At 41.2% G+C, this 135356-nt stretch overlaps 3 protein-coding genes across 3 annotated transcripts; 1 reads left to right on the top strand and 2 right to left on the bottom strand.

The window, feature by feature from the left end:
- Nucleotides 1-21631: 21631 nt before the first annotated feature.
- LOC118585916 (zinc finger protein 345-like) lies at nt 21632-35767 on the bottom strand. Its single transcript, XM_036190913.1, has 4 exons — nt 35624-35767; nt 25833-25959; nt 25254-25349; nt 21632-23915 (listed from the first exon to the last, which is right to left on the bottom strand). The coding sequence occupies exons 1-4, from the start codon at nt 35624-35626 to the stop codon at nt 21739-21741; spliced, it is 2403 nt and encodes an 800-aa protein (XP_036046806.1). The 5' UTR covers nt 35627-35767; the 3' UTR covers nt 21632-21738.
- A 17654-nt stretch (nt 35768-53421) lies between these two features.
- Acad9 (acyl-CoA dehydrogenase family member 9) lies at nt 53422-80509 on the bottom strand. The gene is made up of 18 exons (XM_036190542.1): nt 80291-80509; nt 76145-76238; nt 72705-72806; nt 70876-70982; nt 69986-70086; nt 69132-69210; nt 68064-68238; nt 66421-66494; nt 64334-64409; nt 62660-62730; nt 62319-62438; nt 58359-58487; nt 56951-57030; nt 56130-56256; nt 55825-55902; nt 55276-55404; nt 54575-54647; nt 53422-53827 (listed from the first exon to the last, which is right to left on the bottom strand). Exons 1-18 carry the CDS (start codon nt 80468-80470, stop codon nt 53727-53729), a joined length of 1896 nt encoding a protein of 631 aa, XP_036046435.1. The 5' UTR covers nt 80471-80509; the 3' UTR covers nt 53422-53726.
- A 6889-nt stretch (nt 80510-87398) lies between these two features.
- LOC118585559 (ankyrin repeat domain-containing protein 26-like) lies at nt 87399-117652 on the top strand. Its single transcript, XM_036190244.1, has 11 exons — nt 87399-87428; nt 93362-93488; nt 96147-96293; nt 97147-97339; nt 101374-101557; nt 103469-103606; nt 110501-110571; nt 111056-111149; nt 114092-114382; nt 115462-115676; nt 117394-117652. Exons 1-11 carry the CDS (start codon nt 87399-87401, stop codon nt 117650-117652), a joined length of 1749 nt encoding a protein of 582 aa, XP_036046137.1.
- The last annotated feature ends 17704 nt before the right edge of the window (nt 117653-135356 follow it).

Here is a 135356-nt window from a genome sequence, read left to right as displayed (position 1 = left end):
GAAGCCACGAGAGGGCATCAGGTCCCCGAAACTGGAGTACAGACAGTTATGAGCTGCCACGTGGCTGCTGGGGAGAGAACTGTCCCATGGGTGCTGGGAGTAGTACTTGGGTCCTTTGGAAGAGCAGCCAGTACTCTTGACCACTGAGTCATTCTTTCTAACTTTTACTACTGCCAAGCCTATAAAATTCCTTTATTTAATGTTCCATTAGGAGCTTTTTTGCATACTAAATTCACAAAACTAATCTTCCAACAATTTTGTTTTATTTCCCAAAGTTTAGCACGTAGCCACTTAACTTCATTACCTTCATTAACATTCTGTAAGTAAGGCAGACTCTTTAAATAAGATGGTGAGAAGTTACTGCTGGGGGTGAAAATGGAGAAGAAAGGGCTACTGCTTTTCAGACGTAGTATTTGGGGGCTTTACAAAGTATATGTAAAAAGGACAGTGGTATCCTATCATTTATTCAACTATTATTATATTTAATTTTATTTTTTAGGTTATAATATAGTTACAACATTTCTCCTTCCCTTTCCTCCCTCCGAGCCCTCCCATCTGCCCCTTCCCACTCCCCATCCAATCCAGGGCCGCTTTCGTCACTATTGTCATTGTATGTGTATGTACATACATATATATTGCTAAGTATAACTGCTCAGGCCGCATGATGTACTTGTATGCATGTTTTCGGGGCTGAATGTTTGGCACTAGGTTACCGGTTGTGTTCTCTTCCTCAGGGAGGACCACCTCTCCCTCGCCCACCTTTCTTCAGTTACCCATAGTTCTTTGTGTAGGGTTGAGACTTCATGGGCTCTCCCACCCACGTGGCCGTGTCCATTGGTGCTGTCCTTGTTCAGCTCGTGACTGGGAAACCACGTTGGTGAGACTTGTTGGGAAGCTCCTTAAATGACTTGGAGACACAATGTCCCAGCAAGCTCCCCATCCTCTGACTCTCCTCTCATTCTGCTCTCTTCCGCAAAGCTCCCTGAGTCTAAAGTGTGAGCATCCACTATTTTTGAAGCTCCTGCAATGTGTCAGACATAGACACCGTCTCTCCCTTCCCAAATCGAGAACACTTTCCTCTCTAAACCAGATAACACTGACTGCCTTTAGGCTGACTGGCTAATGAAATAACAGAGAAAACTCAGTTATAAAAATAATCAGGAGCCGGCCAGTGGTGGCGCATGCCTTTAATCCCAGCACTCAAGAGGCAGAGTCAGGCAGATCTCTGTGAGTTCGAAGCCAGCCTGGGCTACAGAGCGAGATCCAGAAAAGGCACCAAAACTACACAGAGAAATCCTATCTCAAAAAACCTAAAAAACTAATAGTAGTAATAATCAGGTGAATCCATAAGTTTTATATTTCAACATATCTCTATCAACTTAGATATCCGGCATGAGGCATGCTTTCCTCTTACTTGGCATAATTCTTATATTCCAAACATGGACTATGATCACTTTATATAAAAGTTAGAAATAATGATGTGAGGAAGAATTTTTAAAAATAAACCTGTTTGAATATTGTACTTACAAAAGGGCAGGAGAAAATGAGTCATTGCTCTGACTCCAGCATTTCTGGTCACTATGCCACAATCCTTGGCTTCCTCTATGTTTGCAAAGTGAGGTGAAAGTAGGAAAGCTTACATAAAAGAGGACTTTAAAAATTGAATCTCTGCGAGGCGGTGGTGGTGCACGCCTTTAATCCCAGCACTCAGGAAGCAGAAGCAGGCGGATCTCTGTGAGTTCGAGGCCAGCCTGGTCTACAAAGCAAGTTCCAGGAAAGGCGCAAAGCTACACAGAGAAACCCTGTCTCAAAAAACAAAACAAAACAAAAAAACAAAAAAAAAATTGAATCCTTAATTACTTAACACAAACAATTATTTAAAAAGACTCCAAGGCAAAGGAACATCCATCTGAAAAGCCAGCAGTAGGTTTCTTCTCTGCAGGAAGCAAGTATATCATATGCACAGCTCTTCTTGATACTCCAACAAAAGGGATTGGCTCAGGAAAAAAGTGATTGTGCAGTGATTCCTTAATCAAAACGGCAGGAGGTGTATATGTACTTCTCCCACTAGATCAGTAATCAAACCGTGACAAACGTACAAAGCCACAGCAATAATGAAGAAGGGAGGGTATCCAGAGTAAATGAGGAATAAATTTCTTGATAATCAAAACTGAATTTTAATGATGAATGTGTAGTCATAAAGACAACACAGGAAGTCATGGGGTATGCATAGAGAAAACCATAGCAGTAAAGAATAGTTTCCTTCAGCAATATCTGGGAGAAGCTGGAGGATCTCATAGGTGGTATCTATTAGAGATATGGATACAAGTAGCCATTCTGGTATAATCAATTAGATACAATGAACAAAATATCTATCCAGAAAGTGTTAATGTTCACTAGTTACCACCCTGCCTGGTGCATATGAACACTTCCCTCTCTGAAGAAGTTGGAGGGGGTGGGGTAGAGAGATGGCTCAGCAGTTAAGAACACCTACTGCTCTTGGAGGCAAGCAGAGTTCAGTTTACAGCAGCCTTGTCGGACAGCTTACAACCATGTGTAACCCAGCTCTAGAATATCTGACATCCTCTTCTGGTCTTTACAGGCACATGCACACACACACACACACACACACACACACACACACACACACACACATATATATACATACATACATATAATAATTATATAATTAAAAATAATAAGGTAGCTGGAGAAGTGCCTCAGTAGTTGAGAGCACTTGCTTCTCTTGCAGAGGACCTGAGTTCAGTTTCCAGCACCCAGTTAGAAGCTCACAACTGTTTGTAACTCCAGCTCTAGAGGACCCAATAACTAGCACTCTATCTAGTCTCCACAGACACTAGCACACACATGGTGCACATACATCATACATGCATGCAGACAAACACTAATACACAAAATTTTTAAAAAAATCTTTCAAATACTAGATAAAAACTCTTAAAAAAAAAAAAAAAAAACCTTTGTGCGCATGAGTAGAGTTTCCCAGCGGAGTCGAAGAGTGCAAAGGACGCCCTGGAGCTAGGGTTAGGGGCAGTTTTGAAATGCTGGATGTGGATGCTGGAAACCGAACATGGATTCTCTGGAAGAGCAGCATGTACTCTAGGTGCATAGCTCTCCTCCTATGAAAACAAAAAGAAAGGGAAAAAGGAAAGAAGGGAGGGAGGGAGGGAAGGAGAGAGGGAGGGAGGGAGGGAGGGAGGGAGGGAGAGAGGGAGGAAGGAGGAAGGAAGGAAGGAAGGAAGGAAGGAAGGAAGGAAGGAAGGAAGGAAGGAAGGAAGGGAAGGCAACCAAAAATCTTTAAACAAAACTGGCAAAGACAAAGGTCCAGTTAAGTGTGAGGCAAAACTTGGGAATCTATCTATGTGCTCAATACACCATTTCAAAAATTTGGTACATTGTAAGAGGACAGTTTATAGAAAAGGAAGAAGAAAACTGATGCTAATGAGCAAAAAGAACCTGGGAGATAACACATTTCCAGGGCTTAATCGAATTGAAGAATTGAATTTTACAAGCACTATCTTAACAAAATTGGATATGAGTAAAAGAATGGACACAGATAGAAGTGGAGATTTGCATTTCAAAACTATAGAATCTGGGGAATCTGGGGCTGGAGAGATGGCTCAGCAGTTGAGAGCACTTTACCACTCTAGTAGATGACCCAGGTTTAGCTCCCAGCACCCACATTGGTCAGCTGACAAGTGCCTATAACTCCAATTCCAGTTCATCAGCTGCCCATGTGTATATGGTACAAACAAACTCACACAGGTGCATACACACACACACACACACACACAGATAATAAATAAATGCTACAGAATTTAAATCCCTTTATTGACTTCTGGTGGAAATTAAGTCTCTATCCTTAAGTTCTTATCATCAGATCGTGAGAGTAGTGTCATGCTTACACACTGATGACGTCTGGTAGGGGAGCCAGATATGCTTTCATTGGAATGTAATGATTTTTGTGCTAGCTTGATTCTTTATGAACTTTATGGAATAAATAGACCTCACTGAAGTGAATGAGCTGAGATGACTCCTGTTTGGATATCAGTGGACTGGGTGCTGGGGTGAGGGTTGCCTAGTCCAGAGAGTGTGTCTGATAAAGTCAACCAGTTCCCAGGCAAGAAAGTGAGACAGAGATTGGCAAATGGCACCTCAGTGTGTCATACTTTACCTGTTTTCAGATACAGTGGCATGGTGGCCAGACCTGAGAAGCAGGATGCTCCTGAGTTGTCAGCAGCATTTAGTCCAACCTTGCCTGAGGAACCAGGTAAAGAGGCCAGATGTGGTCTGGACTGTTGCTCAACACTCCATACCAAACTTTATCTTCAACTCAACAAAAGTCCCCAGGGTTCCCTGGAGATCTCTGAAGAGAAGGCTCGGTAGCTTGTTAGCTCTGTCCAAATACTTTGAGGGACAAGCACTTGTGTTCTAGGAAGCACAAAGTGGGTTTGCTCTACTTGGCTGTGAGTTAAGGCCCTGGAGAATTCTGCACAGTGGGTCTCTTTAGAGAGGAGAATGCTCCACAGCTGACCCCACCCATCCTTTTACACGGCCACCCTCCTCTACCAGTAAAGTTTGCTACTCAAGTATGGGGAGTTCCCTGACATTTTTGTGATTATCGGACATCTTCCCTGATTGGCAAGCAGCAAGCCTGCCCAGGAATGGCCTACACACAACAGACTGGAGAATTAGCCTGTCTGGTGGCAGTTCATTGTGTCTATGAAACAAATATTTTATTGAGATGACATTTGTTTTGTTCTTTTTATTCACTTGACTGCATATCCTGACATCTGTCCATGCCACTGAACAGACATTTATATCAGCTTTTTATTCTCAGACCAATAATTTATTATGAGATTGTGTAATCAACAGCTTGGTTCCTTACTGTCTTCATTGTCTGTTTAAAATGTACTATTGCCTTGGACATTCCTCTGCCCTTTTCTCTTGACCTAGTTCTTTACAAAAATTCCTTGAAGCTAAATTTTTGGTCAGACTTGGCACCCTAAGGGAACTCTGAGAACCTGTGACAGACCTCTGCTCATCTGTTTGGGTGTCTGTTGCAGGAAGGAACTGTGTATGACCTAAGCAGAATCAGACATCAAGCCCCAGCCCTGCTTTTGGCAGCTCCCATCCTTGTCTGTGATGATTTTCTTACCAAAAGACTTTCCATCTTGTAGGTCATATGAGTCACACTTGGGAAGTATAAGTAGAGGGACAAAGGGGAAGTCTTTATGGAGATAGGAGACAGACATTTGGAGGAGCAGCAAAGGGAGCCGGTACCTTGTAATCTAGTAACTGAAGGCCTTTGTACCAAATCCTGCCCTCATTAGAGCCCTGGAAATCCTCCGGCTGAGAAGAAGAGGAGGAGGCCCTGGCCTCCAAGGAGCCTCAAGTCAGAGAATGTGCTGTCAGCAGTGGGGGACAAGTGCCTCCCACGGGGACCGCCAGCCCAACACTTCCAAGTACAGACAGTAGCAATAGAGACAACTGTACTTTACGCCAGTGGTTCTCAACCTGTGGGTCATGACCCCTTTGCCAATCCTGTCTCCAAAAATATTTACAGTACAATTCATAACAGTGACAAAATTATAGTTATAAAGTAGCAATGAAAATAATTTTATGGTTGGGGGTCACCACAACATGAGGAACTAAATTAAAGGTATTAAAGGGTCGCAGCATTAGGAAAGTTGAGAACCACTGCTTTAGGCCGTTACAGAGGAAATTACTCTGTAATTTCCATCCCAGAGAACAGCCCAGACTTGGCTTACAGCCTTCCAAGAGTCCAGCAAAGACTTGATGGCCAGTAAAAAGATGGCTGTGGAAGAGCGGGTCATTGTCAGAGGCAGGGCTGAGTGAGGAACTCCAAAACATTTTGTTCCTTGTCTTAGTCGGGTATCCGCTCAGTCCTGAAACTGTCTTAGACGGCCACATCATGTGCCCTTAATGGAATCTCGAATACTGGGCTGACCATTGGCTGGGAGTAGAGAAGAGCAGCTATGCAGATTGAACAGGAGACTTCTCCTTGTCTCTTGTCACGTCCCTTTCTGGTGAGAAGAGTATGCCCGTTTGACCCTGAAGGTCTTAAAGAGCTATCTTGGATTCCGTGAACAGAGATGAGTCACCATGTATTATTAATCACCTTTCCCACTGCAGTGACTGAACACCTAAGAGGGGTCTGTTTTAGCTCACACTTCAGAAGAACTCAGTGCACCAGAGTGGGGATGGCGTAGTGATGGGCAGCATGGCCCACGGTTCTGCGCAGGAAGCAGGGAAGGGATCCAGCAGCACTTCAGCCGATTTCCTCTTTTCCTCTTTTCTAGTCTAGGACTGCAAACTTTCAAATTGTGCTGACAACACTGAGGGTGGGTCTCATCCTGTTAGCTCTCTCTGCAAACACTATCAGACACACTCAAAGGTGAGCTTCAGCCGGCGTTGGTGGCACACACCTTTAATCCCGGCACTCAGAAGGCAGAGGCAGGCAGAACTCTAGGCTATGGAGCGAGATTCAGGACAGCCATGGCTACACAGGGAAACCCTGTCTTGGAAAACAAAAACAAAAATAAAAAAGCTGTGCTTCACCAATGCCTACACATTTCATACTCCAATCAAATTAGAAATTAACCATCACACACTATGACCAGACAGCAACCTGCCCCCACCTCCACCCCATACCTGTGCTTCCTCAAGCATTTTCTCCTCTGCTATTAGAAGAGACATCATCTTGGCGCTTCTAAATTGGGCATAGCTCAGAGTGGGGACTAGAAAAGATGAGAAGGAAGGAATGTGTAGCTTTGGGCTATCTCGGTTCCAGGAAGGCAAAGGGTCGGTAACTAGCTACACCAGAGTTGCTTCTTGCTCTTCCTTCTCATTATCCCACTGGTCCCAGGAGACTGGCAGCTGAGACTAGAGCTGCCAGTCCAAGTCATGAGTAACCACTCTGCCGTGACTTTGACTATGTCTCTATGAAGGCCTTGGGGCCTCTTGTAAGTGGCCTTGAGGAGTCAGCTGTGGTGTGGAGAGAATGGAGAATAATACTAGAACACACCCGTGCTGTTTCCTTAGGAGTACCCCACCAAAGTACTGCAAACTGAGTGGCTTAGTACCCCAGGAGTTTGTTGGCTCACTGCTCTGAAGTCCAGCTCTTTGGAATTGGCGAGTCCCTGGGGCTCTGCTTACTGTGGAGTTACCAGGAAAGAAATGTGTTCCAGGCCTTGCTGCAGCATCCATAACTGAGTGGCTTGTAGCAAGAGATCTCTCATCTCCACACGGAGGGTCTCCTGTGTGTTTCTGTATCTGAATCCTCCTTTTTAAAAATGACACCTTTGGGGCTGGAGAGATGACTCAGTGGTTAAGAGCACTGGATGCTCTTCCAGAGGACCAAGGTTCAATTCCCAGCACCCACATGAAACCTCACCATCCATAACTCCAGTTCCAGAGGATCTGACACCTTCTTCTGGCCTCTGTGGCGTGCACATGGTACACATACATACATACATGCAGGCAAAACACTCACACATAAAATCAAGACAATACATCTTTTTTAAATTACATATTTATTTAGTTTTGTAAGTCAGAACAACTTGTGAGAGTTCAGTTCTTACCTTTCACCCCTTAGGTCTCGGGAACCGAACTCAAATTGTTAGGTTTGGCAGCAGGTACCTTTTTACTCACTGGGCCATCTAGTCAGCACCTTTTTTGAGGACACAGACTATGTAGGTCTTCCTCTATAATCTTTACAAATTATCCATTCATATAATGAAAAATATTTTAGTGAATTTTTGTGTAATTCATAAAGTTTATGTCTGTGTTCATTTTTCCATTTGGATTCTACATAGTTCACTTTTTCTATATTTATTCTGTAGCCATTTGTGGGACAAACTTTTCTCTCCATGAAACTGATTTTGTTCCTTTTACAAATCCTCTGGGTACGTGGGTTGGTACCTTCCAATGACAGGAGAACTGGTGGTATTGCACTTACTGTGATGATCTCTGTGATGCTAGCCCTACCGCCAGAGGGGGTTCCTGAGCCGGCCGAGGTGGTTCCTTCCCTTGGTCCAGCTCCTCCTGTCCCTAAGTACTCGCTCGGTACAGCTCTCGGGAAGCTTTCCCCAGTGCTTCTTACACACGGACCCCTTTAAACACCTTACACCATTCATCCTCCTCCCAAGCAACACAGTCTTATTCCAGCCTGTGGCTCAGACTTGATTTCCACATTACAGAATACTGCATTTCTGACTTTATTTATTTAATAACTCTTTAATTAAATAAATTATTCATTAATTTTAAGTTATTTAAAACATTTCTATTTCTTAATGTAGGCATTTATTGTTATATATAAATATACAGCTTTTGCTGTATACCACAGATTTGGGTATGTTGTGTTTATAGTTTTTTTGTTTAAAGAAAAATTTCAACAACTTTTTTTTTTACTTCCTGAATAACCCAGTTTGTTAAAAAAAAAAAAAAAAAAAAAAAAAAAAAAGGTTACCTAATCTCAATATATTTGCACAATCTCTAAAGTTTCTGTCTTAAAGTTTCTATTGCTGTGAGAGAACACCATAACCAAAAGCAGCTTGGGGAGAAATGGTTTTATTTCTTCCTGTAAGTCTCAGGTCACACTCCATCACTGAAGGAAGTCAGGGCAGGAACCCAGGGCAGGAGTTTGACTGATTTGACCCCTGTGGCTTGCTCAGGCTGCTTCCTTACATCACCCAGGACCACATGGCAGGGGTGGCACCACCCACACTGGGCTGAGCCCTCCCATATTAATCATTAATCAAGAAATGCCCTACAGGCTTGCCCATGGGCCAATTTGGGGGGACATTTTCTCAGTTAAGGTTCCCTTTTCTCAAATGACTCCAGCTTGTGTCAAACTGACAAAAAACTAACCAGAACAACTGATCCCTTGTCAACCTGACACACAGATACATTACTATTTAATCATCACCTTTCCTTATTGCTCATCCCCAAGTCCTTGTGTTAATTAATATCACAATTAAAAACATTCCAATTCTAAGTCCCTCTGTCTTTAAAAATACTTCACACACTTTAGAAGTTCATTCTCTTTAAGATACCCAAAGTCTCTCTCAAACTTCCAAGCCTGTCTCAATAGCCACTCTCCCTAAAAGTCCACGTCTCTCTAAAATATCAAAATTCCTATAAATTTCCAAAGTTTCTATAAAATACCTAAGGTCTCATAGCTGTCAGTTCCTGTAAAAAAATTTTTTTAAAAAATGAGTTAAATACTTTCTTACTCCAAGAGGGAAGAACCAGGACACAGTCACAATCAGATCAAAGAAAAACCAAAGCCCAACAGTTCAGTCCTTGATGTCTGGGACCGCACTTGCGATCTCCTGGGCATGATCCTCTGGGCCACTTCTGTGGCTCCCCCGTCGGCAGTACTCACAGCTTGTCTCTAAGGTTCACTGTCCTTGGCAGTCATCCCATGGTACGGCTTCTCCAAAATGTTGGAGTTTTCTATTGCAACTAAGCTGAACCTTCACCAATTGCTTTTCCTGGGCTCTCTCCAGGAACTCTAACCCTATTATCCAGTGCCAAGCCCCAGCCGCTCTGCATGCCCACTTCATGCTTTAAACCAGTACCATCTAGGTAGCTCTTATATATTACCAAGTTCAGGCGACAACATTAGATGCAGCTTTGTCCCCCTAAGGCCCACAGCTTGTGTGTGCTGACCCTGAGGAAACACTCCCAGATTTATGAACCTCAATGATGCTGGTCTCTCTTTTTTTAATTCTTCTCTCACATGTTACATACCAACTGCAGTTTTCCCTCCCTCCTCTCTCCCAAGTCCCCCCTCCCTCCACATTTCCCCTCTCCTCCAGATCCATCCCTCCTCCGTTTCCCTTCAGAAAAGGGCAGGCCTCCTAGGGATGTTAACCAAACATGGCGTAACCTAGGCACATGCCCCTCAATTCTAGGCTGGACAAGGCAACCCTTAGGAGGGAAGGGTCCCAAAATCAGGCAAAAGACTCAGAGATGGCCCCTACTCCCACTGTTAGGAGTCCCACAAAAACACCAAGCTACTCAACCATAACATATATGCAGAAGAACGAGTTCAGGCCCGTTCAGGCTCCCTGATTATTGATTCAGTCTCTGTGAGCCCCTATGAGCCCTGATTAGTTGAGTCTATGGCCCATGTTCTTGTAGTGGTCTTTGACCCCTCTGGCTCCTACAATCCTTCCTCCTCCTCTTCTGCAGGATTCCCTGAGTGCCACCTAATGTTTGGCTGTGGGTCTCTGCATCTGCTCCCACCAGTTGCTGGATGAAGCCTCTCTGCTGATGATTATGCTAGACTCCAGTCTATGAGTATAACAGAATATCATTAAGAATCTCACAGCTGATTCTTCAGCCTCAACTGACCAACATCAATTTCCCAGCAAAGCTAAGGTTTCACTTTAGTGGTTTTTCTGTTTGTTTCTTTGATACAGGGGTTCACTGTATAGCCCTGGCTGTCCTAGAACTCACTCTGTAGCCCAGGCTGGCTTTAAACTCATAGAGATCCACCTGCCTCTGCCTCCTGAGTGCTGGAATTAAAGGCGTGCGCCACCACTGACCAACAACGTTAGTGGTTCTTAATTCAAAATATCACATGAGTAGCCCAGATAGTCTGCTTCCCTCTAAAGCTCCAAAGCCAGGCCTCCACCATCCTCACTCTTCTCAACATTCCTACCTCCAGGCTCCCACAGAACAACTCACTGAGCTCTGAGCACTCAACGGCTTTTCCAGCCCAAAGTTCAAATACCATTACAATCCTCCCAAAGACACCTAGTTAGGTGTGTCACAGCAAAACCCCACAACCTGGTACCGATTTCTGTATTAATTAGGATCTCTGTTGCTGTGATAAACACCATGAACAAAATCAACTTGTGTCAGGGGTGGTTTTTGGCTTACATTAATACATTCAAATCCATCAAGGCAACAAGTCAGAGATGGCAATTTGTCAGCCAGCTGGAGGCAGGAACTGAAGTAGAGACCAGCTGTTTACCGGCTCGTCCCTACTGGCTTGCTCGGCCTGCTTTCTTAGAGCACCCAAGACCCACCTAGGATAGCACCACCCACAGTGAGCTAGGCCATTCCACTTCAATTGCCAATCAAGAAAATGCCCTAGAAGTTTGTACACAGGTCAATATGGAAGAGGCATTTTCTCAGTTGAAGTTCTCTCTTCCAAATGGTCTAGCTTGTGTCAAATGAAAAAACAAACAACTAGCCAGCACGGTTTCTTTTGTTAACTTATAGTTTCATTCTATTAAGATCAGAAGATACAAGATTCCAGATTTATTCATTTGTAAGTTCTTGTTAGCAATGTGTGACCTGATACATTGTCTAAGTGTCTGTTGCTAGGGTTTTAACTGCTATTACTAAATTTGAGCCTATCTTTTGAGTCTGATTATGTAATTTTATGAAGTTGGGCACTTCACTATTATGAGTATGGAGATACTGTTTTGATAGAGGATGTTGCTATGTAGCTCAAGCTGGCCACAAATTATTGGTTCTGCTTCAGTTTCCCAAATGCTGGAAATATGCCACTATGTTGGGTTGTAAATGCATATAGATTTACAATCACTGTATATTCTTGATTGATTCCCTAGATCGTAATATGGCGATCTTATTTAAGAAATATCATTTTAAGGCGCTGAAACATTTGGCAGATTTGTAGTTTAATGTGTGAATCTAAATAAATTCTCTACAGAATTATTTCATTTTTGTAATTCCCTAATCAATGGGGACACCTGCCATTGCCAATTATGGGCTTATTTAAGAAAGCAGAGGCAAAGAAGAAATTGGCATAAGGTACTTCGATACAAATCCCATTGTTCATGGAGACCTGAGGTAACTAGCCCCAATTTGTTCAAGATGTTGTTGAGCAACTAGTCTCTCTAGGACAGCAGTTCTCAACCTGTGGGTCATGACCCCTTTGGCAAGCCTCTACCTCCAAAAAATATTCACATTATGATTCAGAAGAGTTGCAAAATTACAGTTATAAAGAAGCAATGAAAATTAGTTTACATTTGGGGGTTACCACAATATAAGGACCTGTATTAAAGGGTCAATGCACTGCTCTAAGGGTCTAGCCTGAGCTGTAGACTTAACAAAGACGAACTTTGTCAGAAAATCTGCACTTGGAATGTGTGAAGCCTGGGCTGCAAGCTGAAGCAATCCCTTTTGAGTCCTTACAACGTCTTTGAGATAGAATTTACCTCAGGTAGGCAAAGATGGGACTTCCCCTCCCTAACTCCCCAGCCCTAACTTTATATGGCGCTGGCGAGCATGACTGCATCTTGTTATCACCAGCTGCCAGATATGACAGATAATTAGATAGCTACTCAACAGCAGCTGCACAGACTTGTTAGTTCTGTGATGAAGAAATAGCAGGTGGCTCCCTCCATCTACCTGGTTGCTTAGTGTTCTTTTACCAAGGTTTATTGAGAACAATGGAAATTTTTCACTTATTCACAGTGGATTTTGCTTTTGCTGCTGTTGTTTGTTTTTAGGCCAAATTCACTAAAAGTTTAACTGGTTTCACTCTAAGCATACAATGTGGTTATTGTTTCGTTTTGCTTTTTTTTTTTTAATCCCACTTCTCTGGGGAAGGATTTAGCAAAATTAAAAAGTGAGCAGCAGCTTTCCCTTAGCCAATGGGTCTTGAGCTATTTTTCTACACTGGGAAGCCATGGAAGCAGGAGGCCAAGACAGCTGGGAACCAAGCCTCCTCAGACTCAGTAAGGAGCTTCGTGTTGGCCAAGTTCAACTCTCCAAACTATAGCAGCTCCCTGACCCGAGTACATCTTGTGGGTACATCCTCTACTCTCTTCTCATCCTGTGCACCCAGCCCAGGGCCTGCTGCTGCCATCACCATGGTAACTTGACTGCCTATAAGATGGGGTCAGTAGGCAGACTGAAAGAATATGTGTAGTGTTCAGAGGTAATTACTAGATTAGCTTGCTCTTGAGGTCTGGTCCATAAGCAGTACTTGGGAATCCTACGATGTGTCTGGCCCTCACCACAATCCACTTGGAGAGCCTCAGGATGGCTCTCTCTCACCTGGAAGAGGTCTCTAGCTGCTCCTGACACCAAATTTAGCAGGCTTGATATTTTCCATGAAATCATCTTGCCTTGAGATCTTTTTTGTCCAGGTCAGGAACCAACCCGTTCAAGACTTCTCTGGAAACTTAAGGTATCAATCCACTGACAGAAGAGCATGGCTTCTGGCTCTCCTGCCTGTCCTTTCATGAGCAAGATGGTCTGAAGTCCAAGAGCTCTCCAGGTTCGAGATCAGGCACCACCTGGAAGCCTCTTAATTTGAGCTACCACCATATAGGTGGACAGCAATCAGATTGAATATAGAAATATCAGACCTTTTCATTGTAATGGAAACACAGCATTAACAATGTGTACCTCAGAGGATGGTGAGTAAAGGGAAAGCTTTACTCAGCAGGGCTACACCAAGACAGTCTAACAGTTCTGAAAACATAAAACTTGGCAGCTTGCAGTTTGAAACAGTTTGGCGATCCCTGAAGCATGCCCATGTTGAATTGTCTCCTGCCTTTTCCAGCTTAACCACTAGTGTTAAAATAGGAAGCTAGGCAGCAACCCCAGGAAAATAATTGTTGTTTAAAATTCTTACCACAATTCTACACGGCAAGAGTACTGCTCTTCAGTTCTTCCTATTTAAAGCAGTGGTCCAATTCCAAAGAGGGTGAGGCTGGCTGTGTGCACATCCATGTGGGAGTTAAGATGGAGGAGCATGGCCAGGGCTAGGTGATCATTTGGTGTCTGAGACTTCCTGCTTCTAGCAGATTAATTCGGCTTGGTCACCTTTTCCATGCTCAGAGACATTTAGAAGATATGCTCCCACTGTCTTAATACTTCCCAAGCTCAGAGCCACACTGATAGTGACTTTGGTGCCTGCTGACACCCACCCACAGGGTCAGGAGACAGGTGCCTTGCATAAATCTGCAGAGTTGCAGTATTCCATGTCAGCACACTCTGGTATATACAGAACTCTAAAGTGGACACTTTCTCTTAGCTCCTTCTGGCTGGCAGGATGAGGATCAGCCAGATCTATACTGCCAGTCAGACGTTACCTGAGGATAAGGAAGACAACCTACTGCCCCCACTTCCCACATCCTTGTGAACCCCAGGCCTGGGGAAGTGCTGTGTCCATGGCTTCCGTGAGGAAGTTGTTACTTTTCTCTTCATTTCGATTGTGTGTTGCTCACCCCCTCCTCACTTTTTCTCAAATCTAATCTGGTAGTTTTCTGTTTTCTTTTTCTCTCTCACCGTTCTCTTTCCAACTATTTAGTTTTCCATTTCTTTAACCTGCCTTCTTTTTCACACCACTTTTTTCTGCTGTTATTGGGAATGTACTGTGTGTTACTGTTTCATGCTATCGTTATATATTTGGCTTGGTTTTGTGCTGTTATCATTATTATCTCAGGTTGTTTCCTCCCCGACTGAGCCCTTAAGAGAAGGCTGATTGCTAAGACTCTCAGGTAACAGTGGAAAAGTATGTGTCTCAGAAGGTAAACACAAAAACAATATGAAAAATCAAGAAAAACTAACTCCACCAAAAGCCAATAACCTTTAAATATTCAAATGTAAAGATAATGATGCAGATGAAATGCCTGACCAAAAAAAAAAAACTCTAAAGTCTATTGTAAGAAATGATAATAACTTTCAAAAGAGTACAAATAAAAAAACAAACAATTTTTAAAAATTAGTCAGGACCTGGATGAGAAATTAAGCAAAGAGAAGAAAAAAATAAATTTTCTGGGAAATAATCTTGTAAAGCTTAATAATGACTCCACAGGAAGTTTCACCAATAGACTAGAGCAAAGAAAGGCTGAGAAACTGAACACAAGGCTGATGAATTCTTACATTCTGAGAGCAATTAAAATGAGAGATCATGGCCATAATATTCCATACTTGTGGGACATGATTAAGAGATGAAAATTATGAATCTTTTGTATAGAAGAGGGAGCTGAAATACAGACTAAGACACAGAAAACCTATTTCATGAAATAGCTGAAAATACCTCAAATCTAAGGAAATATATGGATATCCACTTCTCTATGTAACATTCTAGTGAGATTCCAGGAGTACCAAGCAGAATACTAAAAGCACCGAGAATGAAGCATCTTACAAAGAAAAACTGGTCAGAATAACAGTAGAATTCCCAGCAAAATCTTATCTAAGGCCAAGATAACAGAGAATGATGTATTTTAAACCCTGAAAGAAAATAGCTACCAACTAATAGTAATGCTTACAGTAAAGGTATACTTTAAAATCAGTGGAGAAATAAAACCTTCCAAAATAACTGTAAACCAAAATAATTCTACACCATTAAGACAATATTGCAATATATTAAAGAATCCTACACTAAGAAAACAATATATCCAATACTAAGAGCTTAAGAAGGGACAAATCTTACTAAACAAATAATCAAATGATAGATAAGATAGAAACAGTATAACAATAAAGCAGCAATACTCTACGATTAATTTGGAAGAAAATAATACAGTATTCCAAACAACCATAAAAAAACAGAAATTAGGATGTATCTTTCAATAACAAACCTAAATATAAATAGTGTTGGCTCTCCAATTAAAACACAGACTGGCTCCTGAGTTGAAAAGGATTCAATTTTTGTTACCTGTATGAAATAAACATCACTGGCACAGCAACCAGCCTGAAAGGATAGAAAATTATATTCCATGAAAATGGACCCAGGAAAGAAGCTACGTGGAGTAACTATCCTAATACCTGAATAGATTTCAGGGCAAAATTAGTTGAAACTAGAAATGACTAAACATGACTAAGGGGGACAGTTTTATCAAGAAGATAAAACAATGTATACAAACACATACACACAGTGGATGCTGGCAGGACAATTTCATAAAACAAACACTACTGGACATAAAGAGAAGTCCAGATACAATAGTAGGTAATTTCAACACCCCATTCTCATCAATACATAGAGCACCTAGACAAAGGATCAGTAAGCTTTAAACTGTACCAAAGACCAAACAGCCTAGACACAGACACACTCACACAAAGAATATTCCAGTAGTTGCAGAATACGCATTTTTTCAGAATACACATTTAACTCAGGAGCTCATGAAACTTTCTCCAAAAAAGTTTATATCAGACCCTAAAGCAAATCTTAACAAATAAAAAATATTGAGTAAGTTCTTGTACTCCATCAGATCACAATGGGATAAAACCAGAAATGGACAGCAAGAGAAAATAATCTATGAAACGTAAACAATATGCAATTGAATGATCAGTGGGTCACTGAAGAAATGGGAAGATTAAAAACTTTATAGAATCGCGGTGGTGGCGCACGCCTTTAATCCCAGCACTCAGGAGGCAGAGGCAGGTGGATCTCTGTGAGTTCGAGGCCAGCCTGGTCTACAGAGTGAGTTCCAGGAAAGGCGCAAAGCTACACAGAGAAACCCTTTCTCAAAAAACCAAAAGCAAACAAACAAACAAACAAAAAACTTTATAGAATCAAATGAAAATTAAAAAAAAAACACTTATTTGAGTCTGTGGGCTACATCAAAATCAGTTCTAAGAAAAAAACATATAATCCTGAGTATTGACTTTAAAAAGAGACATCAAGAAAATAACCTAATGATGTAGAAAACAAGAATAAGCCAAACCTAACATCTACAGAAAGAAATACTAAGTTCCAATCTCAAATTAATGAAATGGGAAAAGAGAAAATCATGAAGGATAAAGGAAAAGAAAGGCTACTTGCTTGAAAAGATACAGTGGAAAAACAGCCTACATAACCTAAGTAAAGAGAGAAAACTGGAAACGAATACAATTAAGAAATCAAATAAAATTGTTACTATTGAAATCCAAGTTTCTATGATATTATGAAATATACAGATTATTAACAAATATATTTCAATAGATTGAAAAATATAGAATGTTCTTCTGGACACACATCAATTATGAAGGTATAAGAAACTAAAGAAATCTACCATGGACGATATGTTGGAAGTAGTAATAGCTGCCCAACAAAGAAAACCAAGGACTAAAATGGCTTCACCACTGCATTCCACCAGACATTTGAAGAACTTGTACATCAATGTTCCTCAAAATATTCTATAAAAATAAAAATGAGAGTACTTCCAAACTCATTCCCCTGCTAAGAAAAAACTGGATAGGGAGGGAGGGAAAGGGAGAACTACAAACCAATTTCCTTCATGACAACCCTAGATGCAAAAATCCCCAATAAAATGCTTGCAAACTCAATGCAAGAACACAGCAAAAACATATGCCATCAACTTGGTTTCCCAGTAGGACTGAAAGATGGTTCAGCATACACAAATCAATAGACCCTGATCGCACACAGAAATGTGGACAAAAACATAATCATTTCAATCGATATTGAAAATGACCTTTGACACAACTCAACACTCCTGCATGACAGAAGTCCTGAGAGACTAGTAAAAGAGGCTCTTATTTCAACACAAGACAACTGTATCGCCAACATTACACTGAATGGGAAAACTGAAAGTACCTCCTTTACAATCAGGAAGGAGCTATACGCCCACTCTAACCACTCTTGACCAAAGTAACTTCTGAAATCCTAGCCATAACAATAAGGGAAATGAAAGAGATATGAAAAAGGAAACTAAATAAATAACTGATTTGTAGACAATATACTACACTTAAGACATCCGAAAGACCCAGAAGCTTCTTACTTCTGGTAATTTCAGCAAAGAAGCAAGATGCAAATCCAACACATAAAAATCAGTTTCTCTACGCACCAGCAAACTTCATGAACTAGAAATCAGGAAACCTCCATCCATGATATCTTCAGAAACGTATCCCAACAACCAGCCTGGTCATAACTGCTGAATTCCACACCAGTAGACAAGGTGGGCGGCGCCTGAGGACTAACACCTAAGGTTTACATCTGGCCTCCACATGCTCACATGGGTATGTACACAAACACAAAACACCTACGTGTTACAAACTTAACCAAACATGTTAAACGCCTCTACTACAAAAGTGTACAAGATACTAGAGATGGGAAGACCTCCCATGCTCACTGTTGGGCTAAATACAGACCAAAAGTGATATGCAGATTCAATGCAATTTTCATCAAAATTCTTATGACATACTTTATAGAAATATTTTTAATGCTAAAACTTTTATGAAAACAAAAAATGCCCCCAAATAGCTCACACAACCTTGAGTAGGAAAGGTGATGCTGGAAATAGCGTATCCAACTTCCAGCTGTACTATAAAACTCCTTAAGGCAATAAAGTGTGTGGGGGGGGGGGGGGGAGATGTGGGAGTAAGAACGTGATCAAAACATTTATGAATTTCACAAAAAAAAAAATTAAAAGAACAGCATGGCAGTGGCACAAAAACAAACATGCAGACTATCTTGTAGCTTATGCTAAGTGACCTCCCATTTGAAGGAAGAAAATCACGTGATATCCTAGGACTCCAATCTAAGGAACTGTGATGTGATTCCCTGAGTTTGAGGGAACTAGACAGGGCACTCATGAACTAGCATCCTAAGCAAGTTCCTTGTTGTTTTCATCCACTACACTAGCAAGAAAGCACAGTACGAGACTCCTGCAATTTATCTGTCCTCAAAACACATGTTCTTAGTTCTTTGTGAATATTACAAATCTTAAATTATTCTTTGCTTCCTTAAAATTTGCTGTAGGTACAGGTCTGTAAGTTACCATTTGGAACACAAGATGTAGACAGTTACAAAATGTCTATTTAAGCGGGTGATATGTGCTCATAGAATATTGTGAAATTGAGCTGGAGACTTAATATTACTTGCATTAGTTGACATAAGACCTTGAATTTTGGTACTGTTTCATCATTAATGATGAAACATACTGATGTGAGAACCAACTGGTTTGTTTCCACATCACTCATTTATTTTAATGCAGAGAATTAAGAACGAAACACCTTAATTCCTAGAGTAGTTTAGAGGAAATCTTACTAAGTTTGTACTTGTTATTTTGTATTTGGAGTAGCTACTAGACCTTCAGGAATCAAAAAATAGAGTTCTGAGAGAACATTTCTGGATACAGGTTTAATGAGAAATCAAGATGCCATCCCATCAAACAGACTTATCTTCTTTTAGGTCTGGGAAAAGTTTGAAGCTGGCATATCCACCAAATGTGCTGACCTATTGTCTCTTCTGAGGGGAGACTGGTTGGCCTCGACTTGAGCAGGGCCTCAGAGTATCTTCTGAGCATCTGAGGAAGCAGAAACAGATGCAGGCTTCTGGCTGCTGTATTGCTACAGAAGCTTCTCTTTTATCCTCCCTAACCCCTACCTTACACTTAACTGTCCTTGTTCGTTTCTACTGTCAACTTGACACGCCTAGAGTCATGTGGAAAGTGAGAATCTCAACTGAGGGACTGAGGACTTGCCCAGATCAGAATGGCCTAACCATGTCTGTAATGGTTTTGATTGTTGACTGATGTGGAGGGACTCAGTTTACTGTGGATAGTGCCACCCAAGGGCAGGTAGTCCTGGGGTGGTCAGGGAAGCTGGTTGAGCAGGAGCCAGGGTGAGCAAGCCAGTGAGCATGTCTTCCACGTTCCATCCCCTGCTCCTATCCTGACTTCCCTATGGTAGACTGCTACCTGGAAAAGGAAGCTAAAACAAACTCTTTCTTCCCCAAGCTGCTCTTGGCTGTGGTAGCTATCACAGCAACAGAAAGCAAACCCCAACAATTACTTTCCCACTTACTAGCAAAAAACAGCCAATTAACATAACTCTTTAAATTTCTCTAAGACAATTCTATTGAAGTGCAAATCTCCCAAGGTAAAAGCAACAAATAGAAGTAACAACTTTTCTAAAAAATGCCCTTGTGGAAGTGCATCAGAACATATAACACAATAAAGAAATCTTTTCCAGATTCAAATTCGTCAATCACTCCTTCCCTTCTTTGTACTTATCACCTCACACAAATCCGAATATTTGTCCACTTGTTTTATACTGAAGTTTTCTAGAAGTTTCCAGCCATGACAGCTTTGTGTGTGTTTGTTTTTGTTGTTGTCTTAGAAAGAAGAGCTATGTGAAGAAATGTATTCGTTGAGTATATTTTGCCTGTAGGTGGCCACAAGTTTCCTCATTTGAGTACCAGAAAACTGGAATGATTCCTCTATAAAACCAAAAATTCTTCTGTGAAAGAATTCTGAATCATTCATTCCTCTTTCTGACATATTGTTAGCCTGAACCAAATGTGCAATCTGGACCCCTAAATATTTGGCAGGTCCTAGGTGCATTGAGACAGTTCTCAGTGATCCTGAACTAATGCACAAATGATGATCCAGACAGGTGAGGCCCAGGTTGACTCTAGGCCAACACAGAGAATGAAACAGCCCCAGGAAAAACCTTCGACAGTGAGGTAGACCTGGTCCTCCATCAGCTGAGGAAAACACTGTATAGTTTTCATTTAGTTGTTTCACAGCTCTGGATTAGATGCTGACCTATCTTTCACTATTATCAGCTCTTCTCCCTTCTGATAATGTATCTAATCAAGTATGCTGTCAATATTTCTTTGCTTTTACAGATTCTGTACTCATCACCACGACACTAACATACAGTCTTCTATCAGCGAGCGGCAACATGCAACCAGACTTGATCTGGAGAACTCTAAAGACTTACTCAAAAGGCCCCTTAGCTTAATGGAATCTGTTTTGAAATCTCAACATAAAAATGTTTCCCTACATTTTTCTGTACATTCTCATTTTTAAATATGGTCCTGTTTTCAAATCACAGGGAAGATTATCTGCACTCTGCTGAAACTGTAGGTGGTCTGTCTAACTTTCTAATTATAACAAGGTGAAAAACAGCAGGATTCTCTGCCATAAAGGCTGTTCTAGTCAAGCCAGAAAATTCCTAGACCCTAAAATCCAATCACAGGAGATGACTCAAAGGAGCTTGTAGCCAAGCCTGATAAGCTGAGTTCCATTTCCAAAAAAAATGATAGAGAACTGACTGTCAATTACCCACTGACTCTCACATGCATGCTGAGGTACACAACAGCCCCCACTAATGTATTTTAATTTTATAAAAGTGTGGATTCAGCATGCATCAGCTACTATTTGCAGTCTTTTTAGCAGTAGACTCAGAAGTCAAGATCATCAGACCAATTCAATATATACTTGAAGTTTTTTCTTTACTTTTGCTATCTGGGCTCTATGGTTTCTCAGTTTCGTGACTGAAGGAAAAAAATAGACATGCGGGGTTAAAGCTGCTTACTGTGGTTATCCTCATGGAAAATATCATCTTAATTGTGCTGTAGAAAAGATGGTAAACACAACTGGAGGGACAGCCAAGCTCTATGCTACACAATTTAGAGATGGGACTATAAGTCATAGGGGACTCCGAATGGTTCCTGCCCAAAACTACTCTTGTGAAGCCTGGTGTACAGTTTTATGCATACATTGGACAATGTATATGTTTTATCTATACATTCTGGACAGTGTTTGGGAAATACACTTGAGAATGTAATTATTAACAAAGAATCAGCTGACAACATGACAAGAAAGAAAAATACTACTCAAACCAGAATGTGATTCTGGGACTCCAGTAAGGTATTGCAACAGAAAGAAGTATCTTTTATATAATCAAACATATTACATGTTTTAAGAACAAATCCATCTGTGTTTGCTAACTGGCTTTAACAGAACAATAAACTCACATATACTGGAGGAATTTGGGGTCTTGGAAGCAGCTGCCTAAGGAAGTGCACTGGTGGTCAGCAAGTCGGGAGGTGCAGCTGAACGTGCTGTCACAGTCTTTACATTTGTACAGCTTCTCTCCAGTGTGGATTCTCTGGTGGCGGTTAAAGCTTGACCTCTGAGTAAAAGCCTTGCCACAGTCTTTACAACAAAAGGGCTTGTCCCCAGTATGAACTCTCTGGTGCTGAGTGAGGCTTGATCTCTGATTAAACGCTCTGCCGCAATCTTGGCAATGATACGGTTTCTCTCCTGTGTGGATTCTCTGGTGCTGAATTAGAAGTAAATTACGGCTGAAGGCTTTGTCACAGTCTTGACACTTGTAGGGCTTTTCTCCAGTATGGATTCTCTGGTGTCGAGTAAAGCTGGATCTCTGAGTAAAAGCCTTGCCACAGTGCTTACAATGATAGGGTTTATCTCCAGTATGAACTCTCTGGTGTTGAGTAAGGCTTGATCTCTGTTTAAAAGCCTTGCCACAATCTTTACAGTGGTAAGCCTTCTCTCCAGTATGAATTTTCTGGTGTTGAGTAAGGAAAAAAACACGATTAAAGGCTTTGCCACATTCATTACATTTATTAGGTTTCTCTCCAGAGTGACCTCTCTGGTGTAAGCTGAGGCTTGATCTTTGATTAAAAGCTTTGCCACAATCTTTACAAGAATAGGGTTTCTCTCCGGTATGAATTCTCTGGTGTTGGGTAAGGCTTGATTTTTTATTAAAAGCTTTCCCACAGTCTTTACAATGGAAGGGCTTTTCACCAGTGTGGATCCTCTGGTGCTGAGTCAGGAGTGAATTACGGTTGAAGGCTTTCCCACATTCTTTGCATTTGTAGGGCTTCTCTCCAGTATGAACTCTCTGGTGCAGGCTAAGGCTTGACCTCTGGTGAAAAGCTTTGCCACAGTCTTTACAATGGTAGGGCCTCTCTCCAGTATGAATCCTCTGGTGCTGAGTAACAGTTGATCTTTGATTAAAAGCTTTGCCACAAAATTTACAGCAGTAGGGCTTCTTTCCAGCATGAATGCTCTGGTGTTGAGTAAGGAGGGATTTATGGTAAAAGGCTTTACCACATTCCTTACATTTGTAATGTTTGACTCCAGAATGAATTCTATGATGTTGTCTGAGGCTTGAACAATAGGTAAAGGCTTTGCCACATTCCTTACATTTGTAGGGTTTTTCTCCAGTATTACTTCTAGTAAGGCTGGAACTTTTACTGAAAGCTGTGTTGCAATCCATCCCCTTAGAAATCTGATCTTGAATATGGATATATTGGTGGATAATAAGTTCTGAGTATTGATGAAACACTGTGTCACATTTGTAACATTTGTAAAAGTTCTTTGGAAAATGAGCAGGCTGATGATTAGCAGGATTTGACTCCTGGGTTAAGTTGCTATCATTTTCATTACATTGATATACTGTCTCTCCAATGTAGGTGTCCTGGTGAGTGCTTAAGGCAGATTCCTCAGTAAAGGCCTTCCTATTTTCTTTACATATATACTGGATTTCTAAAATATCTGTATTAGAATTTTGACTAGGTGATACTGGATGTGTAAAGAACCTGCCATATTTATGGAAATTCTGTGTTTGGGCACATGAAAGACCTATTTCTTCATTGTATACCAATGAATTTTTCATAATGGAGTTCTCAAACTGATCACATTTAGAATTTCTTTCTTCATTTTTAAGTTCCTCATCTACAAAAATGTTTGAATCAAAGTTTAACCCAAAGCTACATTTGAAACTGTTAAAGTCATTAACTGAAGAACGGAATAGACCCCTCTGTGTATTTCCCAAATTATCTCTGAAAGAAGAGGTACATTTCACAAACTGACTCTGATGTTTACTGACAGAAGCACAAGGCTGTTCACAAATAACGGGCACAGCCTGAGGATTTTCTTGACCCATTTCATGTACCCGCCCTCTACTGGGAGTAAAGCTTCTCCTAGTATCAGGTGTAACAAACTGGTTATGTCCATTATAAAAGGTCTTCTGAACTTCACGCCCCTCTGTACTTTCCCTTTCTTCTTGGAAGTACAAATTGTCAAGGCCACAATTCCTATGACTTCCATTGATCAGTTCCTGGAATGAATATTTTAGGTTCTGCTCTGGTGAAAAGTCTTGGTTATAATGAGGAAACAGAGCTGAAAGAAATCAAGACAAAAAAATTATTTCACTCACTAGTCTCTGATGAACACAACTTACAAATCTAGCATCTACAATCATGCTGAATTTAGCACAACAGCAAGCAGCAGCAGCAGAATAGGAAGTCTACGGCCTCTCCTGCTTCACTAATCCTGAACACAGCGACTGGAAGGAAAGACGCACTCCGCCTTTGTTTATAAATACTGAATTCTACTTTTGTAAAATGAAAAGTTTATAGAGCTGTGTTGCACAACAATTTGGATATATTTAACAGTCTAAAACAGAGTAATAAAATCTTTCAGACAATAAATTTAATTTTATGTGGGTTTGATCATAGTTAAAAGCTAGGTAAGAAAGAATGAAACTGAAATTTCTCAAAAGCTACCTTAAAATCAAACTGTATCTCTTAGAGATGGAAACACAGATGATAAAATAAGGTAACTGTCAAGAATATTCACTGAGAGAGGATGAAATGACCAATAAGCACAATCCAGTTAGAAAATATCCCAGTCACAGACAAAACAGGGGTACTATTTATCCACAAAAATAAAAATGTGATTTTACTGGTAATAGGCACATACGTAACTCAACCTTATTTTAATTTCACCATACACTGTCTTGTAACATACAGCATTTGTAAGAGACATTCAATAAAAAAATGCAGGTAAAACTAGTAATATTAATGGATATAAGGAACCTACTGTAAAAACTGAAAATACAGAAAAAAAGAAAAATAAAGAAGGAAAAAAGAACCATCAAAAAAAGTCCCATAAATCTGAACAAACAGGTGGTAATTAAAAATGTCTTTACAGAAAACTAATTCTCAGTTTTGTCTCTATATACCTGTCAATCATTAGCAGTCAATGTTTGGTTAAAAAAAAAAATTCACAGAAAACCCATTAAAATGTTTATAAAAAGCTGAGACAATTAAAAAACAAATATATAAATGATGTTAATAGAAAACTTCTTTAGTAGATTAAAACATTACAGTATATTAACTAATAGGTCCTGAGAAGTGTTCACAGATTTCCTGAGGCACCCCAAACGTCAGGAAAGAACTGTCACATTATACAGTTCCCTACAGGTGAAGGGGAAGATTTCAGCCACCGCTGTGAATGTGCAGATCACTGCAGGAGGACGAGGACCAGGCTTGGAGGATTTAGAGGGATGGTAAACACAGCAGAAGTGCCCGTCATTGACAATGAGAGGACAACCAGAACTGTACTTTTGGAAAAACAATGCCAATGGAACAGAGCTTCCCAACGCATCTTTTGGGCCTGGCTTCCTCCAGCCCTGGAACTCTCATCTTTGTGCTTGGCTTCGTCATTCCTACTGACCTGGGAACAAGATCATTGTCTTCTGCTTCTTTACATTCCAGGGCTCTTTCCTTTGCTCCAGACAGGTAACCAGGTATGGCTTAGACACAGCAAGACCTAGTTATTGGAAAACAGAACAAGACACTTATTTTCCTCATAACTACTAACATATCTGGCCTAGAATTATGTTCAGTATGAAAGAAGATACATAATAGATATGTAACAATAGTCTAGAATACTACTTTTCCAAATGTTATTTCCCTACAGATATATAGTAATATATTTACAATTTACAGATTCTACTTTTGTCTACTACCAAATCACAGATAAAGGGGGAATAACTGGACTTTAAGATATAAATTATAATATTTTATGTTACTTGGCTGCTATAATTACCACTAATTTTAATTGGGGATATATATTACCTGAAAAGAGAGGTAGAGGATAAAGATAAAAAAAATAGGAATATTTATTATCTATTTCAATACTACTTCCCCCCATTTCTCCCCTGAAAACAGAGGCTCCCATGATATATTCAGTAATGCAAGGAAACCGAACATTAATGCTGAATTAGCAATTCTGTAGAGAAGTTATCCTTACCCAAGAAGACCAGGTTCCTATAGTTCTCTAACATCACATCCTTATACAAAGTCTGCTGTTCAGAGTTCAGGCATTCCCATTCCTCTCCAGAAAAATCAATGGCCACATCCTTGAAGGTCAATGGTTCCTGAAATAAAAATGAATAGCACAATGACATGTGGCCAGTGACTCAGTTCTTAACTTGACCCAGGATGAAATGAGTTAGAGAGAACTACTTTTCATACAGGTGAGTGGTCTGAAATAGTCACTAAGACACTTCAACTTAGCGGTATTTCTAATGTATTACCTAACTCTAGAGTGAAGACAACATAAAACCCATAGAAGCAGGGAAGATACTGTAAAAGAAAAACTAAATGTAAAGGCATCAACACAAGTATTTACATTTTAAAGTTCTACTTAATGTAAGATAATGTATGTCTATTTTTCAGGTGAAAGGGGCATACTGAGAAAGGTACTTATGACTCTTTGAAACATTGCTACCTTTTTGGGAGGTAGGGAGTGGGCGGGGCTCAGGCCTGGGGCTTTACAGGAACTAGGAAACTGATAATCTGTAACTAAGCTACATCCCCAGCCCTAAAATCAGAGATCCTAATTCAGTAGTTCTAAACTGGAGTAGGTTCTGACAATGCAGCAAGCTCACTAGTAACCCAGTATCAGTGGTCCAAAACCAAAACCAAAACTACCCAACAGCAAGGTAGATACCAAGAGAATTCCTTAATGGATCTGAACTGAAAGAGTTGTAAGGAATTGACTTTTTACTGTAATAGCAGCATGGCAACTATCCTTCCTTATCATTTAAAATATACTAAGTATCACTGAATTTTTCATACACTAATGCATAAACCCCCAACTAATCTATTGAGACCAGGAATGGTTTTTTCTCGTTAATGACATTTTGTCAGACATCTATACATGTTTTACAAACATAATGTAACTCCACCCTCACCAATCCTAGTTCAGTAATATAGACTGGTGCATTTGTCTAAGATCTGTATTCTGGGCCTGGGATCATGGAGCAGAACACAACTGTGGCAAAGGAATTTAAGTAAATTCCTTAAAACTCTTTCAATTCAAATCCATTAAGGAATTCTCTTGATATCTACCTTTCTACCTTGCTGTTGGGTAGTTTTGGGTTGGTTTGTTTGTTTGGGTTTTTTTTTTGTTTTGTTTTGTTTTGTTTTGTTTTTGACTATCAGTCACACAGGCAGAAATGAAGGTCACCAAGACCAGCTTAAACCCTTGTAACAGGCAGATGTATAATTAAAATGTAAACAAGGAGTAACTTGAAGATGTTTCAAAGGTAACATGAGTAACAATAACGTGTGGTTTCTAGTTGCTTTTTAAATTTAGCCCATGATAAGAACTGTATTTTAGGTTGGGCAGTGGTGGCACATGTCTTCAATCCCAGCACTCAGAGTCAGAGGCAGGTAGATCTCAGTGAGTTTGAGGCCAACCTGGTCTACAGAGTAAGTTCTAGGACACTCAAGGCTATACAGAGAAACCCTGTCTTGGAAAACCAAGAAAGAAAAGAAAACAAGTGTTTTAATACAACATGCCAAGTATACATCTATACACCCTTGAAAACCTGAAATAAAAATTAAACAAAACAAAATTTCCTTTACAAAGTATGATACTTACGTTGTGATATTTTGATCATATTCTATAAGTAAATTAATCAGAATTGATTTTGCCTGCAATTTAAAAACTAATGAAGACCAGCAAGATGGTTCCAGCAGGTAAAGGGGCCTGCTTCCAATCTTGCCAAGCTGAGTTCAATACCAAAGACACAAATGGTGTAAAGAGAAGACTGACTCCTACAAGATCTCTGACCATCACATACGTGTTGTGGTACATACATGCTCCACATACATGCACACAAGTAATTACATGTAATACAGATTTAGAAAAGCAATGTCATGGGTAGGCACTGCCTCTTCCACTTCCGCTTGCTACGGTACTTAAGACTACACTCACTGCTGGTGAGACACTTTCCCATTTAAACAGCTCATGCTTAAATTTCTACACAGATCCCTCGAGTCCTATGGCAGAGTTTAATCCTGCTGGCCTAGGAACTGTTTCTACTCTTTACCACAAACTTGTTTTTAATGTTTAAAAGCGGCATTCTGAAGCCAAGAGTCCTGTTACATTCTCATGCTTCTTTTTTTTTTTTCTGTTAATATTATATTAATAGGTTGTTGAAGATATCTCTTCTCAGTATTTATCTGGTCTTTTTACTCCACCTTTTGTGTTATATTTACTCATGAAAAGGTGACCATTACAATCTCGGGATGATTCTCAATGGTGTAAATTTAGCCCAATATCTGTGATCAAGTCCACAGCCTTTTTTAAAGTCAGTAATTATTAATGTTCTGCAGCAAACTTCGGTGTTGGGATATCCTTATTCCTAAACTTAAAATAAATTTACAAAGTTGTAAAGATAGAGTAAAATGTGTACAGACTGTCAGGTCCAAAGCTTCCCTTCCCCCAGAATGGCAGTGCTGGTGACATTGTGCTAAACAGGACCTCGGCCCGGGAAAAAGGATTGTTACTGGGTAAACAAGCCTAACTAAGGGTTTCTGTTCACTGGACAAGCACAGCTCTTAAGGCTTTTGTTTTGTTGTCTTTTTTACCAGGAGTCTACCACAAAAGGAGTCCCGGTTTGTCAGGAAGCCTCCCTACGCCCTTTTGGGTATGTAACATCATGTGGAGGAAGGACACCCCTGCACTGGGCCTGGGCATCTCTCTGACAAGTCTTGAGGTACACCTGGGGATGCCCCAAATGGAAATTCTTGTCTCCTGGACATTTAGTCCTCTAAATCTCCCCTATCCGCTTACTCTGCTCCTGGCTGCCTCTTGGAGCTTGCTCTCTAACCACTGATCTCTCCTCTCTTCCCCTCCCCCAGGAGCTGCCTGTTCGTCTCTGACCCTGTTGTCTCTGTCCCACTCACTGGATCCTTCTGATTCTGTTTCTCTCAGCTCCTGGAGCCTACTCTACAGAAGTCTCGCAGGTACACCCGCAGCTTCTTTCTCTAGGCCCTCCTGGGCTTCTCCCTCTCCTGGAGTTCCTATTTACAACACTTTTCCCTAAGCCCCTCGCACCTTTTGGTCACTCTGCGTCCAAAAGATCTCTTCTTCCCACGGTCTGTCTCTCAGCTCCCATCTCTGACCAAGGCTCTTCTCATTCAGCATTAGACTCTCACCTGCCTCCTCTATTCTCTTTCCTCCTTAACTCGGGGATTCCATTAAAGTCTTGGGGGTCTTACTGAAAACAGTTTGGCCTCCGTACAGATGAGATAATCAGTCTCAATGGCCAGAAAAAGGCCAAATTCTCTGACTGTGACAACTTCTGCCCCCACACAAGCAAATGATCCAAGAATCCCCTTTTCTCTAAGCCTTCTCTGCTCTTCTCAGATCCACACTCTAAGCCTTCTCTTCTCAGATCCACAATCTAAGCCTTCTCTTCTCAGATCCACACTCTAAGCCTTCTCTTCTCAGATCCACACTCTAAGCCTTCTCTGCTCTTCTCAGATCCACACTCTAAGCCTTCTCTGCTCTTCTCAGATCCACACTCTAAGCCTTCTCTTCTCAGATCCACACTCTAAGCCTTCTCTTCTCAGATCCACACTCTAAGCCTTCTCTTCTCAGATCCACACTCTAAGCCTTCTCTGCTCTTCTCAGATCCACACTCTAAGCCTTCTCTTCTCAGATCCACACTCTAAGCCTTCTCTTCTCAGATCCACACTTTAAGCCTTCTCTTCTCAGATCCACACTCTAAGCCTTCTCTTCTCAGATCCACACTTTAAGCCTTCTCTTCTCAGATCCACACTCTAAGCCTTCTCTGCTCTTCTCAGATCCACACTCTAAGCCTTCTCTTCTCAGATCCACACTCTAAGCCTTCTCTGCTCTTCTCAGATCCACACTCTAAGCCTTCTCTTCTCAGATCCACACTCTAAGCCTTCTCTTCTCAGATCCACACTCTAAGCCTTCTCTGCTCTTCTCAGATCCACACTCTAAGCCTTCTCTTCTCAGATCCACACTTTAAGCCTTCTCTTCTCAGATCCACACTCTAAGCCTTCTCTTCTCAGATCCACACTCTAAGCCTTCTCTTCTCAGATCCACACTTTAAGCCTTCTCTTCTCAGATCCACACTCTAAGCCTTCTCTTCTCAGATCCACACTTTAAGCCTTCTCTTCTCAGATCCACACTCTAAGCCTTCTCTTCTCAGATCCACACTCTAAGCCTTCTCTGCTCTTCTCAGATCCACACTCTAAGCCTTCTCTTCTCAGATCCACACTTTAAGCCTTCTCTTCTCAGATCCACACTCTAAGCCTTCTCTGCTCTTCTCAGATCCACACTTTAAGCCTTCTCTTCTCAGATCCACACTTTAAGCCTTCTCTTCTCAGATCCACACTCTAAGCCTTCTCTGCTCTTCTCAGATCCACACTCTAAGCCTTCTCTTCTCAGATCCACACTTTAAGCCTTCTCTTCTCAGATCCACACTCTAAGCCTTCTCTGCTCTTCTCAGATCCACACTCTAAGCCTTCTCTTCTCAGATCCACACTTTAAGCCTTCTCTTCTCAGATCCACACTCTAAGCCTTCTCTTCTCAGATCCACACTCTAAGCCTTCTCTTCTCAGATCCACACTTTAAGCCTTCTCTTCTCAGATCCACACTCTAAGCCTTCTCTTCTCAGATCCACACTCTAAGCCTTCTCTGCTCTTCTCAGATCCACACTCTAAGCCTTCTCTTCTCAGATCCACACTCTAAGCCTTCTCTTCTCAGATCCACACTTTAAGCCTTCTCTTCTCAGATCCACACTTTAAGCCTTCTCTTCTCAGATCCACACTCTAAGCCTTCTCTTCTCAGATCCACACTCTAAGCCTTCTCTGCTCTAGTCCCGCCCTCTGATTTGGATTCAGTCTTAAAGATTCAAACGTCATTGGGGTATAGATAATATTAAAAATGAGTTTTATACTATTCTACTAGAAAGCTGGCTCTGGGGTTGCTTATTCAAAAGCCTCCTCCAAAGTCTCTGTGTCCTGGGTCAGGCTGGCCACTGACTGTGACAGGGGGAAGGAAAGCAAAACAGGACAGCCCAGGGCAAGATGCTGTGTGCTTTAAAACAGCTAAAGAGAGAGATATTCCCAATGAGGATTACTGCTGTGTAACTCATACACTTTCCTTGATTTCATTTAACTTTCTGAATACTCCCTTCTCTTATATCTCTAAAACTCTTGCTGAAGTACAAACATTATTTCAAGATTTTAAGACCATTGTGTAAACTTTCTGTATCTCAGGATTTTTAAGTTTGCTGGGTGTGGTTTTTAAAAAAAATCGTAATAAAAAATTAGCTTAAAACTTGCAACAAAAAAGGTTGATAGGAAAAAATCTATACATAGGTAATCTTAATTTGCTACAACAGTCTTATATGTAACTTGGATTCATCTCTTGTCTAGCAAAATAGATGTTTATAAAAAGGAAAAAAAAAAGTGTGTGCCTGATGGCTCACACTGGAATAAACAGCCACCATGTGGCTGGCAGCCAATGGAACTTCATCACCATCTTGGTTAAGGTGACCATATGGTATAAACCAACTACAAAAGCATCCACAAAACTTCTTAGTCCCACTGAGCCCTCTGCTTCTCATTGTATCTCCTATTTTAGATTAAGGAGACAACACCAGGCCTCCAAGGGAATTTTGGATTAGGATGGATTTTTCTATGATGATTTTTGTACTGAGAGTGAAAAATAACAGATAAGAACAAAACCATGAACAAAGTTTCTGGAATAGCACTTAAAAACATGTTTGATGATTAAGGTTTATGAATTCCTAAGGTTACAAGGTCTCCTCAGGTTGCTGTAGAATTTTTTTTTTTTTTTTTTTGAGCTGAGAATCGAACTCCGGGTCTTGCACTTGCTAGGCAAGTGCTCTACCACTGAGCTAAATCCCCAACTCCGTAGAATATTATTTTAAGGTGTGTTACATTTGTTTATGCTGTGGAACATTTGTTTAATGGTGCAAAGCTCTGTTGCATTATTTTATGTTGCATTTGTTTAACTGTGAAGCTGTGATTCTTTACCTATCTAAAACACCTGGTTGGTCTAATAAAGAACTGAACAGCCACTGGGCAGTGGTGGCGCACGCCTTTAATCCCAGCACTTGGGAGGCAGAGCCAGGAGGATCTCTGTGAGTTCCAAGCCAGCCTGGTCTACAGAGTAAGTTCAAGGACAGCCTCCAAAGCTACACAGAGAAACTGTCTCGAAAAAAAAAAAAAAAAAAAAAAAAAAGAAGAAGAAGAAGAAGAAGAAGAAGAAGAAGAAGAACTGAACAGCAAGGCAGGAAAAAGGATAGGCAGGGCTGGCTGGCAGGCAGAAAGAATAAACAGATGGAGAAATCAGGGAGGAGAAGAAAGAGCAAGAGAACAAGGAGAGGAGGATGTTAGGGGCCAGCCACAGAGTGCAAGTAAGATATACGAAAGAAAAGATAAAAGCCCAGAGGCAAAAAGTAGATGGGATAATTTAAAGTTAAGAAAAGCTGGCAAGAAACAAGCCAAGCTAAAAGCTGGGCATTTATAATTAAGAAAAAGCCTCCATGTGTCATTTATTTGGGAGCTGGGTGGTGGGCCCCCCAAAAGACCAAAGACCAAAGAGCAAAAGTAGAAAAAATAACCAACAACACAGGTTAACAGAAAGTGACTTAGAGAGTATGTCTAACTATTTATGTCTTTGATAATTGTGTTCAACATCAGACTTCTAAAAACTTTCTTCAGATAAGGAACATGTTTGATGAAAGGGAGTTATGAATTCCTAAGGTCCATTCAGGCTAGCAAAACCTAACTAGAAGATGTATGTCTAGCCTTCTGTCTTTGCTAACATTTTAAGGCTTTAGCTATTTGGATAAAGTGACTCATACAAGAAAATTGTGATATTTTATAAAAGTACACTAAGAAAGGATCAGGAAAACAAGGTTCCCAGTCTCTCTGAGTACTCCATTTTTGGTTTAAAGTTTTATTTTGATTCTAAAGGATCTTCAATTAAATCTCCAATTTTTAAGGCTCAAATTTAACAGGAAGGAAACTATAAAATCCTAATCTTATAAAAGCCAAGAATTTGTAAACTGTTAAAGATAATTAAGACATGACAGTTATGGTCAGTTACCTTATAACTTTAGTTATACTAAGTACAAATGTAATTCATTTATAAGAACAACCTTTAGCCTTCTAAACATGTTGTCAAGATTAAGCCTATTTTATAAGTAAAGTATATGTAAAATCAGGTATACTTAACAAATTCCATAACAGCCCTCAAATCCCTCAGAGATCTGCTGAAAAATGGCATTTTGAGGTATTTAATGAAAAAGCTTCCTGTGAGAGACAGAAATGCCAGTTCCTGGCTACAGCTCTCCTCCAAGGAAGACGGGGGAATGGACTTCACTTGAGAATGTGGTTCAAATATGGCTGCAACGGTCACTGGGTGAAGAACTGCCCTCACCAGCCTCCAGGACCCTGCCCAAACTGTGGGAATCTGAAAAATCTACTGCCTTTGCTGGCCTTGCCAAGATAGGTGAGTTCCCCAAGTACCTCCTCTTCAGTAAAGTTTATTGGATCTTTATAGGCCTGGTGGCCAAAGACTGATGCTGCCCCCAACAAAGCCATCGAGATTACCATAGAGGAGCCCAGGCAGCCCATCCAGATAGTGGGTAAGTCTTTGTCATTCTTAATCAATACAGAGGGCATTTGGTCTATACTTCCTATTCAAATTCATCCTTCTCAGATCTCCATGATGGCGTTGGTGGTGGACCCTAGCTTTATCAGAAGGTTTAGCTGACCTCAACCAGACCCTCCACTAGGCTACAGTGCCAAATCGGTCCATTCATAGCTAGAAAGTCTGTTTCACCTTACGAATATTTTGGCTTTACAATAACTTGGGGTATAAAAAAAGTCATATGTGTTACTTGCTGATGGTACAAATTTTTAAAACTTTAAAAGGTTTAAATTATCTGAGTCTCTTAAATAAAAAAGGCTTTGAAGCTGAGGCCCAATTAACTACCAGCCTGAACTGGTTCCATGTAAAACTCAGGCCTTGATTCCTGGTCTCTTGCTGAGAAAAGCACTTACAGACAGGTTTGCCTCTGACAGGCTGAGAAAGGTAAACTCACAAAACAGATTTCCATGTTTAAAAAAATTGCCTTTTATTACTCCTTTATTTAAAGTACTTGCTTTTTTAATGCATTCTCTCAGTAATCAACACCTCAGTGGGTAAAGGCACTTGCTGTCACAACTGAGGACCTAAATTTGATCCCTTGAACTCACATTGTGGAAGGACAGAATCAAGCCCTGCAAGTTGTCCTCTGACTTCACAGGAACATCTCGGCTGGCATGCACCTGCCCCACTCAAATGATAAATAAGTGAAAAAGTAATAATAAAAGAACGATGAAGCAAGAAAAACTAGTGATTTTAAACAAGGATACAAACATGCCCATGAGCCCTACCTCCTTCCATCCCCAGAAGTAACACAGAAGGACCAGAAAGTAAAGACCCTTTATTTCCAGAGGGTTTACAGCACACACTTCCCATGATTACTTGGCAACCTGGATTCATTTTAACAAACTTGCACCAAGGATTTAATTAAGCAAAACGGAATACCTTCCGTATCCTAAGCACAGAATATTATCAAAAAGCTGAAATAGCTTTAGTGCCTTTCCGATGAGTGTACCAAGGCATCTAGCGGCTCCCAGTATCGGCTCCCAGTAGGTTCTATCCTCACATCTCAGGCTGCTAAGGTGATTGAGCCCACTGATACACACTGGATGCTCATAGACACCAGAGACATGGCAGCCGGTGTTAGGCATCTCTGAAACTGAGGCAAGGAAAGACGATTGACCCATCACTATGTAAAACCTCCAAGGGGGAAGCTCAACCCCAAAGCATTCTGATTGGGTCCCTACGTCTAAGGCAGACAAAAGGGGAGGCATTAAGATTTTAAAAATAAAGCATCCATTGATTTTATGTGAAATATCCAGAGGCAATCCTTTAAAAAGTGTCACCCAGTATGTGAAGGAAAAAAAAAAAATCAAAATCAACCAAACAAAACCTACTTGAAATGCAGCGTGGGAAATAGATGTTAATACTGTTTTGTTTTGTTTTGTTTTGTTTTAAGTTAGTGTTTGGGAATGCAGTCGGGAGATAGCAATCTTCCACCACCCATGGGAGAAGCGAGGCTAGAGGAAGAGCAGGCGTCTGGCTATATGAGATTCTGCTTCGCGTGTATCTGGAACGCTCGGGACGGGATGGGCATCTCACACAACACAGCTCCTTCCACTGAGGGAAACGTACACAGGAGCTGGGACACCCTGACCCGCTGGTGATCCCGGTCATCGCCACACAATTCGAGCTGCTGGACCGGAACGCTGAGGACTCCAGCCGGGGAGCAAGCCGCTTTCTAGCGAACGATCGGACAGGACAGCAGAGTCGGACCCTTGGCCTTCGCCCACTGCCCGGCGGCTCGGGGGCGCGGCAGGACACGGGGCTCTCCAACACACGGTCCACCCACCCGGGACCAACCCGGCCGCCTCCGGAGCAGGCCGCGGGAAGACGGGGCCGCCAGAGCCTCTCTCCAGTCGCCAGCTCCCCTCAGCTGCACGCAGCCTCCGGCCTCGCCGCGCCACGCACACACTCAGCAGCTGGCTTCGGCCGTGCTTTCCGTCCTCCCTCAGCGATCGCCGGCCGCAGCCGGTTCCCACGGGCTCCACGCAGCCTCCCTCCAGGCTCGTGGCGCCATGCACACTCACCATGGTGGCCCGGCGTCCGCGGTGTCCGCGTCCTCCCGTGGATGGCCCGCTACCCGACAGACGCGGGGCAAACGGATGCAGCGGGGCCGAGCCAGCGTCCACACCGGAAGAGACCCAGCCTGCGGAGGATTCCAAGATCCTGGACTTCAGAAACAAAACGTGGAAGCCCGCCCCCTCCACCCTTTCTAAACGTCTGATTGGAAGGTCTCACTATCCGGCTGCTGATTGGATGACTTTCAGGTCCCGCCCATCAGGCCCCACCACTGCCCTGCGAAGCTGGAATGACAAGTTCTTGGTACAGTTGCACCAAAGCTGACCCTAAAGGGGACATTGCATTTAATCTCATATTTAAAGTCATACCGATTTATGAATCATCTGTATGTATATTATTCTCAGTAGAAAAGAACTTTATGACAATTTTTGTTCCTAAGCTCTCTTCCCGAATTCTATAGTTTAAAATGGGAAGCAGTCCCCTGAATCAGCAATATCTAATATAAAAAGGGGGAGTAACACACCAAGTGTAATATTAAACTTTCTAGTATTGATATTAAAATTAAAACAGGCAACAGTGATTGTAATAAAACCCAGTATATCCAAAATATTATGATTGTGTGGATAGTTATTGTTACTGATATATATGTATATTTACATATACACATATTGTTACTGATTATATATATATAGAGAGAGAGAGAGACTGTGTGTATACACACACACACACACACACACACACACACACACACACATTTCGGTTCTGTACTAAATCGTCAAAATTCATGGAGGCTTCAGCAGATTTTAGTTCACGTCTGTCACATTCCTCCTCTGAGGGCTGACTTTCCTGACCTCAATCAGGTGAGGGGCCTGAGAATCTCTCCCATTTATGTCATAGGTGAAGAAATACAATTCCCTGTCAATATTTCTCTTCGGTCCCAGTGAATGGGATTAATTGTCCTAAAAGAGAGCAGGGAGCTCCAACCAGGAGGGGTCCAAAGGTGGGCACAGGAGGGAAACCCTTGTCTCGTGATCTTTCCAAAGACTTGCCCTCTGCAATTTAAATAGATTAAAATCAAAATTCCTTTTTTTTTTTTCCAGTTTGGCCTTGGATCTATTTGTCAGACTGTGGATGTCTGTTTTCTCCTGTGATGTGGAATACTGTGTAAATTTAAGGACCAAACCATATGCACAAATGTCTGCAAAATGTCCTGTATAATCAACACCATCTAGCAAGAGATTCAACTTTAATTAGAGGGAAGGGAAATTAATGCATACATAGAAGCTGCCATTTGCCAGGTAACTTACAATTAGAATATCATTAAGTTATGGCATCATGCCTATAAGGGCACATTACTTTTCTATCCCTGAATAACAAAACACTTCTAAGCTTATTAGTTGGTGATTGGGTTGCTTCGCAATAGAGGTTCAGCAGGGCTACTTCTGGTGCATCTGGAAAGTGGAGAGTTGTCAAGATAGCATGGCCTCAGAAGGGTGGGCTGGCATCAGCCAAGGCATCTTTACCAAACCCCTCAGAATATCTCATCTTTGCAGCAAGTTACTGTGAACTTGTTCTCATAGAAATGGGGGTGTCTAGAAAGAGAAAGGAAAAACATTCAGGACCTTTTCAGCCCAGGTATCAGACTAATACACTTTAAGAGACACAAGGTTATGTGAGCCATGGCCAAATGAGGTCAACTCAGTTGCAAAGTATAGAAAAAGATACCACCTTTTGATGGGAGCGACAGAAAAAGTGTGTTGCCTAGGTCATTGGATGCAGGGAAGAACAAAGACATGCTGACATTTTTGCATTCAGTATCATTATGTCTTGTCTTATCAATAAGGTTCAACTGTTCCAAGTCAGGGAATTTACCCAAATAAGACTGGAATTCCACAAGTCTCTCTGACTTTCAAAGTCCAACCACTGACTCTAGAACTTGCGGTCCACCCCACCTATATGATCCTTTTAGGACCTGAACAGTGGCCATACTCAAGAGAGCAGGCTTTTTGTGTCCATGAACTATTCTTCATTATTGGGAACGATTTTTTTTTTTTGACAGAATACTTCTATAGCTTCTGCCAAGGACCTAAAATAATTTGGGGAGATGTTTGAGGGGAAATGTTTTCCTCAAAAAAAAGAAAGAAAGAAAGAAAGAAAGAAAGAAAGAAAGAAAGAAAGAAAGAAAAAAAAAAAAAAAGAAAGAGTGTGGGGAAAAAATTGGGGAAATCAAACACCAACCATACATTTTAATGTTCCATCACAAGAGAAATTTGAAGACATGTATAATGTGTCCCACAGGCATGAAAATTCTTTTCACCTTTTTTTGGTATTTGTAGGATATTATTGTTTCTGATTCAGGCAGGATGAAATTACTATGCCTGAAACAACATATTACTATGAAAACAAGTGATTTAAAAGACATATGGAGTGTCTGCTGAAATAGATATGTTCAAATTACTTATCTCATCTTGGTTTAATTTTAGTCAGTCATATGCATCTAGAAATTTATCTTTTTCTTTTACATTTTACAGTTCAGTGCAATATATGTTTTTAATATATGTCCTAAGGATTTCCTGAATTTCACTGGAGTCAACTTAAATGGGTAGCCTAGTCACAGCACAGCCATATGTGGAGACAGTGTCCCTGCTTTCATAGCATACATGCTCCTCTGGGTATCTCACAGCATACTGGCTTCTCCGTAGGTGTCCAAGTTACCTCCACTTCCAGCAAGTTGTGCTTTGATTTCAGGAACTAAATTTCATTTATTTCACATTGTAATAGATTCTATCAAGATTCCTCCCAAAGGCTGAGAAGATATCTTTGTCTGCCTCCAATATGTATGGTTTGCCTTAACCAGAACTTGGTACTATATGTGAACTTTTTAATTTGAATAATTACTATCAGACCAAGTTCATTTTTTAATTTGATAGATATATGTTAAATTTTCTGCTTTCATTATTTCTTTACATATTTTAGATGCTCTTTTATGTTCTGTACTTTAAGCGTGCACACATATTCATGCATAGACACATAAACCCAATTAGATTGCCTCCACAGTCCCACCAACACCATTTCCATCGTGCTTTTTGACCTTTGATTTCCTTTGAAGAAATATGTTTTATATTAATAATGACAAGCTTCATTCATTCCTGAAATCACATCCTTAAAGGACTTAAACTTTAAAATAAATAAGTCTATACAACATTTCATGTCAGTCAGTATTCTTTCTACTATGATTTTGACTGTATCCTTATCCAAAATCAAAACTGAGATAAAATTGACATTTTTGACATCTTTTACAGTGACTGGCAGCAGCCCTAGCCAGCCTTGCCCTAGCCTTTTTCCACTTGCAAATTACTGAGAATTTTTGTTTATTGTAGAATATATCAGTAGGAACATTCTTGATCAACAAAATTATCCCCCAGTTTTGCAAGAGCAGTAAGCACTCTCCCCGCTGAACCATCTCTTCAGCCTCATTACATCTTTTTATCTACATGGTTTCATTCTCAAATTGTTTGATCAACTTCTGTTCATTCTGTTTCTTCATTTTATTCCTTAATCATTCAATATTTGTATTAAGAGTTTAGCAGGGGAGATATTTTGTCAAATGCTTCTTTGCATAGAATGAAATGATTACAGGAACTTGGCCTTTATTCTATTAATGTTGTGTAGGATATTTATTGATTTGGATATGTTGACCCATTGCTACATCCCAGAAACAAATACTACTTGATCATCATGTATGATCTTAAATAAATAAATAAATAAATAAACCCTCACTACATTTATTTATTTATTTATTTATTTATTTATTTATTTATTTATTTATTTATTTATTTGTGTGTATGTGTGACATGGCACACATGTGGAAGTCAGTGGACAACTTGTGAGTTCTCTACTCTCAGTGTGGAACCCAGGGACTAAACTTGAGTTGTCAGGGTTGGTAACAGGTGCCTTTACCTGCTGAGCCATCACAATAGCCCACAGTTGATGATCCTTTTCATGTTCTATTGAACAAACTTTACCATGTATTTTTTTAGGATTTTTTTATGTAGGTTCATTAGAAATACTGGCCTCTGCTGACTCCCCATGAGAGACCTTGCCTTGGAGGAGGTGGGAAATGGGGGTTCGGAGGAAGACTTGGGGAGGGGCGAGGGAGGACAGGGGAATCTGTAGTTGATATGTAAAATGAATAGAAAATCTCTTAATTAAAAAAAGAAAGAAATATTGGCCTCTAACTTTTTCTTGTATTGTCCTTATTTTGCCTTGAAACTAGGTATTGCTGGTTTTGTTTTTTTTTTATAAAATTAGTATTTCTTTTTATAAATGTATTTATTTATACATACATGGTGTTTGGGTGTTTTGTCTGTATGCATGTTTGAGCTCCACATAAATGCCCGGTGTCCTCAGAAGTCAGAAGAGGGCATTGTTAGGTCCCAGAAACCTGGGACAATGGCTAGCTGAGGTGCCTACTAACATATCAAAGGGGACACTGGTCAGTTCTCCCAGCATCACTGAGTACCTGTGGCTCCTTCTAGCACTTCTCACCCTCTCCTCCCCTAATCCCTCCCATGGATAGGGCTCCCACTTCCCTTCCCCCTGCTGTGATCCTTGCATAACTCAGCCACTTTGGCCACTCCAGTCTCATGGCCCTGGCTGCCTCTCTTAGTCAGTGACTCCTCTCTTGCTCTCCTTCCCTCTCTCTTCTCTCATGGACAAACTTGCTCTCTATTTTTAAGAGTTTAAGAATGATTGGAGTTAAGTCTTTAAGTATTTGGTAGAGAAATTACAAGTTAAAACCTCATATTTTAGGCTTTTTTTGGTGAAAGATTTATCATTATTGTTATTCAGTCTTATTTCTGGTCTGTCTTTTTCTACACCTGAGTTATGTGACAGGGCAAAGTTTCCTTCATCTTGTCTCAGCTGGAGCCATCTTTGGTTTAACATGAAAGTGACCCCCCAACTCCCATTTTCAACCCTGCCATGGAAAGTCCTATGGGAAAATTTGCAACCCTGTTCTAGTCACTTAGGGTCAAAATGCCCCAGCTAACTGCATATTGTTTTTGCTCCTGTTAAACTGCCTCCTTGCTCTATTTCCTCCTGCAAATGGCCATCAGGATGTAGTTTTTCTGTGATTTTGCCTTTAAAAGCTCTCTGTAAAATACATTCCAGGCTGCTCTGTGAGAAGTGTTTCTCTTCAGGAAATCACCATGGATTGATACAGATTCTCATTTCAGATTTTAGTTTTGCTGAGTGGTCACTGGGTCACCCCACAACATTTGGAGGTCCCACTGATATCCTTTCAAGATCTTCTCCCATTGACCAACCCCAAGGTCTCCACATGGGCCATAGACTGTGGGGAGTGGACTTCCTCCTAGGGATGCACAACCTGAGGTGTCCCAGAGCTGGCTCCAGGAGAGGTGTCAGCACAGGCCTCTCCAACACCCCTATCTAAATTTCCCTCAGTGAGAGTTGCCTGGTCTGTCATCTCCAGAGGTGGGCCATGGGAATGCCCTGTGATGTACCTGTTCAAACAATTGGACCCCATAGCTATGAGATGGCCCACCTGTCTAAGAGCTGTGGTGGCTGCCACTTTTCAGACAAGCTAACTCTGGGTCAGGATCTTTTTGATCTGCCCACTTCTGCCTTCTAAGTGCTGGGATTAAAGTTATATGCCACCACTGCCTGGCCTGGGTTAGGATCTTATATCCACAGCATCCCACATAGTTGAGTCTCTCTTCTGAGGAACACCAGACTTCACTAGCTGTCTAATGCCCATGTAACCAAGTATCAGGTCCTACTCCTGGACCACCCTCAGGTCTGGTTAGAGAAACTCACCAGAGTCAATCCTGCTACCATTTTGCCTGATGATAACTCATAGGTGCATGCATGACTATCTTGAGGTGATTGTTGTGGGATATTTGTACACTATGAGACAATGTATTGCTCTGATTGATGTAATAAAAAAACTGAACAGCCAATAGCTAAGCAGGAGGTATAGGCAGGATTTCCGGGAAGAGAAAGGAAGAGGAGGAAGAATTAAGGCATGCAGGAGACACAGAGAGGAAACAGGAGGTGCAAGATGGAAGAGAGATAGAATCTAGGTTAATTTAAATCTATGATAGAATGTAGATTATTATAAATCAGTTAATTTAAGTCATAAGAACTAGTTAAAAGCAAGCCTAAGTTGAAAGTCAAGCTGTTATAAGTAATAAGAAGTCTCCATGTCATTATTTGGGAGCTGGCTGTTGGGACAAAGACTTGTTACAGGTGACCAGGGTGATCCAGGAGATCTTCCCATACCTAATGAGTACCCTCTGAAAGATACACAGATGGGAGCAGCTCCATTAAAGATAGAACTAGGTACACAAGGGGCTACAGTAGCTACTTTAACTGAACAGATTTGGGCCCAAGCTTTAGGGCCAGGTACCTTAGCCCAGACAGTAGAGCTGATTGCTTTGACACAGGGTCTCAGATGGAGAAAAGGAAAGTCCATCTATATATATGGACAGTCACTCTGCTTTTGCTACTGCACATGTACACAGATAGAATGATCTATAATTACCCTGGGGAAGGACATTATAAACAAAGAGGAAATCTTGGTTCTCCTAGAGGCTATTTGACTTCCCCTACAAATTGCTGCCCTCCACTGCCAAGGACATCAAAAAGATGAGAGTCCTCCGAGGCAAGAGTTACCAGGCCACTGACCTGGCTGCCTGACAAGCATCCCTAAGACCAATGGGGTGCTATTGATAGTCTGGTGACAGACCCCTGGTGTTGCCCAAGACTCTATGGTACAACCAATAGGAAATAGATGCAAAAAGAAGAAATGGACAGCATGAATCCACAGGTTGGTGGAGGGCACCAGAGGGAACAATAATCTTCCCAGAAATGACTGGCAAGACTCTAGTAACTGACCTTCATCAAAATACTCATCTGAGGTCCACAAAACATTCTGAGTTTCTCAGACCAAGGTATGTTATACCTAGACTGGGCATCCTGACATGCGATGTTTGGGCCAGATGCTAGGTTTATGCTCAAGTAAATCCAAAACAGAGAGCCTTTATCTAGGAAGGGATCTGAATGACCACAGGCTAACAACCCAGCAAACTCTGGAAAACTGACTTCACTGAGATCTGGCCTCCTGGGGTGGTACCTGCTAGTTTTTATAGATAGCTTTCCTGGGTGGATAAAGGTGTTGCCCACCTGGACTAAAACTGTTCAAATAGTAGCTAAAAAGCTCCTTAAGGAACTGGTTCACTGATTTGTCCTCTTCCTAGGGATAGGCTCTGACAATGGCCAAACTTTCATAGCCAAAACCTCTCAATAGCTAAAGCTTTTAGCGCAGGTTGTAAACTTCGCTATGCATATAGACCTCAGAGTTCTGGGCAGGTAGAAAGAATGAACAGGATGTTAAAAGAACCCTAACAAATCTCTCATTAGAGTCTGGCAAAAGGTGAATAGATCCCTTTCCCTTTACTTTTCTTCAGGCCTACTGCCCCTTATTATAGGGGGGGGGGAGGGATTCATCCCCCAGGAGATTATGTTTGGAAGACCTCCATCACTGTTTCTCCAGCGCAGAGACCAGCAGTTGGCAGAACTCTCTGCCATTCCTTTCTGAAATCACTACAGGCCCTCCAGTCCTGCATAAAGCATATTCACCAAACTATCTAAGAGACCCAACCAACCTCCACATCCACAACCAGTTTCCCATTGTTCTAGCCCAATGATACTATCTAAGTCAAGCAGGTAGCCAAAGGAGAACTGGAACCGACTTGGAAAGGACCCTACATGGTGATTATCTCCATCCTTATAGCCATGGAGGTAGCTGCAATTATACCATGGATCCACCACACCAGGTCAAGAAAGTGGAAGCCACAGAAGATGATGCCAAATGGACTGTCTCTCAGACCATGAACCCATTAAAATTAAGGTTTCAGTGATCCTGGACCCTTCCATTGCCTTCCTCTCTACCTCTGCCTGAATCTTGTGTTTTTCCCTATGGGTATGAGTATGGGATCAGGGTCCAACTCCCACTGCCCTCAGGCCTGGACCTGGAAACTGAGGAAGATTTAAAAAGGAGGAGGGGTAGCTATCATGACTACTGACCAGCAACCCATACCCTTCCTTGACCTATGCTCACTGATGCACACTTTGTCTGATTGAACTTGAGGAAAAAAAAAAAGATGTAGGAGCTTATTTTTTTGAGATCAGAATAGAGAGTTTACAATTCCGTTCATGCCCTGTGCTGGGACCTCTAGTTGCCAAGAACAAGCAAGTTTCCATTGCAAAGAATGGAGTTGTGAAACAGAGGCTCCCTGGAAACATACGGATGGAGACGTATGTATGTATGTATGTATGTATGTATGTATGTATGTATGTATGTATGCATGTATGTATGCATGTATGTATGTATATCCCTCCCAAGGAATGCACAATAGCAAAACGTAATTCAATGGCCATAAAATTTCTTAAGAAAGATTCTGGTCTATGTGAAACAGGGAGAACCTGGGGAATCAGAGTCCATGTTACAAGAAGGGACCCTGGGGACAGGTTTACTATCCAGAAGAACTCCTCCACCCCACCCCGCCGCAGCCGTCAGGTCCCCAGACTTTAGAGTCCTAACGAAGATCTACCCATGTGAAAGCACTGACCAACTTTCCCCTCCAAAGAAATTACCTCTCAACACACCTGGGGCCAGAGTCCTGCCTCCCACTGTCCAGGAATCTGAAGGATTCCCATTCCTACTTCCCACTCTTGACAAAATCCACCACTTAATCATTCCTGGCCAGAAACTGCCAGGATTGCTGGTTATGTTTAAGCCCCCAATCCCTGTACTACATGGGGATAGGAACTACCCAGACGGTTATTATAGACTGACAAAACTCACTGTGACTGGGCATAGCCCAAATTAATGTTAGAGGACTTACAAAGGGCTAAAACATGTCCAATATCTTCAACTTCAACCTGAGCATTTCCCCTTACTCTGATGCCTGCTATTCTACCTTGTGGGATGACTCATCTTGTTGTGGGATATTTGATCACACTGTGTGAAGCTGTGTCTCTGTTTAACCTACCCTGCCTAAGGCACTTTCTGATTGGTTTAATAGAGAACTGAACAGCCAATAGCTAGGCAAGAGAGGATAGGCAGGACTTTGGGGGATAGATAGAAACTTTGGGAAGAATCTGGCCCCAGACATTGGCCAGTGAGAGTTGGAGGAAGTTGGACGCGTGATACTGGGGAGAGGCAATGCGACACATCAAAGAATGTAGAGTAGCATAAACAGGACATTTCAAATTTTAAGGGCTAGTTGGGAACAAGCTTAAAGTAAGGCCAGGTTTTCATAATTAATAAGACGTCTCCACGTCATTATTTGGGAGCTGGTGGTCCAAAGAAGACCTGTTATATCATCTAGACAATAGCAATATTACTGGACCCCTGAGACTACTTGGTGGGCACATACTATAATGACTTGTCCAAATGTGCCTCTTCTGGTGCTTTTGAACCTGAGAAACCCCTTTCATGCATCTAAGTACACATTTTGCTTCAGGTACACCTATTTAATAAAGAAAAAGGGAGAATATAGTTTAATATGGACCCTAGACTACAGGAAATAAGAGAGCTTTGCCTGCCCTCATCCCACTCCTGGACAAGCATAGCTAGATCAACAGCCATAGGTACATCAGCCTTTATCATGGGACATAGAAACTTTAAGAAACTAAGTAGACAGGCTGATCAGGACTTAGAGATATTAGAGTAATGATTCTCAGCCTTCCCAATGCTGAGACCCTTGAATACAGTTCCTTGTGTTGTGGTGACCACCCCAAACTTAGTTATTTTCATTGCTATGTTCTAACTGTAACTTTGCTACTGTTATGAACACATAATGAACACATAAAATTGCATTTTCTGATGGCCTTAGGTGACCCCTGTGAACAGGTGATTCAACACCCAAAAGGGTCACAACCCACAGGTTGAGAACCACTGTGTTAGAGGATTCCATTTCTGAACAAAAACAACTGTTAGATTCCCTCGCAGAAGTGGCCGTACAAAAAAGGAGAGCCTTAGACTTACTTCTCATGAAACAGGGGACTATGTATGCCTTTGGGAGAAATTTGTTTCTATGCCAATTGATCAGGAGTAATTAGAGAAAATCTTGCCATGGTTGGAGAAAACCTCAAAAAGGATTTTTATTAAATTTAACCCTTTTCTTGGAAGTTATACTAGTTAAAGTTTTGTCAATTTTCATCTCAAATTTTCCTAGCTTTTACTTTTTATTGTTTAAAAGAATTATATTTATTTTTTGTGTATGAGTGTTTTGCCTGCATATATGTCTGTGCAGTATCCACAGACACCAAAAGAGGGCATCAGATCCTCTAGTACTGGAGCTAGATGGTTGTGAGCCACGATGTGGACACCGGGAACCAAACCTAGGTCATCTGTAAGAGAAACAAGTGCCCTTAACCACTGAGCCATCTTCCCATGCCCCTACTGACTTTTACTATTGTTTTCCTAGTCTTCATTACTTTCTGCTATTAAGTTTTATTCTATTCACATTAAGGTTAGCTATTTTTTCTAGTCCCCTCCCCTGAAGTATAAAATTGGTTAATACTACATGAAGCATTTTTTTCAGCTTTCAATTACTATAAAAATATCTGACATAGTCAACTTAGAAAGACAAGATTTCTTTGGCTCACATTTTTGGGTGTTAATTAATGATTAAATCCCTCTGTAGCTTTGAGTCTGCAGTAGCACTTATGTTGGAAGCATAGGTAGTGGAGCAAAATCTATTAGTACAGTGCTAGAGAATGAGAAAAAAAAAATGAGTAAAGACTAGAGTTCCACAATTCTCTTCATGGGCATTCCCCTCAAGGACCTGAAAACTTGCTGCTAGCTCCCTGTTGTGTAGTAGTTATATCCCGATCAAAACATTCCATCCTGCAGGGAAGCTCCTTAAGGTAGAAAGTAAATAACTCAAATGGCTGTAGGAAGTCCCTGAAACCGACCAGATTTACCAAGCTCCTCCCTCCCCAAGAGTAACTGGTAAGGACTGCTGAGTTACTCTCAAATGAGTTTAACTGCAAGGAAGACTTTGAGAAAAGTCCAGCCACGTGGAAGAAGCAAGGACCAGCCAGAGAGCCTGGAAGGAGAAGCCAACAAAGCTGCCTGGAAGGGGCTCAGGCCAGCTTAGTCATTGGAAAGGATGATCTCCAACCAGCTGAGCTGCCTGCAGGCTGTGCAGTGTGCTCTAGGTTCCCAGCTTTTGTGAGCTGTCACCCATGCTGGGGTGGGCTTTGGTGATACAGCTATCTTTGAGTGATGTCTACTCCTGTAAGGAACCCCTCACCCATATTCCTGTAAGAAACACCAAGTTGGAATTTGATGGTATCCATACTTTGGTGAGGGGTGGGGTAGAGAGAGGAGGGAGATAGAGAGACCAGGGGGTAGGGGTGGAGATAGAGACAGAGGAGGTAGTGGTACAACAGCTCCAATGCCCATAGATCATTTTCCCTGTATGTGCTTCTAGACTCTGAATCATCCTCTCTGGAAGAACAAAATGCTATGTAGATTGTTTCCTACAATTTGGTACACGAGAATTCTACCTTAAGGCCTTTTTTAAGAATGCTATTTGTGTCTTTTATCCATTTGGGTTCCTTATGAATTGCTTTTTCCATAGTTACTCTGTAGCCATTTGTGGAACAGACTGTTCTCTGCATTGATTTGCCTGTGCGCCTTTGACAATCAGTTGACACGATTAAGTAGGCCAATTTGGGGGCTGTTCTGTCCCATAGGTTGGTTCATCTATGCTTTTCAATCATACATTAAAAAAAAAACTACTGTACCTTTATGGTAAGTGCTTGGAACAAGATGTACAGGTTCTTGAAGTGTTTTTCTAGTCTTATAACATTTCTTCCAGGTTTAGAATAGTTGGTATATTTTTAGGAATTAAATTGGTGTTTTGTAGAGTCTATAGATGAAAAGATGTATTACCTTAATAATGATTGTATCACAGAACAAGAAATATATTTATTTATATATTTTTTGTTTCTTTCAGCCCATGCCTCAAGAAGCTGTGAATATGTATTTGTGTATGTTTTGTTAAGACATATACTGTATTACTTCAATTTTGGGGTGCTGTCACAATGACATTTATATAATTTCAAGTTTCAACAATTGCTGTAGTGCTCCTATGTAGGACCCCAACTGACTTTGGCTTATTAACCATCTACTTTGCTTCATGTTTCCTCCATCTGTCTTGGTTTGTTTTCTACTGCTGTAGACCAAGTATCAAGAAAATAAACTTTATTGTTCTGGATGCTTGAAATGGCTGCATCTTCTGGGGGTCTTTTTACTAGTGTGGACTCAGGCTCCTGAGATAGTGCTAGGCTTCTCACAGTGAGACCCAGTATGACTGACAGCTCCTTTTATAATGTTACTTACTTAGATAACTCATCAATCCAATGGTTTGTGAATGCCCAAAATTATGATGTGGAACATTAGCACTGCATTTCAGAGGTTCTCCACAATGCCAGGAAAGTGCCACCAACACTGTCGAGATAGATGATTTCCTGTGCCTATAAGCCCTTCGCCTACCGCATCCTGCAGGACCTACTGGAAGGACAGGGACTTTCTTCTCAAGACCAGGTTTTGGGAGATGCCCTAGAAACTTTTGAGCTACTGGGATGCAGCTGAGGAAAAGCATCCAATCTGTCACCTGAGCCAAGTAGGGAACTCAGCTGTTCTCAATTTCTGTCTTATCTGTCTCATTTTAGCAAAATGGGCTGTTACAAAAACATCCTCATTAAAGCTTTTGGCTGCTCATTTTAACATATACCAATACCAATTTGTTCCTTTTCAATCATTTTTTAAGATTTATTTTTATTTATGTATAAGCATGCCTGTGTGAATGGATGGTGTGTGGGTGTATGTGTGTGTGTGTGTGTGTGTGTGTGTGTGTGTATTGTCCCCGGAAGCCAGGAGAGATGTCAGGTTCCTTGGAACTGGGGTTACAGTTACAGGTGGTTGTGACCTGCCTGATGTGGGTACTAAGAACCACAACTCACAAAACTTAGGTCCTTGGGAAGAGTAGGATGTGCTCTTAACTTCTGAGCTCTCTCCAGCCTCACTTACTAGTTTTCATAGCCCCTTTTATTCATGGTTTTTGTTTTGTTTTGTTTTTCAAGACAGGGTTTCTCTGTGTAGCTTTGCGCCTTTCCTGGGACTCACTTGGTAGACCAGGCTGGCCTCGAACTCACAGAGATCCGCCTGCCTCTGCCTCCTGAGTGCTGGGATTAAAGGTGTGCGCCACCACCACCCAGCTTATTCGTGTTTTAATATTTTGTTTTTAATGTTGAGATTTTAATAGGTATTTGGAATATAATGCTATTATTTCAACCACAGCTTGAATTCATTACAAGTTCACTCCATGTCTTTCTTGGAACTCCATTCATCAACTCGCATTTGTACAGTATATGGTACATATGCATGGTGTAGCACATGTGTTAGAGTGTGCATGTGGAGGCCAGAGGCGGCCAATGGGTGTCCTTTCCTATCACGCTCAGCCTTACCCCCATAAGGATAGGTTCTCTCATTAAACTTGGAGCTCACCATTTTGAGAGTAGGCTGGCCAGCCAACAAGCCCCAGCAATCTTTTCTCTGCCCCCTAGAAAGCCAGGATTAAAGGCATCCAAGGCCATGCTTGGCTTTTACGTAGATACTTTTATTCATTTTTTAAAGTTACTTGTGTGTGTGTGTGTGTGTGTGTGTGTGTGTGTGTGTGTGTGTGTGTAAGTGATCAGAGACATAGGTATTTTTTATTCATACTTTTGAATTTGTCTTCATGCTTATATCACAAGTGCTCTTACCCAATGAGCCATTTCTCTAGCTCATTTATTTTTCTTTTGTTGATAAAGTCAGTGAAGTCAGCAGTGTTTGTAACAACACACAACATGCAATTACATCCTTTCTCAGTAATATTAAGCTTTGACATTATATCATAAAATGGATTGAGGACAGTTCTTCCTCTTTTCTACATCTTGACCATTAATAAAATACTAATTTTTGAAGGACCCAAATGGTAACATTATGGCACGCTCAGCTATCATCTCCAAGGAATAATCTAGGGAAAGCCGAAAGTCAGAAAAGCAACAGAGACAATGATGGCTCAGAGGGTAAAGTGAGCTTCACAGGGGCTGGGCCAAAAGCCACAACTGGAGACCAGATGGACTAAAGGAAATAAAAAGACTGCAGGCAGGAAAGGAGAAGTTAAGGTTTCCTTATTTGCAGTATGATTCTAGATGAGACTATAAAGACTCCTCCAAACACCCTGGAAGAACTGATGCACACTTCCACCAAAGTGCCAGGATAGGAAATTAACATACAAAATTCAGTAGCCTTTCTATACAATGGCAAACATACTGAGGAAGCAACCAGGGAAACAATCCTACTCATGACAGAAAGAAGGACAGACAGATAGACAGGAAGGAAGGAAGGAAGGAAGGAAGGAAGGAAGGAAGGGAGGGAGGGAGGGAGGGAGGGAGGGAGGGAGGGAGGGAGGGAGGAAGGAAGACAGAAAGACAGAATCCCTCTCCAACCAGCACCAAACTATTCTACTAGTTAGCCAAATAAAGATGTTCCTAAAAGCAGCAGAAAAATTAGGGTTTTATTGCATGAAGAGACACCATGACCACAATTCATATAAGAAAAAACATTTCCTTGAGGCTGGCTTATAGTTCTGATGTTCAGTCCATTATCATGGCAGGAAGCATAGGGGCACACAGGCAGACATGGTGCTAGAGGAGCCAAGAGATCTACATCCAGATCAGTAGGCAAGAAGACAGTGGGCCTAGCTTGACATTTGAGACCTCAAAGCCCACCCCCAGTGACACACTTCCTCCAACAAGGCCACACCTCCTAGAAGTGCCACTCCCTGGTGACCAAGCATGCAAACACATGAGTCTGGGGGGCCATTCTTATTCAAATCACCACAGCTCTCACATATGTTGGGCTTCCAGGACCAGACCATAATGGAGGGCAGAGATCTATCTGGAAAAGACTTAACTTATAACCTCCCGTCCGGCACACCCCAGAACTCTGGGAAGAGTGAGACCAGGGAGAGCAGCTGCTGCCCTGCGGCTCTCACCTTCATGTCACAGGACACACAGACACTCCCGGAGCCAGAGGGACCTGCACCTTTCAGTTCAGTGCAGCCGTGCCAGCAAGTCACTTCGGAAGGAGTCTTTCTATTTCTTCTTTTCTGTTTTTTTCTTTGTTTTTTATTTTTATTTTTTGAGATACTCTTATTATTTCTCACTGTAAACCAGGCTAGCCTCAAACAGAGATCCACCTGCCTTTACCTCCCAAAGGATTAAAGGTGTGTGCCGCCATACTCGGGGACCATAAATTATGTGTCTGCATGTGTGGCTGTGCACGTGGGTGCAGATGCCTGTGAAGATCAGAGGATTGGCGTCCTTGGAGCTCCAGACAGTGGTTAACTGCCTGGCATGAGCGCTGGAACTGAACTTGGGTCCTCTGCAAGTGCAGTGTGTGCTCTTGACCACTGAGCTCTCCTCCTAGTTACTTTTCCCACTTCAATTTTTTTTCAAAGTGGATTTAATATTCAATCCTTATTCTTTGCCTTTTATTTTTAAGTATGTGAATATGTACACAAGAACGCAGACGTCCGAGGAGGCTAAAGAATGTTTTCTGGATCTGGAGTTATGCTGACATGGGTGCTGGAAATTGAATTCTGGTCCTCTCCAAGAGCAATCCACACCCTTAACCACTGAGCTATCTTCCTGGCCCCTTAACCTTGCTTGAATCCACTCTACTTCCCTCCCACTCCTGAACTGAAGTCTGAGTACACACCACCATAGTACCTTGGCCGTTTATTCTCCAACAACTACTGAAGTCACAGGGACCACTGTTACTGGATAGCATGACAGCTGCACAGTGGTAACATCAAACTCCTGCGGTTGATTTTACAGTTGATATTCTACTCAGAGAATAATACGAAGCTTATACCAGACACTGTGAGCTCAAGGTCTGAGGTATTATTTTCTAAATTACATAATGCTACCACATTGAAGTCTCATTTGCACACTGCAAATACTTCAGTTGAAAGGATGTATCTAATAAAAATGTAAATCAACAAAGAAGCATGTAGAAATCCCAAACAGTAACATAAGAAACATGAAAATCACTAGCCCGGCAACAGTGGCATCTAGTGAGAAGGAGTCAAATGGAAGCCTGACAAAAACCTTTAAGTATGTTCAAGATACAAAGAGCTGACTGAGATAAGGAAGGTGATGGGTGATATGAGAGAGTGAGTAACAAAGAGATTGAAATACTAAAGAATTAATATAAAGTGCTGGAAATAAAAGTAAGTCAAAATTTTCTATGGGAAGTCTCAGCAACAGAATTATAGGCATAGAAGGAAAAGAATTTGATTCTAAAGGCACAGAAAACATTTTCAAAGGAATTGGAACACAAAATCCCCCAGAATTAAAAAGAGATACCAATCTAGGCACATGAGGCATTTCGGACACCAAACAAACAAGACCCCCCACAAAAAAATCTGCTGTCACCTTATAACAAAACACTAAATGTACAGAACAAAGAAGTATGTTGAAAGCAGCAAGAAAGAAACACTAAGACATATATAAAGGCGGGTCCGCCAGATTATTCAACAGAAAATTTAAAGGCCAGATGATCTTGGAGTAATGTATTTTAAATACTTAACGATAATAACTGCCTACCAGTAGTCTATACTTAGTGAAATCCCTTGATAAGAACAGACTAAAGGGATTTACGACCACAGTCCAGCTCTACAGAAGATACTTGCAAGAACACTTCAGACAGAGGAGGAAAACAAGCTGACGAGGCCTCAGGAAAGAGTAAACCACGCTACGGTAATACTAAGCAAGGGAGGAGGAAAACAAACCTACAAAATCAGCACAATGGCAAGTAACACTGATTTTGAGGTTTGAGCGTTGAATGTGGAGAACCTGTGGCACTCAGGCAGCTCGAAAGGACTGGGTCCTCAGCTCTCAATAGGACAGCCATGTCACCCCGCCTCCCAGGCCCAGAGGACACTGCTAAAGAGAGGGTGGAAACAATCTCCGCACAAGAGCAAGCCAAGAAGTCAACGTTCCCACGCATCACTAATTAGACTCAGTTGGGTTGGGGGAAAAAAGCAGGGAGGTGAATATGTTGGGGATGCCAGAGGAATAAAGGGGGGGGGGGGCTGGGAGTAGATATGACCAAGATATATTACTTACATAGAGGAAACTATCAAAGAATACACAACATTCTATAAAACAAAAATAAAACAAAACTAGCCAACCTCTTGGAATAATCCTAAAAAGGAAGTAAAAGATCTCTACAATACAAACTTTAGATTATCCAAGAAGAAATTTTATTGTTAAGATCCCTCATGGTCATAGATTAGAAAAACATAAAGTCTAGATGGGACATGAACTGAGACATTTTTCGTTCTTTTTTGCCAAATGGATCATCACCTAGACTATAAGCAGTTTCAGCAGGTGGTATGGCCTCAGCTTCCCAGATGCTCCATCAGTGTATGGTTTAGTAGGAATGGCTACCCACACCTAAGTTCCCTGGGAGTCTTGGGCCACAGTGGGGAGCCATTTCCATGGAGATCATGGATCATTGTACCACTGTAGACACACATGGGAGCCATCAGCAACCTCTTTCTTTTCTTTTCTTTCTTTCTTTCTTTCTTTCTTTCTTTCTTTCTTTCTTTCTTTCTTTCTTTCTTTCGTTCTTTCTTCCTTCCTTCCTTCCTTCCTTCCTTCCTTCCTTCCTTTCTTTGTCTCTCTCTCTCTTTCTTCAACAATTTGGTGCTCCCTCCCTTCTGTCTGTCCGTCCATCCTTTCTTCCTTGCCTTGATGGGATCTCTTTAGATGCAGGGCCTACAGGTCAAAACCTAACTATTGATCTTTCGCAGAGCAATAGTTGTTTATACTATTGCTTTAGTGTATACAAATGGCATACAGTCTACACAGACGACTCCAAGATTTCAGTCTTCCGAAGATGCTGAATTATGTTAACCTGGGCTAGGTGGTGGGTACAGGGGCGCTGTCCCAACCTCACGATGTCCTGTCCAGAGGGTGGGCACAGATGTAGGCTCGCTTCTCAAGGATCTGCTGAGACACTTTCTTAATCTGCTCATCCATGTTTTCTGGAGCATCTGTGAGAGGAAAATGAGGCATAGGCAATCCTTTTGCAATATGGTAATGCAAACATGTCTAAGGAGTGTTTTCACCTAAGTTAGTTCCCCACTGGGAAGCTGTACCCAGGGATACCCTCCTTTAGACCCCCAGGTCGTATGTGGGAAGGCCCTACTTGGTAACTGGCTCCTGGCAAGGCTGTTTCACTACCCTCCACAGTATACCACAGTCCTGCAAGCCATGTACAGCCCCTAGGCTGGGTTCTACAGCTGCAGGCTATATGTCTTCAGTAAAGACTGGAATGGCCCTCTCCACCATAACTGGCAACAGGGCCAGTCTCTTCAGACTGCCATGTCAGCGAGAACCTGGTTATATTTCAAAACATGGACAAGCAGTTCCAAAAGAGCAAAAGCATTTCAGATAGAAAAGCTGGCCTAAAGCACTATGTTTTCCAGGGCCACGGCTTTTGGAGAAGCCATTTCGCCACTTCTATAGCACATTGCAGTTCCATAAGCCATTTTGGCTAGAGTCTGCGGCTGAATAGACAGGCATAATGCCGTTCCTTCTTTGGGGATCTCTCCTAAACAGACACCAGCATAGCCTACAAAGGAGGTCTTAGTACGAAGGGATGTACCTAATCTGGCAAGCCCTCTACCGTGAGCCCAAACCACTTTCCTGGCAGCAAGCTTTGGGAGGAAGTAAGGCAATGACAACTATGGATGACAGCTGGCCCTGGGTGCTTGCTTTCCCGTCGGAATCTCACTCACACTTGTCCAGCTGAGACAGGCTGAAGAGATTCTGGAAATAAGCTTCCACACAGAACATGTTGGCCAACAGAACCTAGACAACCAAGGTCAGAAAGGACAGCAACTGAGAGCTCTGAAGTTGGTCCTTGAACTCAAAGAATCCCAGCATACTGCCACACTGGGCATGACATCTTGGGCAAAAAAGCCTGGCTCAGAAGTTACACAGCACCCTGACCAAATGCAGGCTGACCAGGAGCAAGCCCCTCAGGATCTCCGAGAGGGTGTCTGTCTCTGTGAAGTGTGCACCCATGGGCTATTCTCAAATGACGTGTGTTAAGAGGCTGGTAAACATGAGTTGCTAATGACTAAATCTGCTTGCCCCTGCAGGGTGAGGAAAGTGTAGTGCAGGTAATGGATGAGGGTGGGTTTGTCACTCACCTGTCTCCTGTATGAGACTAAAGGCCAGGCTCAGGAACAGCACTGACATGGCCATGCCACAGCAAACTCATCCACCCATCTCTGCAACTACCACTTGGTCCTGGAGACTCAGTCTCTCTTGTGCAGGACTCTCCAACAGACCACACTACCCAATTTCTCCCTTCCTCAACTCCAGGATTCATTAAAACGTAGTGGATAAAGGGCCTGTCTCAGTAGCCACGACCTTGACAAACTCATTATGGCATCTGTTTACTATTTCCCATGTAGGGCTGTGCAACACTTACCTCATGATCATGATTCCGGAGCCCAGTTCGGATGGAGCGGCTGGCCCGTGACAACACGGCTGTCATGCCATACAGGTTGATAAGGATGTTGGCTACCCGCTTCAACACCAGCTGTTCCTCCACAATGGTCTGAGGACAGAGGTTCGGAGTGGTGAACAATGATGCTTTTCCTTTCTCTATATTTGGACACATGTCTAGGCTTAAACAGCTCTCAGAAACTTGTCTGATGCTTAGTGTGCTCAATGTCACCTTCAGCAAGACTCCCCACAGAAATTAGCTCCTGGGTTCAGCCCCAGGTAAGTAGCCCCTCCAGGTATTCCAGAGAGCCACTCTCTGGTTGAAAGGTGCTTAGAACACTGAATAATTCACCTAGCATGGCTCCTCCACGGGCAGTGCTGACTAGCAGTTCCAGCCCCATGGAGATCAAGATTTCTGTTCTAGGCCTGGACTCACAGGTGGGCAATGGACCCAAAGTAATCCCATGGCAGTTGATCATGCGGGAGTATGAGTAAGGGAGGCAGTATCCCATACCCAACAGGACACATTTACCTTTCCAAAACGGAGTAACAGGGTCTCAACAGTCCGACCAAAGTAATAGACATTTTCCTCAAGCTTGTTGGCACTGTCCTATTAGTGAAGAAGATGGACTTAGTATCTCTTGCAGGATGTTCCATTTTACCCACCTAATATTCACAGTCTGGAGCTCCAGGGAGCCAGGGCAGGGATAGAGTGGGGAATCTGAGTGTTCCCAACTTTCCTAGAGGATCCTAGATGCTAGTCACATCCTTCTGGATTGGGACTACATTGCAGGAGGGGACCCAAATGTGGGAAGTACAGGCACTGGGCATACTTACTCCAAGACTGGGGTGTACAAGGCCAAGTCTGCCTGATAGTCCCATGTCCACAGTTCGGCCCAGTGAGTCCCGAAGCTTCCGACCAATCGTTTCCATGACTGTGGTCACATTGCCTCTTTTAAGCTCTCTGCAGGAAGTTCACAGTCTTGTGACTTAAGACCCTACAGCTGGCTCCCACCGATCAAGAGTATGGCACCATGGGACTCTGCTTTTCTAGAGCTGAGCATGTGGGTTCATGCAGGGTGGCTTTCTCCTCCCAGCAGAGGGAAGCCTGTTGTACAGTCAGCTTCCAAAAAGTTAAGGAGCCTGCAAAATCCTATTAGCAGTTTGTTGTGGGCTGCAGCAGGGATCTGATTGCTCTGCCCTGGAATGAGGGCAGAGGAGATAAAAAGGGGCAGAGAAGAGAAACTAGTCTCAAACTTGCCACCTGTTAGTGGGACACCTCTCTTTCCATGGCTTCTGGATGTCGGAGCAATCCAGCCAATGTAATAAGCATTTTCAAACACCAGGTACCCTCCAGGGTGGGAGATGAGCATCAGCAAGGGGGTGGGGATGGGGGGATATGATAGAATTTAATGTGTCTAATGTGTCTAGAGAACAGTGTGACTCTGCAGTCAATGAGGTCAGCTTGGGCAGGTTGCCCTTCCTGCTCCTTTTGGTGAGGGGCAAGCTAGAGGTGTGGGCTTCCAGACCCTGTCACCACTGTGCAAAAGATAGTGTACTTGCTTGTGCCGGCTTTGCAGTGAACCTGTGTGCAGGCTGTCCTCCCCACCTACTGTTCCAAGATTGGGACCAATAACAGATGGGAAAATAGCACCTACTTGATTCTTGACGTCAGGATGCGTCCGGCATGCTGCAGGCCTGTCAGGGCAATGAACAACCGAAGAATCTCATTGGTTCCCTGTGGCCAGAAGTGTGAAGGTCAAAGCAGCCCAGCAGTGCAGGCTGTGACTGGACAAACCCAGCCACTCCCCACTGTCCACAAGGTAGGGCTGTCACTGAAGTAGTGTGAGAGCAAGGCACAGAAGCAGGCTGTGGCCTGGTGTTAGGGAACACACAGGAAGGAAGGAGGGCTGACCAGATGGATGGCCTCCCACTGGGACTTTTACTTCTCATAGCCTGTCCTGCACAATCCATATCTTTCTCTAGGTCCCAGAAGCCTTATTAAAACTGAAGCCGTATTTCTCTGGGTGATAAAGGGGTGTGATGACCAGGACACAGAAAGTGTGGAGCAGATAACCCATGGCTTTCATTTAGACCAGAATCCTCAGGGAAGCTATAGGCAGCTGAGTAGCAGTAGCAGGAGACTCCTCAGGGGAAAACACACACACACACACACACACACACACACACACACACACACACACCCCTTCTTCATGATTCTACTATAGAGTAGGAAGCTGTAGGCCACTGACCCAGGCTTCAGAGCTAGCACCAGCCTGTAGTTGGACTGGACCAAGGGAGAGAAGTTCCCCTAGGAGGAAAAGCTGGGCATGGAGCCTCTTCTGGTATTGCCCCCAGCTCTAAACAAAGTCTGCCTCACATCAAAACTTCCCCACTTGTCTAGGATCTATGGCCTCAAGGGCAAACCCTGCTGGACCACACCACCTTAGCCAGGATCTTTGAGAAATCCAGGCCTCTCCCCACAGGAAAGGCCAATAGAGAGGCAACCCCCGGACAAAATGACTTAGACATGCCTGACTCTTCGGAGAGCCAACCCTTCTGCTATTAGGCTGTGCCTGATAAGGCAGAGATGTTGAGTGGGACCAAAGGACCAAGGAGACCTTTGACTGGATCCAATAAGAGACAGCTTATCTTCAGTTTACTGAGAGTGAAATCATAACTTATTGAGTAAAGGATGGAAGTAGAGTGGGAGCTGGGACCAGAACCTGACTCTTCCACACTTGTCCAATCCTGCCCAGCCAGAAGGAACTTGGCAAAACCACAGCAGTCACTGGGAAGCTATGGCCCAGTAGAAAGCGCCTTCAGGTGTGTGACCTAAAGGGGCTGTTTGGGCTCCCCCAGCCTAAACTCCCTCTACATAGCAAGGGAGGCTAGAAACACTGGTGTATGGTTAAAAGGGTCCAACCAGAGGATACAGCCTGCCCTGTATCATTGTAGGCCATTTCTGGGGACTCAGCAGACTCTCTCAGGGCTAGGAAGGCTGGGGAAAACACAGGACATCACTAAGGGGGTGTACAGGGAAGTACAGTCAACAGAGACACTCACCTCAAAGATGAGGAGGATGCGGCTATCACGCAGTATACGCTCATAGGGGTAGTCCTTCATGTAGCCTGAGCCCCCAAGGATCTGCAGAGCCTCGCTCACACACTGCCAGGCAGCCTCAGAGCTGAACACCTGCCAGAGAAGCAGACAAGGTTAGAGCCTGGTGCGAGTGCTCCACAACCAAGTCATCCCCTTGGGTCTTCTGAGAATAAGACCTAAGCTATGAAGAGCTGCTGCCCAGGATGCAGCTGGAGAATGTGTGGCAAACCTGAGCTGGGAGGAACTTTCCACGTCAGCACAGGCAAGTCCTTTTGCCTTCTTGGACCAGTGACCAGCCTGTGTGTTCCATCCCCAACATGACTTGTCATGCCTCTTGTGCCAACTCCTGTGCTTTGTAATTCACCAAGATTTCTCCATCTTAGGCAGTGTGACCACTCTTGCCATCCACATGGGCTTCCATTTTGCTCTGATGACCACTCTCTACTGAACATCCTATAGATAGAGACACTCAGCTCTAGGGTACCAGTCAGTAGCTGGAAGGTACCAGGAGAACATGAGAATGAAATGATTCCCACCCAGCACCCAGCTTCCCCAGTTCCTAAGCTTAAGCAGGACCACCTCAGACTCTCCAATGCCCATTTCTTTAGGTTGTCACATCTTCCTGCATTTCTCTTAAGAATTCAAGTCCAGAGGCCAGTTTAAAGTTGAGTTGTCATCTGTATTATAGCTTTAAAAGAAAAACCTTTCTCAACCCCACCTTCTAGCCCACTCCAATTCCTTTAAGTCACCTGCCAATTCCTAGAAACACTTTCGGGACCCCCAGTGGCCACACAGGACCTGGACTCAGAAGCACTCAGTATCAGGCAACCCTCAGCCTGAAGTCCTTTCCTAAGATTCGAAGAGGGCAAGGGAAACGAAGAAACACAACGCCTACCCACAAGACAAGACCAGATGTCAACACCTACAATTATCTCAACTATCATAACTACAAATGCCCAGACACCAGAACAAAAATGTAAACATTAACAGTCAAGACAATATGTATGCACGAGAACCCAGTAACCTTACTACAGGAGACCCTGAGAAATTCTACAGAGCTGAAGCATAAGACAAGGACGTTAAGAGGTTATGAACAAACCTCTTAATGAAGTCTGTGAAAACACAAACAGTGGAACAAAATAACAAAACAGTTCAAGACATGGAAGTAGAAATAGAACCACTAAAGAAAACCCAAACTGAACTAAAACTGGAAATGGAAAATTTAGGAAGTCAAACAAAACCTTCAGAGGTCAGCCTCGCTAACAAAGTACAAGACATGGAGGAGAGAATATCAGGCGTTGAAGGCAAGGTAGAAGAAATGGTCAAAGAAAATGTTAACTCTAAAAAACATCCAGGAAATCTGGGACACCATGAAAAGACTAAATTTACAAATAATAGGACCAGAGGAGGGAGAAGAAACCCAGGTCTAAGGCACAGAAATATTTTCAACAAAACTGAAGAAAATTTCCCCAAAAGGACCCCAAACAGAAACAACAGGAAATCGATATCTACATACATATATTTTGACTGTGTTTATTCAATAGGAATTTTACTGTTTATCTTGACTATACCTGGATATTATAAAACTAATCAATAATAGGTGACATATTACATTAGGTACTGTAAGCTGTTTATTAGCACCTGTCGTTTTCATAATAATTTTATGCTGGTGTTTTTATTATCTCCATTGTATAGATAACAGTGGAGGCTGAGAGATATCAAGTGACTTCTTCTAGGTGACACGGTTAGGAAATAGCAAATCTAGGATTTGAGTCCAGGCTCCAAAGCTTACTTCTGCTGTTTTGCATATAATGGCCGACCGGTGCTTTTCCCAGGTCTTTCCTGATTTCAACACTTCCACATCCTTGGAAGATGCCCAGTTTTAGGAAACCCAAGATGACTGATTGTGGGAGCCCACAAAACTTCCTAGTGAGATCTGTGCTTGCTTTACACAGCAGGGCTGCATTGGGAATGGATGGACCACGTGCATGGTTACCAGGTGTCTGGGATGGTCTGCACTTGGCTGTGCTGGAGGAGGTCTTTGCTCCACCCCTTGACATTCCTTTGAAAGCCCTTTAGTAGAGACAGAAGGGGCTGGTGAGTTTGGACTCAGGCCCTCCTGAGGCTATACTGTTGTTTCTAACTGTCTCTCCCCTCTACATTTCTATCTACCTATTCCTCATTTCTCCCTGCTCAAGAGAGGACTGATATACATATAAACTCACAGGGACTACGGCAGCATGTACAGGACCCTGGGGGAAAAAGAGGGAGCTAGTTTTCCTCAACTGATCTCTTTGGCCTCTCAGATACAGCTTTCCACAGTCAGCTATTTAGTAAATAGAGCCACAATTACCTCTGTAGTGTGCAATATCCAGTTCACTAATTGTTAATAAGAAGGATTTGGGGATTGCTGGACAATGTGAAGAGAGTGAGAGACTTTGGAGCATTCAGCCCTAAACGCCTTTACCACTGCCCTACTCTTAAGGCTCAGGGATGAATATGGAAGAGGAAGTGCAAAGATTATAAGAGCCAGAGGTAGTAGATGACTTCAAGAAAACAGCTTCCAGACCCAATAGGGCTGATATACATTTAAACTCACAGGGACTATGGCAGCATGTACAAGACCTGCATAAGTTCAAGCCAGACAGAATCCCAACATGGAGAAAGGAAAGTGGGCACAAAGTCTCACCCTTAGTCAAGAACCAACTGACTGCTGCTGGGAGAGGAGAAATCAGTTTTGTTCAATGGAACGACATTGGCGTATCACCCACACTCCACCCAAGCCCCATGCTCAGCCAACACAAACCAGGCCCCATGGTTATTTTCTCAGGAAGCGGGTTTTTGTTTTTAAAGAAGAGAAAGAACATGAAGTAAGTGGGTAGGAAAGTGGGGGAGGAGCTAGGGCAGTTTGAAGGAGAGGAAAGTATATGCTCAAAATAGATTATATGAAATTCCCAAAAAATAAATTAAAAAATACTCAAAAAATTAAAAATCAAAACAAAAACAGACGGTTGTGAAAATAAACTTAGAGGCTCTTGCTATTAAATTAAGTATATCAGAGAACTCCGTGGAGCCAAGGGAAATAGTTCCACCTGATAGTGAAGACCCAAAGATAACAGATCTGGCAGAAAGGTGGCAGCGATGGAGAGAAGGGTGGGAAGCAGCCAATGCCACAGAGGTAAGGACGACGGTGACTGCTGTCTGCTGTGGGCCAGGTTCTGTCTACTCAGGGTCCCAGACTTGCTTGTTTAACCCTCAGGTATGCAGCTGAAGCAGTACCACTGTTACCCCACTGTTACCTGACCTAGGTACGGCCGAGGTAAAGCTAGGGGACTCCTTACTGCAGCAAGGTTAGTACCCACCTTGGGAGCAGACGGTGTGAAGAAGCCCCAGGAACAAGGTATAAACTTGGGCCTGCTCTACACTCCAAAGTTGTTTTAGAGCATTTCCTACTTGCAGTTTCTGGACCCTTAAGACAGACAGCAACACTGGGCAACTTAGGACATGGCCTAAGAGTCAGCTTGGCCCTTTTACACACCAAAGAAATCAAACTCTTGTAACCAGTGACCTCTTTTTACCTCATTAAACATGTTATAAAAGCAGGTTCTAATCAAGAAGAAAGGCTATCAGCTCTGAAAATAACGACACTCCTTCCCAGAAGAGCCCAGCTAACTTACATGGATATAAAGTTTCGACATCTGGGTCTTGTCCTGTCGCTATAGACTAGAATCAGTGAGTAAAAATGGGCACAGTCCACACTGGGAAGCAGTGAGCTGCCCTGTAGACCCACCCAGGTAAGCATAATTCTGCATTACTGTACAAATCATAGGTCAAGTCGTCCCATCACTAAGAGGATGGCTGACAATGCCATGGATCAGAAAGGCTGTACCCCCCAAGTGCTAGCTCCAGTTGAGCTGGGATTACCTTCACCATGGCCGCCTCAATAGAGCAGTCGGGAAATCCTGGTTGGTCTAGCATCCCCGCAGTAAGGTAGGCCATGCTCTCCATTACATAAGCCTTCTGAGCCATTAGCGCAAACTTTTCCTGAAATGTTCAGAAAAATAAAATCAAGAAGCGATCTGCACATGCATAGGCTTAAATCTCCTAACCCTCTTCCTGAGAAGCAAATTACATCAGAAACCTTGCTATCCCAGTGGCAATAATGCCTTGTATAGTTTTCTTCCTATGTCCCTGACCATAGGCATAGTATAGAGAGCCAGCAACTGAAAACCTCTTCCCATCCAGTGAATCAAAGTCTTTAGTACCTGAATCAAACCAAATTCACTGAGATTCCTACTGAACTGCTTCCTCGTGCAGGCATACTCAGCAGTGAGTTCTAAAGAAGAACAGAGTTGTCAAACAAAAACACAAAATCAACTAACAAACAAACAAAAGATTTTTGAATCCTGGAAAAGTACTTCCTAAGACCAGCATGATGACCCTTCAGGACCCAGAAGGAACTATGAGGGCCTTGTCTTTGAGATGAGAAGCCCTGGGGCTCGAGTTCCCACTTTCTGGAATTCTTGGTCTTCGTGGGGCTTATAGGCAGCAGGCGGGAAGTTAAGAACACAGAACGCTGAGTCAGCTGTAGGGATGTGGAGGAAACACTCTCCCTCCTTTAACACACTACCTGCCTCACAGAAACGCAAATGTGATTCAAAGAAGCAGGGAAGGCTGGAGGCAACCAGGTGCACAGGGCACCCAAGTAAGATGCCGAAGTGGGCCTGCAGATACTCAACCACAACACGAGAGTACCTTCATGGCAGAGCTCTGGCGGGGGCTTTCATGGGCATGACTGTTGATAGTGCCGGAGTCTAAGAGCCTCCGAGGGACACTCAGCCTTCTCCTGGGGCACTAGCACTTCTCGTTCTGCCTGCACCTTGTTTCCCAAATATGTCCTCTGCTGTGATCCAGTTGCAGCTAGTTTCCAACGGTTCCTGCACTCACGTTTTTGACTGTGAGAACGCTCACTGATGAGAGCCACAGAGCATGTTGAAAGGTGTCTGAGCCTATCAGGCAGGTTTGTCTTAGGTCATGATGCATAGCTTGTGTAAACCACCACCCTCACTGGGCCTCAGTTTCTCTACTAACCAAACAGAGGAAGAATCCAAATGTGTGCCCATATTGTTGTAAACTCCAGCAGTCACGAAATAGACAAGGTTGTATCTGCTTCCAGCACTTCACAGCCCACATCCATGCCCAAAGAGCCACGGGGCCTGAGGGAGATCAGAGCTAATGTTTTCTTAGTGCCTGGTTCATGGACTAAAGATCATTAGACAGCCATGTCTGCCATGGACAGAATAGAAACACTTTATGCCTCTGACAGAATGCCTGATTGGTGTATAAATAAAGCAGAATGCTGAAATATACTAGGCTCTGGGGAAGGAGTACATTTGGTCCTAATCAAAGGCCGGATGCTGAACTTAAGCTGTCTGTCCAAGTGGCCTAGCTCAGCCTTGCCTGCCCAGCAGAAATAACCCAGACATTCTTGGTATGTAGTCGGTGCTGCAAAGGGCTCCTGCTCTTGACTTACCACTATGGAGATTAATCTTCGCTGTTAACCTGACTGGATTTAGAACCACGAATATGACACTAGGAGACACCTCTGGCCATTGTTTGTGAGGGAGTTTCCAGAGATGTTTAACTGAGAAAGGAGAGCCTCCCTGAATAGGGGCAGTATCAGCCCATAAGCTAGGTTCCAGACTGAATAAACAAAAAGAAAGCTGCGGGAGCACATTCATTCTTTCTGCGTCCCAACTTCACACACAATGTGACCAACTGCTTCACATTCTAGAAGCCACAGCTAAAGATGTTTCCTAGCCACACCTTCCTTCTTAAGATGGACCTGGCATTCAAACTGTGAGCCAAAATTAACCCTCCCTTCCTAAGGTTGTTTTTGTAAGGTATTTTGTCAGAACAACAAGTAACCATATACCTACCAATCAGTTTCTTGAGCATCCCAGCCACAACACTGCCCATGCTGAATCGCCCACTGTTGAGGATGTTCATGGCTACCTGCAGGGAGAGTGGAATAGGTCTAGAGGCACTGAAGGAGGCTGAGGGAGCCAGCCAAACCAACTTGTTTTCATGAAAGCAAAGGCAAGTGTCTACCGGATTCCAAGCCAGCATCCAGGCCAAGTTAATCACCCTGTCTGTTTTCAGGCCAGAAGCAAGCAGTCCTAACCCTCAAACTAGGTGGCTGAGTCACTGTCGTACCTTTCCATCAACATCACTGGCCTCACTCTGAGCACACAAGTCATTGCTCCTACTCTAAATGTAGGAGCAGCTGTCAGTACTCCTCGTCTGTGGTAGGGACAGACACCAAGACTTCTCTAAGAATGCTACAAGCAGCAAGAACTTTCCAGCTGTGCTTGGGGATCAGCACCAGATTTTACAAATGAAGCAGTAGTGTCGGGACTTCCTTGGGACTGACAGCAAGCCTGTAGACAGAGATGACCCTACTGACTGCAGCCAGGTGCCTATGACAGCTGGGCCAGCACCCTGCCTCTTTCCTTGCCATTTATTCTGCTCCAGTACAGTGAACAGCTGGGAACCACACAGGTACCCAGCTCGGGTTCACATGCTGTGCTAGCTCATCCAGAGTCAGGGGTTCTCCACCAACCAAAGAGCTCAAGTGAGAAACTGCGTGAAGCCACAGGGTTAATTTCAAAATAGACAACACCACAAGTTCTGGTGAAGATGCCGAACCCTCGTACACTGCAGCCACCGTGGAAAGAGTTCTTCAAAAGAGTGCTGTAGTCTCCATATAGGAAGGGATTGAGAAGACATTTTCCAACAAGAACTTGATGATGAAAGTTCACAACAGTGCTATTAACACAACCCCACAGTGACAATTCAGGCCGATGAACTGTGAGTAAGATGTGGTTCAGCCACACAGTAGAACATTCTCTTCCGACAAAGGAATACTGACTCATCTGTGACATGGATGATGGCTTGAGAATATGACGTGGAAGCAGCCAGCCACAAAACACCTCACACTGTATACGATTCTAGTCAGAAGAAATGCTCATCATCTACAAACCCAGAGAAGAACAAAGAAAACAGCAGTTGCCAAAAGATGGGGGTAGAACTGGAAGAATGACATTTCTGGAATTAGAAACGATGATGGCAAAAATAAAATAAAATAAAATAAAATAAAATAAATAAATAAATAAATAAATAAGTAAACTTGGAAAAAAAAGGAATGATGGCATAACGGACAATATATTAGAAACGATAAATATGGATATTTTAAAGTGTAAACTAAATATCACATAAAACATTTTTCAATAAAATATAAATCTGGGGCTGGAGACAGCTCAGCAGCTAAGTTTGCTGCTCTCGCAGAGTACTCAGGTTCAGTTTCCAGCACCCACACTGTGGCTTAAACACCCTGTGACTCCAGTTCCAGAGGATCAGACGCCTTCTGGCCTCTGCAGGTACCAGGCATACATGCAATTCACATACACAAATGTAGGCACTCACATACACACATAAAATAGAAATAAATAAATCCAGCTGAGTAAGTGGTATATGTCTTTAATCTCAGGACTAGGGAGGCAGAGGTGGCTCTCTGGCCAGTGTGGTCTACATAGTGAGTTCCAGGCCAGCCAGAACTACATGGTGAGGCTCTAGTCTATCTCAGAAAAATATAAAATATAAACCTGACGACATGGGGGAAAGCCTAGGGCAGGGAGTTATGACCTAGGGTACTGGGTTCTTGGAACTTGGGCCTCTCTGGAGCCCACTAGCCTGTTTTCCGCACTCACTGTGGAGGGGAATGCCATTCCTTACTCAGAAAAGAGGAGGTCTCCAAGGGGAAGAAAAGACTCCTCATCCTATTGAGACTCCCTCCTCTAGGAGCAAGGCATTTCTCCAGTCTCTACGGTGCTCATTTCCTGTGCCCGAGAGCCATACAAAGTCACAGACAGAGCACAGGCTAGCCTGCTAGCAGAAAGGCTAGGGCAGAACATGAGACTCACGTGTGAAATGGCCCAGCACTTACTGAGACTGGCCTTCAACTTACCTTAAAGCCACCTCCAACTTCTCCAAGAACATTTTCCACAGGCACTCTGGTATTTTCAAAATGGACTTCACATGCTAAAACACATGGAATTTAAAAATCATGACTAACAAGAAAACCACTCTGCTCTTGACCCACAGGCCTGTGACTGACTAACTCACTCATTTAGCATCTTGAAGATCAGGGAAGAATACACTCCTGCCTTCACAGAGCTCATTCTTTGGCAAGGAAGACAAACCATAAATGCAAGGACATGGTAGGATGGTCAGCACTATGGTGAAATAAACAGTGAAGAGAGAGATGGGGCTGCAAGGGAAGGTGTCATTCCTTTGAAAGGCTATGCCAGGCTTTTGGAAGGCAACAGTTAACAAAAGCCCAAAGGACCAAAACAGCCATAGACAGAGAGCAAATGGAGCGCATCAGCATTTCCTCAGACCTTACAGTCAATGGGATTCTCGTTCCCTCTGTTTAACATAGCCATACCCTATACCATGGGGTAGTATCTTCCCAGCTTGGCTGGGGTGTCAATTCATCAACACCCTTCAGGCTGAAGCATCCCCAAATCATAAGAAATAAAATCCTACTTCTGTAGGCTAAACCCTAAGGTGTCTGATTGACAGGGCTTCTGTGGCCAGGGACCACCAGCAATCATGAAAGAAATACAAGCTCCATTGGTCAGCGTGAGTGAAACAGTGGGAAAACAAGGTTCACAGGACGAGGTAGGGGCTGGAACAGCGCCCTTGAACAACATTCCCTGCAGCACTGCATGTTTTTCTACATAAACAACGTAACTCCTGGCATGCTGAACCAGAGAAAGACACTAGGAAAAGTCATAAGCTGGACCTGATGATTTTTCACTCAATTGTTGCTCTGGCAATGTGTGGCATGAAATGCCACAAAACATGACCTCTCTGTCTGCTGATCATAGCTCAGGGTTGACTACATGGGCTATGTAGTTGGTCATTCTTTCAAAGGCTACTTGACTAGGTATGGGGAGGATATATCTTCCTGTTTGATCTTATGGTCCTGGACCCTCTTTTGGGGTCCTGCATGCTGTTGGGGCACCTGCCTCCCAGTCGTCAACAGGTAACTGACACTGGTGACATGCCCAGCTCCAAAGACAGGATGCACAGATGTGGACCTTGATATGCCAAGAGTGGAACACAGTCCCCTGTAGGATGGCCACTCTAAAACTACACCAAGAGACTAGTATAAGAATGCCATGGTCATACTGGAGGAACTGAGGCCAACAAAGAGGACATCAGCCTCCACTGAAGCAGCAGCTAACCAGAAAATGAAAGGTGGGTCTGGACAGTAGGAAGAAAGAGAAAGGAGATTCCAGGAAAGAAGATGGGGTGACCCACCACAGGATGTTTACCCAAGACACCTATGGCTGTGTGATGCCCACTACTGCCCTACCCAGGCTGAGATTCCAATTGACTTCACTTACCTAGAATCAGCAACGCTGAATGCACCAAGGTGCATAGGTTGTGACTGCATTCTTATTTTGACTTTGCTAAAATACTAAACTGAAACCACAAGTAATTAAATGGCATTTTCCATTATACCTGTCTTAGTGGACAGTGACCTGTCTCTCAAGTCTCTCTGTCACACTCATGCATATGAACATCTGTCACACCACTTACTGTTGGAGCCTCGAATGCCCAGTTTATCTTCAGGTTTCCCATTAGTGATTCCGCCAAAGTCTCTTTCTACTATGAATGCAGTCATTTTGTCTTTGACTGAACCATCAGAATCAACCACCTCAGTTTTTGCAAACACAGTAAAAATGCTGGCCAGTCCTCCATTGGTGATCCAAACCTGAGGAAAAACCGAAAGATCCTTAGAGATAGCACTCAGCTCTATCCACCCACTGGATTTCAGCCAGACATGCAGCTGCTCCACAGCAGGCAGGACATGGAGAAGGCTGCACATAAGCCAAACCTGTGTGAAAAAGCACGGGGACACACTCAAGTCTCTCCGGAGCAGGGATGTTCTCAGGAAAGAAGTGGCAGTGTAGGGATGGAGCATAGCTAACGACACTAAGGTGGCCTCTGAGCTCCGTTCACTACCACACCGCGGACAGTAAGAAGGAGCCTTTTTACCCCGCTGCACAAATACAAACGTTCAAATTCATATTCTGTATTTTCTTACCAGCTGAGCAAAGTGAAAATGGGGATGAGAGAAAGAGCGAGGACTCAACTGACTGCAATGGATGGGAATGATTGATTCAAGCGAACACACTGATGAGGGAAAGAGTAAGAGACAAGCAGGGAAATCTGGATGTTAGCTAGGTAAGAAGCCATTAGTACTCGTCCCCCCTTTTGCTAATGGCATTTCAGTGTTCTATCTTGAAGCAATCCTTGATGAAATCTCAAAGATGCCATCAGAGTGGTGATGTCAACAGGGGAAGGACTACCAGTGTAACTCCTCTAGTGGGTGCCAGGGCCATGGAAGTGCCGCACCACACTCTGCATCTTTGAAATGGTGTCGAGCCAGAACTGAAAATGAACACACAAGGGCAGCCGTGGGCACAGAATCAGGAGACTGCAGAGTCAGACTGCCTTTCTCCAGTCCTGGCTCTGCCACTCAGCTATGCCTCGGGCTGCTCTGATAAAGGAGTGGCACACACCCAGTGTGGTGTGCAGAAGGTGGACACAGAGAGGCAGTGAAGACTGACTAACCCCAACAGGGCAATGAGGTCACGCCTGTACCTTGGAGCCATTGAGGACAAAGTACTTCTTATCTTCACTTAACGTAGCTCTGGTCTGGATGGAGGCAGCATCACTCCCACTGCAAAGACGGAGATGTGTGACTGAGGGAGAACACTGGGAACAAGACTGGAATGGTTCTGAGGGTGTAGAATTAAGACAGGCCTTTAAAACACCAAGTCAGACAAAAACATACAAGGCTGTTCCATTTCACTCTGATGCTTGACCAAGGAAAGCGGCCAGAGTCTGGAAGCACACAGGAACATTCCAGCAAAACTTACACTAATGAGATGTGTGGAGATAACAAGTAAAGAAGCGGTAGTGGAAACAGCCTGGGCTGCAGCTCCCACATGGGAATGTGGGCTCCACAAGGGCTTATCAGAGTTTCCCTGTGTGTTCAGGCCACAACAGGAGGAAGCCTGTTTCAGGATTTCAAATGAAGGGGAGCAAGATTAAACAGGTCCCAGCTGGACTCGCATCAGAATCTGAGTCTTGCCCAGGCCTGCTTCGTCCTTGCTGTGGAACCTTGGACTGGTTACAACTTCCCTGAACTTCAGCTGCTAATCTGGAACTGCAGACTTACCACCCACCCATGTGCCCTGAAAGACTCACTGAAGTCTGAATGCATCCCTGAATGTCAAGAGGCTTGTGAGCCACAAACACTGACCTAGTCAATGTTGTAGGAATGTCACCTGGAAGTGACCATGGGCCAGAGATAAGATAATTATCTTATCAATAGCTGTTGATTCTCTGAAGGCATAAGAGGAGGAAATACAAACAAGCAACTCCACACAAGCCCCAAGTCCCAGGGAGCTTAGACGTGCCAAGCATACAGATGACATTTTGAGGAGACAGACCTGGCTGGCTCCGTTAGGCAGAAGGCTGCGATGTGTTCCCCAGATGCCAGTTTGGGCAAATATTTGGTCTTCTGTTCCTCATTGCCGAACAAGATAATTCCCTAAATAAAACACACAGACCAATTGACCAATTGAAGATGAGTGAGGTATTTTTATGACAGCCCCCTGCTGACATTATCTACTTCACTCAAGAGAAAATAATGTGAGTTCAGAGTCAGCAGCCTCAGACACCGCAAGGAAGGCTGATCTGCTGAGGGAAGGCCCACTACTCATCACAGGGGGCAGGTACAGTGGTAGCTATGGATTCAACATCTAGGATTTTCATCCCTACCTATACGAGTGCATTCTTGGGTCAACTATGGCTCTTCTCTAAGTCTCCATGTCATGATTTACAAGCTGAGGACCTCTCCTTTATGGACAGGATGGCTTGGATGATAGAGTGTGAATACATGGGGGTGCTAGAACTACACCCAGTATGGGAATGTATAGTTTCAGAGCTGTGCTCCCCAACTCCAACCCTGCTGAGAATAACTGCAGACTGGTCACCTACCTAATCTTGGCTTGCAAAGCTGGACACTGAGTCCATTTAACTGCTTTTCACCTGTATACAGCAGAAATGAGCTGGCTAATGTGAAACCCTTGAGGAGCGTGTGCCTTTGAAGCTGTCCATCATGCTTTAAGTTCAGAGGGCAAGTAAGGTATGTTTACTGTAGACAGTGGAGCTAAGAAAGGATTCATTTCCAAAAACAGCATTAACCTATGTCTCATGTGCAAGTGCAGCTAGGCTTCTCCTCTAGACCCTGAGCTATAAAACCCATGCATGTCATAGAAGCAGTCCCCTGTCCCCTACTTCCTCCAGGAAGTCCCAAATAGGACACCCAACAACTGACCTTGAGGCCGATAGCCTGGTGTGCTGCCAGGGTCACTGTGATAGACCCATCCATGCTGATGATCTCTCCAAGGCGAGCATACATGGTGTTGGAGAGGCCTAGGCCACCTAAGAAAGACAGACCAGTCCAGCTGACTCTCCAAGTGGAGAAAGGGATGCATTTTTTCTAATTTTAAAGTAACAGCAGAAACCATTTAAAAAAAATTAAAAACACAGAATGGCACAAGGAAACTATTATCTATTATCTTATCCAGAGTATTTCTGTATACATCTTCAGGTTTCTCTGAAGCAAGGAAACATATATGAAGCTGAATTGTTAATACAGCCATCTACACAAACAGTAAGCTGCTGAGTAGCTTACTACCAGAGAGACATCCACAGTCCAGGAGGCACCAGGTCAGGCTCTTCTGCCTGGCACTGCAACACCTGGGATAGTGCTCACTTGCTGTTGTGCAGGCCACCCTGTGCAGTGCACTACGTTGAGCAGCTTTCTATCCTCCACCCTCAAGATGTCATAGCAAACAGCCCTATGCCCACAGGTCCCACAACCAAATGTGTGTCTTGACATTGCTGGTCCTCACTGGGAATTACTGCTCTGGCAATAAAAGACAAAAGGACTGAAAACAACAATGAACTTACACACTTTACATTTACTCTTCAAATTCCAGAGGCGTCTATGTCCACTTTACAGAAGTGAGACCTAAAGTTCTCAGGGCAGTAATTAGCAAAGCTGTCCAGTGAGGATAAGAGTGCACAGTCCACTTAAGGGGTGGCATGCCTACACACCCCGGGAAGCTATCCCTGCAGGGGTATACTATCTTGATGACATCAGGCCTCCATGCCTTCCCACTCCCGGACCCTCCACCCCACCCCACCACCCTTCACCTTTGTTCTGATCAAAACACTTCAGCTCTTACTTCTTTAATGCAGTGAGGGGCTGCTGTGCTCCCGCCTTATTCTACTCTATTATTGGGCTGCACAAGATGGTGACACCTATCCCTTTGGAACTACAACCCTGATGCCCAGTATGCCTTTTCCGCAGCTTCATGTGGAGGCCAGGTGAGCTATTTTTGTGAAGAAATAGAGTGCTGATGCCACAAACTGGGCTGGCAGCACTGGGCATTACTTGAGGCAGGCTGCAGACAGTGAAGTTTTCATCTACTTGGTAATGTGGTTGAGAAGTGACAGGTTTCAAGGAAGACACATTAGTTAACAGTTTTAAACCCTTCACTCAACCAGGTTAATACGCCATGGAAGGCAATTAGGCATTACCCTTACTTTCCTTAGATTTTTCCTGTGCCTCAGCTTGGACCAGCTCCAGATTTGACACTACTATGGACTTATTCGGTATACTTGAGGACCCACACTCCGCTGTAGAAGGGGTTTTACACTTTAGATTCTGCAGACACACCAGGCAAGGAACTAGAAGACCAAGAGTAGCTCCCATTTGCTATAGTTGGCAGTGTAAAACCTCAGTAATGGCATCATTGGTTGTGGCTGGGAAATGTGCCAAACAGCACATCTCCAAATCAGCAGCTCACAGCCAGGAAAGCTGTCCAACCCTGAGAAGGGTTACCAACTGCACTCTCCCCTACATCTCAAGGACCTTTCAGCTGCCATACCTGGAGGCTGCCCCGGCAAATGTCCACAGCACAGGCAGGTGAAAGTTGAAGAAACACAGCTTTATCTATTGTTGGGCACTTAAGACTATGGAAAATGGCATTTAAAGGCCAGTGCTCCTCAACAAGAAGCCCTTCATGCACACAGGACAAGCACTTACTGAAGAAGAGCTAGATTACCTGGTGAGCGGCCACTGTCTGTCTAACTTACCATATTCTTCTGGAACCTGTATCCCAAAAAGTCCCAGGCTCTTCAATTTCTCTAAGGTGTCAACTGGAATTTTTCCCTCCTGGTCAATTTTCCGAGAGTCCACTGACAAAAATAAATATCTTGATTAGTCAAGAAAAATATAAATAAGCAATGTTCATATAGACAGAAGTATACAGAATGGATTTTGTATAGGACACCGACACCAGTGACAGAAAATGTCTAAGATCTGAAGTTTTGTCAGGATCTCTCAGCACATGGCTGACTTTTATACCACGAGGCATCTAAGAACTGTATTTTTAAGTCACTGGTGACAAGTGAGTCTTCCTTCTGACCTGGTGTTAGTCACTAGGGTCATGTAAACAGCACAGTATCACGGACTTCTATGACACAGATTCCTGGAGGCATACTATGATGGTTCATAGTATTTGTCAACTTAGCTGAGTTTGGACTGACTTAGGAATCAATCCTTCAGGTGTGCCTCTGAGGGAGCTTCCAGAGATGTTTAAATGAGGAGGGAAGACCCTCCTCTGTGGGCAGCACCATCCCATAGGCTGCAGACCTGGGTTATAAGAAAAGGCAAGCTGAGCACCAGCTCAGAACCATCTGTTCTCCTGGCTCTGTCTGGGTGTGAGATGTGAGCAGTCACAGCTGAGACCTGCTTCTGTCACCAGACTTTCACCTCCATGAACTACAGTCTCACAACACGAGCCAAACCCCCCTTCTTCCCTAGTTGCCTCTTACAGGCAAGTTTGCTACAGTGACAGAGAAGCAAGTGATACACATACACACACTCAGCTGATCTTCAGGTTAACTACGGTACCTTCTCAAACACAAGAGAGTAAGTCACAGCTCTCAGAAGTGCAACGGAAGTCAGGACACAGAGCACTGTGCAGACAGTGTCTGCGCCTAGTTCTACCCAGTGTCCAGAGCCTCCATGTCTACACTCCACTCCACAGGTTCTGAAAACAACCTACTCCATGTAACACTAACTCAGTCACTGGCTCAAAATTCATCCCAGGCCTTTCGAATTGTCTCAGTGAGTAAAGGTGCTATCTGTTGAGTCTTACAACCTGAGTTTGGTAGCTGGGACCTACATGGTAGAAGAGAACCAACTTTCACAAGGCATGTTCTGACCTCCACAAACATGCCATGGGCATACATGTGCACATGAATACACACACAAACTCACACTAAATAAAAGAAATGCAGAAACCCCAAACAAGAGTACTAGTGAGCAACCATCAGTTCTGTCTCTAATTTCACTGTTTGTGTGCATCAAGTTAATTAATGTACACTTTGGCTATGAAATTAAACATCACCACTGTTATAAAGTGTTAAAAACATCATAATATATACTTATTCATACACAAGTCAATAAAGAGAACTACATGTTCCCAAATGTAATCCACTCTCAAAACTCAGTCCTGCTTTGCCTCTCAAGAGCTACAGGTCATGGGTGGGTGCTACCATGTCCTTAAACTAAGGAGGAAGACAAGCAGCCTGGCCTCAACACCTGCTCAGCATCCTGTGAGAGTCCGGCCATGCAGCAGAGCAGACAAGGACTCTAGGCTAGAAGGAAGAACACTGCCCATCAGCAACACAGCCGTCTGCAAAATATTCCAAAAAATCCACCAAAAGCAGCTTCTAAAACCATGAAGTGAGTTCAATGTAGCTAATAGGAAGTAGTGAAAAGTCAAAGGTGGGCTAGTTTTATCCTCTTCCCCTTTAGGGCTAGAAACACAACCTATAGCAAAAATCAAGTATTAACAGGATATAAAAAGAAACAAATAAAAACACAGAACGTTTAACATTATCAGCCCTTGAGAGTGATTAACATAAGTTAGCTACTAAATGACCCCTGTCAGGCAAAAATAAACTACAGATCCAGGTGAAAAAGAAAAGGCAGAGAAACAAAACCTCATTTCCTGCTGATGAGAATGTCAAATGGCACAGCATTTTAAACACAGCTTAGTAGTTTTGTAGAAACCTAAGCACACAACTATCACAGAACCCCATCAGTGACACTCTGGGCATTTATGCAAGAGAAATGAAAATATAAAGTCACAAAAAAAAATGTATAAAAATGAACACAGCAGTTTTCTAAGTGCCTTTAAACTGTAAATAATTCAATACACTTTAATATGTGCTTAACAAACTGGTACATTCTTGTCATGGAATGCTGCCAGGCAATGAACTAGAAAGACTATTAATGCCTAAGAAAGATGCATAGTGAATTATGCTGTATAAAGTGAACCAATTTATAGCTTATATGGGGTTAGGCACGGTGGCACATACCTTTACTTCCAGCACTCAGGAGGCAGAGGCAAAAGGATTTCTGTGAGTTGGGCCAACCTGGTCTATATAACAAATTCCAGGCCAGCTAGGGCTACATGATAAGTGTGTGTGTGTGTGTGTGTGTGTGTGTGTGTGTGTAAATAAAAACACAACTACTAATATATGATATAATTCCAATAAAAAATATTCTTAGCTGGGTATGGTGGCATTTATCTGTAATCCTAGCACTTGAAAAGCTAAGACAGAAGGTTCAAGATCAACCAGGGTTATAAAGTGAGATCTGGTTGGTCATGCCTTTAATCCTAGCACTTGGGAGGCAGAGGACGGTGGATCCCTGAGCTGATGGCCAGTTTGGTCTACATAATGAGTTCCAGGACAGCCAGGGCTACATGTAGAGAGACTTTATCTCAACAAACAAACTAACTGAGCTAAATAAATAAATAAAATAAAGTCAAGATCCTGTCTCCAAAACCAAACAAACACCCTCCCCACCAAACACCATTCCCCATCCTTGAAACAGCAAAATAATGAAATGTTTCAAGGGGTTGTAGAAGCTAGGTAAAATATGGTCATAAAAAGATAGCATGAGAATCATCACAATCTAATTGTATCTGTATCTTCATGACTGTACACACACAATAGCACTGTATGAGAACACACATGCATTCACCAGTACATGTTAAGGTTTGTGAAATCTGAATAAGGTCAACTGGCTTGTACTAATATCAATATCCTGTTTGTGATGTTAGATGAGTTATCCAAGATGTTGCCACTGGAAGAAACCAGAAGAGCAAAGTTCTAGACTTACCCTTAGAAACATGTATGTCATCTTATACAGCCTTTGCCACGGTATGTTATTAACAAGTCTGAACTATTTTCATCTTTTCTAGTTACTCACTTCTATCCTGCCGTACACAAGTTTTAGCCTGCTGCAGTGTAGAAACATTTAAGAGACAAGAGGAACACTGAATTAGTGTCTGAACTAAACAGAAACTGGGTGATCCCTGAAGGTTCTATTATGAGTAGAAACTATTTGCAACTTAGTAACAACACTAAGAGCTTCCTCTCCCTATAGCGCATCTAAGGCAAGCAATCCAACTAACCGTGTAATGGAAATGGGCAATGAAGAAGAAAACCATACATACCTTCTTCAGTAAAGAATTTTTCCAATGGTCCCACAAATTGATTGATTTCACTAAGTTCATCCTGACTAACCTCTGGAAATGGGAAAACTCCTTTCTAAAAATGAAAAAACAAGTATGACGAATTTAATTTTCAGGAACTTCTCGTTGTAGTATTCATCAAAGGGGAAGGGGAAAATGTGTCCCATTCCACATCTGGTCCCAGGAGAAGGCAGAAGGATGACTTCACAAGATACTTCAGCTTATGACTCTTACTTGTGTTTATTTTCCTCCTCATTCAATCCACAAGGTGGGTGAAATCCTAATTTTCAAGTTTCCTTATCAATAACAAGGGTGGAGAGTGTTCCATAAACAGGAGCCTAGGACACCAACAATGTGCAGGTCACATTTCCTCAAGGTTCCTTTGAGACTTGTGGAGACAATGGCATGAGGATTCTTTAAATGGCCATCAATCTTTGTGTGAGCTCAAATGCTCCCAACAGTAACACCATGCATGCCCCCCCCCCACAACTGTTTCTTATGTCATGGCTATTGGCTCCTGTGTTGAACATGTGAGGCAGCAGAGTCAGAGGACAAAGATATCAACCTGAACTCAGCACTCTTTACATGTGTGACTAGATTTGAGCAACTTTCATGTCTTCTATTAGTGTGGTTTCTCCTATATTACCCACAATCCTATTCATCATAGACAGAGCTCCAAATCTACATCCCGTACCAGGCAACTATGGCATGGCTGGAGCTCAGATGCTCACAGGCCCTCAAGCTGTCTAGGTGATTTCAAAGACCAGCAGAGGGTCCTAGCTAGTTGGCCACTAGAGATTAGAACCAAGTCATTCTCCAGGAGAAGAATGCTGTGAGGGTCAGAAAGGACATACTTAGGTCCTGGAACATGAAGTAACTATGTCTGTGTGGGATTCCTGCTCTTCTCAGGTCCACTTTGTCTTAGTTAGGGTTTTATTGCTGTGAAGAGACACCATGACCCCAGCCACTCTTACAGTGGCATGCAGGCAGACACGGTGTTGTTGGCTACATCTTGATCAGAAGGCAACAGAAAGTGGACTGTCACACTGGGTGGTATCTTGAGCATATATGAAACCTCAAACCCCGCCTCCACAGTGACACACTTCCTCCAATAAGGCCATATGTACTCCAACAAGGCCACACCTCCTAATAGTGACACTCCCTTAGAGGGGCATCTTTTCTATCAAACCACCACATTCTTCTCCTAGAGAATGACTTGGTTCTAATCTCTAGTGGCCAACTAGCTAGGACCCTCTGCTGGTCTTTGAAATCACCTAGACAGCTTGAGGGCCTGTGAGCATCTGAGCTCCAGCCATGCCATAGTTGCCTGGTACGGGATGTAGAATTGGAACTCTCACTTTTCCCTGTCTGCTGTCCTAGTACTGATTTCCTGGTTCTCCATGTTATCAATATCCCAGAATCTATTTGTTCCTCTCTGGCCCAAGGACAAAAGGCTCCTGGGTTTCTATTCAAGAGACAGCTAGCTGGCTTAAAGAATATGCTGCTACACACCAGCACTCCACTGCTAAGGTAGACTCAAAGGGAAACATGGTTCCTTTCATCCCTCTGCAGCCTCTCAGAACAAGACTGTCATCCCTCGTCCCCATCCCCTCCACCCCTCCACCTCCCCACCCCCCAAACCCCACACTCCCACACACCCCGCCCCCTGCCGAGTGCAGAAGCTCAAACCATCACCTTCATAATCTCACTGGCCACCTAGTCTTGGTCAAATGGCTGTGTGAGAGGAAGGTGATTCTGATCTCAGGAGGTAGACTAGGCAAGAACAGACATAATTAAAGGGTAAAAACTTCAGGGGCAAGGCACAGTGATGCACACCTTTAATCCAGCACTCAGGAGGCAAGTGGATTCCTGTGAGTTCAGGACCAGCCTGGTTACACAGTGCATCCCAGGCCAGCCAAGGCTACACATCAAGACCCTTTCTCAACAACAACAACAAACAAACAAACAAAAAATGCAACCTTGAAACAAATACAATCTCCCCCAAACAAAACAACAACAACAAAAACAATAAAACCAAAATGAACATAAAATTTCAGGGGGAGATTCTGGGGGCCAGGAGGAAAGCATCCTCTAGTAAGGAGAGACAAAGGAATGAGGCACACCACGGGAGGGAAGCTTAATTTCAATTAGCATCTTTCAAGTTGGTAAAGCAACAGAACCTGTTATTCAAGTAATTCTACTGCAGAAGTCAATTATAAAAGCCAAGTGGCTGTATCTAAGTCTGCTAATGTCACACAAACCTCACCACTTAACCTCCCACTCACTCCTGTGGCAGCTACTGGCATGGGTAACTGGGACACTCTCTCCACTGAGACTCTAAGTATCACTGCCACTGTCTTTCTTAATCAAGACCCAGAAATGCTTTGAGAACTGTGCTTGACTGATCCAGGAAGTAGCAGTGAAGTTACTTAAAAGTGGTCAGATTCTGAATATAACTTGAAGATAGACAAAGGAAGATTTACTTAATAGGACTCAATATGGACTTTGAGAATAAAAAGAATCAAGAAGTCACTGAAGAATGTGTCCAATCACAGTTTCCATTATCTATGGCAAACAGGCTGCTAGGAAAAGCAAGACTGGGTGGGATCCAGGAGAGAATTTTCATATAAGCTTATCAAAGATGCTTATTAGACATCTGAGGGGAGATTTTGAGCAGAAAGGAAGACATAAGTCTGGAGTTGAGGGAAGAACTCTAAGTTGAAAAAGAAAGCTGAGTCATAAGAACAGAGGTGGCATTTAAAGCTAGGACACTGAATTGTTCATCAAGGGGGCTGGCTGTACATGAAAAGAGGGAGCCATAGACTTGAACTTTAGGAAACTTCAACTTTGCTGGATGTGGCATACAGCTGTAATCTAGCACTCAGGAAGAAAGGCAGAGGTAAAAGATCTTGATTTCCAGCAACACCTTGTCTCAAAACAAGCCATCAACACAACTACCACCTCCACATAAAAAAAGGATGAAATAATACAAACAACAACAAACGTCCCTCTGACTTCATCTGGGCTACTTGCCAATGTCTACCTGTTGAGAAGCCAAAGAACTAACAAAAGGAGATGAGCCTGAGAACTGAAGTGCATTCAGATCAAACACTGAGTACTTACCCGCATCAGATACCAATGATAGGTCAGGTAGGAAAAGGAATGAGAAGCAATCACTTAGATCTGACAATGTTGAGATGACTACTGGCTGTTGGGACAAAGCTCGAGGGAACAGGTTCAAGACGCAGAATTATCCTTGAATAAGTGAGTAAGCTGAGCTCTAATGACCAAGTCAGCCTTTGCTAGGGGTAGACAGTTCATTATGCTAGTAGTATGTAGATGACACCGGGAAGGACTGCTAACCGTTGAGATTCTCCCCAACTACATAAACGTAAAATTGAAAGCAAAAAGGATGTGATGAGGGGGGAGATTGAAAGAGGGTGAGTGATGACTTTTTCTTTCTCATGGTTCCCATACTTCAACGCCAGCTTTGAACTTTCCAGCGGGGCAGCCACTCTTAGCCCGAGTCTTGGCTTCTGCTATAATGCAGTCAGCCAGACAATGTGAGAAGACTGTTCTAAAGAGAACATAGTTAACAAGAAGCGAATTCAAATTCATTGACAAGCCTTGTCACTCCTAACGTGATGCCCTAAAGGGTGCTACAAGCTGGGTTATGGAGTTCTGAAAAGGGAAAAGAACCTTGGAGGAAGTCTCGGAGCTGAAGGGAAGCCAGAGAAGCGGCACAGAATGAGCTGTTTAGAAATCCTATTTCCTAGCCAGAACAAGGAGATGTCTTCGTAATTAACCCTTACAGGACTCCCCCAAACTCCCCGGACAAGGAATGGCTGGAAAGGCAGGTGTGATGGCGCACGACTGTAAACCAATGCTCTGGAGACCGAGGCAGAAGAATCACGAATTCAAGGCCTGCCTGATCTACGGAGTGAGTCCAGAGCCAGCTTGGACTAATGAGATTCTGTCTCAAAACAAAACAAAACAAAAACCTCTGCGACCCCATTTACCCCACCTTTCCCTGAGCCCAGTCTCTCGGATGTTTATCTTTTAAGGGCTCCGGTCAGGCACCAAGGAAAGGTGGACACAGAGGACAAGGGCAGGCAGGACTTGCCTTACCTGCTCGATGTTGCCCAGGAAGAGCTCCTTGGCGAAAGAGCAGCTCTGCGCAGTGGTGTGCAGCAGGCGGTGCTTCGTCGTGAAGACCCTTAGCCCCCGGGAAGCTCGCGCCGCAGTCGCCGCCGCCGCCGCCGCCGCCACAGCCGCCGCTCCACGCGACAACAGTCCGCAGCCAGACATGCTGTTCTTGACACTAAGCTTCAAGTCGCCGGAAGTGCCGCCGCGCACTCCTGATGACGCAAATCACCCGCGTCCGATAAGGCCTCTGCGGACCAATAGCCAAGGTCCCTCCCCAAACCAGCTCGCAACCGGAAGCTAGTCTGCGCCGCCTGATGATGCACTGGCTGCGCCGCCTGATGGTGCACCTGAGGTCCTCTGGAGGAAACCTTAACCAAGGCTGCAGGACAGGTGGTTCCGGAATATGTTTAATGTCAAGCACTGTTACGTCAAGCACTGTTATATGTAATTTCTAAGTATGCAATTTTAAAATTGTAATTTCTTTTAATCATCTGAACAGGCTAGAAATTTTTGTGGTTTTTCTTGTTATGATTGTCCCAATAAGAAAATGAAAATAATCAGAAGTCAATACTCAGATGCTGAATTACCATCTGGGCTTCCAAAGCATGGTCCTGGAGCCTGTGTGCTTATTCTCACCATGTCCCTTAAGTAGAGGAATTGATTTAGGCAAATAGACTTAGAGGTACAACCTTTCTTTGTTCTCATCTCACTTATTATAGGACTTAGAATAATGATTGTAATAAAACAAGAGCCCCATTTTACTAGCCCACCTCTAACAAACCTTTTAAATATGTTAATGGAGTGATAACATTTTGTAGGAGAGATTACAAGAAGCACTAATGGCATACTGTTTCAGCCTTTCCTAAGTCTGCCACTCCCTGTGCTGTGCACCAGCTAACCTGGCCACTGCCAGCCACAATCTACAGACATTTGCTCTCCACCACTCCTTGGGCAAGTCACTTCCATATGTCAGTGTCCTCCCCTATGAACTTATAAAAATCATGGCTTTTTGTGAATGTCATGTGTTAGAGGAAGTAAGATTAGGCAGGGTCTGGTCCAGCTTGGTCCAACTCTTATATCAGCGTTTATTCCAATGTCTGTGTTGCCTTTGTTTCCAGGCAGGGCATCTCCAATGAACCAGTGTGGCCTTCACTGTGGCAAGATAACTCCTTCAGAAAAACATGGACTCTTAAAGTCAATAGAAACTCTTTATTTGCCAGCCGAGGACTACACAAGGACCTTGCCCAAACTATGGAGCCCATAGCCTCACCATTCTTTGCCTTTTATACACAAAAAAGCACATCCTGTTTGACATTCTTTGTTAGTAAGAACTGTTAGTAAGAATTGAAACTATACAATCAATAAAACAAGGTTGGTACATTTAGGGACTTTCTCAGGTCTATATGAACTAAGTCTTTCAAGGGTTAGGTCTTTGTTCCCATTTGGACATGTGTTGGGCCCTACAGTGCTGAGTTCTAAGGTCAGAATGGTGCCTCTAATATGGCATCAGTTGTATTAAGGTCTTGGGGGCTACTAAGGTCTGGGGCACTGTTCTATCATCAGGCCACACATTGTTTGTAGGAACCAAGGAACTACTTGCCCTATGTGCTAGCTAGTCTTTTGGCAACTTGACACACAAACTAGAATTACCTTAAAGGAAAAAGTCTTAATTGAGAAAGTGCCTTCATAAGATCCATCTGTAAGGCCTTTTTTAAATCAGTGATTGGTGGGGAGGACCTACCCATTGTAGGTAGTGCCATCCCTGGGCTGGTGGTCCTGGGTTTGCGAGAAAGCAGGCTGAGCAAGACTTGAGGAGCAAGTCAGTAAACAGCACCTCTCCATGGACTCTGCATCAGTTCCTGCCTCCAAGATCTTGCCCTGTTTGAGTTCCTTCAGTGATGAACAATGCTGTGGAAGTGTAAGCCAAATAAACCCTTTCCTCTGCAACTTGCTTTTGGTCATGGTGTTTTGTCACAGCAATAGAAACCCTAACTAAAGCACTCAATCTGCCCGTTTATTTATGTATTTGTGTGTGTGTGTGTGTGTGTGTGTGTGTGTGTGTGTGTGTGTGAGAGAGAGAGAGAGAGAGAGAGAGAGAGAGAGAGAGAGAGAGAGAGTTGATCTGTCTCTATTGCCGGTGTCTGTTCTGTATCTATGTACGTATCTGAATCTGAATCTGTGCCTGTTCCAAATAAGTGCTTTGCTCTGCATTTCTTGTACAACACATGAAACAGCATGAGAAGGGAATGAAAGATTGTTTATAGAAAAAATCTTCAACAGAGGTTTTATTTTTGTTTGATTTTAGAAGGGTCTCACTGTGTAGCCCCAGCTGGCATGGAACTCACTGTGTAGACTAGGCTGGTGTCTGACACAGAAATCCACCTGCTTTCCTATGTTGCTGGAATCTCTCTGTAAACAGCACTGTGATACTGATGCAAATGGAAGAGAAATGTCACTAGTGGACTGAAGCCAGCATAGCTCCCAGAAGGCTTCATTTCTGGTCTAGTTTGCATTTTCCTTTTATACTTTAAACCACAAGGTGGGGCCAGTAGGTAAGGAAGTGGGCTTTCCAGGCAGAAGCAAAACCCACCAGCTAGAATTTCACTTCTTAAAGGCCTAAATTACAGTAGACAGCTTTAAGTTTTTGTGATCAGGCTTCTAAAGGCAATGACTGCCTTGGGCTGGTAATTTCCAATTGCCTTTGCTCCTCTCTAGAATAACAGTTAGAGAGTTAGCATCAGGGTTAGGGGTAGGGTAATTTAAGGTTAGGGTTAGGGTTATAAGGTTAGAGTGTTAGAGGGTTGGAGTTAGAGGGTTAGGGATCTGTGGTGGTTTGAAAGAAACTGGCCCACAAAGGAAGTATCACTATTAGGAGGTATGTCCTTATTGGAGGAAGTATGTCATTGTGTGGGCGGGCTTTGAGGTCTTTTTCTCAAGCTTCCCTCAGTGTGACAGTCAGTTGACTTCCTGTTGCCTGCAAGATGTTGCACTCTCATCTCCAGTACCAAGTCGGCCTATGTGCCATCATGCTCCCCTACATGATGATAGTGGACTGAACCTCTGAAACTGTAAGCAAGCCATCCCAATTGAATGTTTTCTTTATAAGAATTGCCATGGTCATGGTATATCTTCACAACAATAAAAATCCCAACTAAGACAGGGTCCTAACCTATAAAACCTTTAGGGGTTAGGGTGTTAAGTTGTTAGGATTAGGGCGTTAATGTTAGGGTTAGATTAGAATTAGGGTTAAGGTTAGGGTTTGGATAAGACGTGTTAGAGAGGTTTTAGGATTAGAGTTGGATTAGTAGTTTACGGGTAGGTTTAGGGTTTAAGATCTAGTTTAAGGTTTCTGTGGCAGGGTCCTGTGCTGTTGTTCCCTTTGGGGGAGGGGGCCAAGTAGGTGCAGAGTCAACAACACAGACTCTGGGAGAATGTGGAAACAACAAGCTCAGTTTATTCAGGAAGAGGCAAGCCTTATGTACCCTCCACCCCACCCTGGGGGGAGGTCTGATGAATATGCATCTGCTGGGCATGACATGGCTGCCTTTCATTGGTTCAGGTCATTCCAGATCATGTCTCAGCTGCTGTTGCTAAGGCCCTTAGGCAGACCTAGGCTGGCTCTCAGAAAGTGTCTTTTTACTGGTTTGGGCTGGTTGGCCCTCAGGTTATCCCACAGGTTTCTACTAGTAGAAACATCAGTTCCTGTGGTATAATGGCTTTCATGGGGACCTAGTTTGTGGAAACTGTAAGATTAGGTTTATTGAGAAACATTGACTGAGTCCAGCATACATCCATGGGATCTGGTTGTTATAACCCCTGTGTTAATGTGTAAGCTGTCCATAAACATTCCTCCACCCAACATACCACATTTTACCCATCAGGACACCCCCACACACACACACACATACACACACATACACCACATTTTACCCAACAGGACACATTTCCCCCATACACACACCATATTTTACCCATCAGGACACATCCCTACACGTACACACACACACACAAACACACACACACACACCGCATTTTACCCATCAGGCTTTTAAAAATATACAGAATCTTTTGGAGATGGTTATCTCACTCTATCAGAGTATGTTCAAGATTTTCTGAATCATCTTACAGAGAAACCTGACAGTTTTAAAATAGAAATTGAATAGTTTACAGAAATCTTGAACAGGATGGAATACAACCAATGATGCTTTGCAGGAACTTATTGAACTCATTTACCAACAGGCCACGTATATCTTAAATTCCTCTTATATGGGAGTTTGCCAGCATAATTACCTGTCCAATCATGTGACAATTATCTCACAGAGAGGCAACTTATCTTAATCATAAACTTCAACCCACAATCATAAACATCAGAGAATTCAAGTAGTTTAAAGAAGTCAGAAACAGACTAAAAAGAGAATAGTGACAAACACTATAATAATTGAAAAAAACCCACAAATATACAAACAACTTAAATTTTGAAGACAGTCTTGGATTTGAATGCTGAATTCAATAGAAAAAAATAATTGCTGAAGAGACCTAAAGCTGAAATGAAGATGCAATTGAGAAACCCAACAGAGTTAGGACACTCAGAAGAACACTTTATGAGTAGAATGGATCAAGTAGGAGATCGGATATCAGGAATCAAATAATAAGTAGGGATCCACATGCAAAGAATATTAAAAAACATTAAAACACATGAAAGATGGAGGGACTGTGCAGCACCATTAAAAGACCAAATCTTCTAGTTACAGGCATGCATGAAGAGAAGAGTCCCAGGCAATGTACCAGACCAGATCTTTAACAGGAGCATAGGAGAAAACTTCCCCAAATGAAGAAAAGGCATACCCACACAGCTATACAGGAAGCAAATAAACTCTCCATGCATATCATAGCTAAAACACTAAATATACTAAATGAAGAACAAGTATTGAAAGGTGCAAAAGAAAAATCATGAAACACATATAAAGAAAACACCATCAGAACAACAATTTGTTTCACAATGGAAATTTTAAAAGCCTGTAGAACCTGGAGCAACACATTCCAAATTCTAAAATACCAAATGACAACCTACACTATCATACTCTACTCAGTGGACTATCTCCCATAGTCTGAAAAAGAAAGAAAAAATTTCCATGATACAACATGATGAAAGAATTCATGTTCATCAAACTACTACTGCAGAGAGCACTGGAAGCAATATTTAGGACTGAAGTGAGAAATAAGTATAACCAACACACTGTAGAAAGAATAAAAATGAAATTATAATCACTGAAACACAAAATATGACTAAAAACAAAAACTTTTTTAAATGACTGCAATCAACAAATGCCTTTCAATAGCAAGTTTAATATTAATGGTCTTAACTTCTGAATCAAAAGATAAAGTCTAGTTGAATAGATTAATAAATAAAATCTATTTTCCTGTTATCTACAAGAAACTCATGTTATATTTAAAGTTAGGTACCACCTAAAAGTGGAAGAATGGAAAAAGTATCCCAAGCAAGTGGGTCCAGAAGCAAGCAGGCATTGCTATCATAATACTGGCAAAATAGACTTCAAACTGAAACTAAGCAAGAGAGAGAAAGGAGGACACTTTATTCTAATTAGGAGAAAAATTAAAAAAGAAGGCATTACAATCCTAAGCATACAATCACCAAATTCTGGCCCTTCCAAGTTCCTTAAAACCATACTACTGGGCCAGGCAGCAGTGGTGCATGCCTTTAATCCCAGCACTTGGGAGGCAGAGCCGGGAGCATCTCTGTGAGTTCAAGGCCAGGCTGGTCTACAGAGCAAGATCTAGAACTACACAGAGAAATCCTGCCTCAAAAAAAAGCAAACTACTGGAATTAAAGACACAGACTAATATCAACACAATAGCAAGCCCCAGACCTTATCACATATGACTCCATGATGAACATAACATTCAGGTTGTAAAGTAGCACAGAGACAACATCATCTGCCAAAACTAAAACAGAGACCTAATTCATCCAAGTCCATGCAGTTCTGGGAAAGTCTCATAATGTACTCACCTTGCTGCTTAGCTTCTGCAGTTCCACTTCTGGCGTTCTTGTTAACTGAAGTATGTCAATCCAGAACGTGATTTTTGTGCTTACAAGCTCACCCTGAGAAAGACTCTGGGCTACACTGGGTACTGAATACCCAATGTAGTCACTGGCCTGCTAATATAGACTTCAATTGGCTTAAACCTAAGTCTTAGCAGTCTTCTCTGGTTCCAATATCCCGCTTGCTCCAATGGGTGTATCATCTGAGCAAACATAGAGAAAAATCATAATTAAATGATATCATGCATCAGGTGGACTTAACATGTCTTCTGGATGTTTCACTCACATTCTACACATTATCCCTCGGACGCTTTTCTGAAATAAACCCCATGCTAGCACACAAAACAAATATAAAAAATTCAGACAATTTAAACAATCATGTTTCCCATTTGACTATAATGCAATAAAATTTTACAAACAACAAAAACAAAGCTCATACACAAATATATGAAGATTAAATAGCTCATTATTGAATGATAAATGGATCAAATAAGAAATCAAAAAAGAAAATTTAAAATTCCTAAAACTAAATGAAGGTGAAAACACAATGTAACAAAACCACTGGGAACTATTAAAAGCAATCCTAAGAGGAAAATGTATAGATCTAAGTGCCTACATTAAAAACAAAAACAGAAAGAACACAAAAATATTTAATGATGCAACTTAAGAATTTGGAAGGACAAAAACAAACCAAATCAAAACTAAGTAGACAGCAAGAAATAACAAAAATCCAAAATTAATGAAATAGAAATACATTGATGTTAGTTCTTCTTTGAAGGTCTGGTAGAATTCTGTGCTGAATGTATCCAGTCTTGATCTTATTTTATAATTACTGATTCTATCTTCCTTGTTGTTATAACAATTTAAATCATTTAACCTTCACTTGAAAGAAGGTTTATTTGTTCATTTTTACATGTGTGAGTATTTTGCCTGCATGATTGAATGTGCACTGTGTGCAAAATACCCCTGGAGGTCAGAAGAAGGCATGGGATCCCTGGGAACTGGAGTTACAGACTGTTGAGAGCTGTCATGTCGGTGCTGGAAATAAACCTCAGTCAGGTAGTGGGAATCTAGTAGAGTCATTGTATCTAGGGTAAACATTAAAATGTAACAGTTTTTTCTCACTTAATGTAGGGTAACAGTTGAATGTATTAGTGTTTGTTGGAGGTACTGAGACCTTGAAGAAATCATAGTAAAGAACAGTGAAAGTTTTCTATGGTTTATAGAGTTGTTTTTCTGAAAGGGTTTCCCATCTGTTGCATGACTTTGGTTACAAGACTATGCAGGAACACCTGAGAGTCTTGAATTATTAGGTACTGCAGACAGTACACAATAAAGACTAAGGTTGCAGGGGTGTAATGATTTCCTTCAGAGAACATACAGAATAGATAGATCAATGGGGCTTTGGTATGAGGAATTTGTCGTGCCCCATACAGAACCTTTGTGTACAATCAATAAATATGATTCTGAAAGGAGGTTTGAGGTTCAGTTTACAGAAACTGTTACTTCCTGCTGCCAGAGAGCCTAAAATTAGACTCTGGGGTGACTCTCCTTCCTTGAACAACCCGAGCAACACTGAATACCTGACAGAGTCCTCTTCTGCAAGTATGCTCAACTGCTGAACCATTGCTCCAGGCCCCATTTCATCTTGATTTAACACTGGTAGGCTATTTATATCTAGAAATGCATCCACTTCTGTTAGATTTTCCAGTTTGTTGGAATACAGATTTTTAACTTTACATGTATTCTTATAATTCTCTGAGTTTCTTTGGTGTCTGTTGTAATGTCTCTTTTCATTTCTAATTTTATTGATTTGGATATCTTTTTCTTTTGAAGAAAAGAAGTGAAATACTTGCACAGTGAAACTCTAAGACACTAAAAAAAATTGAAGATGTCAGCCAGGCAGTGGTGGTGCACACCTTTAATCCCAGCACCTGGGAGGCAGGGGCAGGCGGATCTTGAACTCTGTGAGTTCAAGGCCAGCTTGGTCTACACAGTGAGTTCCAGGACAGGCTCCAAAGCTACAGAGAAACCCTGTCTTGAAAAACCAGAAAAAAAGGACAAAATTGAAGATATCAGAAGATTGAAATGATCATGGATTGGAAGGATAAATATTGTTAAAATAGTCATCTTACCAAAAACAATCTGCTGATTCAACTAGTTTTGGATTAGATTTAAGAACTGTTCCATTATATGTAACCCATTATCTGACACTGTGAATCAGGCCAAGAATGTGAGACAAGATGGGTCACAAACATACTATTGTTATATAGCTAAATGAACATAGTAATAAAACTACTCAATGACATATTGCTATATCCATCACTCAACTTCCACCAGAGAAGCAGCTTACAGAGATGGAAATTGACAAAGAGAGTGGACAACATGCAGAGAGTGAGAGACTTTGGAGCCCTCAGCCTTAAATGGGATGTCTTTATCAAACCCCTCCCCTCAATGTTCAGGGATCTATATGTAAAATGAAGTGGAAAGACTGTAAGAGCCAGAGGTGATGAACAACTCCAAGGACTGATGCATATATGAATGCACATAAATCGTGTCAGAATGCCCAAGACCTGCACAAGCTCAAGGCAGACCATATCTCAGCACAGAAATGGGGAAGAGGGCATAAAGAAGCCATCTGCAACTGACAGCTGCCATTAGAGGGGAAATCAGTTTTCTTCAGTGGCTTGATGATGGAATGTCATCCACACTCCAGGACAGGTCCCCTGCTCAGGAGTAGTTAGCCAACACAAACCAGACTCCATGGTCTTGTGCTTTTTTTAAGAGAGAAAGAACATGAGATTGGGTACATAGGGTGGTAGGGGGATATGGGAGAAGTTGGAAGAAGAGAAAGAATGTGATCAAAATGTATTGAATGAAAATTTCAATAAATAAAAAGACTTTTCAAAAGAAAAAAACCCTCAATGGTTTCTTATATTGGTTTAATATCCTGCTACTTTGCTGAAAGTGCTTAGCAGACTAAAGAATTTTCTGTTAGAGTCCTGTGGATTTTTAAAGTATAGGATCATATTTTCTGCAAGTAGAGGTAATTTTACTTCCTTTTCTATTTGTCTCCCTTTAATGTCCTCACTACTTTTTCTAAAACTTTAACATTGTGTTGAATAAGAGTTGAAAGAATACGTCACTGACTTTTTCCTGATTGTAGAGAAAATGATTTCAGTATTTTCTCATTTAACATGTTTCCTGTATATAGCATTTTCTATGTTGAATTATGTTTCTTTTGCTGATATTTTCTTCAAGACTTATAAAGAAATGTTGATTTTTTTAAAAGTTCTCTTCTATAGCTGTTCAGATAATTGTATGATGTTTGTGCCTGAGAGTAATTATATACTTCATTTGTTGATCTGTATATTTTGAACTATCCTTGTTTCTCTGGAACAAAAGCAACTTGGTCATGGTGTATGGATTTTTTTTTTAGTGTGTTGATAAATTTAGTTTTTGAATATTTTGTTTAATTTTTTATCTTCTACTTTTAACTGACAATTTCATACATGTATATAGAAATATATTGTGATACTATTTACCCTCAGTTACATCCCTTTTCCACCCTCTGATCCTTTCTTTTTCCTGTTTATTCTACCTTCTACTTTCAGGTCTTTTGTGTATTTTTATGCCCCACTAAGTATAAATACAGCTGCTTGCACATAAACTTACCAGTGGTTACATCGCTGGGAGAAAAAAAAAAAAAAAAAACGTTGCCCTGTTCTCAGCAACCATTCACTGCCAAGCTCATCAGAGGGGAATGGGGGCCTCATGCTAGAACATTAAAGGGCCTATTTTGTGAATCTTTTTCTTGTGTAGGCAGCCATAACTGCTTTGTATTCATGGTTACAACAGCCATGTAATACCCAGAAAACAGCATTTCATAACACTGTTCTCCATCCTTCAGCTCATACAATCTTTCTACTTCATACTCCATGATATTATTTGGACCTTGAGAGAAACTATTGAAATTTTTATATTTTCTCTTCATCAGAAATAATGATGTATAGTTTTCTTTTTTATTGATCTCTTTCTTATCCAATTTAAGAATCAGGGTAAAACTGAATTTACAAAATATATGTTTGGTAGTATTCCTTTCTGTTACGATTAGGTGCTGTGGAATATTTGTACACTGTGTGAAGATGTATTGCTGAGATTGGTCTAATAAAAAGCTGACTGGCCAATAGCTAGGTAGGAGAATATAGGCAGGAGTTCTGGGCAGAGAGAGAACCCTGGGAAGAGGAAAGGCAGAGTCACCAACCAGACACAAAGGAAGCAGGATGGGCAGTATGGAAATGAGGTCACAAATCTCATGGAAGAACATAGATTTTAAAAATATGGGTTAATTTAAGTTATAAGCACTAATTAGGAACAAGCCTAAGCTAAGGCCAAGCTTTTATAATTAATAAAAAGTCTCCATGCCATTATTTGCAGGCTGGCAGTCCCAATGAAAAAGCATACTACAAATAGGTTTTTCATTTGTTTTTATTTTTTAGTAAAATTTTTAAAATTTGACAGAAGCGCCGGGCAGTGGTGGCACACACCTTTAATCCCAGCACTTGGGAGGCAGAGCCAGGCGGATCTCTGTGAGTTCGAGACCAGCCTGGGCTACCAAGTGAGTCCCAGGAAAAAGGCACAAAGCTACACAGAGAAACCCTGTCTTGAAAAACAAAAACAAACAAACAAACAAAAAACAAATACAAAAAAAAATTGACAGAAGCTAGAGTTATCTGAAAAGAGGAGCCTCAATTGAGAAAATGCCTCCATCAGATTATCTGTAGGCCAGAGGTGATGGATCATTCAAAAAAAAAAAAAAAAAGTGTGCTGTAGACACAACAGGAGTGACACATGAAGACTATAGCAGCACACACAAGGTCTACACAGACTCAAGCCAGATGGAGTCCGTGCCCTGAGACAGGGAAGCAGACTCCTCACCAAGAAGTTACCAGCAACTGATACCCACCTGTGCAGAAAAAGTCAGTTTTCTCCAATGAAGTCTCACTGGATATTTTAATCAGATTTCCTGGTAGGTCCCAGGCTCAGAAGTAGTTGGCCAACGCACAATGAGCTAGATGGTTATTTTTGTCAGATTTTGTCTCATGTAGCTTTGTTTGGGCTTTTTTTCCTGTCTTATTTGTTGTTTGCTTATTTATTTTGATTTCTGTATTTGTGGGTTGCTTTGTATGTTTCTTGTTTTTTGTTTGTTTCAAATGGAAAAAGAATGTAAAATTGAATGGGTAGGAAGATGGTGATCTTGAAGGAATTGGGAAAAGGGAAAACATGATCAAAAACATAAAAAAATATTTAAATTAAAATTAACCAAAAGAAACAAATATTTAGTAATAAATTTAATGAAGGAAGAATTTACTACCTAGCACTAATAAATTTTTATACCATAAAAAAGAGAAACTTTGGGCTGTTTGGCTTTTTAGACGTATTATGTATATTTTAAAGAGACTAAGTGTCTCAGTTAGGGTTTCTATAAAACACCATGCTCGAAAGCAACTTGGGGAGGCAAGGGTTTATATCTTTTATATCTTTCAGAGCTGAGGACCGAACCCAGGGACTTATCCTCCACCCATCAAACTTACTTCTTGTAGCCCATCTCCCAGGGAAGTCAGAACAGGAAGTTAAGGCAGGAACCTCTAGGCAGGAGCTGATGTGGAGGCCATAAAGGACTGCTGCTTACTGGCTTGCTCAGCCTGCTTTCTTACACCACCCAGGATAACCTGCCCTTGGGTGGTACCACCTCCTGTGAGCTGGGACAACGCCCATCCATCACTAATTAAGAAAATGCCTCACAGGCTTAATTACAGTCCTATATTACAAAGGCATTTTCTCAATTGTGGTTCTCTCTTCTCCAATAATTTTAACTTGTGTCAGGTTGAAAACAACAACTTTGGATTTCATTGGTATCTACTGTGGTGTTACCCTTTTTATATCTAATTGTATTAATGGAGCTTTTCCTCTTTTGGTTGGTTTGATTAAGGGTTTCTCAATCTTGTTTATATTCTCAAAGAACCAAGTCTACATTTATTGATTCTTTGATTTTGTTCTTTTCGCTTCTGCTTCATTAACTTCTGCCCAAATCTTTACTACTTTCTTTCTACTAGTTTTGGTTTTTCCTTAAGTTTCTATGGTTTGTTTTCTTGTTGCTTTTGATACAGCCTCTCATGCAGCTCAGCTTAGCTTCAAAATGACTATAGAATCAAGCCTTGAACACCCAGTCTCTTGCTTCTCCCTTTTAAGTGTTGTCTTGTGTTTGTAAGACCTGAAGCAGCAATACTCAATCTTCCTAATGCTGTACTCTTTAATATAGTTCCTCATGTGGTGGTGACCCCAACCACAAAGTTATTTCACTGCTACTTCATAACTGTAGTTTTGCTATTGTTATGAATTGTAATGCAAATATCTATTTTCCAATGGTCTTAGGTGACCCTGTGAAAAGGTCATCGTTCAACCCCCAGAGAGGTCACGACCTACAGGTTGAGAACCCTTGAATTGGAGGGACATTAAGTCATTAGAGATTTCTTTTTTTTCCAGTATGAGCAACCACAGCTATGAGCATTTCACTTAGAACTGACTGTTCTGTATCTACTTCTGTTTCCATTTTCATTTAACTCTAGAATTTTTAAAACTTCTTCCCTGCTTTCTTCAAGAACTACTATTTATTCTGAATGTATATTGTTCCAGTTTGTGTTTTTAAGTTTCTGTAGTTATTCTTGTTGCAGATTTCTAGATTTATTCCATTATGATCTGCCAATAAATGAAATTACTTCAATTATTTTGTATTTGTTAAAAATCACACTAAGAAATTAGCAAAAAAACACTCATACCACTTGGTGCTAAAAAAAATATCTAACAAATTCATACACAAAGTTCAAGTAAATACAGAAACAATAGTCCCATGAAGTGAATATTTGTATTTAAAAAAAAGCACACTGAAGAATTTTCACAAACTTGATGTATTTAATCTCCTTGCAACACAGGATGCAGCATCTACCAAGGACCACATGACAAACCTTGGCCGGGACTCCCAGAGGCCTCTGCGCCCAGCTGTAGCCCTCCGCCAACCCCCGCCTCCCCCAGCCATCACAGGACGGTTGAACTCTCCTGGTGGGAGGACCAGGCTAGAAGCCACTGCGAGCTCTTGTGTTTCTGGGGAAGAGGTGAGAATTATAGGCTGCTATATGGTTTTAGGAAAACTTATAAAGTGCACTAAAATGAATTCAAACTTCTGATTTCGTAAGTCACTATAAAATGCAAGTGTATCAGTTTAATCATTGTTCAAACTCCAGGGACAGGGATAGGGGGTGCTTATGTGTAATAAAAAAGTAAAGCTCTGTCAGTCATAGACTATAAGATCCAAAGAAACAAAGGTGTCACTAACTTGGGTTGTACAATGAGTGTTTGTAGGTACGTGTGTGTAAACAGCTAAAAACATGACCATTGAGGAATTTATTTGGGGTTGAGGGAGAAAGTGAGCTTGCCTGTGTTTATTGTTACTTTATTTTTTAAATATTTTCAAGATTCGGGGGTGAGGGTACTACTCAGTAGGTAAAGCGTTTGCTTGTCAAGCGTAAAGGCGTGAGTTTGGGTCCCGCACCCTTATAAAAGCGCCGGGCATGGTGATGCTCCTGCTGTCCCAGCACTAGAAAGCTTGGGTAGGAGGCTCTTAGACTCAGAGGCTAAGTCTAGTCTTAAAAATAGGTAGAAGGTTCAGAGAGACCAGCAGTTACGAGCACTTGGCGCAGCTGCAGCAGAACTGGGGTTTGGTTCCCAGGATTCGCTTGTCGGCTCACAACCGCCTGTAACTCCAGGTTCAGTGGATGCGATGCTCTCTTGTGATCTCCTGACCACCAAGCATACACGTAGTACACAGACCTACATTCGGGCATTCATGTAAAGTTAAAAAATAATTGAGGGAGCTGGAGAGATGGTTAACAGCACTTGTTGCTCTTCCAGGAGACCCACGTTGGGTTCTCGGCGTTGACATGGTGGCTCACAATAACCCTTGACTCCAGTTTCAGAGAATCTGACACCTTCTTCTGGCTCTGCAGGCACCAGGCACACACATGTGATGCCCACACCACATACAGGTGAAACACTCATACGTATGCACAAAATAAATATTTTTAAGAATTAAAGTAGGGAACAATATATGAAACCGTCAGACTGACCTCTGGCCTTCACATGTGCTCATATGTGTGTATACACCACATACACGTGAATGTGCACATACACAAATATTTGCAAGATTAAAAAATTATCGATTTTAACAAGAAATGAAGTGATAATATGGTTTCATCTGTCATTATATAACTTAAACACGGTTGGAGATACTACATTCACAGTATATTACAAAACACACGCCATGGGGGCAGAATCCCTAGGTTTGAATTCTTGTTTAGCCACCAATCTGCTGAGTGGCTTAGGTAGATGTTTCTCTTTTTATTTATTTACTTTTTACACTGGTTGATGGAGAGACAGGTGCTTGCCACGGGTCACATGTGTGGAGGTCAGAGGACAGTTTGTAGAGTCAGGTCTCCCCTTCCATCCTGTGGGTTCTGGGAATTGAACTCATGACCTCAGGCTTGGGAGCAAGAGAGTGCATTTTACCTGCTAAGCCATCTTGCCAGACCAGGATCCCAGGAATTTTTCTAATTCATTTCTTCATAATATAACTAACGTGAAACCTACCTCACAATTCTATGAGGATTGAAATGAATTCAGCACATACCCAGTGCTTAGAATAATAAAATATAATAATTGCATAGTAGGTCCTGAGAAAGCTGTTAGTTAAAAAAATATTTCCCCCATATAAGGTTTTAAATAATATTTTCCAAATTGAGTTTAATTCTCATGAAAGCTTATTTTATTAAAAATGACAGTAACAACTAAATACCTGGCTTCTGTCTATTTGACAGTGAAGGTGATGTTGTCTTCCTCTTGTTTAGACTGAAAGTTTGGTCTAAATTTGTTATATTTTTAGTAATACTAGCCTTTGTACATTAATGTTGCTCTTTCCACTCAGGTATATCACTCTTGCACTGTTTTTCAATGGTTTGTAAATATTATCAATGGGGCAAATAAAGAAATCACCCTTATGAAGTTACTTTCGAATGGTTCATAAACTTTATGAACAAGATAAATAACAAATGGGATTTTATATAAAGTGATACAAGTACAGACACTTCTGTATTTTACAGATTTACTATTTGTCTTAAAAGGATTTTATGCTTTGGGGACCCAAAAGGGCCACATTAAAGACAATAGTGTAAGCTGCTGTAAAAATAAACAAGGTAGTATGTTCATTAAAATACATTATAAAATGCAAAGCCATGCTTTTTTTTTTTTTTTTCAAATAAAGGGGAGCTTCCAGGAATGTGGAAGGAAAAGAAGAAAGGAGATAGAGCCTAAAAGAGTATTGAGTGGATGAATATTATACATGAATATATATGTATGAGTAAAAATGTCATAATGAACCCCTTCGTTTGGTGCTGCTAATATATACCAATATAGCAATATTAAAAGATGCGTTATAAAAGATAATGTGAAAAGAGAGTCTGTTGTTATGTGAAATCATTTAACTTATAAAATGAGATTAAGAAACACTGTCTCATGGGTAGTTTCCTTCTGTCAAAAACATCAATTCTTTTCAGAAATCCCTGTGCTTCTAACTGCTTAAAAGGATGGACATTTGTCTTTTCTGCGCTGATACGATGTGGGAAAGATACTAAAGTATATTTTGAGTTGGTGTGACTTATTTTAAAGATCAAAAAGAAAATCCACCTGCTATGGAGGAAGAGTTTGATGACTTAACCCAATCATCTGAAATAGCCTCAGCATCCAGCAGGTTTCCTTCCCCTAATTATGAAGATCTATTAAAGCTAATTGAACATCTTAGTCTGGAATGCAAAGGTAAGTCTGCTGGGTCTAGAGCAGCAGCCGCTATGCACATTGCTTAGCACTGCTCCCCAGAGCACTGATATGTCTTAGTGCACGTCAGAGGCGCACTATGTACATTTAGGGAGAATGAGAATCATGCACAGTTAGCCAGAAACTTTTTGTTCCTACTGCATGAATGAATGGTACACCTGCTTTTTTAAGGCCACTATTTCTCTCTTGAGTGTTTACTATGAATAGATCAGGTTACCTTTGTCTCTACCTGGAAAACTTTGCATTTATTCTTATGGGTAACATTTTATATTTTCATGTTATTAAAATTTCCATGTGTTTGTACATTATATATGTGGTCTATCATCTGTCTATCATATATATATATATATATATATATATATATATATATATATATATATATATATATATATGCTCATGAGTGTGGATATTTCTATTTTTATCAGTATTTCAGATATATTGCTAAAATAATATTCACTCTGTAAAATAATATTTTATTTTAACTAACACACAGGAAAGTATCTTTACTTATATTTATGCAGCTTAGTGTAGCATTTTAATACATATGCACAGTGTATAATTACCAAAACATAGCTTTTGTATATCTATAACCTCAGGTATTTGTCACTCCTTTGCTGTCAGAACATTGAAGATTTTCTCTCCCAGGTATTTAGAATATTTAGTTACATTAAGCATAGCTATCCCATCGTGCTATGTGTCTGTAAGTGAATCTTCTCATTCAGCTGCCTTGTGCCTTTTTATGTGCCTTGTATTTGCTCAGTATAAGAGTGAGTAAATGTGACAACATACAGTCCTTCATACACTTTATTTTCATATTGGTTTCTCGCTGACTCAGATTCTGGTAGCCTGTTAAAAATCCGAGATACAGTTCACTCATATAAAATGTTAATACAACTTAAAAATAGTCACTGCAAAGCACTCATGGGAAAACTTGGAACTATGGAAAATGAAGTGAGTGGACTACAAAAGAAGCTCTCAGAAGCAGAACATGAAAAAATAAAGCAGGAACAAGAACTCTGCAATCTAAGGTATGACACCTTGGTGTTAAAAATGCCTGAGGGTCAGGGGATAGCTTAGTGGTAGAAAACTTTGCCTAGCATAGGTAAGGCCTGCGGTTTGATCCCCATGGCTACAATAGGCGGGGGTGGGGGTGGGTAGGGAATCAAATTTTGAGCTGGTTGTAGTAGTGCTGCACTTGGACAGCAGGGGAAACTGAATCTCAAATTCAAGGCCAAAGGCAGTCTGGACAAGGAAATACTGTTGAAAAAGATGGGGAAGAGAAGGAAGACAGGAGGGTGGGGAGGAGGAGAGAAAGAGAGAAGGAGGGGAAGAAGAAAAAAGCAGCTTTCTGGATCCAGTTAGTCTGTGTCTTTTGATTGGAGAATTGAACCTGTTGATATTTCAAGTTAGTATTGAAAAGTGTGTTAGTTGTGATTGTGTTGTTGATTTTTGGTCTTGTTTGTATTCTCAGCATTTTTGTTTGTTTGTTTTAGCAATTATAGCTTTGTATTACTTTTTATAGTCTCTCTCCTATGTTCATCTTCTTCAACCTGAAATAATGCTTCCTATATTTTCTTCAGGTTTGGTTTGTTGGATATACATTTTTTTAGGCTATCAATAATGTAGAAAGTTTTTCTTTTCATTCAATCATGATAGATAGTTTTGCTAAGTATATTAATCTTGGTTTGCTGTCATTGGTTTTGTGAACTTGGAATGCATTGCTTTAGACTCTTTTGGCTTTCAAAGTTTTCATAAAGAAATTCTGATGGATTTTCATTTGTATCTGACTTGAATTTATTTCTCTTGTAGCTTTCAATACACTTTCTTTGTTACTTAATTTTTTTATATAATTTATTTATTATATATATGGTGTTCTGCCTGCAGGCCAGAAGAGGGTGCCAGATCTCATTACGGATGGATGTGAGCCACCATATGGTTGCTGGGAATTGAACTCAGGACCTCTGGAAGAATAGATAGTGCTCCTAACCGCTGAGCCATCTCTCCAGCCCCATTACTTAATGTTTTAACAATGGCATGCTATGGGAATTTTCATTCTGTTCTTGCCTATTTTGTGTTCTGTGTGCTTCTTATATTCATATGAGTGTGTATTTTCTTAGTTTGAGGACATTTTCTTCTATGATCTTGTTGAAGATACAGTCTATGCATTGATGGGATTCTTCTCCCTCAAGTATGCCTATAATTCAAAGGTATTTTTTTAACAATGCTCCCATTTCCTGTGTGTTCCTTTTCTGTGTTTTTATTTTTTTCATGTTTGTTGTTTATTTGTTTTAGATCCACTGTTTCACCTTCCAGACTTGACATTCTGTCTTCTATTTGATTCATTCTATTTGCTAGGCTTTTGTTGTTGTTTGTTTTTGCTCTTTTTATTCTTTGGGGGCCTGCCACCCAGCTCCCAAATATATTACACATGGAACCTTATTATTACTTATGAATGCACAGCCTTAGCTTGGCTTGTTTCTAGCCAGCTTTATTTAACTTAATCTGTCTGTCTTTTGCCTCTGGACTTTACCCATTCACTTACTTCTGTAAATCTTACTCTTACTCTGTGGCTTGCTGTGCAGCTGGGTGGCTGGCCCCTGGAGTCTTCCTCCTTCTCTGGCTACTTCTTTTCTCCTCCAAGATTTCTCCTTCTATATATTCTTTCGGCCTGCCAACCCTGCCTATCTTTTCTCCTGCCTTGCTATCGGCCATTCAGAGCTTTATTAGACCATCAGATGCTTTAGATAGGCACAGTAACACAGCTTTACAGAGTTAAACAAATGCAACATAAACAAAAGTAACACACCTTAAAATAATATTCTGCAACAGGCTTTCCTTTAAGTTCTGTAGTTGAACTATTAGGTTTTCAATTCCATCTTCATTTCAGCTTGAGTCATCTCCAGTGTTTCTATTTCTTTATTTAATTCCATTTTCAAGTCCTGGATTGCTGCCTTCATTTCCATCAGTCTTTTATGTTTGTGTTTTCTTGGGTGTCATTCAGGTATTTATTCTTCTTAAGCTCTTTCTCCCTGATCTTACCGAACTGTTTCTTTGGGTTGTCTTTAAACTGCTTGAATTCTCTGAGAAGGTTTATAATTGTTCTTTTAATTTCTATGTCTTGGGAGTTCTTCTAGATAATTCTCATTGGCAAACATGTCTACAGGACTGGTAGATTTTGGAAAGAAGACATCACCTTGATCCTTCATATTGTTGGTATTCCTTAGGTGAGATCTAGGGATATAGACTTCCTTTCTTAGTTTTAAGTTTGTTACAGATGGAGCAGAGTTGGGAAGAGAGAAGATGTTGGGGCAGGATGGATATAGAGATTAGAAATGGCAGCTAGGTGGGCAGAGGAGACTGACCTGAAACACAGGATGTACTTCTTGTTCCAAGATGAGAGTCCAAGGATAGATAGGTCTGAGTAGGAAGGTTGGCCATAACTTGGGAGAGTCCTGTTGTGTGGTAGGTAGGTAGGTATGGAGGATACTGGGCCAAGCCTAGAGCTCCTCTGCAGTGAAGTCAGGGAAGGCCTGGCTAGACTGATGCACTCATTGTGGGAGCAAGGCTAAATCTAGTAGACTGTAGAAAAGGTGTGGATGAAGAGGGCAGGAGTACTCACCTGGATAGACCCTGGAGGAGGATATGGGTAGTCTGCAGATGGAATGAAGTTGTGAAGGCTGCATGAAGGGTCTGGTGGGCAGATGATGGTAGAGTGGGTCTTGGTGGAAGCCTAGACATTGGCCGCAGTACAGGAGGAGGTGATGGAACTAGGGGGTTTGTGGACCCTGTGGACACCTAGAGGTCTCTACTACCAGGCACAGGCCATCAGACTTGGCTAGAGCACTGGCTTTAGGACCCAGGCTATATCTGGCAGGATGTGGAAAACAAGTATGGGGGTACTCACCAGGCTAGACCCTGAGCAGGATGTAGGAAGTCTAGATGTGGAGTGGGTGGTATAGACAGCGAAAAGGGTTCTGTGAGCGGATCTCGGCAGTCTTTTTTTATTTGATCTATCCTGTTGGTTTACTTCTTACGTAGCTAAATAAGTGTTGTTACTTACTATATAGTTGTATCAGTCACTTTTTTGTTGCTGTGACAAAATAGAGCATCCATAAGAAATTTCTACTGTTTATTATAGAACATAGCTACTGTCTTCTATAGGCATTCTTTTGAGGTAACAGTAATTTCTGTCAGGAATGGTTTACTCCTTAGCTCTTCTTAAGGGCACGGGACCGTTGCTCCTGGGCTGCTTTGTTGTTCTCCTTTTCTTTGTCATGGGGGGAAGGGGGGGGGGGGGGGGGGGTGGGCGGGTAGTCTGACCCAGGATAGGCATTAGGAGGACAAATTGAGACATGTGTCTGAGTGGGAAGGCCAATTCATCTCCAGAGTCAGCTTCTCAGTGAGCTTTATCATGACAATTTATCACTATAGTGTGTGTGTGTGTGTGTGTGTGTGTGTGTGTGTGTGTGTGTGTAAGAGACAGAGACAGAGACAGAGAGTTGCTTCTGTGTACAACAAAACCCAATGCTTTATTAGACAGGAAATTTGCTGTGGAGTCCAATGATAACTAGCTGGGCCCAGAGCACCTCCTCATTATGACCTACATAAAGTTGTTCAAGTGAGTCATATATACTGGGTTGTGCATTGCAAAAAGGCCAACAAGGGACAAGCATCTCCCCCCTTTTGGTGTGATATAAGAGACAGAACGCTTGATTTAGGTTCCTCTCTGATTTCTTTAAATTTTGTAAGGTGGCAAGTGTGTGCCAGTCTGTATTCATGAGTATGTCACCTTGATGAAGGCGACAGCATTGTCTGCCTCTGCTGGTGTCTCACTTGACATTCTCCCTGACTAATACTGGGGTCACTAACTGCTTAAAAACATGTACCCAGTGTGTGTGTGTTTGAAATTGGAGGAGTGACATCAGCATGGGCAACAGTAAGCAAGAGTACTTCAGAGGAGAGTTAAATAGATACTTTAGGATAAATCAATACACAACGAGCCCAGCAAAACAAACATTTTCTAACAAAATGCTTTCCTAGCATAAGCATTTGTACACTGCAGATTTGCTTTAAAACAAGAAGTGGAGAAGAGAAAAAGTGCTGACTGGGTTTATGAAAAAATTAAGGAGCAGCTAAAAGAAAAAGAAGAGCAATGTAATAAAGAAGTTAAAATGAAACAAAAACTTGAAATCCGTGTTAGGGAATTGGATGTGGAATTGAAGACTATGAGAAACACTCTTAATGAAGTAAGTTACTCATACGTTTAAAATTATATTTTGCTTTTATTTTATTTTTAAAGGGATAATATTGCTTATCCATTTGAAATATATTGAATATAAACAGACATAACCATATGTTTACTTAATATGGGAGCATGATCTAAGAAATATGCTTGGCATATTGATCTGGAATCATCAAAAATGTGCACTCACACAAGTGTAGAACATCTAGCTCTTCACCCAGGCAATGCAATCTTGTTCTTATGGCATCTTTGAAAGGGATGGAGACTTTCTTAGCTCTCTTTTTATACTTAGTAGGGAGGCCTAGGTCATGCAAATCAGTTGTGTCCACAGCCACTCTGATTCAGTAGCTTCCAAGTTCATTGTTTTATGTCTACAAAGAATGAGGAAATGTAGACACAGAAAAAAATAAGGAAATTACAGATTCATTAAGGAAAATTGAGAATGAATTCACAATAGGACAGGCTCCAAAAGAGAAGTACCCTAGTATTGCTTTGACCATTTGTGTTGCCCTTGTCTTTCATGGATTTTATAGAGAGAATTCAATGGAGCCTCAGGTAGGCTCTACTATAGTTAGAAGTTTTCCTTTGTCCTGCTCGGTCTGCAGCTGCTCAGACCCCAATAAACACGCAGAGGCTTATATTAATTACAAACTGTATGGCCATTAGCTCAGGTTTATTACTGACTAGGTCTTACATTTAAATTAACCCATAATTCTTATTTTGTTTAGCCACATGGCTTGGTACTTTTTCTCAGTTCTGCCTTGTCATCTTGCTTCCTCTGTGTCTGGCTGGCAACTCCTGGCTGCTCTTCCTCTTCCCAGAATTCTCCTTGTCTGCTTACCCCACCTACACTTCCTGACTGGCTACTGGCCAACTGGCATTTTATTAAACCAATGTACAAAAGCATTATCCCACAGCGCTCTACAGGGATTGGTCATTTTTGTGCACATAATGGGCCTAGCTAATGAGAAGTCTATATGCCCTATGCATACTGTCTTGGCTCTACCAAAGAGCTTTTCATCCATTCAAGGAAGGAAGTCAGAAGTGGTACACGCCTAGCTGCTTACCCACCATGACTCCTGCCTCTTATGTGGTCTGTGACTAACAATACTATTTATGTTTTAAATAAAATAGTGTCCATGAGAGTGCTGGTAGTCATCTAGGGGATTGGCAAGCTCATTCCCTGGGATGAATAAAGAACTGAGTAAACATCTAGGAAAAAACAAAAGACCAAGCAATAGAGAAAGCAAGAAGGCAAAAAGCAACCCCTTGAGATGGGAGGGGCCTAAGGCTGGGAGTCTGCTAAATAGGCTTTGGACTAGATAGTCTATCATTGTCTAAGTCCTCCCAGTTCCCCTATTGGTCATACAAAGTCCAAGTAGAAGGTGCAGTAAGGATAATGAAATAATGTTACTCATCTAGGACTTAAATGGCAGTTTTATGAAGTACTAGCACCCTGGGGACCTCCGTTGGGTCCATTCAGAGCTCAGCTTGCACCTTTCTTCCTCCAGTATCATCTTCAAGTATCTTACTTGAGACTGACATTCTCGAGCTTACCATGTAGCCTAAAACATCCTTAACTCCTGATCCTCCTGCTTCTACCCTCTGAGTTCTTGCATCACCAGCATGAACCACAGTCCCTGATTTGACAGTACATTCTGGATGGAACCCAGGGCCTCAGGCAAGCACTCTGCCAACTGAGCTGTATCCCCAGCACCAAGGTTTTGATTTTCCTGTTGAAAAAGCTGACTGTCATTTATGCAATTAAATGCTAGGTAATTCATGTGGGAGGCAGGTTCTTGTGGATTTTATTGAACATTTTTTCAAAGTTTGTCTCTTAATATGGTTTTAGGAACACCCCCCCCCCCATCTTACCAAGTGGTATAAGAATAAAACGTTCTCTAAATGTGTCTAGGCTGTAGAGGAACGAAATGGCATTGAAAGGCAGCTTTTGCAAGAACAGAATGCCAGAATCTTACAGGATGAGATCCTGGCAAACCACCTTCACAAACAAAAGGAACTAAAAATGGCACAAGAGAAAATTAGTTCTCAGGTATTTTCTTTAGTCACTTTCAAGTCTTGTGTATGGAATTGTATGTGTACATGGTTTTCAAAAGCAATTAGAGGGCTCATGAAAGATAGAGAGCACTTTTCAAAATCCTGTGTGGATATATTTAATATATATACTTTGATGTGGGAATAGCTTTTTTAGCAAACTGGATAAAGTAGTGTTAATTTAAGTCCAATTGTGTATAACATCGTATTGACATTCACAGTGGCCTCGTCCAAGTCAATTTTAGACAGCATGGAGTAATGTCTTTCACAATGACCTCATCCAAAGAATGGGTCACATAAGCCTTGCTGGTAACAATGTATCATCTGCTTTGGGACTGTGATTTCTCCCTCTTGATCTGGTAATGGAGAGATTTGCTTATTTGTTCCAACACTTGGTAAAGAGAAAAAGCACAGCCAGGAGAGATCATATTTTAGATGTCATTTCCTTCTTTTTCAGAAGAGTAACAGTTTTCTCTAATTCTTTATTTCAGTACAAAGAGCTTTTGACAGCAATGATGTATTGTAATGTAGACAGAGAACCATGTTACCACTAAGTTTCACACAGAACAAAGGCTTTTGTTTCTGTGCTGTTATTTCCTCTGGTGGTGGCTGGAGTCCAGGTCTTCACACACGCTGCACAGCTGCTCTCACAATGAGGCATATTCCTAACCTCAGAACCGGACATATTTAGTTCATACATGTATTTCAAGATGGCTATACAGAAAGGCCGTTATAGCTTTCTCAAAAAGTATTTAAAGCACTTGAAAGATGAGGCATTTCCCTTTCATTTTAGGCGTAACTTTAAAGCACAGAAATAGGAAGAACAAGTATAGTACTTATATTCAAGGTAAATCAATGAGAAAATTAGATTTTGTCAGTGGAATGTTAAAAAGCAACTTTATTTAGATATAACAGACACACTAAAAGTTCATACATTTAACATATTGTTAGTTATTTGGCACTCTTACCCTGAGAAGAAACATCCCGAAACATGACAAAGCAACAGAAGAGTTTTTATTGAGATAGATAGGAAGAGACAGACGTGACAGGCCTGTGAGAAATACACGTGGTCAAGAGAAAGGAGAGATCAGTGCAAAAATGGCACCGGCTTTATAAAGGGTGGGCTGCGCATACATACAGGATCACATGTGGCTACTCTACACATGCACGTAGATTACATGGCTGCGCACGCTTTCCGCAACCATGCAAAGCCACAGAGTCCTAGTCACGCGAGATGTTTTGACCCAGAAATGGCTATTTTGAACCGGAAATAACTAGGCGGGAGTGTCTAGGTCTGCCAGGCATGCCCAACTGTGTGGGCATGTTGTGACTTCATATCTCATATAGAATTCACTGCTTCTTAATATACACACAGAGTTTCATAACCACGTCTAGCACCATAGGCAATTTTAGAACATTTTTATTACTTTGAAAAAGAAACCATTCACTCTAATCTGGGAAAACCCTAGGGGCTAGTCCCTCCCTCTACTCCTGTACAAGAAACCCACCAACCTGTTCCTTGTCTCTTTAGTTTCCTTTTTCTCAGCACATAGAGTCCCATATATAGTCCTTTTGTGTGGCTTATTTATCTTAAAATATGTGTTTTGTGTTATTTCCTTCTGTTTATTGTGGGTCTGCACCACTTATCCATCCATGGGCTGGGAGATGCCAAGGCTCCACTTGCCGGCTGATTAGTTACTTCTCTTTACTGGGAAGAGACATGACTGAGGCACCTCACAGAAGAAAGACTTTAGTGGGGCTTACAGCTTCCAAGCTGAGTCCATGACCATCTTGGTGGGGAGCATGGCAGCAGACATGGTGCTGAAGTAGTAGCTGAGAGCAGACATCCCTATCCACAAAAAGGAGGCAGCAAGGGAGAGGGAGAGAGAGAGAGAGGGAGAGAGAGAGAGAGAGGACTAATATGAGTAGCATTTCTCCTAATCCTTCCCAAACAGTTCTGCCAACTGGGACCAGGCATTTAAATATATGAACCATTCTCACTCTTTGGTATAATATTATAGGACCACCCTTAATGTTATACTATCCCAGGGGCCCAGAAATGATGCTACCAGTGGTGCGAGAATGAATCTAGATACATGGAGCTCTTTCGTCCAACTCATTTATTTGTCCTCCATGATCATTCTGTCCAACATTCTGCCCGATTTTATTGGGACTTGTCTATATCTTTCCCAAGCCAGCAACACCTTCATGTTTACAATACAACATAAGAATTTGTAAGGTCCCCACCAGAAACTTCCTGGCAACTTCATTTGCAACCCCAAAAGGGGAAGAGAATAAAAGCAGAGTTAGATAGGAGCTGAAATAAATCAGAAGGAATTTGTGCACTAGGAATATATCTACTGTGGTTAGGTGAAAACGTTATGAGTCTATCATAAATGTGCTCAAACTATAAACTTACAGGTGATAGGGTAAAGAAATCTATAAGTCACTAAAAATAAAACTGCCACTGTTTTTCTCTGCTACCAGTTTTCTGACAGTGTGAGGGAGGAGTACTGATAGCTAGTCAATCTGCATCACAGCTTGAAGCAGCTGGTGGGAGGAAACCCCTTTGATCTAAGAAGTTGCTCTGGGGCAGTGGAAGGGCTGAACTTGATTTGCACAATAAATAAAGCTATGCACCTAGGAGCCAGGCACTTGGCCTAGGAGCCTGGTTGTCTCTGAAAAGATGTTTTACCTAGTTCAGGGGCTTCAGGCTCCTAGCAGGTGGTCTGGTAGCCATTTTGTTCCTCTCTTGTCTTTTAATGCTTTGTTTGGGGCTGGCCCTATCTTTGGATGTGGCTAAAAGGAAATATTTGCAAATGCTAAAAAGGGGAGTTAGGAGCTCAGAGCCTGAAAGTTCTGCCTCCATGACTTTATCCAAGTACTTCGATTGTATATGCCCAAGGCAGAGGTTCACACACATACACACATTCTGGGAGAATTATGAGCTCAAGGAATTCATAGCAAGATGCAGCTGAATATTAAAGCTGTGTAACACCAAATATTCTGTGATAAGTGGCTTTCCATTTGACAGACCCTTGGCCGGTCAAAGTACAGCTTGAATACACAGCTGAATCTCTATAATATATTCTTGTGGCCCGCAAGATCACTTGAACCACCAAACTTGCTATTACTGAAAATACTGCCATGGGCTCTCATTTATGAAGTATAATATGCATATCTCCCTACTTCTGGATTTTATTCTCAGAGTTACATAGGCTGGCTTTACCATTTCTCTTCTTCTGCTCTTGCTGACCTATTCTGTTTGTTTGTTTGTTTGCTTGCTTGCTTGCATGGGAGCACAAGGTCTTATGTTGCAGCCCAGATAGATCTGAAACTCAATATACAGGCTGAGTAGGCCTGGAACTTGTGGTGATTCTCCTGCCCCATCCTCCCAAAGGCTTGCATTCCAGGTATAAGCTACCACACAAGGCTAGATGTTTCATTGTTAAGTATGTAAATACATGGACTTAGCAGTTGTTAGGATAAGATCAGCTCTTCCAATGTTAGTCAGCAGACTATTGCTGAGACATATTTATTGTAGCATTATTCACAGCAGTCAACTTAAGGAACCAACTTAGCAGTCCATCAATACATCAGTGGATAAAGGGGAAAATGGCATGTTACACACTGGAGTTTTATTATGCCATAAAAAAGAACAAAATATATATTCATGTGGTGCATATGAATGTCATGAAAGTGGTAGGAATAGGGGAAATGAAGGAGCTACCCTAGCCTAAAGGGGAAAGGGAAAGATGGAAAAGGACATTGGGGTTAAATGTGGTCAAAGCATATGATATATACAGATGAATATGTATTTTTGAAACTCACCACTATGCACAGTGAAAATATGCTAATAAATAAAAGAAAAAGAAAAAATAAATGACATTCTTCATATTATAGCAATCATTTATTTAAGACACTGACATAATAAGTCTCTCATTTTAAATGTTATGGAATTAAATATAAAATTAATAGCACTCACTTCAACGGTGAAGAATTGTTTTGCATTTTTCTCACTATTGATAAAGAATGAGAGTTGCCATCATTCTTCATTATGCGAGCTGGGATTTCTAGCTGTTTAGTAATTTACCAACTAAAATGCTCTGAATACAGCTTTTCTGATATGCCATCATTCTGTATACTATTCAGTATTCATCAGAGTCATGCTAAAGCATCCCAGCACAAACAGTGACAGGGAATGAAATGGTTCAAGAATCTTACTGCAGTCCAATATGTTTAGGCCATTGGCTCTAGCTTGCCTCTGATGATCATGCCACTTGCATACTACTTAGCCCAAGAGGAAGCGTTAGCATTGTTCTTCATCATCGCTGTCCACCAAGGAGGCCTGAGAACAAATGGGCTGTAAATAATGATATGTGGACAAAGGAACCATTGGTTAGTGTTGTTAATGGCTTCATGGGGTATTAAGAATGTATTCTGGGCCTCATCATCCCCATTTGTTGCACTTCCTGTCCCGGTCAGCGGGGTCTTCAACAGGCACCTAAAGGGAGGGCGGACAAATGAGAAGGACAAGAGACACAAAGAATGAGAGCAAGACAGGATGTCTGATCAACCTCAAAAATTTTATTTTCCTCTCAAGACATATATAGGTAGGCAAAGGGGGTTGTGAGCAGGAAGGGACTTAATTATGGGGGTTGCCAGCAGGAATAGACTTAGTAATGGGGCTTGCAAGCAGGAAGGGACTTAATTATGGGCTGTTCAGGCAGCAGGAAATGTTGCTCTGAAGGTTATCTATCTACCTTTGTCTAACTGCCTAATTGCTTAACTGCAGCTCATTCACCTGATATCTGAGAAGAGGTTCTGTTTTCTGTGGGAGGAGGTTCTGGTGCTGTGGAGACTTAAGCAAGGCCTAGATCTAAGAAAAGAGGAGAGAAGCCCAAATATGGCAGCATGTGTGTCAAGGGTCGCTTAGGCTTATGGCTCCCGTCAACTTCCTAGAAGGAAAGAATGATTCTCTCCTCTTCTCATAGATTATTTCTTCCACTGGTGTGCCACTTACCTAGAACATCAAGTTTTAATAAACATAAAGTACAATAATAATTTATCAACCTGTTTAAGTTCTTTATGTATATACCCTTTAATTACTGTTATTGTCTCCATTTTACAGAGAAGACACAGATTTGGAAAGATATCTTCCTTGGTATCACAAAGCTAGTAATAGTTGAATCTGGGCTTCGGACTCAGCATTTAGACTTCAGCGTAGATACTGGACATATTATTTAAATTATTACCATCATTGGAATAGCTACACTTATTTATATATGTATGAACATTTCAGATCACACATGAGGTGGCCTTTGGAATACAATGATTTCAATTTTCACCACGGGGAATGTATTGTTTTCCTCCATTTTATCCATTTTGTTGTTTTCAGTGTTATTAGGCTTGGATGCAAAATGTCTCCCACAGGCTCGTGTGTTTAAATACTTGGTCTGCTGTGGGGAGTTATGGAACCTTAAGGAAGTGAGGCCTAGATGAAGGAAGTGGGTTACAGGGAGGTGGGTCTTGGGGCATACCGGCTAGCCTTGCTTCATTTCTAGTCTCCAGTTCCTGATTGTAGAAATGTAGCAAACCGCACTGCAAGTTCTTGCCACCACACACCCAGCTGCCCTGCCTCCCCCCATAAAACTGAGATAAAATAAATTCCTCTTCTCCTGCGTTACTTTGGCAGGTTTTATATCATGGTACTGGGGAAAGAAACTAACCCCGAAAATTGGTACCAAGAAGTGGGGCTATTGCTGTAATCAACCTGGTCATGGGCTTTTGGAACTGGTTTGCCTGAAGAATATGGGAGAATTTGTAGCTCAGGGCTAAGGAAGCCTTAGAATGTTTTTAGTAGGGTTTGTTTTTTCAGTAGATGATGACAATAAATACAGAGACCCACAACCAGTCAATATGCATAGTATAAGGGATTGTAGGTTGCTCACCTCTAAATGGGACATCTATACCACAGTCTGTCCTCCAAAGGTTCAGAGTTCACTGCACAAGGGGGACAGAAAAACTGTAAGAACCAAGGTAATAAGTGCCCACAGAAAAACAGTGTTTGCCAGACACGACAGGGTCATTGCACACATGAAGTCACGGGGGCAGTGACTGCATCCACAAGGCCTGGACAAGATCAAGCCCCCCAAATCCTAGCATGGAAAGATGAGGTTAGCATGTCCCTCTGCTGCATGGTCAGCCAGGTTGTGGGCAGCTGCCTCAGGCCCCTCCACCACAGTTGTAAGCCTCTCCCACCACCACATACCTTACTCACCATGATGGAATGTATTCCTCAAACCATGAGTGAGCCCAAACGAATCCTCCTCATTATTTCTGTAAGGTATTATGCCTGAGTGACATGAGTAGTAACTACTATGATAATATATAAATTAAAAACAATAGTTCTTTTCAGTCCTAGTACAGGTATCAACAAGTATTTTTTAAATTATGTATATTATTATTATTATTATTATTATTTTGGTTTTTTTGAGACAGGGTTTCTCTGTATAGCTCTGTGCCTTCTCTGGAACACACTCTGCAGCCCAGACTGGCCCCAAACTCACAGAGATCTGCCTGCCTCTGCCTCCCTGAGAGCTGCGATTAAAGGCGTGCGCCACCACCACCCGGCTATCAACAAATATTTTAAAGGACTCTTGGCATCGTTTAGGCTCTGTAAATCATAAGATCCTTGTGTTTTGTTGTGAAGAATTATTTTGGATATATCTGTACTAATTTGGATAATTTTGCGGTTGCAACAACAAAAATAGTAGCTATACACAGTCTTCAGGTGAAGGGCTTATGGTGTCCACTGAAATTTTACAACAAAAACCCAGAATGAGCATATTTACCCCTGATGATTTGTAAAGGATGTTTTCCTTTATTTTAGTTGCAAGAAGCACTGGACCAACACATAGAGCCTGCACAATGCATTAAGAAGATGCACGACTGCATTCAGAAGTACAAGGCAGCATGCAAAATTACTTGAGTATTTACAAAGCAAATAAATAGTATGGTTTGAGATTTAGACCAGCCATGACAGTTTCTGAGGTTTAGTCTTAATTTACTTGAAATGCACAACTGAGGGGTGGGGTGCACTTCAGCAACATAATAATTTTTGCATACTTTACCTAAATGTTGCATATCATCTACAAAACATAGCTAGAAAAATGATGCATTTATTTTACTTTTTTGTTTTGTTTTGGTTTGGTTTTGGTTTTTTTGAGACAGTGTTTCTCTGGGTAACAGCTCTGGCTGCCCTGGAATGGGCTCTGCAGACCAGGCTGTCCTTGAACTCATAGAGATCTATCTGCCTCTGCCTCTAGTTACTTTTTAATTTTTAAGAATTTAAATAATTATTATTCAAAATATTTTTTGAGAAATTGTGAGATGTTTTTACAATTGGCATGTGAGAGTAACTATTTTAAAATGTGCATTCTAATAGACTTGGACTTGAAAATTGCAAGTTAAAAGCTACAGCAAACAAACAAGCAGAGAAAATTGAACAGTTGAAGGAAAACCTACTAAGGGAAATTTTGGTAAGTTATTCTCTTATTTCTTGTAATAATGAAAAGAAAGTTTTATTTCTCTAGTATTCAGAATATTTTAGGTAGTAGGACATTTTCATTGGTAAACACACTGGTATTCATAGCAATACATAAAATTATGTTAGTAACACAAATAGTATTCTTTGTAGAAGTTTGCTGAGTTCATAAAATTAATTATTTGAGTACTAAATTTTATATAAAAATGTTATGAGAATCTAAACCAATTTGTATGCTCTACGTTTTTAGCCATTCACCCCCTGAAGGACATGTCAGCATCTTCCATGTTTTGATTATTGATATTCCTTGTTTTGATTATTATTGATAGTGTTTCTCTTACCAGGTTGTTTTGTAAATAATGTTTAAAATTTAGGTACAATGTATAAGAGGTGTACATTTCTTTTATTAATGTAACTATTATTGCTATGGCTGTTATGATTTTTGTGCCATAGCAATTGAATCTGGGACCTGACAGATCCAAAGCATTCATTGTTAGCACTGAGCCACATACCAAGCCTAAGCTATGCATTGTAAGTATGTGTTTGAATCTCTGCTTGGCTTTTAGAACAACTTTTAAAATTATAATAAAGTAATTATTGGATCTAGAATTTGGGTTAACTAGATTTTGTAATTACCTATTTTAATCTGATTCTTTCCCTCAAGATTTGATAATTAATTTCTTATAACTTATATATCTCATCAGGAATGATGAGGTCATTATATAAACATTTTCCCCAGAGGGCATTGATTTGATCTTTGGATTTTAGAAAATAATTTTTATATTCATCAGTGATAATTAGCCAAAGACTTAACTGTCCAACTTAGAAAAAAAGATGTTGTTCAGTGTGTCAATATAATCATGTATATTAAAAACTTTATAAATGTTTCCCAAGAAGAACAGAATTCTGTCATTCATGCCCACACCTGTAGAACTTAAGATCGTAAGTTTGCAATATAAACACTAAATTGGACCAATGAAGTAGTTGCTCCCAGTGGGTGTTTTTTTGTTTTTTTAAGATTTATTTATTTATTATGTATACAGAAGAGGGTGCCAATCTCATTACAGATGGTTGTGAGCCACCATGTGGGTGCTGGGAATTGAACTCAGGACCTCTGGAAGAACAGGTGGTTGCTCTTAACCTCTGAGCTATCCCTCCAGTCCCCAGTGGGTGGTTTTTAAAGTCACAATTACTAGGTTCTTACAATTCCGTTATAAATCTACAGTTATCACAGTGTTAGGTTTGGGTATGTGGTCATTCTCCCCACCCCCATCTTCTGCACACAGGACGATCATGCTAAGGAATTGATCGCCAGCTGATGGATCCAGCCACTGGAAGAAGTGGGTCATCATGGCACTAGTTTGATTAATGGACTAACACACTCATGATTCATGGCTGGTCTAATTGAAGGAAGTATGTCACTGGAGGCACATCTGTCCTTGGCCTCAACATTGTTTCTCTGCTCTGTGGCTTCCATTAAGTGAGGTTTCTCCTCTGTAATACATTCAGGCCATCACACATTTGGCCTAACTGCAGGTATAAACTGATAGGGTCAAGTGATTAAGGACTGAAACCTTTGAAACCATGTTCTAAAATAAATCTACGTTCTTTTTTGTCCCAATTAATTGTACCAGGGGCAGGGGAACCTGACCAGTAGAATATCAGTACCAGGAAAGCAGAGTGATTGCTGTGTCAAAAATCTAACCATGTGGTTCTTAGGCCCTGGAACCAGTTTGTGTGAAGAATTTGGAAATGTTTGAAAAAGCAGCTTATAGAATCTTTTTTTGTTTTGTTTTGTTTTGTTTTTCAAGACAGGGTTTCTATGTGTAGTTTTGCACCTTTTCTGGAACCTACTTTGTAGACCAGGCTGGCCTTGAACTCATAGAGACTTGCCTGGCTCTGCCTCCCAAGTGCTGGGATTAAAGGCATGTGCCACCACCGCCCTGCGCTTATAGAATCTTTAGGAGAACTTTTGTTTGGGAGCTCAGAAGACTAGAATGTGAAGAGTATAGGCTGTGTTCATGAAGTTTCCAATATGAACAAGGAGTCCATTGTGGGTTAGACTCGAGGGCATTCATGTTTTTTTTCTTACAAAGTGCATGTTCTCATTTTATTCATGGTCTAAGACTGTATGACACCAAGTTTAAAGTGATAAATATATATAGAGAAATATATATAAAGAAGCCTATCATTTTTCAGTCAGAAAGATTTCTTGAGGTCATTTCAGGTACCTGCAAAACCACCATACCAGTCAATGGGTAAAGGTTATAAAAGGGTGAGTTCATGTTAAAAAGCCTTGAGAAGTGAGAAGGACTCAAAGCACTTCTGACACAAAGCGGCCTAAGAATTTCCCAGAATTCCTTACATGATGCTCAGCTCATAACTAAGAGTTTGCTTGTTGGGGGGGGTGGAAGGAGGGAGGACAGGGGAATCTGTGGCTGATAATCAAAATGACTAGAAAAATCCCTTATAATAATAATAATGATGATGATGATGATGATGATAATAAAAAGAGTTTGCTTGCAACTTAGAATCTAATTAGTCAACAGAAAATTGTTGGAACTATTGAATGTACACAAAATGCATTTTGCATTATGACAAGGCCATGAGTCTTTAGGGGCCAGAGGGAGAATATTACAATTTGGATAGGTGGTATCCCCCAAAGCCTTATATGTTAAAGGCTTGTGCACCAGCTGATGGATCTAAAAGTGTAGAAAAATAACATTTTTGTAACAAAGATAATGAATATGAAGACTATGTTTTTGTGACTTTGGTGACTTTTTCCTTGTTGACTTTCTGAGTAACAACCACGTTGTAAGAATCAATTAGAATGATACTTTGTCCCAACTAAAATTGTGTCAGATTTTACTTGTTTTCTTTTAGACTATTCTCAACCCACTTGCCTCAGTACTAAAGCATATTATTTTATGTCTACAGAATGATGATCTTACTGCAAAACTGGAAACTGCATCTTCCAAATGTCAACATCTACATAAAGAAAATCAGCTGCTTCAGCAGGAGTTACTGTCTATGAAAACCATACAAAAGAAATGTGAAAAATTAAAGAAGCATAAAAAGCAGTTAGAACAAGAAATAGTTACCCTCAAAAGTCATATGGAAAAGAATATGATAGAATGTGGTCAGATAGAACAGTATAAATGGGAAATTGAAGAGAAAACAAAGCAGGAATTAGTGCAAAAGTTAAAACAAGTCAACCTATTTTTGCAGGTTAATTATATACACTATGTCCTAATTTTTTTCACTGCAAGTTATGTTTTGGGTGTGTATCCTATATGTGTTCCTTCTACTTCTTTTGTAGCAATCTGTTTTATGTATTTTTAAGAAATAGTGGAAAAGGCCAGAGGTTAGGAAGGACCAGATTGAAACAGTGTCTTTTGGATACAGCCAGACAATTGAACTCACAAACTCACAGCAGATGTGATAGCCAGCAAAAGACATGAACAAAATTGAACCAGTCAGCATTTAACATGAAGTGGCGTGGGGTTCATGAGCTCCTCTCCCAACTAAGGAACTATGGACAGGTGATGGCTTCTAGGGAAAAGAGAGTAAGTTTTTAGAGGGTATAGCCCCTAGTAAGTCAATCATGATCCAGTAGATGGCCCTGATACCCATGAATATATGAACAGCACAAATTGGTACATTTTTATTTTTAAGAAAATAAAGACAATAAGAAATTAGATGTAGGAGGACTTGAAGGGAGGAAGGGGATGAATATGATAAAATACATTAAAAATATATTCTATGAAACTCTCAAAGAATACAAATGTTATATTAGAAATTTTGGAAGGCAGATAATGCCTGTTTTTCCTTGCAATAGTTTCATCAGTGTAACTGAACTGACCACGCAAAACTATGTTTCTTAGAGAATCATTTGGTATTTAAGACTAGCTGGCATAAAATATGACTTAGGAAGAAAATAAAAAATATGGCACAAAATTGCACTTTGAATTATACTTAAGTTACCTTGTTCAACTTTAAAATTGCCAGATTGTGTGAGTATGAACATAGAATAATATTGATCTGAGGTCATAGTTCATTGTTAGAGCACATGCTTAAACATATGTATTCAACCCTAAGCACCACAAAAAAATTATAATGGTAACAAATAAATGAATGATTCCATTTTTAAGTTCAAGGTTAATGTAATCATATGAATAAAAATATTTAGAATTTAGCATCATTTCATATATTTAAAGTACATCTGTGTCAAAACTAAAGGAAACAGATACATAAGAACTGTGTGAGCAATAGTTACTTTTGAACCGTTTCCTCTCCACTTGCCATAGACACAAGCAGCCTATGAAGATAAGCTGGAGAAGTTGAGACACAAACAGAACGCTTCAGTACGAATGCAGATGAAGCTCAGAATACGGGACCTGGAGTCTGAATTCTCTAAAATGAAGAGTCAAGTAGATTGTAATCAAATAGAAATGGAAAACTATAAGCAGCTCTACCTAGAAGAAGTCAAAATTAGAAAATCATTGTCAAATAAACTAAGCAAGTAAGTCAGAACGTCACAGAAGATAAATCAAGCTCATTAACTTGTCCCTAGGATATGGTTTTTAGTGAAGTAGGTTACAGCAATTGGTGGGATGTGAAAAGAAACTCCAGGATATAAATTTGGAGGCTGGTGCTGCCACCCAGTCAGAGTGCTGGCCTCACACGGGCAGTGCCCCTCCCCCACAAAAGTTATAAAGGAAAAGAGAATATAATTTTAGAAAATAAAATCAACAAAAGAACTTATCCTTAAGGGGCCAGAGAGATGGTTCAGTGTCTAAGAATGCATGCTGCTGTCGCAAAGCCCCTGGGTTCATTTTCCAGCACCCTCATCAAGCTGCTCACAGCACCTGTGATTCCAGCTCCAGGAATCGATGCTTCAGGCTCTGCTAACACCTGCAATCATGTGAGCACACACATACTCCTTTTTAAAAAATTTACTTTTAATATCTTCATCCATGTCAACTTATATCTTCTCTTCTTCTTTCTACATGGCTTTTTATCCTGCTTTATGCTCTCCTATAGTCAACCTGGCATATTCTAAAGCTCTGTGTTTAGTAGCACTCTTGTTACCAATTTTCTGGTTAGCATCCTCTCAAAAGGAAACATTAAAAAGGTTGAAAAGTGGGCTGCAGAGATGGCTCAGAGGTTAAAAGCACTGGTTGTTCTTCCAGAGGTCCTGAGTTCAATTTCCAGCAACCACATGGTGGCTCACAACCATCTATAATTTGATCTGGTGCCCTCTCCTGGCCTGCAGGCATATATGTAGGCAGAACGCTATATACATAATAAATAAATTAGAAACAAAAAAAGGTTGGAAAATTACAGTTTAAGCTCAGGGTCATGGGATACTATTTCTGTTGCACTAGGCACATTCTAGTCTCTGGGAAATGAATTTTCCTTGATTAGGTTTTTTACTATTTCCACTCGATGGTCCCTAGATACATTTTGTCTTTTAGAGTTTTCTGTTGTACCTAAAAGCATAGTTTGTCACAGGAAAACATTAAGGAAAGTATAATTTGGAAAGTGAGAAGACATAACTTCTGATTCAGTGTAGGGCCGAGTGGAGATAAAAAGGGCAGAGCTCACCTCTAAGGTCTTGGTAAGTGTGATGGCTGCTTTGTCCTTTGAGGTGCTTGAGCGGTATGTGGTCTCCATCTCAGCCATCTCTTCTCTTCCAGAAGTTATTCCTCTGAGTTATTTTTCACTGCCACACACTTACAATGGTCAGAATGTACATATGGTAAGAGAAAAATGTTCTTAAGGGATGGTTTTTAAATCTTTATGTTGATTTACATGTATTTCAGACTTTCTCTTACCTTCAACGTTCTCACAAAGTAGATTGGTGACTAAAGCCAGGCAAACTAACTTACTCATCATTTCGCTGTTAAATATTCATGTATTTCTAGTGACATCAGGAATCCTGTGCCTAGGGCTTTTCCAGATCTGCAGTCTCACCCACTGGGCCATGTGTCATCAACAGACATCTCTCTCTTCTACACTGTTTGAACTGTTTGCTAATTAGAAATTCCCCTAGCAATACATGTGCTTCTTTAGAGCAGCTTAAACCCTGTATTTAGATACAGTGTATAATGCTCTGACAATTTGGGTACTAAGATATTGCTTACTGAGGAATTTCATTAACCGCTTTAAAATGTGGATCACTTAGAATCCACTCAGGAAAGTGAGGTGTGAATGATTTGTCTTTGCACTCCTCCTAGAACAGATGAGAAGCTAGCAGAGGTCAAGACTAAACTTCTCCTGGAGAGAAAACAGAACAGGGCTTCACAACACAACACCATTGACACAAGATCTGTCCCGGAGTCCTCTTGTTCTAGAGGCCTTAGTAATAGATTGTTCATTCCAAGAACTTTCTCTGGAGAAAACGTAATGATTCCTACCTCAAACCTCTGGCATTCAATTGAGACCACGGAAAACTGCAAGACCAAGGTCGGTTTTATCTTCTTTACTTTCCTTTAGAACCATTTCTGGCATAGTTCTTTTTCATTTCAGATACTACTCAGTTATTTAGTTGGCTTGTGTATATTGAGTGAACACCACAATGTGCGCTCATGAAGAAAGAAGACAGAGATTTGATCATTTTCAAAAGCTCAGACACTCTCATTTGCAAACAGCACTCACTGGTTAACTTGAGTTTTCAGATGTAACTAACAGGTAGATTTTCACCTTCTTTTTAAGATTACTAGCTTGCTGCTTTAAAATGAATGTGATAGCCAAACACTGAAGGTGTATTTTGAAATGTTTTGGCTTTCCTTGTAAATGATTTTACTTTCTGCTTCTATATTAGTTTCAGGGTTTTTCCCTAGTTAAGTGAAAAATATCATTAGAATTTTAATGGGATTGCATTGACTCATGGTTTGCTTTCCATAACACGGCCAAATTCACAATATTAATTCTGGTGACCTATAAGCCCTGTGACATCTCTTCATCTCCTATTGCCTTCATTAATTGTTTCTTTGTGATTGTAAGTGTTTCACTGTAAACTCTCCACTGTCACCCTCCTTACCCACTCAACTCTGATTGCTCCTCCCCTTTATTCAGCCATCAACTCCAATTTCAATGTCCAGGTATCCATAAATGTGTAGTGTGATGAGTCTATCAGCGGCAATAATCTTAAAGAAAACTGACTCTCTCTCAGCAGTTATCAACTGCAATAGTTTCTCTGATAGATATTGTTGGTTGGTCTTTGGTCTTTCGTGGGGGGTTGCCATCCAGCTCCCAAATAAATCACATATGGAGGCTTATTCTTAATTATTAATGCCTGTTCTTAGCTTGGCTTAGGTACTAGCCAGCTTTCCTTAACTTAACCCATCTATCTTTTACCCCTGGGCTTTTCCTTTTCTCTAGCTTCTTAAATCTTACTCTTCCTCCATGGCTTGCTGGCCTCCTCCTCTGGCTGCTAGCTCTCAGCTCTCTCCTCCCAGTTCTCTCCTTCTGTCTGTTCTCTCTGCCCACCAGCCTCACCTGTCCTTTCTCCTGCCTTGCAATTGGCCAGTTCCTTATTAGACCATCAGTTGTGTGACACAGGCACAGTGACACAGCTTCACGGAGTTAAACAAGTGCAACATCAACAGCAGTAACATACTTTAAAATAAAAATCTGTAACAGCTAGAGATGGAACTTCATGTCCGTCTCCCATTGCCATGATATTACTTCTGGCTGGAGTGTGCGCAAGTCATGTGTGTGCTGTCATAACCACTGTCAATTCTGCCTGCTTTGCCTGGAAAATACTGGTTCCTTGTATTCATTCACCTCTTCTTGCTTTTACAGTCTTTATGTCCCTCTGCCATGATCCCTTAGCCATGGGAGGAGAGGGTGCAGTACAAATGTGTCATTTAGGGCTGAGCATTCTGTAGGCTCTTATTCCATGACCCTTGGCTGTTTTGAGTCTCTGTGTTAATTGCTATCTACAGCAAATATAAATATTTTCCATGAGGGTTGAGGAGATGAATTAATCTATATTTTAAGTCATAAGAAGTCAGTTTAACATGGTATCCATTTACCAGAAGAATAAAAGGTTCTCTCCTAGGACCCAAGACCTGTCTAGCCATAGGTTCTTGGGCCAATAATGGTGCAGGTATGTGTTTTATCTTGTTTAACAGTACTTAAATCCAATCAGAAAGTGGTTGGTTACTCCCATGATGTTTGTGCCATGATTGTACTGATGAATAATAATCTTGCCAGGCCAGTTACAATGAACATCAAAGGGTTTCACATCCAGGTAAAACTAATGATTACCTTCCTCCTCTAGCAGCAGACATAGCATGTTCCATTACTATGAAAGCTAGCCAGTATGAATAAAGTTTCCATGTCAGTACCAGGTTGATTTCTCCATGCTCTATGACTCAAGTATGTGTGGTCTTCAGCAATAGGGTCTAGTTCTGGGGATAACCAAGATCAATGTCCAAATCTGTAATAGTGGGTTTGTTTTTATTTGTTAAACTGTGGTGTCGAGTTAGGGGCACTGTTGCTGTGTTACAGAATAACTCCCCGTGTTGACTCTTTTCTGCACATGTATAGACCTACTTTAGTATCTGCATTAGTAGGTTTCCGTATGACTTTTTAAAGTCTTTAGTGTTAGTTATCCTTCCCAATTCCTTTTTTTTATCCTACTCTCTGTTTCTTCACCCAGATTAACCCCCTTCTTGTTCTATAATTCCCTCTTAACCTTTCATAAACCTGCTTTATATATCCTCTCTGTTGAAAGCATATCTATGGGCCCTTAGTAATTTCCTCACCTTGATGAGTATTCCACATGAAACACATATATTGAAAGATCAAGATGGCATGCACAAATGAGAAGAAAATGTGGTGCTGGCACTTGTGGGACTGTGTTACCTCACTCTGGATGAATTTCATTTGAAAAAAAAAAGTTGCAAATAAAAAAACAGTCACACATTTATTTTTCATAGTAGTTGATTAATATTAACTATGTAAATATGCTATATTTTTATTATCCATTCAACACCTGATGGGCATCTAGCCTGTTTCTATGTCCTGGCTATGATGAATAGAGCAGCAGTGAGCATGAACACACAATACTGTAGGACATAGAATCCTGTGAATATATGTCCAAGAGTGGTATAGCTGGACCATGTAGTAGATCTGTTTTCAGCTTTTTGAACAACCTCTACCCTAATTTCTATATGAACTGAATCAGTTTGCACTCTCAGCAAGAGTGAATAAGTGTTCCCATTTCACTATATCCATGTCACTATTTGTTAACCATTTGGTTTGGGGGCCCTAGCCATTCAATGTCACTTTAATTTCTATTTCTCTGATGGCTAGGGATGTTGACTATTTTTAAAAGTGTTTCTCATCCATTTGTGTTTCATCTTTTAAGAAATTAGCTTACAATTTTCTCCTTTTGTTTAGTCTTTGTTTTGATAGCAGTAGATGCTTGCTTCATTTAAAAAATAGAAATGTTTTTTTCATTTACTATTTTGTGAAATAATTTGAGGAATGTAGGTATTAATGCCTCTTTGAAAGCACAGGGATACAACAGGTATGATAACAGGCATGATGGCTGGAGCCATAAGCTGAGAGCTCACATCCTGAATCACAAGCAGGAAGCAGAAAGAGTGAACTAGGAATGGCAAGAGTCTTTGAAACTACAAAGATCACCCCCAGAGACATACTTCCTCTAACAAAGCCACACCTCCTAAGCCTCCCCAAACAATGTCACCAACTGGGGACCAAGCACCACATGCCCAAGACTATGGGGGATATCTCATTCAAATCATCACAAGGTGTAATGAATAGTAGCACTTATATCCTAGGAACAACATCAATGGTCATCTAATTGGACTTTAAGGTCTACAAAATAGGAGAAAATTCATGCATGGTAATGGAAACCTAGCCCACTACTCACAGATGATGAAGTATAATTTCCAACTGAATTCTAAACACTTACATCTACAGATAAATGTCTCTCTCATTGCCTCATCAAAGAAACCCACAACTTGTAAAATGTAGAGAATAACCAATCTACATCAAAATCTCTACACCAAAGCCTCTAGGAAGATCACAGGAGAGAGAGCAGAAAGATTGCAAAGCCAGAGGACAGGGCATCTGTTGTGAGGCTGTCTTCTATATGACAGGAAGCTGTACCCATGAAATCTCAACAGTGTGATTGCCTAAACAAGTCCTGAAAATGATGCCAGTTAGCATACCAATGTGGATAGAGAAAATCTTACAAGGTCTTGCCTCTAGATAGAGCAATAGGTAATAGATGGCTGCTGAGAGAGGAAGAATTGTTCTCCAGGGACAAGCCCTCTGAGAAGGTAGCTAAGGCTAAGTGGTCGCTCTAAACACATGCACATGTGAGCAACACTAAAAGGACTCAGCAGTTTGTGTTTGTAAGTCTAGATGTAAATGTATGTAAAATAATTAAGAAAAAGTGGCCATGAATTTAAAAGAAAAATGGAGTTGGAGTGAGGAGACGGATGGGGAAATACAGAAATAATTTTAGAAATATGTGTAGCATTTTTGTCACTTTTGAATAAATTTTGGTTGAAGTCCACTTTATAAGCTATAGTTATAGCTGCTCCTGTTGGTCTGGGGTTCACATTTATTTAATTTACATGTTTATATATTTACTTTTATCCTCTCCTCCCAGTTTGTCTTTGCAAGAAAGGTGTTTTTCTTGTAGATAATAGTTTTTTAAACCAATCAAACTCTGTATCTAATTGGTTGGTTAAGACCATTTACACAACAGGCGGTGGTGGTGCACACCTTTAATCCCAGCACTTGGGAGGCAGAGCCAGGTGGATCTTTATGAGTTTGAGTGCAGCCTGGTCTACAAAGTGACATCCAAAACAGGCACCAAAACTACACAGAGAAACATTGTCTCAGAAAAAAAAAAAGGCCCTTTACACTCAGAATTACTATTGAAAGAGGCTTTTCTGATTCCTGTAATATTGTGCTTTCATAAATTGTTTGTTTGTTGATTCAGGATTTGTTGTGGTTGGTCGATCCCATATTGCTACCAAGAGGTTTCTGGCTTAATATATATGGTAGTTTGAATGAGAATGGCCCCCATAGGCTCCTATATTTAAACACTTAGTTACCAAGGAATGGTACTTTTTGAAAGATTAGGAGATGTGACCTCGTTAGAGGAAATGTGTCACTGGAGGTGGGATTTGAGGTTTCAAAAGTCCACACTAGGCCCAGTCTCTGTCTCTGTCTCTCTCTGTGGATCAGGATGTATCTCTAAGCTACCACCTCAGCACTTACCTACATTCCACCAAGTTCCCCATGATGGTAATGGACTAAACCCCTGAACTGTAAGAAAGCCCCCGGCTAAATGCTTTCTTTCCTAAGAGTTGCCGCGGTGTCTCTTCACAGTGATAAAACACTGACTAAGATAGAAGTAGGTGCCAGGAATCGGGGTGTTGCTCTGATAGGCCTGACCATGCTATGTATTAGAGAAATATGGAAGATTTTAGGAATTTGGACTAGAAAAGCAGGGGCTTACTGTGCCGTTCTAGTGGGAACATGGAAGACAGTGCTGAAGGTGAACAGTAGGAACCCAGGTTACGAAGTTTCAGAAGGGAAGGATATTATTAAGTGACATAGAGACTGTGCTCTCAATGTTTGGCAAAGAATGTGGCTGCTTTCTGCCCTTGTCCGGAAAATCTGGTACAAGCTAACTTAGAGAGTTTTGGATCAATGTCATTGGCAGAGGAGATGTCAAGACAGCCTAGTATTGAGCTTGTCACATGGTTATCAGCAGTCACTCTATGGTAAAATCTATAATGAAAAGGAGCAATCTAAGCAAGGAAAATACAAAAAGTAAAGTAAAGTGAAGGGTCACCAGGAAATGAGCTAAGTCTTGTGTTCAAGGAGCTAAAAAGTATAAAGAAAAGCCCGATGTTAAAATGGAATAAAGGGAGTGGTAATCTCAGGACAAGATCCCACCAGATAAGCTTCAAACTTGTGAAAAGGAACTAAAGAAAATCTTAAGCAGTTAAGGAAACCATCAACTACAGAAAGTTGTTGAAAATTTATTTGAACAAGGGAGCCATGTTCTAGTCCCAGCAAGCAGCAGAACTTGGCCATATGGTTCTGGCTTTAGAGTCAAGGATACAACAAAGGGGATTTGGAGTCTTCCGGTGAGGCCAGGTGTGTATCGGGGGTGTCCCTACCTGGGGGCTTAGTTAAGGCCGTTATGTGAAGCTGACAGGGAAGTCTGGACTGTCCTGGAGACACCAAGATATTGAAGCTGCCAGCATCATGGAATATTGTAAAGGAAATCTGCAGACCAGCTGTGGAAAAAGCCCAACAGAGAGAAGTGTGCTGTGGTCAACAAAGCTAAGAGGTGCCGGAGATCTGAAGAGCGCTTTGACATCAGACATGGACACACAGTGTGTGGCATTTGCCCAGCTTGTTTTAAGTCTTGTTTTGACCCAGTAGTTCCTCACTATACTCCCTTTCCTCCCTTTTAGAATGTTAATGTATATCATGTGCCATTGTATGTTGGAAGTATGTGATCTGTATTTTGATTTTGATTTTACAGGAGTTTACAGTTAAGAGATTGCCATGAGTCTCCAAACAGAGTTTGGACTTGTAAACAGTATTGAGACTGTGAAAGACTATGGGGACTTTTGAAGTTGGGCTAAATGCATTTTTGCATTATGATATGGCTACAAGATTCTGGAGGCCAGGAAGTGAAATGTGATGGTTTGAATAAGAATGGCCCCATATATTCATATACTTTAATACTTAGTCACCAGGGAGTGTCACTATTTGAAAGGGTAATAAGGATTATGGGGTGTGACTTGTTGGAGGAAGTGTGCCACTGGGGTGGGCTTTGAGGTTTCAAAAGCTCACACCAGGCCCAGTCTCTCTCTCTCTCTCTCTCTCTCTCTCTCTCTCTCTCTCTCTCTCTGCCTATGGATCAAGATATAGCTCTCAGCTATTGCTTCAGCACATGCCTACATGCAACCATGCTCCCAACATGATGATAACGGACTAAACCTCCAAAACTATTTAAAAAAAAAAAGCCCCCAATTAAATGCTTTCTCTTATAATAGTCTCCTTGGTCATGGTGTCTCTTCACAGCAATAGAACATTAATCTATTCTTATGAAATTTATCCTTTCTTGTACTCTTCATAATCAAGACACTCTTTTTCCCCTCTCTGTGTTTAGAAATGATTTACATTGCTATGGATTTTTAGTTTATTGATACAAGTTTAAACTTAATTTTGTTATACTGTATATATATATATATATATATATATATATATATATATATATATATATTTCTACTCTTCATTTGAGGTATGTTTATATAACTCATTTAGATTATAATGGACAATTAAGAAATACAGATTAATAATTAGTCTTCTATTATAGTCAAACTTGAAGTCATGTTAGTTAAGTTTTTTAGGTATACATAGATATATTTCAGATAGGTAATCTTCAAACACTTCAAAGATCTACAGAATATGGCATTTAAAATTTTTTTAAGAACTTAGACTTTTTTGGACAATAAGACTCATCTGCTCCTGGCAGCACCAAATATGTCAAGGAAGATGATGGACATCAAAGACACTTCATATGGAGTTTATCTTCTTTTTGGCAAAAATAGCCATTTGGGCAAGAAACTGTACTTGCCTGGACTGCTTGAAAATATGTTACATCAACTGGACATACAGGACCCATAGGAAGGTCACCACTGAAATTCCTAAGACAAAATGGTCCTTCAGGTTCCTGCTTTGCAAAAGAAACTGCCAGATATTCCATAGGACACAGAGAGAAGTGACTGAGAGACTCTAGTTCTGTGGGCTGAAGATGGATGCCCCAACTTTACAGAGGAACTTTGGGTGACTATCCAAGCAGCCAGATGTCTCTGTCATTCTAGATTTGTTGGAAGTTGCTTACAATGCACTTCCTGTTTACTTAGGTAGTATTATATCCTTCTGAGGTCTTTGATGCAGTTGAAGACTAGATAGTTATAATTTCCTTATAAAAGATAAGTTAGATACAAAACCTTAGACTCACAAATACAAGATAGATAGGATATCTTCTTTAATTTTGCCAAATACAAATAGACTAAATATTATAAATAGACTAGACTAGATATTGTAACTGTAATTCTCGCTTGATAATTACTTTGTTATATGTAATTTTACTATGTTAAAGTTAAAACCTTCCTTTTTGAAAAAAAAGAAAATGGGAAGTGCTGGGGATATCTTTCTGTATGCTGTGAATGTGTTGCTCTGATTGATTGATAAATAAAACACTGATTGGCCAGTAGCCAGGCAGGAAGTATAGTATAGGCAGGATAAGCAGAGAGGAGAATGCTGGCAAGTGGAAGGCTGAGTTAGGAGATGCTGTTAGCCACTGCCGCCATGAGAAGCAAGATGAAATGTACCAGTAAACCACAAACCATGTGGCAACTTATAGATTAATAGAAATGCAAGGAGCCAGGTGGACACAAGAATATATCAGTTACACCTCTGTGTCTAAAATCTCTTTAAATATCTTCTGCAGTACTGGTTTGGTGATCATGAATCACCTTAACATGTGTTTGTCTTGAAATAACTTTTTATGTTAATTTCCTATTCCATTGGCTATAACGACCTTAACTAGCAATTATTTACTGTGTTTATTTTTTGATTAATTGCATTTCTCATTTACATAATTTTTGAAAATATGTTTCCTTGATGAGTTTTCAACCATGTTACTGTCTTTTCTATTTTGTTATTTTCTTTTCTACATCTCGATTTCCTTACTTCATTCCATTGTTTGCATGTTTCCTCTTAGAAGTCCCTAGTCATTTCTAAATGTACACTTGGAACATTAAAGACCTCTAAAACTTAAGTCTTCCAAACTTGGGGTGTGGAGCAAGCTTGAAACTGGAGATTCTTATATTTTCTCACATTTATGCTTATGTTCACCCCAAATTATCAAGTGTCAGACATCCATCAGACCTACTTTTATGAATTTCTGTGTTTTCCAAAAGCCTCTGCTGACCACATCACTTTGGGGGCTGAGTAGGGTCTCTCATACCTCTGAGATTTCCTGGTTAATGTTTGCTAGGGTGGCTTGTATTCTAGCTGGTGGAGTGGTATCAGGGGTTGTCCTAAGAGCACTGGGAGTGGGAGCATCAAGCAAAACTCTGAGATCTGTACAAAAGCACTACTCTCCAGCTCTCAGACCCCACTCAGCATTAAACACTGCTGGTGAGCCAAGACTGTTGAATCCTTGTATAAGCTCCAGGGACTTGACCTGAAAGATAGGAAATGAAGAAAAGAGAAACAAGTGAACACCCAGACAGACAGAAATAGCTGGAATGGGGTGGACTTGGCTAATGGAGAAATTGCAGCACCCTGGAAGCTCAGCATGTTTATTACATAGTGTTGAGCAGAGAGGCAGAGTTATTGCAAACAGCTAAACATAACGTTATAGTTGTTGTCCACCTTCTCTCCATGATTCCCTCCTGCCTCTGTGTCTTACGTTTCCACTGTGTTAAGTTGGCTCCGGGATTCTGCACATGCAATTGTACCCTTATACAAGGACTCCATAAAATTTCAGTGTTAAAAAATGAGAGTCCATCTCAAGATGATGACCTACCACAGCTTTCTGAGACTTGGGGAATGGCAAATAGACTGTTCTTGACAGTTGAGACATATATTAAGAATGATTGTCTCTCTGAAACTCAAAGCTTTCAGGAAACATGACTTGTCATGTGCATTGGGCAGCTGGTCTCTTTTCTCCAAGGCTACATAGTCTACCTTTAAAAAAAATGTCCTCCCCTTCCTAAAAATTGGGAGGTGTGGGATCATGACTCCTTTGTCCCTGACACCCTTTTGCTTCTCTGTACTTTTTAAGAGTCTTCTCTCTGGTTTCCAATGCTTTGACAGTCTTATTATGTCTCTGGAATAGTCTATTTCCTGTTCCTCTAACTATTCATTCTCTGTATCACATGGAGGTAGCTTCTAATTCCTCATCTTACCCAAATATCTTCAGTTTTTAATTTTCTAATGGTAAGAAATGTAAAGTTCTTTTTAAGGGAAAAAGTACTAAAGTTAAAAAAAAATGGGTTAAGCAGATATTCTTTTTTATAAAGAGTAGCATTTTGGTAAGAGTCACAAAGTAAAGCAATCAGCCTAAAATATCAATTGATTTGTTTAACCTTCATATTAAAAACCCAACTTTTATGAAATGTGGATATGAACTAGATGAAGATTAGTGATTATACTTTTATTAGATTACACAACAGGTATGGATGTGGTCCCTATTACTTTACTCAGGACACAGTAGAATTTCAGTTTACTCATGACTTTAAAGAAATCCTCTAGCTGAGTATACCCCTAAAAATCTTAATTAAGGGTAATGTTTTCCTTTTGTTTTTATAAACATTTAAAAATAAATTAATGAGCAGTTGCATGAGTAGTTAAGTTTTTTAAAGACAGAGTCTCACTATGTAATCCAATTGACCTTGTATCACTATGATCCCAGGTTGGCCTGGGATTCATGGCTTTCTCTTATATTAGCCTCCTATAAGTAGGGATTGTAGGCATGCATTACTACAATGCTTAAAGGCCACATTTTAAAGATATATAATCTTCATCATGATGTCTCTTATTTAATTTAAATATTATAAATAACATTCGACTGATTTCAGGTGCTGCAGGAGTGGGAACAAAGTGTAACTAGAGAATTAAGACAAGGTAGGTGTCAAATTTGATTCATTAAATTAGGGTTAATTAACTGATTCCTGAAATAAAGTATTAATAGCTAATAGTATCTCTTTCATTGGTGGTTTCTATACTGTTGTTTGTTCTTACATGATCAAGGGAAAGGTGTGCAAAACATTAGCATTCTTAATGAAAAATACATTTACCCATTGTTTATTCCTTTCCTATCACTTTAAATTCTTCAAAGCCTCTGTACCTCATTATCTGGCACCCGTTCTCTTCACTTCTCCCATCCTTATGAAACTTTCCTTAAAGACAATGACATACTCCTAAGACTCTCTGGATTACAGCCAGCTAAAAATTCTGAGAGCAGGATAAACATTCTACTGCAGGGAAGAGTACACCAATTGGCTATCTACTACCAAATGGTCAGCCCTGAAAACATACATACAAGTAATGTTATACAGAAAAAGCAGGCTGCATTTATGTATTTAGTAATATATACATAAATGTATGTAACAACAATTAATGAAAAAAGAGGCCATGAATTTGAAAAAGAGTGATTGGAGTGTCTGGGAGGTTTGGAGAGAGGAAAGGGAAGTGGGGAATAAGATTATAATCTCAAAAAGAAAAAGTTTAAAAATAAAAATGCAATGGCATGGTGGTCTTCTCAGTTTATGACTAAGAAACCAAGGTTTATTTACTAAAATTTAGCCAAAAAACAAAACTATAACAACAAAAAACCCATACTTCATAAATTGTCACTTGACAAGTGCCATTTCAAATCTCCCAGAATTTACCTCCTTATTTGTTTAGTTTTCATCCTCAGGGAAAGCTTAAATTTCCTTAACACGAACCAAAAATCCCCAAATCTACTTTATTCTCAACAGTAACTCAGATGTCTGCACAGAAGTCCTGCGCTGCCTGTTGGCTCTCCCTTGTAGCCAGACCAGACTGCTCGTAATTCCCCATGTGTTCTTCCTCAACTGTTTGCACTTGGCTTATTCTGCTGTGCTCACTTTCTTCTTATCCTTCAGATTTCAACTCTGATCACCTCCACCAAACAGCCATGCTGATGCAAAAGGCATTTGAGTCCCTTCTGTGGTTGTGGTAGTTTTCTATTTTGTACCTGTCAAAGTGTCTGTGACTCCACTGAAGTTGTCTAGTCACCTGTTTTTTTTCTTAGCATTGTAGTATTTGCTTGTGGAGGAACAAACTATATAATCCTCATCTGTCTTACCTGTGTTTGTCACAACACCTTATTAAATGGCTCTTGAAGAATACATAAAGACTGGGAAAAGCAGATGCATGGACAGTTAGTCACACTGGCAATTAATTCAGTGTGCAACTACTGCCAAATTTTATTTGTAGTTTGTACTGTAATATTTTTTATTTTTCTTTATTCTTGAGAATTTCATATAGGTATACAAGAAATACAATATATACACCTCATTTCCTCCTCCAACTACTCTCCTTATATTTTTCTCCAATATTTTTCTCCCTCCATCTTTACTCTTTGTTTTATAATTCACCTTCAGTTAGTGCTGCCCATACGTGCATGGGTGTGGAGCCATCCACTGAAGCCTGAGAATCCTACCGCTGGCCACATTCCCCAAAAAGAATGGTTCTTCTTCCTTCAGCAGCTATCCTCTGTTCCTCAGTAAGGGGTGGAGCCTGGAAATCATCAGCCCCATCTGTCCAGATGTTGATCTCCTGTAGGTCTTGTGCAGGTGACCACGTATGCTGTGAGCTCATGAGTATGATGGGTGTTTCATGCCCAGGAGACATCATTCCTCCCCATCCTGTCATCTTATATTCTTTCCACCTCCTTTTCTGCACTGTTCCCTACATCTTGGCTGGAGGAATTGTCCTGTTTAGAGCTGAGTCCTCAGTCTCTTATTCTCAGCACTCTGACCACTTCTGCATCTCTCCATTGACTCCCCCCCCCCAACCCCCCACCTTCCGCAGAAAGAAGCTTCTCTGAGGAATGCTAAGACCAGTGCACATCTATGGGCATAAACATAATTATTTAGAAAGTAATAGGCATAATTAGCATTAGCAAAACAACAATAGTAAGTTCTACCCTCCAGCCTATGACCTACTTTGCTTTGCTGGCTAGTTTTATATCAACTTGACACAAGGCATAGTCATCAGAGAGGAGGGAGCATCAACTGAGAAAATTCCTCTGTAAGATAGGGCTGTATCCAAGCCTGTAGGGGATTTTCTTAATTAGTTATTGATGGAGGGGGGCCTAACCCATTATGAGCATTACTATCCTTTGGCTGGTGGTCCTAGGTTCTATAAGAAACCAGGCTGAGCAAACCATGAAGAGCAAGCTAGTAAGCAGCACTCCTCCATGACCTCTGCATCAGTTCCTGCCTCTGGGTTTCTGCCCTGTTTGAGTTTCTTCCTTGACTTCCTTCAGTGGTAAACAGTGATATGGAACATAAGCCAAATGAACTCTTTACTCACCAAGTTGCTTTGGTCACGGTGTTTCATCTCAGCAATAGTAAGCCTAACTAACACACCAATCAGAAGTTTTTGATCAAGATTACAGTACCAGGCACTGAATTTCCTTGTATGGACAAGCCTCAGATCCAATCAGAAGTGGCTAGTTCCTCCACAGCAGTCACACCACTATTGCACCAGCTAGACATACTAGGTTTATCTTCATTGACATTGATACATTTGTTTTAACTTTTTGTTAATTCACTAAAGTCTTTGACACAGAGATTTTTTTTTTTCTTTGCAGCTACTGCTGAATCTGGACTTCATAGAACTTCTTCCCTAAAACTTACTCATATGTGAAGTCAGAATCTTACTAAAGGACCTATTAGGAGAATGTGTAGAGATTTTAATATATATATATCAATAATTTTAAATATAACATTTTACCTTTAATATGTTATTTGACTGTTCATAAAATATTTTGATTATTTTCCAATATGTGTAAAAACATTAAAGAATATTTTGTATCAGAGATTAGTAGTAAAGGTTAAATATTATAAACTATTTTTGGGATGTGTGGCTAATTTTTAAGTGAGTATTGCAAGTTAACAGTATATCATGGAGTTTTAGGCACTCCCGACTTCTTCAATGTGAGTTGTTACAGTAGCACACAAAGAAACAACTTGTTAATACTTTGGTGGGGTTTGATGGCTTGTTTGTCAATTTGTATCAATCCATGGATATGCTAATGTTTAAATATCATCTTGATATACTGGTATCATAGCCATTGTCAACACATTTTAACCCAATGTAACAAAATTAGGGATAAAAGGGGAGACGTTGCAACAGACACTGTGAAAATTCAGACAGTCATAATGACAAGCTTTCAACATCTTCATTCCACCAAACCAGAGCATCTGAAAGAAATGGATCAATTTCTAGAGATGTATGGGTTACCAAAGCTAAATCAAGATGAAAAGCAATAATCTAAATAGACATATAACACCCAATGGATTGCAAATGGTAATTAAAAATCCTCCAACCAAAAAATGCCCAGGGCCAGATGGATTCAGCACAAAATTATACCACATATTCAAAATAGAATTAACATCAGTACTGCTTAAGTGAATCCATAAAGCAGAAAATGAGGAACATTTCTAAATTCTTTTTTTTTTAAAGCTAGTATACTCTAATACTAAACCAGACAAACACCCCACGGGAAAAAAAGAAAATTATGTGCTAATGTCTCTAATTAACATGGATGCAAGAACTTTCAATAAGATTTAGATCACCCAAGTCCCACACCTACTTGTCAGGGACCATAACTTCCTCTCAAATAGTCAGTCTCCCTGCCTTTCAGATTCACCCCATCCTAGTCGGCTTGCTACCAGGGACTCTCTAGCTGTTGTAGAATATCATCTTAAGGTGTGTTCCTTTTGTTTATGTTGCATTTGTTTAACTCTGTGAAACTGTGTTACTATGCCTGTCTAAAACACCTGATGGTCTAAGAAAGAACTTAACAGCCAATAGCAAGGCAGGAGAAAGGATGGGCAGGGCTGGCAGGCAGAGAGAATATATTGAAGGAGCATCTGGGAGGAAAGGAAGAAGTAGCAAGAGAAGGAGGGGGACTGTGGTGGTACAGAGGACTCCAGGGGCCAGCCACTCAGCTACACAGTAATATATGGAGTAAGAGTAAGATATACAGATGTAAGAGAATGGGAAACGCTCAGAGGCAAAAGGCAGATGGAGTAATTTAAATTAAGAAAAGCTGGCAAGAAACAAGCCAAGCTAAGGCCTCTGTGTATTTATGTGGGAGCTGGATGGTAGGCCCCCAAAAGAGTAGTAAAAACAGTCAACAACATCTAGCTATTCCAATTAGTGCACACCCAATTAGGCTACCTATGCTCTGTTTCTTCATCCTCCTCCTTTGTGGTCACCCAAGTACTGTGACTGCTTGACAGGCACCACATTCTCCTCTTGGGTACTTTCCCTCCCTTTGGGACTAGCCTGATTCCAACCCACCCACTACCAGGGACACTCTACAAGAAAGACACAGAAAATCATGTTGATTAAGCCAATGAAAAGTATGAGTCCTTTATTATCTGACAACCCGAAGCGAGCTTACACCTCAGAGTCTCTTGGTGCTGAAGTTCATGGGTACAGCAGGTTTTGCCTTTAAAGACCATACTTTATATCAACATTGGAGGACAGTCAGATGAACCTTGAAATGGTCATTCCTGACAGAGTACAGTATTTATTTCAGACATAACATGGTAATTGTTCTTGACTTACACCTTCTTCACTTGTCTTAGTTTATATTAATTACTTTGGTTAGAAATCTCAAACACATGTTGAAGACAGGCATGATTGTTGGGAGGGTAGAGGGCTGAGGTAAACACAGCATGGAATCAGGACAACGTTAGTCAACATTTTGAGTGCTGTGATGTATTTACAAAATCCTTCCCTGTTCTATATACCATAACATCTTCTAGAACTTTTAAAATGTTATGCCTGGGGGGAACTGAAGAGAGTAGAGGGAAGAGAAACTTGAGATTTATAGTATGAGAAATCTGTGTTTAGTAAACCGGGGAGAAAAAAAAAGTGGATGACACCAAGAAACAAGGCCTTCTGAATCAACCCGAACACAGCTCCTGTGAACTCCCAGGGCCTGAAGCAGCATGCACAGGGCCTGCAGAGTCTGCACCAGGTCCTCAGTGTTTGTATTACGGTTTCAAGTTTAGTGTTTTTATGGGACTCCTGAGGGTACAAACAAGTGGGTCTCTGTTCCTTGTACCTTCTCTTGGGCTCTTTTCCTTCATGGTTTTTTGTTTTGTTTTGTTTTTGTTTTTGTCCAATTTCTGCTTGTCAGTTTTTGTTTTATCTTACTATATTTTATTACTATCCCCTAGAAGTCCATTTGTTTTCTGATGAGAGACAGAAAGGAAGTGGATCCATAGTGGAGGGGAGATGGGAGGTCCTAGGAGGAGTAGAGGGAGGGAAAACTGTAATCAGAATATATTGTACGAGAAAAAAAAAAACTATTTTCCATAAAAGGGAAAAAAAGGTACATTCAATGTTCTGGTGTTTTTATTTTGTTGTAGAAATGTAGGTTAAAGGAAAAAGAAAACGCTGGAGAAATAATCAGAAGAATTTGCAAAGCAAATTTATTTATAACATACTTTCCCTTGATTTTTGCAGTGTTCTTGAAATCAAGTGCAATTTTTGTAATCTTTCCTATAGAAATTTATATGAGTGTATTGTCAATTGTCAGCATCTGTGATACTGAGCTGGTCTTGGAAGGAACTGTGCCTTCCCAACTGTGTCACACAGGTCTCATGCTAGTTCTTCCTAAAAACTAGCTAGGAGGGGAAAATAAGATGAAAGAACTCTGCAATATTTTTAGGAGTCACCCAAGTAACATAGCTGAGGAAAAATAGCTTTAATATATTGAAATCAGATGTAAAAAGTTAGAAAAGTAATTGTTAATCCTACTGGCAAGAATAAGACCACTACCACAATTTTTGAGCCAAATTAGAAGCAAACTTTATTAAATACAGGCAGGACAATGGACACCGGCCAGGTCCAAGCCTGGGATTCCCAGAGAATAGCATCGAATTACCTTAATCCAATGCTTATAAAGGCAAAACCCACAAGCCTATCTTCATCCAATGCGGGGCAAGCATGCGTCTTGACATACTTCCTGAGTACATAACTTCCCACCTATGTGTGATCAAGCACACCCTCTTCAGTTGGGGCAACCAACCTTGTTTACAAAAATGAGAGCTTGTATCTTATTATCTTACATGAACAACAACCCCCAGCATATTCTAAGAAGTTCTCTGTCCTTGGGCACGTGTGGCTTATAGCCTAGAGGCATTTTTGTTTTATAGATCTCTTAAACACAGTAATTTGAACTTAAAACATAACTTTAGCCCTCATATAATAACACAAAAAGAAAATCTATTTCATCTTTTGAGAGAGTCTCATGTAGCCTAGGCTGGCCCCAAGCTCCCTTTGTGGCTTTTGCTCTGACCATTGGCTTTCACCTGACTGGGTTTCTCTGCTGTACTTGACTCTTGGCATCCTCCTCCGGTGGAAGGCTCCACTCATTTGACTTCTGTGATGCACCTGGCTGCCTTTGCATGGCGAGAGTTCCCCTCACCCTGGTGTCTGTGATTTTATCTACCAGTGCCCAATGAGTTGTTCTTTCTCCAGGGACATCCTTTTTAAGAAGAGTGCACATTTATCCAAAATATCACAAATCTGATACTTTCAACAAAATTTAAATTATGTACTGTGATTTTTATTTGTTGTAATACTTTAAATTTCAAGACTCAGAAGCTAGTATTTCTTTCTTTCCTTCCTTCTTCTTCTTCTTCTTCTTCTTCTTCTTCTTCTTCTTCTTCTTCTTCTTCTTCTTCTCCTTCTCCTTCTCCTTCTCCTTCTCCTTCTCCTTCTCCTTCTCCTTCTCCTTCTTCTTCTTCTTCTTTTTGGTTTTCAAAATAGGATATCTCGGTGTAACAGTCTAGACTGTCCTGGAACTTGCTCTGTAGACCAAGCTGGCTGCAAACTCACAGAGATACTTCTACCTCTGCCTCCTGAGTGCTGGGATTAAAGGTGTGTGCCACCACATCCCAGCTAAAAGGTAGGATTTCTAAATCAGTATGTGCATTTCACATTAAAAAAAAAAACTGTTGGGGGGGGCAAAGTATTATATGCTAACTAGATTTTCCACATCTGTATAGCAAATTACCAATAATGTGTTTAATGTATATTTTAATTAAATTTATGGCAATTAAAGTATTTTAAGGCAAGGGTAAAAAAGTTATATATGGATGTGTACATGTGTGTGTATTTGCTCTTGCACACATGTGCTTTTGTCCATTTCAGGCTTATTTGGTGTTGAGTGTGAAAAGTGAATAAGGATCCAACATTTTTTTCCAGAGAGCCAAATCCCAACTCTTTTTTTTTTTTTTTTTTTAAACCAGAGCTGAGGACTGAACCCAGAGCCTTGCAATTGCTAGGCAAGCGCACTACCACTGAGCTAAATCTCCAACCCTCAAATCCC

Source organism: Onychomys torridus, chromosome 6 (genome assembly GCF_903995425.1).
Source record: "Onychomys torridus chromosome 6, mOncTor1.1, whole genome shotgun sequence".
Classification (NCBI taxonomy): Eukaryota; Metazoa; Chordata; class Mammalia; order Rodentia; family Cricetidae; genus Onychomys; species Onychomys torridus.
Note: the sequence above shows the minus strand (reverse complement) of the source record. Positions and strands in the feature narration are given on the sequence as shown.

Coding starts and splice junctions, on each gene's coding strand:
- Acad9 (XM_036190542.1), bottom strand. CDS start 80,470: ATGTCTGGCTGCGGACTGTTGTCGCGTGGAGCGGCGGCTGTGGCGGCG. Junction 58,488..62,318: donor TTGAGGCGGCCATGGTGAAG/GTAATCCCAGCT, acceptor CTTCTCTGGCAG/GTGTTCAGCTCTGAGGCTGC. Junction 56,257..56,950: donor ATCCTGACGTCAAGAATCAA/GTAGGTGCTATT, acceptor AACTTCCTGCAG/AGAGCTTAAAAGAGGCAATG.
- LOC118585559 (XM_036190244.1), top strand. CDS start 87,399: ATGTCGGTGCTGGAAATAAACCTCAGTCAG. Junction 101,558..103,468: donor TGAGAAACACTCTTAATGAA/GTAAGTTACTCA, acceptor AAATGTGTCTAG/GCTGTAGAGGAACGAAATGG. Junction 103,607..110,500: donor AAGAGAAAATTAGTTCTCAG/GTATTTTCTTTA, acceptor CCTTTATTTTAG/TTGCAAGAAGCACTGGACCA.
- LOC118585916 (XM_036190913.1), bottom strand. Junction 25,350..25,832: donor TAGGAACCTGGTCTTCTTGG/GTAAGGATAACT, acceptor TCCAATAACTAG/GTCTTGCTGTGTCTAAGCCA. Junction 23,916..25,253: donor GACAATGATCTTGTTCCCAG/GTCAGTAGGAAT, acceptor GATTTCTTTCAG/CTCTGTTTCCTCATTATAAC.